This window comes from Brachyhypopomus gauderio, unplaced genomic scaffold (genome assembly GCF_052324685.1).
Source record: "Brachyhypopomus gauderio isolate BG-103 unplaced genomic scaffold, BGAUD_0.2 sc71, whole genome shotgun sequence".
Classification (NCBI taxonomy): domain Eukaryota; kingdom Metazoa; phylum Chordata; class Actinopteri; order Gymnotiformes; family Hypopomidae; genus Brachyhypopomus; species Brachyhypopomus gauderio.
The window spans coordinates 1,679,646-1,811,549 of record NW_027506892.1 but is presented as its reverse complement, the minus strand read 5'-3'; the positions used below and the strand labels follow the sequence as shown (position 1 = coordinate 1,811,549).

The 131,904-nt window shown below is 43.3% G+C and overlaps 5 protein-coding genes and 2 long non-coding RNA genes across 46 annotated transcripts; 5 read left to right on the top strand and 2 right to left on the bottom strand.

The window, feature by feature from the left end:
* Positions 1-62: 62 nt before the first annotated feature.
* On the top strand, positions 63-8,883 carry LOC143491145 (uncharacterized). 4 transcript variants are annotated; one of them, XM_076989922.1, is made up of 10 exons: positions 63-121; positions 448-557; positions 1,116-1,168; positions 1,613-1,735; positions 1,820-1,989; positions 2,265-2,385; positions 2,825-2,905; positions 3,551-3,596; positions 5,995-8,057; positions 8,749-8,883. In XM_076989922.1, the coding sequence occupies exons 2-9, from the start codon at positions 535-537 to the stop codon at positions 8,048-8,050; spliced, it is 2,673 nt and encodes an 890-aa protein (XP_076846037.1). In that variant the 5' UTR covers positions 63-121; positions 448-534; the 3' UTR covers positions 8,051-8,057; positions 8,749-8,883. The 4 variants fall into 4 exon arrangements, with proteins under 4 accessions (XP_076846037.1, XP_076846035.1, XP_076846038.1 ...); XM_076989920.1 differs by having other exon boundaries at positions 2,825-2,947; XM_076989921.1 differs by lacking the exon at positions 63-121 and adding an exon at positions 142-263 and having other exon boundaries at positions 2,825-2,947.
* Positions 8,884-25,473: 16,590 nt separating this feature from the next.
* LOC143491134 (uncharacterized) lies at positions 25,474-45,448 on the top strand. 11 transcript variants are annotated; one of them, XM_076989885.1, is made up of 16 exons: positions 25,475-26,043; positions 27,159-27,303; positions 27,846-27,903; positions 28,230-28,339; positions 28,898-28,950; positions 29,395-29,517; positions 29,602-29,771; positions 36,584-36,704; positions 37,144-37,266; positions 37,870-37,915; positions 40,322-41,438; positions 42,683-42,784; positions 42,953-43,135; positions 43,466-43,517; positions 43,693-43,717; positions 44,253-44,419. In XM_076989885.1, the coding sequence occupies exons 4-16, from the start codon at positions 28,317-28,319 to the stop codon at positions 44,278-44,280; spliced, it is 2,166 nt and encodes a 721-aa protein (XP_076846000.1). In that variant the 5' UTR covers positions 25,475-26,043; positions 27,159-27,303; positions 27,846-27,903; positions 28,230-28,316; the 3' UTR covers positions 44,281-44,419. The 11 variants fall into 11 exon arrangements, 10 of the variants coding, with proteins under 10 accessions (XP_076846000.1, XP_076846001.1, XP_076846002.1 ...); XM_076989879.1 differs by lacking the exon at positions 43,693-43,717 and adding an exon at positions 45,236-45,448 and having other exon boundaries at positions 25,534-25,948; positions 43,466-43,507; positions 44,253-44,485; XM_076989877.1 differs by lacking the exon at positions 43,693-43,717 and adding an exon at positions 45,236-45,448 and having other exon boundaries at positions 25,534-26,043; positions 43,466-43,507; positions 44,253-44,485.
* Positions 45,449-53,980: 8,532 nt separating this feature from the next.
* On the top strand, positions 53,981-77,949 carry LOC143491120 (uncharacterized). 15 transcript variants are annotated; one of them, XM_076989844.1, is made up of 24 exons: positions 53,981-54,306; positions 54,389-54,533; positions 55,088-55,145; positions 55,472-55,581; positions 62,735-62,795; positions 63,247-63,369; positions 63,454-63,623; positions 64,110-64,230; positions 64,670-64,792; positions 65,404-65,449; positions 68,198-68,576; positions 68,696-68,740; positions 69,205-69,317; positions 70,148-70,340; positions 70,775-70,900; positions 71,182-71,298; positions 71,525-71,695; positions 71,823-71,885; positions 71,978-72,073; positions 75,063-75,164; positions 75,333-75,515; positions 75,846-75,887; positions 76,669-76,901; positions 77,683-77,949. In XM_076989844.1, exons 2-24 carry the CDS (start codon positions 54,474-54,476, stop codon positions 77,729-77,731), a joined length of 2,784 nt encoding a protein of 927 aa, XP_076845959.1. In that variant the 5' UTR covers positions 53,981-54,306; positions 54,389-54,473; the 3' UTR covers positions 77,732-77,949. The 15 variants fall into 15 exon arrangements, 13 of the variants coding, with proteins under 13 accessions (XP_076845959.1, XP_076845965.1, XP_076845963.1 ...); XM_076989850.1 differs by lacking the exon at positions 63,247-63,369 and having other exon boundaries at positions 71,173-71,298; positions 77,683-77,941; XM_076989848.1 differs by lacking the exon at positions 71,978-72,073 and having other exon boundaries at positions 71,173-71,298; positions 77,683-77,941.
* Positions 77,950-79,918: 1,969 nt separating this feature from the next.
* Positions 79,919-82,229, bottom strand: LOC143491129 (uncharacterized). The gene is made up of 4 exons (XR_013125094.1): positions 81,209-82,229; positions 80,680-80,735; positions 80,281-80,407; positions 79,919-80,076 (listed from the first exon to the last, which is right to left on the bottom strand). It is a non-coding gene; the product is annotated as an uncharacterized LOC143491129 (long non-coding RNA).
* A 10,869-nt stretch (positions 82,230-93,098) lies between these two features.
* On the top strand, positions 93,099-111,277 carry LOC143491133 (uncharacterized). Of its 9 annotated transcripts, XM_076989871.1 has the most exons (24): positions 93,099-93,331; positions 94,421-94,565; positions 95,119-95,176; positions 95,503-95,612; positions 96,180-96,240; positions 96,685-96,807; positions 96,892-97,061; positions 97,336-97,456; positions 97,896-98,018; positions 98,628-98,673; positions 101,442-102,126; positions 102,254-102,298; positions 102,747-102,859; positions 103,662-103,854; positions 104,289-104,414; positions 104,649-104,774; positions 105,001-105,171; positions 105,299-105,361; positions 105,454-105,549; positions 108,571-108,672; positions 108,841-109,023; positions 109,354-109,395; positions 110,186-110,305; positions 111,065-111,277. In XM_076989871.1, the coding sequence occupies exons 2-24, from the start codon at positions 94,506-94,508 to the stop codon at positions 111,092-111,094; spliced, it is 2,967 nt and encodes a 988-aa protein (XP_076845986.1). In that variant the 5' UTR covers positions 93,099-93,331; positions 94,421-94,505; the 3' UTR covers positions 111,095-111,277. The 9 variants fall into 9 exon arrangements, 8 of the variants coding, with proteins under 8 accessions (XP_076845986.1, XP_076845987.1, XP_076845984.1 ...); XM_076989872.1 differs by lacking the exon at positions 94,421-94,565 and having other exon boundaries at positions 93,100-93,331; XR_013125095.1 differs by lacking the exons at positions 93,099-93,331; positions 110,186-110,305; positions 111,065-111,277 and adding exons at positions 94,851-94,939; positions 109,166-109,239 and having other exon boundaries at positions 94,163-94,565; positions 109,354-109,369.
* Positions 111,278-115,866: 4,589 nt separating this feature from the next.
* LOC143491140 (uncharacterized) lies at positions 115,867-127,185 on the top strand. 5 transcript variants are annotated; one of them, XM_076989903.1, is made up of 12 exons: positions 115,867-115,955; positions 117,278-117,422; positions 117,965-118,022; positions 118,349-118,458; positions 119,017-119,069; positions 119,514-119,636; positions 119,721-119,890; positions 120,163-120,283; positions 121,449-121,494; positions 123,911-125,289; positions 125,981-126,211; positions 126,973-127,185. In XM_076989903.1, exons 4-10 carry the CDS (start codon positions 118,436-118,438, stop codon positions 125,280-125,282), a joined length of 1,908 nt encoding a protein of 635 aa, XP_076846018.1. In that variant the 5' UTR covers positions 115,867-115,955; positions 117,278-117,422; positions 117,965-118,022; positions 118,349-118,435; the 3' UTR covers positions 125,283-125,289; positions 125,981-126,211; positions 126,973-127,185. The 5 variants fall into 5 exon arrangements, with proteins under 5 accessions (XP_076846018.1, XP_076846017.1, XP_076846015.1 ...); XM_076989902.1 differs by lacking the exon at positions 115,867-115,955 and adding an exon at positions 115,962-116,068; XM_076989900.1 differs by lacking the exon at positions 115,867-115,955 and adding an exon at positions 115,965-116,163.
* Positions 127,186-129,222: 2,037 nt separating this feature from the next.
* On the bottom strand, positions 129,223-131,537 carry LOC143491122 (uncharacterized). Its single transcript, XR_013125092.1, has 4 exons — positions 130,484-131,537; positions 129,955-130,010; positions 129,556-129,682; positions 129,223-129,338 (listed from the first exon to the last, which is right to left on the bottom strand). It is a non-coding gene; the product is annotated as an uncharacterized LOC143491122 (long non-coding RNA).
* Between the last annotated feature and the right edge of the window lie 367 nt (positions 131,538-131,904).

Genomic DNA, 131,904 nt, shown 5'->3' with positions numbered 1-131,904 from the left:
TACAGAGGCTGTAATGTTGGGAAGTGCAGTTTCATGTTGTGTTTTTTGACTTGCGTGTTGTAGGTGATGGACGTTGGAAGCCACGGAGAAGCTGATGACACAGATGATCGCCTCTGTGCTGGTCTGAATGCTTGTCTTAGACTTTTACTCTGATTCTGGATCAGTCTTGTCGGTGTGGGTGGAGGTGCATGCACTTTAACTGAGCTTTAACTGAGCTTTAAAGGAGCCTGTCTATATACAAAGAACTGACGCTGTTGTTTAAGGTGCAGCGACTTCTAAATATATTCACACATTATTTTGATCCCAGATACCTCTGTGTTAACGTTCCATATTAACACTGTGTACTGCAGTAGTTCATGGGTTATAATCTGACCAATCACAACAGCAATGGAGTGTCTTTTCAGTCTTTCATTTTGATGTTAGTTTCTGCCTGTTCTCTGTTCTCAGATGGTGTTGAAGAGGTGACCAGTGGTTTCTGTCTGGACCCAGCTGCTCTCTGCAGAGACCACTGCGATCTCCTGCTTGACGCCATCGATGATCAGCTCAGTAGGCTGCAGGTCAGATGGGAGGCCACTCACAATATTTCTTCCTTTCTGTTTCTTCATTGAAAAACTGCATTTCCAGCAATTAAATGAGTAAATGTTGATGTTGTGTAACACGTCACAAAGTCACTGGCTCAACACTACAGTGATAACGCAGCTGAAGTGTTGGGAACCAGCGTGCAGACATATTCACGTGTGTCTGGCTCACGCACACCTGGCACACCTGGTGAAGGCCTTGCTTGTCCAGTAAGGAAATAACACAATGTCTCTGGTTCCTAAAACTGGGACTAACCCCGTGACCTCCATAACAAAATGATAAAAGACATTTCTTTCAGGCAAAAGATCATTTGTTTGATCAGTTATATTAATACAAGGATGCTTTTGTGGGGTCTTATATCCCTGATTTGTGCCATATAGATACAAGCAGAGAATATGATCATTTAACCAGCAAATGTGTTAAAATTACCTTGTACACTTGCAAAAAAAGCATGAATGTGAAGTGGGTGAGAATGAGGATATTTACTGCAAAAGTTAAATTTCTAAATTTACGCTAAATTTCTGTTGTGTCCCTAGACTCCCCCGACCAAATGGAGGGAACGGCAAGACGGAGAACTTTCTCCACTCAGGTAGACTCAAGGCCTCTCAGGATCACGTTAGAAGATGGCGGTGGGCGTGGCCTGTGATCTGTGGGCGTGATCTGTGGGCGTGTCATTGGGACCAGTACCACGCTCATCATGTTTTCTCATGCTCTCACCTGTCTCACACCTGATTCAGCTCATTGAGCAGGTGTAGAACTCATCAACCTTTATGAGATGAGTGAGAATACAAAAATACACTGAGCTTGAGATCCAAGGACTCGGACTGGGAACCAGTGCCTTTCACTGGGTGTCAATTCTGCAGACTGTCCAGAATCTGGATACTTGAAAATTTTTTATTTTAATTGGATTTTTTTTCCTCTGATTTTTGAAAATAAATATAATCTAAATCATTTTAGGATTATGCCCAAATTCAATATTTGTTTTAGGATATAGCACATGTGGTCTTTTTTATATCTTTAAAATTATTTTCAGTGCACCTCAGAAGCAGTAAGTCTATGATTAAAGACTCTGTCCTGAGCACCACGCCCCCTCCCACTGGCAACACTACCTCCACGCCCAACGAGTCAAACTCTGACCTCCCGGACACTTCCACAGGTAAAACAGGCCGATAATGGTCCCGTCCCAGGGTGCAATGCCTCCTGTAACGCCGAACCGTTGCCTGTTTCCCTGCCGTTACAGAGGTCACTATAAACATAGTGGAGCGAGGTGGCCAGCAAGAACGGGGCAGTGATCGTGTTCGCCTCTTTACTGCCCCCTCCTGGCAGACACTGGGAGCTGCAGGACCCGGCGGCTCGAAGACTGAGCAGTGTCTTTGGAGACTGGAACGACTGCTGGGAACTACCATTGGGGTGTGTGTGTGTGTGTGTGTGTGTGTGTGTGTGTGTGTGATTTCATCATTACATTAAGACATTACAATATTTGTTATATTATTTATGTATGACACATTTCATAATTTTTTTTTCATTTTATATTATTATGTATTTTTAAAGTGAAAGGTGAGGCAGATTATATGCCCCGCCCCCCTGAGGGACGAACACAACACAACAACAGGACAACTGCCACTGTGGACAAACAGTACAAACAGTACAACAGTATAACAAAGCTAAAATAGCATCTTTAATAGGTAACAGGGGAAGAGGAGGAAGAGGACGAGGAAGAGGAGGAGAGCGTGTGCACTGAAGACTTCAGCTCAAGATTCAGAGATGTGATGCTGGACGTTCCAGTGCCACGTTCAACTGGAACAGGTATGCTGACCTCAGATCAGTTTCCAGTGACCATATAGATTAGGTCGATGGGGATGGGGGTGGGGTGGGAACTGGTCTCAGTTCAGCATAAGGAAACGAGCTTCTGCCCAGGATTCAATTGACCTACAGGCCTGTTGTGGGATGATACTCATTTGAGTGTCCACAGATGTAATGGAGAAGTCTTAAAAGACTGGAGAGATTTTAATTATAATGAGTTGAACTGACAGGAATCAACCAGTAGGAGGCAGCATAGCTTTATGTACGTACCTTCTGAACTGGACCTTTATGAAATCATGATTTTCATTTAAAAGGGTGCAACAATCTCTTTAAAAATGTTGGGTTTTTTGTCAGTGGGGGACCGTAGGGGCACAGTTAATGTATTTGAGTTAACTCAAAGTCAAGTTAATGTAGCTGTTATTCTTGATGGTTCTGTCCTAAGCCACAGACAGTCTGAGCAGTGATACTGTACGCGTTACTGAAGCCCAGATGGCAGGATATCTGAGCACAACACACAACCCCAGTAGGCATTCTTCACAAACGCCCAAACCCAGACCCCTAGCAGGTAGCTCCTGGCTTCATCTGTGAGCCAGACCTTCTCTGAGCTGTTTCTGTCGTTAAAATGAAGTAGATTTACTCATACTCACAGTGTCAGACAACAATAATATAGAGTAAAAATATACAGTGCATCAGAATAAACCATTTTCAGTGCTGTAGACGTAGGTACTGTGTTCATATAGATCTCTGAGCTTCTGTAGTTCCTCTGAGGAGGACAGACTTGTTCACCACAGACAGCGATCTGGACTCGCTGCACACAGAACCGGTACTATGGCATATTCAGCATACGCTGAACAGATGCTGTGTATAGTCTTGTGTTTGCTTCGGCATTAAAAGGCAGTGAACTTGTGAATTGCTTCAGAAAATGCAAAATGCATGAATATAATCACAATGCAACTGAAACTGTAGACAAGCAGCGTGTGTCTGGGTTTGAGGGACCAGTTGTGTGGTTCTGACTCACTGTAACGACCTCCATGGTAGGCAGTGTGACCTCTGACCTGAGTGAGTGCTACATTCTTGTGGAAGTTATATATGACATGTTTTATGAATCTGGATATGAGTTTACGAGCGTGAATGGCAGTGAAACCTCTCTGCTTGTGTGACGTTACAGCGTGGGAAGGTCAGAACGGATCCTGTGATGAAGGACAAACACTCAGGTAATAATAATAAATAATAATAATCTTTATTTGTATAGCACCTTTCATACATACATGCAACTCAATGTGCTTTACAGTATAAATAAAAGAAACATAAAAAGGAGAAGACAAAAAGGAAATGTTAGAAGAAATTAAAGTAAAATAACATAAAATGTAAAAAAGTAAAGTAAACAATATAATAAAAAAGTAAAGTAAATAAAACTAAAGTAAATATAAGAAGATAACAAAATATTAAAATTAAAGATAAAAAGAAATAATTAAATAAAGTGACAAATTATAAAATAATAGACTAGAGTTTCTTAACTAAAAGCAGATCTAAACAGAAATGTTTTGAGACTGTTCTTGAAACTATTCAGGGATTAAATGCCTCTGAGCTCTTCAGGAAGAGAATTCCAGAGCTTTGGGCCATAGTGTCTAAAAGCACCCTCGCCAATCTTTAATCGGCATCTAGGAATCACCAGTAGATTACTGTTTGAAGACCTCAGAGACCTGACTGGAACATATCTAACCATCATTTCACTGAGGTAAAGAGGGGCAAGACCATGAAGACATTTAAAAACCATGACTAGAACCTTAAAATCTATCCTAAAGCTGACAGGTAACCAGTGCAGTGAGTGGAGTGCAGGTGTAATATGATCTCTCTTTCACCTGTGGGTCAGAACCCTTGCAGCCGCATTCTGAACTCTCTGTAGGTGCGAAATAGAGCTCTTTGGAAGAGCAGACAGAACAGCGTTACAATAATCTAGCCTTGATGTGATAAATGCATGGACAAGTTTTTCACTGTCAGCAGGAGTGAGCATATCTCGGACCTTAGCAATGTTTCGAAGGTGAAAATAAGCTGTCTTGTATGTAGTCATGATGTGTGATTTGAAGCTGAGCTCATTATCAAAGGTGACGCCCAGGTTCTTAACACATTGTCTGGCATTCAGATTCATTTTATTTAAATATTTAAACATCATTTCTTTGTGAATCACTGCCAAGAACAAGAACTTCTGTCTTCTGTTTATTTAATTGCAGAAAATTGTCAGACATCCATGTCTGTATATCATCTATGCAGTCAAACAGTGAGCAAATTGATTTTAGGGCCTTAGGTTCTAGAGAAATGTAAAGTTGAGTGTCATCTGCATATTGATGATAACTAATACCATGTTTATTAATGATATGTGGTAACGGAAGCATATATAGGTTGAATAGTAACGGCCCAAGAATTGATCCTTGGGGGACGCCACAAGTTTTTTTTTGACGTGTGGAGGAAGAGGTACCTAATGCTACGTAGTAATCAAGCCCAGTTAGGTACGATCTAAACCAGTCTAAGACTAAGCCACTAAGGCCTACCCAGCTCTGTAGTCGATCAAGAAGAATTTCATGATCAACCGTGTCAAAAGCAGTGCTTAAATCCAGCAGAAAAAGGACTGAGAGTTTGCCTGCATCCGTATTCAATCTCAAGTCATTTACTACCTTAACTAGGGCTGTTTCAGTGCTGTGGAGAGCTCTGAAACCAGATTGAAAAGTGTCATTTATTTGATTTACTTTTACATAATCATTCAACTGGATTGACACAACTTTTTCAATGATTTTGCTAAGAAAGGAAAGGTTAGATATAGGTCGATAATTATTGAGAATTGTGGGATCAAGATTTCTGTTCTTTAATAGTGGTTTAACCGTTGCTGTTTTTAAAAAGTTAGGGAATTCACCCAATTGCAGAGACTGATTAACAATCGTTAGAACTTCATTTGCTAATGAGCTCAGAACCTGCTTGAAAAAGCATGTAGGTAAAGGGTCCAGTTCACAAGTAGAGGATTTTAGTGATGAGATCACATCAAGTAGTGTTGTCAACTTCTTGGAAATAAGACATATTAAAGTTAGGCTGAGTAACTGATATAAGGGTTGATAGTCTATTAGTGCTTGTTGCTATGTTCTGCCTTATACTAGTAATCTTGTCCCTAAAAAATATTGCAAACTCATCACATTTTTCAACTGAAACAGTCTCAGGGAAGAAACAGGAGGTGGGGTTTACTAGCTGATCTATACTTCTGAACAAGACAGCCGAGTTATTATTTGATGAATGAATTAAGGTAGAGAAATAGTTTTTCCTTGCTGATTTCACTTCACTGTTGTAATTGTGCAATGTTGTTTTATAAATATCAAAATGTACTTGCAATTCTGACCTTCGCCAACGTCTCTCAGCCTGCCTACAATCTTGCCTAAATTTTACAATAGAAGGAGTGTAGATTAAACAGCGTGAATCTAATGTTATCAGACAAACTTGGGATACAAACTAAATCAATGAAAGTAAATCCAAAATATTGATTCTCCCTGTTTCTCTCTTTCTTTGCTCTTTCGTTCTGTGTGTGTGTGTGTGTGTGTGTGTGTGTGTGTGTGTGTGTGTGTGTGTTAGCTCTGATGAAGGGCAGGTTATAAGACTCGGTAGAAAGCTGAAAACTCCAACCAGAATTCAGCGAAAGAAGAAAAGGATCCAAAGCGAGAGGAACAACTACAGCCCAACTCCACCCTCTACACCCACTCCACCCTCTACATCCCCTCCACCCTCTACATCCCCTCCACCCTCTACACCCATTCCACCCTCTACACCCACTCCACCCTCTACATCCCCTCCACCCTCTACATCCCCTCCACCCTCTACATCCCCTCCACCATCTACATCCCCTCCACCCTCTACACCCACTCCACCCTCTACATCCCCTCCACCCTCTACACCCACTCCACCCTCTACACCCACTCCACCCTCTACATCCCCTCCACCCTCTACACCCACTCCACCCTCTACACCCTCTACACCCCCTCCACCCTCTACACCCTCTACACCCTCTCCACCCTCTACACCCCCTCCACCCTCTACACCCCCTCCACCCTCTACACCCACTCCACCCTCTACATCCCCTCCACCCTCTACACCCACTCCACCCTCTACATCCCCTCCACCCTCTACTTCCCCTCCACCCTCTACATCCCCTCCACCCTCTACACCCACTCCACCCTCTACATCCCCTCCACCCTCTACACCCACTCCACCCTCTACATCCCCTCCACCCTCTACATCCCCATCCACCCTCTACACCCACTCCACCCTCTACATCCCCTCCACCCTCTACACCCACTCCACCCTCTACACCCCCTCCACCCTCTACACCCACTCCACCCTCTACACCCACTCCACCCTCTACACCCACTCCACCCTCTACACCCACTCCACCCTCTACATCCCCTCCACCCTCTACATCCCCTCCACCCTCTACTTCCCCTCCACCCTCTACATCCCCTCCACCCTCTACACCCTCTCCACCCTCTACACCCACTCCACCCTCTACACCCTCTCCACCCTCTACATCCCCTCCACCCTCTACACCCACTCCACCCTCTACACCCACTCCACCCTCTACACCCACTCCACCCTCTACATCCCCTCCACCCTCTACACCCACTCCACCCTCTACATCCCCTCCACCCTCTACACCCACTCCACCCTCTACACCCCCTCCACCCTCTACACCCACTCCACCCTCTACACCCACTCCACCCTCTACACCCCCTCCACCCTCTACACCCACTCCACCCTCTACATCCCCTCCACCCTCTACACCCCCTCCACCCTCTACACCCACTCCACCCTCTACATCCCCTCCACCCTCTACTTCCCCTCCACCCTCTACTTCCCCTCCACCCTCTACATCCCCTCCACCCTCTACACCCTCTCCACCCTCTACACCCACTCCACCCTCTACACCCTCTCCACCCTCTACATCCCCTCCACCCTCTACACCCACTCCACCCTCTACACCCACTCCACCCTCTACACCCACTCCACCCTCTACATCCCCTCCACCCTCTACACCTTCTCCACCCTCTACATCCCCTCCACCCTCTACACCTTCTCCACCCTCTACATCCCCTCCACCCTCTACACCCACTCCACCCTCTACACCCCCTCCACCCTCTACACCCACTCCACCCTCTACACCCACTCCACCCTCTACACCCCCTCCACCCTCTACACCCACTCCACCCTCTACATCCCCTCCACCCTCTACACCCCCTCCACCCTCTACACCCACTCCACCCTCTACATCCCCTCCACCCTCTACTTCCCCTCCACCCTCTACTTCCCCTCCACCCTCTACATCCCCTCCACCCTCTACACCCTCTCCACCCTCTACACCCACTCCACCCTCTACACCCTCTCCACCCTCTACATCCCCTCCACCCTCTACACCCACTCCACCCTCTACACCCACTCCACCCTCTACATCCCCTCCACCCTCTACACCTTCTCCACCCTCTACATCCCCTCCACCCTCTACACCTTCTCCACCCTCTACACCCACTCCACCCTCTACACCCACTCCACCCTCTACACCTTCTCCACCCTCTACACCCTCTCCACCCCCGTCACCCTCTGCAGCTGTGAGACATCGCCCGTCTTACACAGGCACTAGAGAACAGGTATCTAGTGACGTCTTTACTTTGGTCTCATTTTCCTGTTCATATTTAATAAATTTTAGTAATGTTGTGTGTGTGTGTGTGGTGGTTAGCCCGCACCCGCCTACAGCACGTAGTGTTAGGTAGACCCGCACCCGCCTTCAGCAGGTAGTGTTAGGTAGACCCGCACCCGCCTTCAGCAGGTAGTGTTAGATAGACCCGCACCTGCCTACAGCAGGTAGTGTTAGGTAGACCCGCACCCGCCTACAGCAGGTAGTGTTGGGTAGACCCGCACCCGCCTACAGCAGGTAGTGTTAGGTAGACACGCCTACAGCAGGTGGAGTTAGGGAGACCCACCTACAGTAGGAGGAGTTAGGGATCAGGTCACTCCCCCCAGCACACTGGCTTTCCTTTCTACGTGCCTTCTGAATAGCATGTGACGTGAATACAGAGCCCTGTTCCCTAATGTGGGACGGGTCAGGACTTAAACTGGTGCTACACCATTCAAACACTTCAATCAGCACCTGTGTGTCATAACCTGTGTATCATAAACAAGACATTACTCCCATATTCCTTGATAAACACAAGCTGAAACACTGAACCGTTTGCACTAAAACAATCTGCCACCAATTTAGCACCAGTATCTTCCCCAGCCACATCAACCCACCTGTCCTGACTCTGGTGTCTCCTGTGCTGGTGTGTATGACGTGAACAGAAGGCGGAGAGCACGACCATGCTCCTAAATCAGAGCTTGAAACAGTCAGAGTGGGAGATCCGAGACCTGAGAGCAGTGCTTGCAGAGTCTGAGCGGGTCCACAAGGGGGCAGCAGGGAGGCAGGAGCAACAGAGCAGGAGCTGGGCTCAGGATATTCTCATGGAATGTGTGTGGCTACAGGAGCTGCTGACAGCCAATGGCATGCCTGCACACACCAAGCCCCTCCCACCCAGGTAAATATATACCTGTGTATGTGTGTTAATGACCATCCTTGTCTTTAACGTTGTAGTGAGAGTGTGCTAACCCTAACCTTGGCACTACATTAGGTACACAAGCCATTATACCTACACTGAACACATTAGGCACGGCTCTTTTCTAAATGCCTTTCGTAAGTGTGTAAATACACAGTGCAGCTCATCATTTGGTTTGCACTATATCACTTCTACCCTGTTCAAATGCTAAATGTAAATGTGCCATATTTTGTCAATTTTGATTTTTTTCACCGCAATCGAAATTTGTCCTCCTCTTTTAACCCATTTGTGCAGTTAGAACACACACACACACACACACTAGTGATTACTAGGGGGCTGTGGATCACACGTGCCCAGAGCGGTGGGCAGCCCTAGCCCAGCGCCCGGGGAGCAGTTGGGGTTAGGTGCCTTGCTCAAGGGTACCTCAGTCATGGCCTCAGGTCTGGGAATCGAACCCATGACCCTCCTGTCACAAGACCAGTTCCCTATCACAGGACCATGACTGCCCCTTAACCGTACAAGTCTTGTTTCTCTGCTCTTGCCGTCACTTGCCGCCCTAGTAATCACTAGTGTGTGTGTGTGTTCTAACTGCACAGGTGGGTTAAAAGCGGAGGACAAATTTCGATTGCGGTGTAAAAAATCACAATTGACAAAATATGGCACATTTACATTTTATTTACAAATGTTTGCCAACTGTGATGAGCTAAAATTACTAGCACATCCTTCTGACTTTTGTTTTACAGGAAGCGTGCGGCTACAGGAGTCGATTTTGATGATGGAGATGATGCGTAATCTCTTCATGCTGATGAAATAACATGAAATGTTCCAGTTTTAATCCACCAACACTATCACTGTTACTAATCGGTATTTTTAAGTAGATAATATTAACAATACAAATGTTTTTTAAATCTCTATGGAACTATTGTAATGAATTATGAAGGTCGTATGATTTTAAGAATGGCATTTTTGAAATAAATATTCTATTTTAATTTCCTAAAAGAGTGATTTGTTTTGTTATGTATAAAATTTAAAACGAGTGCCTACATCAGTTCATCTCAAGAGTATGGAATAAACCATTAAAAGTGAAGTTTGGTACTGCATAAAGTTGAAACGGATAAAACAATTCCAAAGATAAATAACCATATGCACATTTATATCTTAGAAAATATGAAATTCTATCAAGGTACTAAAGGATACTGTACAAGAAAATATAATACACAAGTTTTTAGAAAGGTCATTTTCATGGTTTGTTTGAATGGGGAGTACAGAAACCAGCTTTTCTTTGCAAGCACATTCTTTAATCTGCTTTAATCTTAATCTGTTTTAACATAACTCCCTGACCTTATGTGTACCACTGCATACTACCTGCACGTGGCCAGGTCTACTAATGTAGACCTACCAATGTAGACCTACACAAAGCAACAAGAAAGTGCAAGAAAGTATTTACGTGTTGCTCGGTAACATAAGTTTGTGAAACTTTTTGTAATGACAAAGTTTAATAAACATATCACAGTCTTCTGGCATTTATTATGCTCCTGTTAACTAAGAAATGGCGCTTGTAGAACTGTTGAAATGAAGCGTGATTTCAACTGAAATTGCAGCCGTGCTGACAGGGGCGGACTGGGGAGAAAAAGTGGCCCGGGAGTTCCTGACAGACTGGCCCACTAAAATATATATATATATGTGTGTGTGTATATATACTGTATATGAATCTATACATGGTACGTAGTGTATATGTGTAACGCTGGGACAGAAGCAGCAGGAGACAGAGGCTGAGGGTGACCGGGTGTGCTCTGTGTGGTTGTGGGCGTGCGTGTGACCGAGGGAGTGTGTGTAGGCGCCCTCTGGCGGCCTCCAGGCCGACCTACCGTGACAATATGTCAGCTTTTATTGTCATATGGACAATATTACTTCCAGCAATAATATGATTACAAAGCCACATATTGGTATATCAAAATAACTAACAAACTTAACAACTTGACCCTGACAAAATACAGGGGAAAACAACTGGAAAGCTACTGAAACCTACATTGTTCACTCAGTGAGTAACCTCTGTAGCTTGTCTTTTCTCTCTCAGCTTTTCAGTGCCACCTTTACGTTTGGTAGTTTGTTTAGACCAGGGGTGCCCACACCTTTTCAGCTTGTGAGCTACTTATAAGATGACCTAGTCAAAATGATCTACCTACAATAAAAATGCAAAACAAATGTATTTCTTCTATATTATAATTATTATATTATTTCAGTTATTATTGTTACTATTTAATAGTATTACTATTAATAATAGTATTGCTATTTAATAGTGTATTAAACCAAGGACCCAATCAAGGTCCAGGACCCCTTATATTTTACACGACGTCTTCCTTTTTTGATAGAAACACCTTCTCTCTCGTTACATTCATCCATCTCTGATTAGTTTAGTCTGATCGGGTTTGTTGTTCCCGCTGTCAGCGCTAATCTCGCGAGAACTGACACTCAGGCTACTGCAGGTTGACTTTCTCGCGAGGCTAGCGACATAATTCAGTTTGGAGAGACACTTGAATGCTTAAAAACACATCACAAAACAGCTTTACAATTGTATGGGTCCAGATCCCTAATGAGCGACAGAGATGACAGTGGTGAGGAAAAACTCCCTATGATGGTGGGGATTAGGAAGAAACCTCAGGAGGACCAAGACTCAAAAGCGAACCCATCCTCCATTGGGCGACCCGTTAGCATAAGTCTGTATTTATAATCCAAATATAGTTCTATAGTTATAGTTCTAATTCCAGGCCAAGCAGTCACAGTCCCATCAGTGCAGGTGGTGAACCTCAGATAGGAGTTGGCATCAGTGCGTCCTCTGTGGCAATGGCACATCCAACCAAAATGAATAAGTTCATAAAATGTGTTTAGAAATAATATTATGGCATTTCATAATAATAATAATAATCTCTCTAGGGCACAGGTTCGTTTACTACCCTTTCTGTAACGTACTAATCAGGCAGACAAGGATCCAAGTGCGGATAATAGCTGTCTTTATTGAAACAATGATCACAGAGCTATCAAACAGGTGAGGGTGCCATCTAGTTGCAGCTCCATTGAATCCCCTGTGGTTCTTTGGCCTAAAGAGAGAGAGGAGAAAAAGACAGGAGAAAATGATTATTATGAGTATTGATGTGATATGAATTTGAATTTGTTGCACATCCTTGGTTGTTTTTTTATACGTGTAATGAGTGTATACGTATCCAGTAAGTGTTCTCTAATACTGTGTATTCACCCACTATGGGATATGTATATGGGTAGACAAAACTGAGTTGTCATGTGTGAGGAGTAAACTCACATCACTCTGCAGGCACATTTTGAGGCAGACCAGTTCATCAGAACCAAACAGGGCAAGACCAGGCTGAGAGCAGATGCTGTTTGCACCATTTTTGTGCATCGCCCCGTACTCAGAAAGAGGAAGCCCCCTGCACAATACGAAATGACAGAAAGAAGAAACGGTTAAAAGATGGTCAGCTTGGAAACAAGAGCCAATCCACAAAGGTGAAAAACAGCAGGCAACTAATGTACACTAACAAGATAAATTAAATACAACATAAATAATACAATAATAGAATACAAGTCTAGTATGGTTACATATGATTACATATATCATACTGTACTAGATTTTAGTATGTTGTATTCCTCTTTAGTCTTGTAAGATTCATTGATCAAAACTGCCACCCTAGTTTCAACTTACCTTGTGTTTTCAATCTCTCTTGATGATCTTCTCTCTCCCTTTGCCATCAATCCAAAGTCTGCTGAGCATAATACAGATAATAGTCAACAGATTAACAAAACCTACAAACACTTGATCTATAAATTACACTGTTGTGTACTAGTTAGAAGTCTAAAATATGCATTCTAGTCAATATCAGCAGTGATGTATCACAAGAATGGCTCTCCTCCTTATTGTGCGTTATCTTAACGTTAATGGATATCCTCATTTCACCTCCTCCACCCAACACACTCTACAATCACACTCAAATGTTTAACATCGCGTTTAGGTAAAATGGCATTAAGAGAGGAATTTACTATTAATAGGCTGTCAGTCGTTAATGTGAAAGCTCGCTAACCGTATTCGCGTTGTCTTAGCATAGAATTAGTTCCCTAAATCTGCTTATTAAGAGGTGGATAATTCACTAAAATGCTTTAATTCACATTTTAACGCACATGTTAATTTGATTCTGATGTCCTTATAATACACAATCAGATTTTTTAAGCGTACTAACCTGTAAAAGTGTATCACAGATGGTCCACTGGTCCAGCTTGACTGCGCTGCTCGTATTTGCTGTAATCAAACGGGTCCGTTGGAGTGAACGGAGATGGCGCGACTCTCTCTCTATATGGTTCTGGTTCAGAGGGACTAGGCAGGGGACGAGGTCTAGGAGGAGAGCCGAGGTCGGTACACAGGGAAGGCAGTAACACGGAGAGACCGCTCGGTACGTGGCATGCAGTGCCGTTTCAAGGTATTTGGGGGCCCCAAGCAAAGACACCAACCGCCCCCCCCCCCCCAACCTAAGTATGGGGTTACCCGGGACTAGGCGGGGGGTTGGCGAACGTAAGTTGTTGAGCGGGGGGGGGGGGGGGGGGGGTGCGAACGTAAAATGTTACCGGAGGGGTTTAAAATGGACACAGCGAGAAAAAAACAGATTTAAAGTGTGCAGAAACAGTCTGAATCGTGGTTTTAACTAACCTAATTTTTTCCGGGACTGAATATTAAAAAGAAGAAAAATCGGGACAAACCGGGACGGCCCGGGAAAACCGGGACAGGCACGTGAAAACCGGGACAGGTGGCAACACTAGCCGGGACGTATATATTGTTTTTAGCCTACCTGCTGCTAAATTACACCATTTGTACAGGTAGGCCTAATTTATCCAGTGTAAATCATCACTTACCACTGTCTTGTGTTTTTTTGTGTTCCTCTTTCTTCTTTTGTTTTCTCTTTTGGCTTCCTGATGTATAAATTCGCTTCATGGTTAAGTTTCATATTTGCCGGCGTCTAAAACTTGGCTGTCTGCCAGGACAGTGTCTGCCTGCCTTCAGCAGCTGGTGGGAGGGGCCCCTTGAGGGGGATTCTGAGAACAGTGTCATTGCTCATGACTTTGAGAATGTAAAGGGGGGCTCACACAGTTTGTCGCTGCATTTAATTCTTAACCTGTTGTTGTCTGGGGGCCCCAGGCCAGCTTGGGGCCCCAAGCAATTGCCTGGTTTGCCTGCCCCATCGCGACGGGCCTGGTGGCATGGCACCAATACTTCACAAGAAGAGTGAGGGGGAAGATTAAATAGTTGCGATGGGGAGGCGCGATGAGCGGCAGGTGAACCGCATCTACACGGAGATCATGTGCGGTTCCTCACACTTTCACTTCAGTGCTTGAACCATTTTCGCCATATGCTCCTCCACCATCGTCCCAGAGTTCTCTTCTCAGAGCCCTCAGCTCTCTTTATCTTTTCATTCTCCTTCATATTTTGTCTAAGTTCTTGTACTTCACTCAGTCGTGCCTTTTCATTTTCCTGGTAGAAGAAGATCTCGTGCCTAAGCTTGATCTTCTCCAGCTCCTCCCTCGCTGTGTACTCGGCCAACCTTCTCATCTCCTTTATACACGCCTCCTCCATTAGCTTCCTCTCCTCTTCGATGACCTTCTTTTCATCCTCCAGTTCCTTAAGTCTGTTCTTCATTTGTTCTCTCTCTCTTGCCCACTCCTTTTCCATCTTCTTGTACTCACTGACCATCTCTTTGTTTTGTATTTTCTCTGTGTCTACTCGATCTGTGGCTTTCTTAATCTTGGATATCATATTATCAATTCTCCTGTTGAACATCTCCTCCTGTTCACTCAGCGTCTGTGTGTAATCCTTTGTTTGTTCCTCACTTCTTTTCAGAATTTCACTTTCCATCTCAGTCTGTATACTGCAGTCCATCTTCTTTCTTATAACTCTCCACTGTCCACTACTGTGTTAATTAGTTGTATGTTCAGCTGTGATGCTGTACAGTCTTTCCTTTTTCTCTACAAATATCACACTGGTGTCGACTGCCTTGACGTGCGGCCTTATATACGTTCGGTTATGTTGTGTTATGTCGTTACTATAGAAACGAGAAGGGTAACGCTGCAGGCCGGAGCCCCGGTGGGCGTGGGTAAAGGGCGGAGCATGTGTCAATCATTTTCGACTGCAGCCAATCAGATACTAGACTTTTGTTGTCAATCAATTTTCATTAAGCCAATTATCAGCCAGAGTTAGCTGTCAATCATTTTTTACTGCAGCCAATCATCTTAACAGATCTGCCAAAAGAAGGCTGATACTGCACGGAGAATCTCTTTAAACAGAAGTATATGCCGCTCTTACACAAAAGTAGCTGAATAAAAACTAGTGGTGGGCCGTTAACGGCATTAACGGCGGTCGTTAATTTGATACTCTTATCGGGCGATATAAAAATTATCGCCGTTAATCTATTCTTAAAGTTGGGTTGGGAACTGGGTCAAAATGGGTAAGCAAACTACGATGACTTTCAACTTGATAGTTGAGCTCGGCTGTATTCCTAACCAAATTGCACAGTAGGGGCGAGAACGAGTTTTCAAACCTGTGAATTACAAATCGTACGTGTGTTTACATGGATGCGGCCACAAAGTCGCCAGGTTTGCTTCATGGAAAATTCATTTTTAGGAACGTAAAGTGTTACCGGAGCGGAGCTCGGAGCGGTCGTTTTCTGCATGGTCCTAGCGCTAGATTCGTCGCTATTTAAATATTTATTTTTAACCGTTTAAAACTGCAGAGGACCAAAACCGGCTTTTGAAAAAAATTACGTAATTACAAATTACGTCCGTGAGGTTAAATGTACTAAATGTTGGCTTACATTTCAAATATCATGTTTAGCTGAATAAACATGTTATCAACCCCTTTTAATGTACAGTATGTAGGCTTACAAATTCATGTTTAACTGAATAAACCGTTGAACACGAGTAGCCTACATTTTATTGAGCATGTTTTTTTTCTTCAAGTATCAAAGTAGAACAGCTTCCTCAAGCAGTCATTGATGCATTTTGGAAACAGGAGATGAGCCCCTGGTCTAACGCACCCCCTGTATTAAGAAATCCTATCTCAAAAACTGACTTTTAGTCATTACTTGGGTAGCACGCATATGAACCATTTTAATATAGATTAATTTCAAGAATTAAGTGAGATTAATCTAGATTTAAAAAAATTAATCTATGCCCACCCCTAATAAAACCATTAGAAGAGCCATAACTTTAGACATTTTTAAATCAAAGTTTAAAATACTTCTCACTTGTTATTCTGGAACGGCACTTTAATGTTTTTTTTTTCTTTTATTGCAAGTATTGCATCATTTGACAATAAATGACAAAATTAAACAACAAACAGTATTAATACATATTTGAGTTATTTTGACAACAGAAGTTGACTTAACTTTGAAGTTCAAATGAAAAAATGTAACTCTTTGTACTTGTGCTTCAATACTTTGTGAAGCATCCTTTAGCTTTTATAACTTCCAACAAACGTTTTTGGTAAGTACTACCAAGCTTCTTACACCTCTCAATTGGAATCTTGGCCCATTCTTCATGTGCAAAAGCCTCTAGTTCAGTGATGTTTGATGGCTTCCGTGCTGCAACTGCCTCTTTAAATCCCACCAAAGATTTTCAATCGGGTTTAGATCTGGGGACTGAGAAGGCCACTCCAGGACATTCCATGATCTTTTTCTCAACCAAGCTTTGGTTGACTTGGAGGTGTGCTTGGGATCATTGTCTTGCTGGAAGGTCCAATGATTGCCAAGGTTTAATTTGTCAACAGATGCCATCACGTTCCTCTTTAAAATGGCCTGGTATTTCTGAGAATCCATGATGCCAGTTACACAATCAAGATTACCAGTTCCTGCTGCAGAAAAACAGCCCCACATCATCAATGACCCACCTCCATGCTTGACTGTGGGGATGGTATTCTTCTGGTCGTAAGCCTGGCCTTTCGCACGCCAGACATACCGTTGGTCCATATGTCCATACAGTTCCAGTTTGGTTTCATCAGTCCATAGAACTGTCTCCCAAAATTCTGTAGCCTTATCCAAATTCCTCCTGGCAAATTCTAGTCGACTTTTGATGTTCCTTGTGGTTAAGAGTGGAGTGCGTCTTGGAGTCCGGCCATGAAGTCCTCTTTTATTCAGTGCACGTCTTATATTTTACATTTTTACATTTTACATTTTTACGCCCTTATCCAGAGCGACTTACATTTTTTAATCTCGTTTTTATACAAGTGAGCAATTGAGGGTTAAGGGCCTTGCTCAGGGGCACCTCAGTCATGGCCTCAGGTCTGGGAATCGAACCCACGACCCTCCGATCACAAGACCAGTTCCCTAACCACCAGGCCATGACTTATAGTTGCTACTGAAGCACTTGTTCCAGCCTTCATCAGGTCATTCTGTAGGTGTCTTGCACTCACACGGGGGTTTTTCTTAGTTGTCCTGACTAAGTTGCTAAGGGCTCTTGATGAAATTTTGGGCTTTCTTCCACGGCCAGGCAGGTTTGCAGCTGTTCCATAAGTTTTAAACTTCCTTATAATGCTCCCAATGGTGTCTCTTGGGATGTTATATTTTTTGGAAATCTTCTTATACCCAAGGCCCTTTAGGTGCGATGAAATAATCTCCTCTCTCAGCTTTTGTGGAAGCTCCTTTGTCTTTCCCATGATTGCAACTCACCTTGAATTCCTTCATGGGTGGGGTTTATATATGCATCACAGCTGAAGCAAATGAAGGATCATTATAGAGTTCTCAAAGGCTTAGTTATGTTTCAACTCCACTTTAGTCCATAAAAACTGTCAGAAAGCTTTAAAAACAACAATATTATATAGGGGTTGAATAATTGTGACATGGCTATCTTAACAAAATATACTGTTACACACAAATACTATATCATGCATTTTCTGTTCTGATTTTATGTATCACTCAACTCATGAAGTCATCCAAAGAAGAATCTTGCTATTTGAAAAAACATATATTGATAAATCTTTAAAATCTTTGGGGGGTTGAATATATATATATATATATATATATATATATATGTGGCGAGTGTAAATTGTTAGCGGGGGGGGGGGTGTAAATGGACACAAATTAAGTATTATATCGCGATCTATCGCCAAGTATAAACGCCTCCACCGAGCAGAGCGTTGAGGAGCGATTTCGATTGGAGGATCGTGCTCTCTGTCTGAGATTTTTTATTATTAATTTTTTGCTGATGCTGGTCCAGCGTGGCGCGTGCCAGTGATTATGCCTCGGCATGCCCACGTGCCATATGTTACCGAGCCCTGATGATGGAGAGGATGCGTAATCTCTTCATGCTGATGAAATAACATGAAATGTTCCAGTTTTAATCCACCAACACTATCACTGTTACAGGTGGGTTAAAAGCGGAGCACAAATTTCGATTGCGGTGTAAAAAATCACAATTGACAAAATATGGCACATTTACATTTTATTTACAAATGTTTGCCAACTGTGATGAGCTAAAATTACTAGCACATCCTTCTGACTTTTGTTTTACAGGAAGCGTGCGGCTACAGGAGTCGATTTTGATGATGGAGATGATGCGTAATCTCTTCATGCTGATGAAATAACATGAAATGTTCCAGTTTTAATCCACCAACACTATCACTGTTACTAATGGGTATTTTTAAATTCATAATATTAACAATACAAATGGTTTTTAAATCTCTATGGAACTATTGTAATGAATTATGAAGGTCGTATGATTTTAGGAATGGCATTTCTGAAATAAATATTCTATTTTAATTTCCTAAAAGAGTGATTTGTTTTGTTATGTATAAAATTTAAAACGAGTGTGTTGTGTTCTATAGAGTTCTAATTAGATCCTCCACTAGGAGGCACTGTGTACTGTGTAAGAGAGGAAGGCAGAGGAGAAGAAGGAGTGCCGTGTGCTCAGTAAAGTACGGCTGTGTTCGAAATAGCCTACTACATACTACTGGCGTACTGATCCAGCCCCAAATCAGTATGCAGTATGTGACCAAAATGAAAATTTTCAGTACGCGAAACATACCCGGATGACCTACTACTTCCGCAAAATATTCCAGTACGCGAACAGAGCTATCTTCGTGGTGTACTGCATCCCATCATGCAACGCTACGTTCACGTAACCCCGTAGTATGCTTTGCTTTTGTCGCATACTGGAAACTGTACTGCATACTACTACGAGGACCAGTATGCAGTATCCAGTATATACTGAGTCCAGTATGCAGTATCCAGTATGTAGTAGTCTATTTCGAACAAAGCCTACGTGTGTATTTAATCTGTACGGCTGTGTTGCTTCTTACTTTCATTTAACAACCTAACAAATTGGCAAAGAGGATGGCCGTTTCCCTACCGCCACCATTCCTCCAGTGTCCTGGTGAATCGACGCTTTCGTTCAGTACGTGGCTGCAAATGTTTGAGGGGAATGTTGAGAATGACTTGGAGTTATATTGAGTTATATTGTGTTGTTTAAGTGTTCCCTTTATTTTTTTGAGCAGTATATATATACACTACCGTTCAAAAGTTTGGGGTCACCTAGACAATTTTGTGTTTTGCCCTGAAATCTCATACTTTTATTTATCAAATGAGTTGCAAAATGAATAGAAATATAGTCCAGACATTGACAAGGTAGAAATAATGTTTTTTTTTTTATTTGAAATAATTTTCTACTTTAAACTTTGCTTTCGTCAAAGAATGCTCCCTTAGCAGCAATTACAGCATTGCAGACCTTTGGCATTCTAGCTGTTAATTTGCTGAGGTAATCTGGATAAATTTCACCCCATGCTTCCAGAAGCCGCTCCCACAAGTTTGATTGGGTTAATGGGCACTTTTTTTGTACCATACGGTCAAGATGCTCCCACAACAGCTCAATAGGGTTGAGATCTGGTGACTGCGCTGGCCACTCTATTACCGATAAAACACCAGCTGCCTGCTTCTTCTCTAAATAGTTTGTGCATAATTTGGAGGTGTGCTTTGGGTCATTGTCCTGTTGCAGGATGAAATTGGCTCCAATCAAGCGCTGTCCACAGGGTATGGCATGGTGTTGCAAAATGGAGTGATAGCCTTCCTTATTCAAAATCCCTTTTACCTTGTACAAATCTCCCACTTTACTAGCACCAAAGCAACCCCAGACCATCACATTACCTCCACCATGTTTGACAGATGGTGTCAGGCACTCATCCAGCATCTTTTCAGTTGTTCTGCGTCTCACAAATGTCCGTCTGTGTGATCCAAACACCTCAAACTTTGATTCGTCTGTCCATAACACTTTTTTCCAATCTTCCTCTGTCCAATGTCTGTGTTCTTTTGCCCATATTAATATTTTTCTTTTATTAGCCAGTCTCAGATATGGCTTTTTCTTTGCCACTCTGCCCTGAAGGCCAGCATCCCGGAGTCGCCTCTTCACTGTAGATGTTGACACTGGCATTTTGCGGGTACTATTTAATGAAGCTGCCAGATGAGGACCTGTGAGGCGTTGATTTCTCAAACCTGAGACTCTAATGTTGTCTTCTTGCTCAGTTGTGCAGCGGGGCCTTCCACTTCTCCTTCTACTCTGGTTAGAGCCTGTCTGTGCTCTCCTCTGAAGGGAGTAGTACACACCATTGTAGGAAATCTTCAGTTTCTTGGCAATGTCTCGCATGGAATAGCCTTCATTTCTCAGAACAAGAATAGACTGTCGAGTTTCAATTGAAAGTTGTCTTTTTCTGGCCATTTTGTGAGTTTAATCGAACCAACAATTGTAATGCTCCAGATTCTCAACTAGCTTAGGGCGTACTCACACTAGGCACGGTTTGCTGGTTCCGTGCTGGGGCCCGGTTATCCCCCCTCCCCACTCCCCCTCTGGCCTGCACTCACACTGGCTTCAGCAACCCGGCCCGAGCACGCTTACGTCATCACAACGCCGCTTTATTTGGAAAAAAAGCGCGCTCGCACAACACTATGGAGTTCACGATTCTCTTTTTATTGTATTTTTGGAGTCGTTTTGGGAGTGCAGAAACACGGTGCAAGCACAGATTTATCGATAATTTAACACAACGATTGTCTGCTAATCGCTTTGCCGCTATGACTGTTTAACGTGAGCATCGCATCACTGACGTCATGTTTGAGTTCCAGCGAAATGAACCAATCAGACGAGGCACCAAGCGGGCCCGGGCACGGATAGCGCTCACACTAGAAGCGAACCGTGCCCGAGTCCACATGAATCGTGCCCTGGCCCACCTCTTCAAGCGGGCCCGAGCACGGTTAACTGATCCGTGCCCGGGCCCGGATCACAGAGCCTAGTGTGAGTACGCCCTTAAAGGAAGGTCAGTTTTATAGCTTCTCTAATCAGCAAAACTGTTTTCAGCTGTGCTAACCTACTTGCACAAGGGTTTTCAAGGGTTTTCTAAATATCCAATAGCCTCCTTACAGAGTTAGCAAACACAATGTACCATTAGAACACTGGAGTGATGGTTATTGGAAATGGGTCTCCATACATCTATGTAGATATTGCATTAACAACCAGGGCCCGTATTTATCAAACTTCTTAGAGTGGAATTTTGGACTAAAGTGCTGAAAAATTCTTAGATTTGCTCCTACTCACAGAGTTAAGTGTAAGTGCCAGTTATCAAAACTCTCAAGTATAAGAATCACTCTTACTCTCCCGAAAAGTTAAGACTGCTCCAGAGGACTCATAAGTTGTTAAGAGTTGCCACTAGGGGGCTGAGATGGCACTGAGAAGACAGAGACGCGTGCGAACCTTCACACATTTCAATTTTATAGATATATAAATATGCACATAAATATGCACAATGCACAAATATGCACAATAATTAGGCATTAGGATAAGCATGGGATTAAATTTTTTTGTTCTTCCTTTCATTTTTTTTCGTGCAAGATTGTAATATTCATGCTGCGATTTTAATACTTTAATTTTAAGCTTTGACGTCTGCCTTGTCAGTTCTTGTATGTCATTTGGGAGTGAGTCCTCTGCCTTCAGACGCCCACTCTTCCTCCGGCCATGGAGGTGTTTGGAAGCGCTGTCAGAGAGGGAGGGGCAGATGGAGAATCTGCGCTCAAGCCAGCAGGGTCGGGAGCACCAGCAGCTTCTTTATTACTGACGGATGCAATAATTTTGAAGTGATTTTACACTTAACTCTGTGAGTAGGAGCAAATCTAAGAATTTTTCAGCACTTAAGTCCAAAATTCCACTCTAAGAAGTTTGAAAAATACAGGCCCAGCTTTGCGGCACAGCCAGGTGTCGTAAATCAGCTCTTAGACTGACACTTAAGAATTGCTCCTACACTTCGCTTAAAGTGAGACTGAGAGGCTTGATAACTAACCTTTAGTCTCAGCTTTTAACTAAGAATTATTTTAGACATAAGTCAATTCTTAGCAGCATTCTTAGGAGTAATTCTAAGAAGTTTGATAAATACGGGCCCAGACGTTTACAGCTAGAATAGTCATTTACCACATTAATAATGTATAGAGTGTATTTTTGATGCATTTAATGTTAGCAAAATAAAAAAAACTGCTTTTCTTTCAAAAATAACATTTCTAAGTGACCCCAAACTTTTGAACAGTAGTGTGTATATATATATATATATATATATATATATATATATATATATAAAATATCATAATGATTGTAACATGGTCAAGTCAAATTTATTTATATAGTGCTTTTTACAACACATCACAAAGCAGCTTTACAATTGTATGGGTCCAGATCCCTAATGAGCGACAGAGGCAACAGTGGTGAGGAAAAACTCCCTATGATGGTGGGGATTAGGAAGAAATCTCGGGAGGACCAAGACTCAAAAGGGAACCCATCCTCCATTGGGCGGCCCACTAGCATAGGTCTGTATTTATAATCCAAATATAGTTCTATAGTTGCAGATGGTGAACCTCAGAGAGGAGTTGGCATCAGCGTGCCCTCTGTGGCAATGGTACATCCAAACAAAATGAAGTTCATAGAATGCGTTTATCATTATTATTATTATTATGAAATGCCATATTATTTATAATCTCTCTAGGGCACAGGTTCGTTTACTACACTTTCTGTAACGTACTAATCAGGCAGACAAGGATCCAAGTGCGAATAATAGCTGTCTTTATTGAAACAATGATCACAGAGCTATCAAACAGGTGAGGGTGCCATCTAGTTGCAGCTCCATTGAATCCCCTGTGGTTCTTTGGCCTAAAGAGAGAGAGGAGAAAAAGACAGGAGAAAATGATTATTATGAGTATTGATGTGATATGAATTTGAATTTGTTGCACATCCTTGGTTGTTTTTTTATACGTGTAATGAGTGTATACGTATCCAGTAAGTGTTCTCTTATACTGTGTATTCACCCACTATGGGATATGTATATGGGTAGACAAAACTGAGTTGTCATGTGTGAGGAGTAAACTCACATCACTCTGCAGGCACATTTTGAGGCAGACCAGTTCATCAGAACCAAACAGGGCAAGACTAGGCTGAGAGCAGATGCTGTTTGCACCATTTTTGTGCATCGCCCCGCACTCAGAAAGAGGAAGCCCCCTGCACAATACGAAATGACAGAAAGAAGAAACGGTTAAAAGATGGTCAGCTTGGAAGCAAGAGCCAATCCACAAAGGTGAAAAACAACTCCAGTAGCCGAGCTTCAAAATCCAACAACCCCCAAACAGCTCAAAATGTGCCATCAAGCCCATTAGACAGAAACATTTGGACTAATCATTACTCCTACAAGTAAATCTGCTTATTAAGAGGTGGATAATTCACTAAAATGCTTTAATTCACATTTTAACGCACATGTTAATTTGATTCTGATGTCCTTATAATACACAATCAGATTTTTAAAGCGTACTAACCTGTAAAAGTGTATCACAGATGGTCCACTGGTCCAGCTTGACTGCGCTGCTCGTATTTGCTGTAATCAAACGGGTTCGTTGGAGTGAACGGAGATGGCGCGACTCTCTCGCTATATGGTTCTGGTTCAGAGGGACTAGGCAAGGGACGATGTCTAGGAGGAGATCAGAGGTCGGTACACGGGGAAAGCAGTAAGACGGAGAGACCGCTCGATACGTGGCATGGCACCAATACTTCACAAGAAGAGTGAGGGGGAAGATTAAATAGTTGCGATGGGGAGGCGCGATGAGCGGCAGGTGAACCGCATCTACACGGAGATCATGTGCGGTTCCTCACACTTTCACTTCAGTGCTTGAACCATTTTCGCCATATGCTCCTCCACCATCGTCCCAGAGTTCTCTTCTCAGAGCCCTCAGGTTTTCCGTCTTTCTTCACAAACGCTCTAGCCACCATTTGCTTCAGGCGGCATGAAGCCTTATTCCTTCTCAACTCTTCTTCTAGCTCCCCCTTTATCTTTTCATTCTCCTTCATCTTTTGTCTAAGTTCTTCTACTTCACTCAGTCGTGCCTTTTCGTTTTCCTGGTAGAAGAAGATCTCGTGCCTAAGCTTGATCTTCTCCAGCTCCTCCCTCGCTGTGTACTCGGCCAACCTTCTCGTCTCCTTTATACACTCCTCCTCCATTAGCTTCCTCTCCTCTTCAACCACCCTCTTTTCATCCTCCAGTTCCTTAAGTCTGTTCTTCATTTCTTCTCTCTCTCTTGCCCACTCCTTTTCCATCTTCTTGTACTCACTGACCATCTCTCTGTTTTTTATCATCTCTGTTTCTACTTGATCTGTGGCTTTATTAATCCTGGATATCATATTTTCAATTGTCATCTTGAACATCTCCTCCTGTTCACTCAGCGTCTGTGTGTAATCCTTTGTTTGTTCCTCACTTCTTTTCAGAATTTCACTTTCCATCTCAGTCTGTATACTGCAGTCCATCTTCTTTCTTATAACTCTCCACTGTCCACTACTGTATTAATTAGTTGTATGTTCAGCTGTGATGCTGTACAGTCTTTCCTTTTTCTCAACAAATATCACACTGGTGTCGACTGCCTTGACGTGCGGCCTTATATACGTTCGGTTATGTTGTGTTATGTCGTTACTATAGAAACGGAATTCTACTACTTACCAACGTCATGCTAAATTTCCTTCGGGATCAATAAAGTATGTATGTATGTATGTATGTATGTATGTATGTATGTATGTATGTATCTATCTATCTATCTATCTATCTATCTATCTATCTATCTATCTATCTATCGATGTATTGTGACGTCATTTCGATTAATCAATTCATAACATCTAAGTAAACAAAAAACATACTGTGGTTATACTAAATATATATATATATTACTTTATTCAGTAATAGTTATTCCTTTTTAATAATAAGTTCATTATTATACATTTATTTTTTTTAAGAAAAAAAATTATGCAGAAGTACCACAATAAACCGCAGCATGAATGAATTTACATTTGAGACTGTTCGTATCTACTGCCATTTTAATTTGGGCAAATTAATTCTACTTTAAATAATACATTTAAATAAAGGAGTAATGAGATGGAATTGAATGAATTACATTAGAAAAGGAGCACCCTGGCAGCAAAGTAGATACCTGTCACGTTTTTTATTTAAAAATAAGGAAAATTTTCCGCTGGTCGCTGCGATCATTCCCTCCAGCCCAATCAAGGTCCGGGACCCCTTATATTTTACACGACGTCTTCACTTTTTTGATAGAAACACCTTCTCTCTCGTTACATTCATCCATCTCTGATTAGTTTTTCGGGTTTGTTGTTCCTGCTGTCAGCGCTAATCTCGCGAGAACTGACACTCGGGCTACTGCAGGTTGCCATTCTCGCGAGACTAGCGACATAGTTCAGTTTGGAGAGGCGCTTGAATGCTTTTAAGATTTATACTAGGTATGCTGACGAACCAACGTTCGATGCGAAAAATTCTGGCTCAGTAATGTGTTCCAAACTACGTTGTACTTTTGTAAAGGTGTCATATAACATCACTCCTCACCGCCTAGCAGGTGTATGTTTTTTCCTGAATACTACAGTGACTTCGTCAAGCACAACCCAGCCAATCATCAGGCACTATTTATAGTCAACTCTGAGGCGATTTCAGGTCGGGAGACCAGCGAGAAGATACTTTGTTGTTTTCAAGCGGTCTGTTTTCTTCATCAACGCTCCGGACACCATCGAAATATATGTGGACCTAAAAATACAGCTTTTATCTCAATACTGACCAAATTTAATCGAAATCCGTGCAGGCGAAAGTATTTTACTAGACCGCGGAAAATAAGTAGTCATGATTGACATTGGTGTATCGAACGTCACGGTAGCTAGCAACTTTAGGCTAAAAGCGGCGTCTCGGTTTAACTCGTTCCCACAGTGTTTTCTTGAAATCGGTACTGATACCAGTGTTGTGTAGTTTAATCTCATTGTTTTCTGATATAACTTGTTGTTAAATGGTAATATAGTTAACATCACTTCGAATTAGATTATGATTATGATTAATTATTAATTATGATTAATTAGAATTAGATTATGTGAATTTCAGTCACACGACTTCTATTGTAATTAATGTATTATATTTTAATGTGATACATGATATTATAAATATCATAACTTTATCAATTCTCAACCAATTTTCAAAATCCAGGTATCATTTTAAAGGTATATTTCACCTCTGTCTAGATATGTGATTCTTTTAAAGCTTGAGGCTGTTTGAAAATTTTGTCATTATACCTATATATACTATATTACAATACGGGAATTTACGGGAAAATATTAATACGGGAGGACATCGGGAAAGAGGGGTAAAATATGGTAGTAGTTTCCCAGCCAAAACGGGAGAGTTGACGGGTATGCTCTATGCCAGGGGTGGGCAACCTTTGAGACATGGAGTGTAATGAGTGTGTGGCACTATCAGCAAATAAAATTGGAGCGGGGGGGGGGGGGGGGGGTAGCGAGTGTAAATTGTTAGGGGAGTGGAGGTGTAAATGGACACAAATTAAGTATTATATCACGATCGATCGCCAAGTATATGCACACAAAGACAGGACTGAAACGAGTCTTGATCACATGGGTGGACAAGTCAAGCCTCATCTGACAATGTGAAATATGGGAAATATGATCTATAATGTGTGTTGACAAATGTGAGAAATGTTTGATTATGCACCAGTGAACTGAAGCCATTTGAATGTCTAGCATTACCTGAACCGCTCCATGTGTCTTCAGTTCAAGTTCTTTTTAGGGTGTGTTGGGTCTGCAGGACTGACGGTTGCTAAGATCCTGCGGCGCGTGCGTCTGTGAATGTCAAGCGATGTGTGCAGCTCAGTCCATCAGTCCCGCAGCAGGGTTGAGATCCAGACCCAAACCAACTGTGAGTATACGTGCGTCTTGATTCGTTAGGTCAAACAAAACGAAAGATGATTTGATCATTGGTGTGTTTACACGATGCTCTAATGTGATAAAGGACGTTATAAACGACGCGCAAGCAGCTCTTAAACATGCACGTTCGCCTTTATTATATCCACTTTCATTTAGTTGGTAAACGTTTAGCTTCAAGAAGCAGCATAGTACTAACACGATACAGTGCGTAACTCTTAAGACATTTTGGTGGATACACATGTGGGACTGGAATGTGTGAGCCTTTATTTCCCACCAGACCGGACCGCGTTTACTGGCGGGTCCCAGTTTGTTCCCCGGGCAACAGGCCACCAACAGTCGCTCCAGCTCTCCAAACGTGTGTTTCAGCATAACAAACGAGCTAAAACCGAATAAAACATGAATGAACGACCCTTTAATTAGTTTGAAAATGATACATTCACTACACTACAGTTTGTTGGGTAAAAGTTATATTACAGAGGCTGTAATGTTGGGAAGTGCAGTTTCATGTTGTGTTTTTTGACTTGCGTGTTGTAGGTGATGGACGTTGGAAGCCACGGAGAAGCTGATGACACAGATGATCGCCTCTGTGCTGGTCTGAATGCTTGTCTTAGACTTTTACTCTGATTCTGGATCAGTCTTGTCGGTGTGGGTGGAGGTGCATGCACTTTAACTGAGCTTTAACTGAGCTTTAAAGGAGCCTGTCTATATACAAAGAACTGACGCTGTTGTTTAAGGTGCAGCGACTTCTAAATATATTCACACATTATTTTGATCCCAGATACCTCTGTGTTAACGTTCCATATTAACACTGTGTACTGCAGTAGTTCATGGGTTATAATCTGACCAATCACAACAGCAATGGAGTGTCTTTTCAGTCTTTCATTTTGATGTTAGTTTCTGCCTGTTCTCTGTTCTCAGATGGTGTTGAAGAGGTGACCAGTGGTTTCTGTCTGGACCCAGCTGCTCTCTGCAGAGACCACTGCGATCTCCTGCTTGACGCCATCGATGATCAGCTCAGTAGGCTGCAGGTCAGATGGGAGGCCACTCACAATATTTCTTCCTTTCTGTTTCTTCATTGAAAAACTGCATTTCCAGCAATTAAATGAGTAAATGTTGATGTTGTGTAACACGTCACAAAGTCACTGGCTCAACACTACAGTGATAACGCAGCTGAAGTGTTGGGAACCAGCGTGCAGACATATTCACGTGTGTCTGGCTCACGCACACCTGGCACACCTGGTGAAGGCCTTGCTTGTCCAGTAAGGAAATAACACAATGTCTCTGGTTCCTAAAACTGGGACTAACCCCGTGACCTCCATAACAAAATGATAAAAGACATTTCTTTCAGGCAAAAGATCATTTGTTTGATCAGTTATATTAATACAAGGATGCTTTTGTGGGGTCTTATATCCCTGATTTGTGCCATATAGATACAAGCAGAGAATATGATCATTTAACCAGCAAATGTGTTAAAATTACCTTGTACACTTGCAAAAAAAGCATGAATGTGAAGTGGGTGAGAATGAGGATATTTACTGCAAAAGTTAAATTTCTAAATTTACGCTAAATTTCTGTTGTGTCCCTAGACTCCCCCGACCAAATGGAGGGAACGGCAAGACGGAGAACTTTCTCCACTCAGGTAGACTCAAGGCCTCTCAGGATCACGTTAGAAGATGGCGGTGGGCGTGGCCTGTGATCTGTGGGCGTGATCTGTGGGCGTGTCATTGGGACCAGTACCACGCTCATCACGTTTTCTCATGCTCTCACCTGTCTCACACCTGATTCAGCTCATTGAGCAGGTGTAGAACTCATCAACCTTTATGAGATGAGTGAGAATACAAAAATACACTGAGCTTGAGATCCAAGGACTCGGACTGGGAACCAGTGCCTTTCACTGGGTGTCAATTCTGCAGACTGTCCAGAATCTGGATACTTGAAAAATTTTTATTTTAATTGGATTTTTTTTCCTCTGATTTTTGAAAATAAATATAATCTAAATCATTTTAGGATTATGCCCAAATTCAATATTTGTTTTAGGATATAGCACATGTGGTCTTTTTTATATCTTTAAAATTATTTTCAGTGCACCTCAGAAGCAGTAAGTCTATGATTAAAGACTCTGTCCTGAGCACCACGCCCCCTCCCACTGGCAACACTACCTCCACGCCCAACGAGTCAAACTCTGACCTCCCGGACACTTCCACAGGTAAAACAGGCCGATAATGGTCCCGTCCCAGGGTGCAATACCTCCTGTAACGCCGAACCGTTGCCTGTTTCCCTGCCGTTACAGAGGTCACTATAAACATAGTGGAGCGAGGTGGCCAGCAAGAACGGGGCAGTGATCGTGTTCGCCTCTTTACTGCCCCCTCCTGGCAGACACTGGGAGCTGCAGGACCCGGTGGCTCGAAGACTGAGCAGTGTCTTTGGAGACTGGAACGACTGCTGGGAACTACCATTGGGGTGTGTGTGTGTGTGTGTGTGTGTGTTGTGTTTACCCATTACTGTGTAACTGCGGGTCAGGGAGGTTACTCACCATTGGTGCACGTAGCCAGCTATCTTCTAAATATAGTCCAATGCGAGCTCATTGTGAGCAGTTGGTGTCCAATAAGAAGCCACAAACAATGTTTAAGTTGCGCTCGCGCGAGATTATGAACATGGCGTTTTATCATTGACGGCGGCGCATCACCAGTAAGTCACCTCTCTCTCTCGTTCAGCTGCGATTTCTAACGTTGTCTTTGGCTTAATTTAAATGCGTATACGTATAGCTTAGTCTGAGTTTAGCGCGTATACCGTTTCGCTGCTTTAACCGACGTTAGCACCGCTTAAGGACTGTTTTTGCTGTGTTTTCCAACTCAGTTGTGTTCTGCCATGCGTCTGCATGTTATCTGTTGCATGATGGGAGATGTAGTCCGCACACTTTGCAGTTTAGCGCTTGATTTCTATTGAGTAAACGCAACTGTTTGACTACAATTATATTTATGGCTTTGTGTCTTTGATAAAACGGTTAAGTGTTTATATTAATCATTATTATTATTAATCACTACGCATTTACGGTTAAATATTGAAATGGGTTTACCAGGTAAATGTTAGGTCAGCTAGTTATTGCACTGTGCTACCCCTGCCAAGTATTTTCACTGTTTATATGTTACATTTATTGCATTTGTGCATTGTTTATATATTATATTAACCCTGGGGTTAATTTAAATATCCTGCATTTTTATGAGCATGGCTGTATGGCCTTATTTATACCATGTTACTTATGTATACGGTTTTTTTTGTACTTTTAGGTTTATGACCTAAGAGCTACCTAAATGCTGACTAAGAGCCAACTAAAGGCTGCCTAAAAGCTGTGGGAATAACCTGAAAGAAAAAAATAAACAAATCCACAAAGAGTTATATCTGTCTGCCGTTTCGTCAATGCCCTTTCGGTGGGAAAACCGAACAGTCATAAACTGCGGTGCCTCAACGAAAGAAAAGAAGAAATCCTTCTAAAATAAATTTCGCCTCTAAACGTCAAAACAAAGGAAAATGGATTCTGCCGTAATGAAAGATCTGAAGGGAAAACGGTCCTCTGCACAAGCTACATTCACCAGGAGAGCAAATAAGCTGTCTCTCACTGCTGACGTCTTGGAAAAAGGAGCTCTTGCTGATGAAATGCGTGCACTCAGTGCTGACTTTAACAGGATGCATGACACTGCGCTAGCCCTCTTGGAGGCTCTGGATGATGTGGATGACAGTGAAGAAGAGGCAAGAACCACGAACGCAAAAATCGAGCAATGTCTTGTTGTTTACAGTGACACCGTCCAGCTCACCAGAGAAACACTGTACAAGAAGTTTGCAAGACCTGAGATTCTGCTCTACATTGAAGGAACAGAGGGAAAATGCAAGGAAGTGGAAAATGCAAACGTTGCAGATATGCCAGAACATGAATTTGAAGCCCTACGTGATGGCTTTTTGGAAGGGCTACATGAATTGGAGCAGAAGGTCTTAGCATGGGAACGTCTCGTGTCTGACAAGGTCACTCAGCATAAGCAGGAAATTTATAACCTTAAAAGCAGAGCACGGGCCTGGGAACTGAACAGGAGAAAACTGAGCCGGATGCCCAAACCAGAACCTGTTGCAGTTGATGCACTGCAAACAGTCAACCAGCTTAGTGTCTCAGAGGCTTCTCTACCACCTAAAACTCCTACCATCTCAAAGCCACAGATCAGTCTGGAAAGAACGCGTCTGCCTGTTTTTTCAGGAGACATGACAGACTACTATCGTTGGAAAGCAGAGTGGGCGGAGTTGGAACAGCTAGGGAACCCGATGAGAACTGCTGGAGTCACACGTTTCCATCTGCTGGCAAGCTTGAGTGAAAAGGTGAGAAGAGACTTAGTTCTTTCCAGCTGTTCGACCCCAGATGAGATATTCAAGCGCCTTAACAATCGTTTTGGAAATAAAGCAAGGATAGTTCTCAAGATTGCTGAGGATATTGAAAGCCTACCTCCCGTGAAGGGAAATAACCCTAGGAAGGCAATTGAGTTAATTCAGGCCGTGGAGAGGGCCCTGAGCAATCTAGTCATCCTGGGAGAGGAGGACGTCTTGAAGAACAGGCTGGTCGCCCAATCACTAGAACGAAAGCTGCCCAGCTCCCTTAAGGAGAAGTGGATTGAGTATAAAGCAGAACCTCTGCATGGATTTAGTCCACAAACCCACTTCGACTGCCTGCTGCATTACCTTCAGAAGCAGGAGGCTGTGCTGGAGGAACTAGACCAGCTGGATGAAGGTCTCAAAGAGGCAACTCCCTATGCAAAATTGCCTGTGGTCAAAGTAGCTAAGAAGGCATATTCCAAAGCTACCTCGGGCCAGAGGGGGTCTCAGCCAAAGCCACAGCCGAATGCTTGCACCGCCTGTACTGACACAGCCCACGCTGGTAGGCTTTTTGCATGCATCACATTCCGAGGAATGGATCTTCAGAGCAAGAAAAGCCATCTCAACGCAAACAGGCTGTGCTCACAGTGCCTTGGTTCTCACTCGCAGAATGTGTGCAGTAACAAAAAGTTTGTCTGCACTAAAGCGGACTGTCGAGTTGAAGAGCTCCATCACTACCTGCTGTGCCCCAAGTCCATGCCTCTGCAAAGTGTCAGGAGAAGAGCAAATGGCAAAGGTCTTGGCCTCACCAGCCAGCAGGAGAAGCTCCTGGATAAAGTTGCCCCTGAGCTTAGAGAAGAATTTAGAGAGGCCTTCTCAAATAAGACTTCTGCTACAACCTGCACTGCTGGAAAAACACCAGTAGAGTATCCAGTAGTTATGATGCTTCTAGAAGTGACGAGTAATTCTGGTCAGCTTATTGGAACATTAATAGACCTCGCCTCCGACACCAATTACATCACCCATTGCGCCGCCCAGCGACTCGGATTGAATGGTGAGAGCATTCAACTGATGGTGCATGGTGTCGGAGGAATGACCAAGACAGTCAGAACCAAGAGGTACTTCCTTCGCCTCAGAGTGAAGACCACCAAGGGAACGGTGGCAGAACACAAGGTGGTCTGCTATGGGTTGGAAAGCATTGCCGATGTCAGTCACCCTGTCACCCCACAGCAGCTCCTGAAAATATTCCCGGATGTCGCTGCAGCAGAGCTGACCCGGCCTGAGACCATCGACCTGTTGATTAGTCACAGAGAGGGTCGGCTTGTCCCACAACCATTGAAGATGGAGGGTGATCTTATCCTCTGGGATGGACCACTTGGCAAAACAATAGGTGGTACCCACCCCGACCTCTTCGAGTCTGTGGACTTGACCCTCCACCAGTCTGAAACCCACTTTGCTCGAACCATGAGGACCTCTTCGAAACTTTACAGAGAAGTTCTTGTGAGCTCAGGTGGGGACCTGCGACAGATGGTTCATAGCAACTCCACTGCCACAAACAAAGAAGTCCTTAAATGGTTTAAATGGGACAGTATCGGGGCAGCTTGCAACCCAAAATGTGGAAGCTGCAAGTGCGGAAAATGTTCCCCGGGTGGCCAAGAAATGACCCTAGGAGAAGAAAGGGACCTGGAAAAAATTAAGGACTGTCTCTCATATGTCCTGACAGACAAGCACAGTGATGCTCCTCATTGGGATACAGCTTACCCTTGGAAAGTCAACCCAGCCATTTTGCCAAATAACCGCCAAGCAGTGGAAGCAACCTTTCGAAACACTGAAGCTCGGCTGGCAAAAGAACCACTGTGGGAGGCAGCATATAGGGAACAGATTCATGATATGGTGGCAAGAGGAGCCGCTGTCAAGTTCACTAAAGAACAGCTTAAAGACTGGAATGGTCCGGTGTGGTATATTAGCCACCTGGTTGCTCCCAATCCTCACTCCAGCTCCACGCCAGTGAGAATCGTCTGGAATAGTAGCCAGGAGTTCAAAGGGTTGAGCTTAAACAATCTACTTCATAAAGGTCCTGACGTTCTTAACCCCATCCGAGGTGTCCTCCTTAGATTCAGAAGTGGATTATACGCAGCCCTTGGCGATGTCAGGAAAATGTATAATTCTGTGTGGCTTAAAGATGAAGAAGTACATCTCCACCGATTCCTTTGGAGGGATGACCCCAAAGAAGAAATTAGCGAGTTTGCTGTGGTCAGGGTCAACATTGGGGATAAACCTGCTGGTTGCATCGCCCAAGTAGCTATGAGGGAGACTGCTAACCTGCCCCAGTTTACATCTATGACTGCAGAGCGCCGCATCGTGACAGAGGACTGCTATGTCGATGATATATTGACCTCCCACAATGACGCTCAAGCTCTAACCCAGATGACTGAAGGAGTCGAAAAGATCCTAAAAGCAGGTGGCTTCTCACTTAAACCTTGGGTGCTAAATGGCCAAAGTGGGAGGAGTGAAGAACCTAACAGTCTCAGTACTGAAGCAACAGTGCCTAAGACTCTGATACTTCCAAATCAAATGCGAGACGAAGAAAACAAAGCACTTGGTCTAGGTTACGAGCTAGAAACTGACAAACTCCGCCTGTTGACATCAGTGAACTTCTCGAGGCGGCGAGGTAAGATGAGAATTGGGTTGAACCTACGAGAGGAAGAGGTCAGGGCAAACACTCCTGACCCTCTCACTCGCCGAATGCTACTAAGCCAAATTGCAGGGTTTTATGACCCTATTGGCCTAGCCTCACCCGTCAAGCAAAAGGGTGTGATACTAGTGAGGGAGTCCTTTCAGGAAGCAGGAAAGGATCGTCCTGTCAGAGATACCTGGGACGACCCCCTCTCACCGCATCTCCACGAGGCTGCAATAACGCTCTTCGAGCAGTACGTACGACTCGGCAAAGTAAGATTCTCCAGAAGTCTTACTCCCCCTGGAGCCACAGGCCACCCTATGGGTGTCACCTTCTCAGACGGTAGTGAAGCTTCATATGGAGCAGTGCTGTACCTCCGCTGGGAGACTGCAGGTGGAGTTATTGTCAGACTCGTCGAGTCTAAAGCTAAACTAACCCCACTAGATCAAAAGGGTGATGCCATCAAAGCAGAGCTGTGTGGAGCTGTCTTCGCAACGCGTCTGAGGTCCTTCTTCGAAAGCACTGTTACATTCAAGTCGACAAGTGGGTCCACATAGTTGATAGCCAGACCATTCTTGGAGCCATCCAGAAGGATAGCTATGGCTACCAGTCTTTCTTTGCCAATCGGGTAGGGGAAATCCAAATGGCCGGGCCCGTCGACAGTTGGAGATGGGTCGAAGGGAAAGTAAATATTGCTGACCTCATCACGAGGGGAGCACCCCCTGAAGATCTTGCTGAAGGATCAGCTTGGCAGGAAGGCCCTGCATTCCTCAAACTCCCTTTTGAAAATTGGCCCGTGAAAACGGCCGGAGAGGTTCTCCCCTCTGTCACCGGAGATGTTGCAGCACTTCAAAGGAAGGCGTTCTCTTCAACAGTCACGTCAGTTGCAGTTCAGTTCAGGAAATGGTCAGCCCAGAGCATCATTGCTCTTGTGGATCTGGTTGAGCCTAAGCGATTCAGCTTTCTGTCGCGCCTATGTGGGGCTGTCGGCTGGCTGAAGAGAGCAGTAAACACCTGGCTGAGCAGACGCGCCTTGACCCCTAAAGCCTTAAAGTGGGAGGGAAAAACTTACCTCTCAGCAGAAGAAAGGGCTGTTGCTTTTAACTTTTTGGCCCTTGAGGCCCAGCACGGCGTCACGTTCCGAGACTCGATGCTTGATCGCCTAGTCGTTCAAAGAGAGCCAACCATAGGCCTTCTTGTCTGTGGAGGGAGAGTCCAGTGTTTGGACGAAGATAAAGTCGTCGTTCCATTGATCCCATTCCGTTCAAGGCTTGCATCTCTATTAGTCAAAGAAGCCCATGAAGAAAATCATGAAGGTATCGCTCCAACTCTCCTTCGAACACGAAAAAAGGCCTGGATCACGCAGGGACGAAAACTCGTCAAAAAGATGCTAAATAATTGCATCACCTGTGCAAAGCAAAGAGCCAAACTATGCCAGCAGGTCATGAGCGACCTACCCCCTGAACGCACCCAGAGAGCTTGCCCCTTTGAGTTCACCACACTTGACCTCTTTGGTCCTTTTGAGGTTAAGGATAGTGTAAAAAGAAGGACGTCAAAGAAAGTGTGGGGAATCGTTTACTGCTGTATGGCCTCCAGGGCAGTCCATGCGGACCTTACCGATGACCAGTCAGCAGAGAGCTTCCTTTTGGCATACACTCGCTTTGTCGCCCTAAGGGGGCATCCAAGGAAACTGTGGTCCGATCGGGGGACGAACTTCGTCGGCGCCAAACCAGCCCTGCAGCAGTTCTACAAGCATCTGGATTGCCTGCAGACCTTATCCATGGAAAATGTGGCTGCAAAACATGGAACCGAGTGGAAGTGGGAGTTCCACCCGGCAGATGCACCACACAGGAATGGAGCTGCAGAGGCTGCTGTGAAGCTTCTTAAGAGGGCGCTCACAAACCTCGGTGGGATCACAGGTTCCCTCACATGGGGAGAACTACAGACACTCCTTTACCAGGCTGCCGACTGTGTGTGTGTGTGTGTGTGTGTGTGTGTGTGTGTGATTTCATCATTACATTAAGACATTACAATATTTGTTATATTATTTATGTATGACACATTTCATAATTTTTTTTTTCATTTTATATTATTATGTATTTTTAAAGTGAAAGGTGAGGCAGATTATATGCCCCGCCCCCCTGAGGGACGAACACAACACAACAACAGGACAACTGCCACTGTGGACAAACAGTACAAACAGTACAACAGTATAACAAAGCTAAAATAGCATCTTTAATAGGTAACAGGGGAAGAGGAGGAAGAGGACGAGGAAGAGGAGGAGAGCGTGTGCACTGAAGACTTCAGCTCAAGATTCAGAGATGTGATGCTGGACGTTCCAGTGCCACGTTCAACTGGAACAGGTATGCTGACCTCAGATCAGTTTCCAGTGACCATATAGATTAGGTCGATGGGGATGGGGGTGGGGTGGGAACTGGTCTCAGTTCAGCATAAGGAAACGAGCTTCTGCCCAGGATTCAAATGACCTACAGGCCTGTTGTGGGACGATACTCATTTGAGTGTCCACAGATGTAATGGAGAAGTCTTAAAAGACTGGAGAGATTTTAATTATAATGAGTTGAACTGACAGGAATCAACCAGTAGGAGGCAGCATAGCTTTATGTACGTACCTTCTGAACTGGACCTTTATGAAATCATGATTTTCATTTAAAAGGGTGCAACAATCTCTTTTAAAATGTTGGGTTTTTTGTCAGTGGGGGACCGTAGGGGCACAGTTAATGTATTTGAGTTAACTCAAAGTCAAGTTAATGTAGCTGTTATTCTTGATGGTTCTGTCCTAAGCCACAGACAGTCTGAGCAGTGATACTGTACGCGTTACTGAAGCCCAGATGGCAGGATATCTGAGCACAACACACAACCCCAGTAGGCATTCTTCACAAACGCCCAAACCCAGACCCCTAGCAGGTAGCTCCTGGCTTCATCTGTGAGCCAGACCTTCTCTGAGCTGTTTCTGTTGTTAAAATGAAGTAGATTTACTCATACTCACAGTGTCAGACAACAATAATATAGAGTAAAAATATACAGTGCATCAGAATAAACCATTTTCAGTGCTGTAGACGTAGGTACTGTGTTCATATAGATCTCTGAGCTTCTGTAGTTCCTCTGAGGAGGACAGACTTGTTCACCACAGACAGCGATCTGGACTCGCTGCACACAGAACCGGTACTATGGCATATTCAGCATACGCTGAACAGATGCTGTGTATAGTCTTGTGTTTGCTTCGGCATTAAAAGGCAGTGAACTTGTGAATTGCTTCAGAAAATGCAAAATGCATGAATATAATCACAATGCAACTGAAACTGTAGACAAGCAGCGTGTGTCTGGGTTTGAGGGACCAGTTGTGTGGTTCTGACTCACTGTAACGACCTCCATGGTAGGCAGTGTGACCTCTGACCTGAGTGAGTGCTACATTCTTGTGGAAGTTATATATGACATGTTTTATGAATCTGGATATGAGTTTACGAGCGTGAATGGCAGTGAAACCTCTCTGCTTGTGTGACGTTACAGCGTGGGAAGGTCAGAACGGATCCTGTGATGAAGGACAAACACTCAGGTAATAATAATAAATAATAATAATCTTTATTTGTATAGCACCTTTCATACATACATGCAACTCAATGTGCTTTACAGTATAAATAAAAGAAACATAAAAAGGAGAAGACAAAAAGGAAATGTTAGAAGAAATTAAAGTAAAATAACATAAAATGTAAAAAAGTAAAGTAAACAATATAATAAAAAAGTAAAGTAAATAAAACTAAAGTAAATATAAGAAGATAACAAAATATTAAAATTAAAGATAAAAAGAAATAATTAAATAAAGTGACAAATTATAAAATAATAGACTAGAGTTTCTTAACTAAAAGCAGATCTAAACAGAAATGTTTTGAGACTGTTCTTGAAACTATTCAGGGATTAAATGCCTCTGAGCTCTTCAGGAAGAGAATTCCAGAGCTTTGGGCCATAGTGTCTAAAAGCACCCTCGCCAATCTTTAATCGGCATCTAGGAATCACCAGTAGATTACTGTTTGAAGACCTCAGAGACCTGACTGGAACATATCTAACCATCATTTCACTGAGGTAAAGAGGGGCAAGACCATGAAGACATTTAAAAACCATGACTAGAACCTTAAAATCTATCCTAAAGCTGACAGGTAACCAGTGCAGTGAGTGGAGTGCAGGTGTAATATGATCTCTCTTTCACCTGTGGGTCAGAACCCTTGCAGCCGCATTCTGAACTCTCTGTAGGTGCGAAATAGAGCTCTTTGGAAGAGCAGACAGAACAGCGTTACAATAATCTAGCCTTGATGTGATAAATGCATGGACAAGTTTTTCACTGTCAGCAGGAGTGAGCATATCTCGGACCTTAGCAATGTTTCGAAGGTGAAAATAAGCTGTCTTGTATGTAGTCATGATGTGTGATTTGAAGCTGAGCTCATTATCAAAGGTGACGCCCAGGTTCTTAACACATTGTCTGGCATTCAGATTCATTTGATTTAAATATTTAAACATCATTTCTTTGTGAATCACTGCCAAGAACAAGAACTTCTGTCTTCTGTTTATTTAATTGCAGAAAATTGTCAGACATCCATGTCTGTATATCATCTATGCAGTCAAACAGTGAGCAAATTGATTTTAGGGCCTTAGGTTCTAGAGAAATGTAAAGTTGAGTGTCATCTGCATATTGATGATAACTAATACCATGTTTATTAATGATATGTGGTAACGGAAGCATATATAGGTTGAAAAGTAACGGCCCAAGAATTGATCCTTGGGGGACGCCACAAGTTATTTTTTGACGTGTGGAGGAAGAGGTACCTAATGCTACATAGTAATCACGCCCAGTTAGGTATGATCTAAACCAGTCTAAGACTAAGCCACTAAGGCCTACCCAGCTCTGTAGTCGATCAAGAAGAATTTCATGATCAACCGTGTCAAAAGCGGTGCTTAAATCCAGCAGAAAAAGGACTGAGAGTTTGCCTGCATCCGTATTCAATCTCAAGTCATTTACTACCTTAACTAGGGCTGTTTCAGTGATGTGGAGAGCTCTGAAACCAGATTGAAAAGTGTCATTTATTTGATTTACTTTTACATAATCATTCAACTGGATTGACACAACTTTTTTTAATGACTTTGCTAAGAAAGGAAAGGTTAGATATAGGTCGATAATTATTGAGAATTGTGGGATCAAGATTTCTGTTCTTTAATAGTGGTTTAACCATTGCTGTTTTTAAAAAGTTAGGGAATTCACCCAATTGCAGAGACTGATTAACAATCGTTAGAACTTCATTTGCTAATGAGCTCAGAACCTGCTTGAAAAAGCATGTAGGTAAAGGGTCCAGTTCACAAGTAGAGGATTTTAGTGATGAGATCACATCAAGTAGTGTTGTCAACTTCTTGGAAATAAGACATATTAAAGTTAGGCTGAGTAACTGATATAAGGGTTGATAGTCTATTAGTGCTTGTTGCTATGTTCTGCCTTATACTAGTAATCTTGTCCCTAAAAAATATTGCAAACTCATCACATTTTTCAACTGAAACAGTCTCAGGGAAGAAACAGGAGGTGGGGTTTACTAGCTGATCTATACTTCTGAACAAGACAGCCGAGTTATTATTTGATGAATTGATTAAGGTAGAGAAATAGTTTTTCCTTGCTGATTTCACTTCACTGTTGTAATTGTGCAATGTTTATATCAAATAAATATCAAAATGTACTTGCAATTCTGACCTTCGCCAACGTCTCTCAGCCTGCCTACAATCTTGCCTAAATTTTACAATAGAAGGAGTGTAGATTAAACAGCGTGAATCTAATGTTATCAGACAAACTTGGGATACAAACTAAATCAATGAAAGTAAATCCAAAATATTGATTCTCTCTGTTTCTCTCTTTCTTTGCTCTTTCGTTCTGTGTGTGTGTGTGTGTGTGTGTGTGTGTGTGTGTGTGTGTGTGTGTGTGTGTTAGCTCTGATGAAGGGCAGGTTATAAGACTCGGTAGAAAGCTGAAAACTCCAACCAGAATTCAGCGAAAGAAGAAAAGGATCCAAAGCGAGAGGAACAACTACAGCCCAACTCCACCCTCTACACCCACTCCACCCTCTACACCCACTCCACCCTCTACACCCACTCCACCCTCTACACCTTCTCCACCCTCTACACCCACTCCACCCTCTACATCCCCTCCACCCTCTACACCCACTCCACCCTCTACTTCCCCTCCACCCTCTACACCCACTCCACCCTCTACATCCCCTCCACCCTCTACACCCACTCCACCCTCTACACCCACTCCACCCTCTACATCCCCTCCACCCTCTACACCCACTCCACCCTCTACATCCCCTCCACCCTCTACATCCCCTCCACCCTCTACACCCACTCCACCCTCTACATCCCCTCCACCCTCTACATCCCCTCCACCCTCTACACCCACTCCACCCTCTACATCCCCTCCACCCTCTACATCCACTCCACCCTCTACACCCACTCCACCCTCTACATCCCCTCCACCCTCTACATCCCCTCCACCCTCTACACCCACTCCACCCTCTACACCCCCTCCACCCTCTACACCCACTCCACCCTCTACACCCTCTCCACCCTCTACACCCACTCCACCCTCTACACCCCCTCCACCCTCTACACCCCCTCCACCCTCTACACCCACTCCACCCTCTACATCCCCTCCACCCTCTACACCTTCTCCACCCTCTACACCCTCTCCACCCTCTACACCCTCTCCACCCTCTACACCCCCTCCACCCTCTACACCCACTCCACCCTCTACATCCCCTCCACCCTCTACACCTTCTCCACCCTCTACATCCCCTCCACCCTCTACTTCCCCTCCACCCTCTACATCCCCTCCACCCTCTACATCCCCTCCACCCTCTACACCTTCTCCACCCTCTACATCCCCTCCACCCTCTACATCCCCTCCACCCTCTACACCCACTCCACCCTCTACTCCCACTCCACCCTCTACACCCACTCCACCCTCTACACCTTCTCCACCCTCTCCACCCCCGTCACCCTCTGCAGCTGTGAGACACCGCCCGTCTTACACAGGCACTAGAGAACAGGTATCTAGTGACGTCTTTACTTTGGTCTCATTTTCCTGTTCATATTTAATAAATTTTAGTAATGTTGTGTGTGTGTGTGTGTGTGTGTGGTGGTTAGCCATGTTCGGTGAGGTGTGTGTGGTGGTTAGCCATGTTCGGTGAGGTGTGTGTGGTGGTTAGTCGTGTTCGGTGAGGTGTGTGTGGTGGTAAGCCGTGTTTGGTGAGGTGTGTGTGTGTTGTGGTGTTCGGTGAGGTGTGTGTGTGGTGATAAGCCGTGTTCGGTGAGGTGTGTGTGTGTGTGTGTGTGTGGTGGTAAGCCGTGTTCGGAGAGGTGTGTGTGGTAGTAAGCCATGTTCGGAGAGGTGTGTGTGGTCGTAAGCCGTGTTTGGTGAGGTGTGTGTGTGTGTGTGTGGTGGTACACTGAAAAAATGCTTATTTTCCACCATTATTTGCAAATAAATTCTTTAAGTCAGAAAAAATGATTTTCTCAATTTTTTTTTTCACATTTTGTCTCTCATAGTTGAGGTCTACCTATGATGTCAATTACCGGCCTCTCTCATCTTTTTAAGTGGGAGAACTTGCACAATTGGTGACTGACTAAATACTTATTTTCCGCACTGTATGTGCAGATATAACCTCCCCAAGTGGCAACATATATAAGGAAAACAGGAGGGGACCAAGGATAGAACCTTGAGGAACTCCACATGACAGAGGTGCACACGAAGAAGAGGCATTATTTATCATAACAGAGAACGTTCTATCGTTCAAATAGGACGTGAACCACTTCAAAGCGGTGCCACGAATACCGACGACGTGCTCCAAGCGAGATAGAAGAATAGAATGGTCCACCGTATCAAACACTGCTGTTAGGTCCAGCAAAACCAGGATCACAGGACATCTACTATCTACGGACATAGCGATAACATTGTGAATTTTCAGCAGAGCAGTCTCAGTGCTGTGCCTTGATTTAAAACCTGATTGGAATTTTTCAAAAATATCATTTGATTGTAAAAAGGCCTGCACTTGTATAAAAACTATTTTCTCTAAGAGTTTTGAAAGATAAGATAAATGAGAAATTGGTCTAAAATTGGATAAAACTGAGGGATCTAAGTGTGGCTTTTTAAGAGAAGGCTTGACAATAGCGGGAAAATGCTCTCTCTCCCTCTCTCTCTCTCTCTCTCTCTCTCTCTCTCTCTCTCTCTCTCTCTCTCTCTCCCTCCCTTTGTTTCTCTTCATGTCCCTCTTTTTTCTGTCTAATCTCCCAGATTAAGGAACAGGAGGTATCAAGACTACAAGAGTCTCTAGAGCAGCAGCAGGAGTTGCTCAGGAGGCAAGAGGAGGAACTGAAGCTAAAGACTGAGGAGCAGGTTACCACCATCCCATAATAATCTCCCCCCTCACCTCTCACACTAGTCAGCTCCGGCAGTAACTCCCCCTGGCTGATGCAGTCATGCTGCTGGGCTCAGATCAACATCACTCCATGATCAGTCATCAGTGGACACGGACTCACCTGCCTCTCTGATGTACCTGTGCAGGTTACCATGGCGGTGGAGCAGGAGCAGAGGAAGTGGGAGAGGCAGAGGGCGGAGTCTCTCAGAGAGCAGCGTGGGATACTGGAGGAGCGAGTGCAGGAGGTGGAGAGGAGGAGGAGAGCGGAGGTAGAGTGTGAGAGGAGGTGTGCTCTCTCTCTGCAGAATAAAGCCCTGGAGTTGCAGAAGGTAAGGAGAACCACACTTCCCTGCCCCTCTGAGCGTCCTGTACCCCCGTAAGCAGTTCTACTGTCCCGCTGTAATGCATGTAGTACATCACTGCAATAACTAACGCAATGATCTGATTCACTGAGCGCTCTTCCTTGAGCAGTGACAGAACTACCAACAGATCTGACATTAGAGGACGACACTACACATTAGAGGACAACTCTACACTCTTTATATGTCAGATTCTATTATGTCATTATGAATTTTAGTATTATTGGTTTTTCTGTTTATTGATTGATTTCTTTTTGCTTTCCCTCTTTCTCTCACTCTTTCTCTCCTTCTCTTTCTCAGCATGTAGACGAGTTGAAAAGGGCTCTGTGGGACGAGCAGCAGGTAGTGTTAGGTAGACCCGCACCCGCCTACAGCAGGTAGTGTTAGGTAGACCCGCACCCGCCTACAGCAGGTAGTGTTAGATAGACACGCACCCGCTTACAGCAGGTAGTGTTAGGTAGACCCGCACCCGCCTACAGCAGGTAGTGTTAGGTAGACCCGCACCCGCCTACAGCAGGTAGTGTTAGGTAGACCCGCATCTGCCTACAGCAGGTAGTGTTAGGTAGACACGCACCCGCCTACAGCAGGTAGTGTTAGGTAGACACGCCTACAGCAGGTAGTGTTCGGGAGATCCACCTACAGCAGGTAGTGTTAGATAGACCCGCACCCGCCTACAGCAGGTAGTGTTAGGTAGACACGCCTACAGTAGGAGGAGTTAGGGAGACCCACCTACAGTAGGAGGAGTTAGGGATCAGGTCACTCCCCCCAGCACACTGGCTTTACTTTCTACGTGCCTTCTGAATAGCATGTGGCGTGAATACAGAGCCCTGTTCCCTAATGTGGGACGGGTCAGGACTTAAACTGGTGCTACACCATTCAAACACTTCAATCAGCACCTGTGTGTCATAACCTGTGTATCATAAACAAGACAATACTCCCATATTCCTTGATAAACACAAGCTGAAACACTGAACCGTTTGCACTAAAACAATCTGCCACCAATTTAGCACCAGTATCTTCCCCAGCCACATCAACCCACCTGTCCTGACTCTGGTGTCTCCTGTGCTGGTGTGTATGACGTGAACAGAAGGCAGAGAGCACGACCGTGCTCCTAAATCAGAGCTTGAAGCAGTCAAAGTGGGAGATCCGAGACCTGAGAGCAGTGCTTGCAGAGTCTGAGCGGGTCCACAAGGGGGCAGCAGGGAGGCAGGAGCAACAGAGCAGGAGCTGGGCTCAGGATATTCTCATGGAATGTGTGTGGCTACAGGAGCTGCTGACAGCCAATGGCATGCCTGCACACACCAAGCCCCTCCCACCCAGGTAAATATATACCTGTGTATGTGTGTTAATGACCATCCTTGTCTTTAACGTTGTAGTGAGTGTGCTAACCCTGGCACTACATTAGGTACACAAGCCATTATACCTACACTGAACACATTAGGCACGGCTCTTTCGTAAGTGTGTAAATACACAGTGCAGCTCATCATTTGGTTTGCACTATATCACTTCTACCCTGTTCAAATGCTAAATGTAAATGTGCCATATTTTGTCAATTGTGATTTTTTTCACCGCAATCGAAATTTGTCCTCCTCTTTTAACCCATTTGTGCAGTTAGAACACACACACACACACACACACACACTAGTGATTACTAGGGGGCTGTGGATCACACGTGCGCAGAGAGGTGGGCAGCCCTAGCCCAGCACCCGGGGAGCAGTTGGGGTTAGGTGCCTTGCTCAAGGGCACCTCAGTCATGGCCTCAGGTCTTGGAATCGAACCCATGACCCTCCGGTCACAAGACCAGTTCCCTATCACAGGACCATGACTGCCCCTTAACCGTACAAGTCTTGTTTCTCTGCTCTTGCCGTCACTTGCCGCCCTAGTAATCACTAGTGTGTGTGTGTGTGTGTTCTAACTGCACAGGTGGGTTAAAAGCGGAGGACAAATTTCGATTGCGGTGTAAAAAATCACAATTGACAAAATATGGCACATTTACATTTTATTTACAAATGTTTGCCAACTGTGATGAGCTAAAATTACTAGCACATCCTTCTGACTTTTGTTTTACAGGAAGCGTGCGGCTACAGGAGTCGATTTTGATGATGGAGATGATGCGTAATCTCTTCATGCTGATGAAATAACATGAAATGTTCCAGTTTTAATCCACCAACACTATCACTGTTACTAATGGGTATTTTTAAGTGGATAATATTAACAATACAAATGTTTTTTAAATCTTTATGGAACTATTGTAATGAATTATGAAGGTCGTATGATTTTAAGAATGGCATTTCTGAAATAAATATTCTATTTTAATTTCCTAAAAGAGTGATTTGTTTTGTTATGTATAAAATTTAAAACGAGTGTGTTGTGTTCTATAGAGTTCTAATTAGATCCTCCACTAGGAGGCACTGTGTACTGTGTAAGAGAGGAAGACAGAGGAGAAGGAGTGCCATGTGCTCAGTAAAGTACGGCTGTGTTCGAAATAGCCTACTACATACTACTGGCGTACTGATCGAGCCCCAAATCAGTATGCAGTATGTGACCAAAATGAAAATTTTCAGTACGCGAAACATACCCGGATGACCTACTACTTCCGCAAAATATTCCAGTACGCGAACAGAGCTATCTTCGTGGTGTACTGCATCCCATCATGCAATGCTACGTTCACGTAACCCCGTAGTATGCTTTGCTTTTGTCGCATACTGGAAACTGTACTGCATACTACTACGAGGACCAGTATGCAGTATCCAGTATATACTGAGTCCAGTATGCAGTATCCAGTATGTAGTAGTCTATTTCGAACAAAGCCTACGTGTGTATTTAATCTGTACGGCTGTGTTGCTTCTTACTTTCATTTAACAACCTAACAAATTGGCAAAGAGGATGGCCGTTTCCCTACCGCCACCATTCCTCCAGTGTCCTGGCGAATCGACGCTTTCGTTCAGTACGTGGCTGCAAATGTTTGAGGGGAATGTTGAGAATGACTTGGAGTTATATTGAGTTATATTGTGTTGTTTAAGTGTTCCCTTTATTTTTTTGAGCAGTATATATATACACTACCGTTCAAAAGTTTGGGGTCACCTAGACAATTTTGTGTTTTGCCCTGAAATCTCATACTTTTATTTATCAAATGAGTTGCAAAATGAATAGAAATATAGTCCAGACATTGACAAGGTAGAAATAATGTTTTTTTTTTTATTTGAAATAATTTTCTACTTTAAACTTTGCTTTCGTCAAAGAATGCTCCCTTAGCAGCAATTACAGCATTGCAGACCTTTGGCATTCTAGCTGTTAATTTGCTGAGGTAATCTGGATAGATTTCACCCCATGCTTCCAGAAGCCGCTCCCACAAGTTTGATTGGGTTAATGGGCACTTTTTTTGTACCATACGGTCAAGATGCTCCCACAACAGCTCAATAGGGTTGAGATCTGGTGACTGCGCTGGCCACTCTATTACCGATAAAACACCAGCTGCCTGCTTCTTCTCTAAATAGTTTGTGCATAATTTGGAGGTGTGCTTTGGGTCATTGTCCTGTTGCAGGATGAAATTGGCTCCAATCAAGCGCTGTCCACAGGGTATGGCATGGTGTTGCAAAATGGAGTGATAGCCTTCCTTATTCAAAATCCCTTTTACCTTGTACAAATCTCCCACTTTACTAGCACCAAAGCAACCCCAGACCATCACATTACCTCCACCATGTTTGACAGATGGTGTCAGGCACTCATCCAGCATCTTTTCAGTTGTTCTGCGTCTCACAAATGTCCGTCTGTGTGATCCAAACACCTCAAACTTTGATTCGTCTGTCCATAACACTTTTTTCCAATCTTCCTCTGTCCAATGTCTGTGTTCTTTTGCCCATATTAATATTTTTCTTTTATTAGCCAGTCTCAGATATGGCTTTTTCTTTGCCACTCTGCCCTGAAGGCCAGCATCCCGGAGTCGCCTCTTCACTGTAGATGTTGACACTGGCATTTTGCGGGTACTATTTAATGAAGCTGCCAGATGAGGACCTGTGAGGCGTTGATTTCTCAAACCTGAGACTCTAATGTTGTCTTCTTGCTCAGTTGTGCAGCGGGGCCTTCCACTTCTCCTTCTACTCTGGTTAGAGCCTGTCTGTGCTCTCCTCTGAAGGGAGTAGTACACACCATTGTAGGAAATCTTCAGTTTCTTGGCAATGTCTCGCATGGAATAGCCTTCATTTCTCAGAACAAGAATAGACTGTCGAGTTTCAATTGAAAGTTGTCTTTTTCTGGCCATTTTGTGAGTTTAATCGAACCAACAATTGTAATGCTCCAGATTCTCAACTAGCTTAGGGCGTACTCACACTAGGCACGGTTTGCTGGTTCCGTGCTGGGGCCCGGTTATCCCCCCTCCCCACTCCCCCTCTGGCCTGCACTCACACTGGCTTCAGCAACCCGGCCCGAGCACGCTTACGTCATCACAACGCCGCTTTATTTGGAAAAAAAGCGCGCTCGCACAACACTATGGAGTTCACGATTCTCTTTTTATTGTATTTTTGGAGTCGTTTTGGGAGTGCAGAAACACGGTGCAAGCACAGATTTATCGATAATTTAACACGATTGTCTGCTAATCGCTTTGCCGCTATGACTGTTTAACGTGAGCATCGCATCACTGACGTCATGTTTGAGTTCCAGCGAAATGAACCAATCAGACGAGGCACCAAGCGGGCCCGGGCACGGATAGCGCTCACACTAGAAGCGAACCGTGCCCGAGTCCACATGAATCGTGCCCTGGCCCACCTCTTCAAGCGGGCCCGAGCACGGTTAACTGATCCGGGCCCGGGCACGGTTGGAGCGCTCACACTAGCCAAATGAACCGTGCTTCGGCAGGCAACCGTGCCCGGGCCCGGATCACAGAGCCTAGTGTGAGTACGCCCTTAAAGGAAGGTCAGTTTTATAGCTTCTTTAATCAGCAAAACTGTTTTCAGCTGTGCTAACCTACTTGCACAAGGGTTTTCAAGGGTTTTCTAAATATCCAATAGCCTCCTTACAGAGTTAGCAAACACAATGTACCATTAGAACACTGGAGTGATGGTTATTGGAAATGGGTCTCCATACATCTATGTAGATATTGCATTAACAACCAGGGCCCGTATTTATCAAACTTCTTAGAGTGGAATTTTGGACTAAAGTGCTGAAAAATTCTTAGATTTGCTCCTACTCACAGAGTTAAGTGTAAGTGCCAGTTATCAAAACTCTCAAGTATAAGAATCACTCTTACTCTCCCGAAAAGTTAAGACTGCTCCAGAGGACTCATAAGTTGTTAAGAGTTGCCACTAGGGGGCTGAGATGGCACTGAGAAGACAGAGACGCGTGCGAACCTTCACACATTTCAATTTTATAGATATATAAATATGCACATAAATATGCACAATGCACAAATATGCACAATAATTAGGCATTAGGATAAGCATGGGATTAAATTTTTTTGTTCTTCCTTTCATTTTTTTTCGTGCAAGATTGTAATATTCATGCTGCGATTTTAATACTTTAATTTTAAGCTTTGACGTCTGCCTTGTCAGTTCTTGTATGTCATTTGGGAGTGAGTCCTCTGCCTTCAGACGCCCACTCTTCCTCCGGCCATGGAGGTGTTTGGAAGCGCTGTCAGAGAGGGAGGGGCAGATGGAGAATCTGCGCTCAAGCCAGCAGGGTCGGGAGCACCAGCAGCTTCTTTATTACTGACGGATGCAATAATTTTGAAGTGATTTTACACTTAACTCTGTGAGTAGGAGCAAATCTAAGAATTTTTCAGCACTTAAGTCCAAAATTCCACTCTAAGAAGTTTGAAAAATACAGGTCCAGCTTTGCGGCACAGCCAGGTGTCGTAAATCAGCTCTTAGACTGACACTTAAGAATTGCTCCTACACTTCGCTTAAAGTGAGACTGAGAGGCTTGATAACTAACCTTTAGTCTCAGCTTTTAACTAAGAATTATTTTAGACATAAGTCAATTCTTAGCAGCATTCTTAGGAGTAATTCTAAGAAGTTTGATAAATACGGGCCCAGACGTTTACAGCTAGAATAGTCATTTACCACATTAATAATGTATAGAGTGTATTTTTGATGCATTTAATGTTAGCAAAATAAAAAAAACTGCTTTTCTTTCAAAAATAACATTTCTAAGTGACCCCAAACTTTTGAACAGTAGTGTGTATATATATATATATATATATAATATCATAATGATTGTAACATGGTCAAGTCAAATTTATTTATATAGTGCTTTTTACAACACATCACAAAGCAGCTTTACAATTGTATGGGTCCAGATCCCTAATGAGCGACAGAGGCAACAGTGGTGAGGAAAAACTCCCTATGATGGTGGGGATTAGGAAGAAATCTCGGGAGGACCAAGACTCAAAAGGGAACCCATCCTCCATTGGGCGGCCCACTAGCATAAGTCTGTATTTATAATCCAAATATAGTTCTATAGTTGCAGATGGTGAACCTCAGAGAGGAGTTGGCATCAGCGTGCCCTCTGTGGCAATGGTACATCCAAACAAAATGAAGTTCATAGAATGCGTTTATCATTATTATTATTATTATGAAATGCCATATTATTTATAATCTCTCTAGGGCACAGGTTCGTTTACTACACTTTCTGTAACGTACTAATCAGGCAGACAAGGATCCAAGTGCGGATAATAGCTGTCTTTATTGAAACAATGATCACAGAGCTATCAAACAGGTGAGGGTGCCATCTAGTTGCAGCTCCATTGAATCCCCTGTGGTTCTTTGGCCTAAAGAGAGAGAGGAGAAAAAGACAGGAGAAAATGATTATTATGAGTATTGATGTGATATAAATTTGAATTTGTTGCACATCCTTGGTTGTTTTTTTATACGTGTAATGAGTGTATACGTATCCAGTAAGTGTTCTCTTATACTGTGTATTCACCCACTATGGGATATGTATATGGGTAGACAAAACTGAGTTGTCATGTGTGAGGACTAAACTCACATCACTCTGCAGGCACATTTTGAGGCAGACCAGTTCATCAGAACCAAACAGGGCAAGACCAGGCTGAGAGCAGATGCTGTTTCCACCATTTTTGTGCATCGCCCCGCACTCAGAAAGAGGAAGCCCCCTGCACAATACGAAATGACAGAAAGAAGAAACGGTTAAAAGATGGTCAGCTTGGAAGCAAGAGCCAATCCACAAAGGTGAAAAACAACTCCAGTAGCCGAGCTTCAAAATCCAACAACCCCCAAACAGCTCAAAATGTGCCATCAAGCCCATTAGACAGAAACATTTGGACTAATCATTACTCCTACAAGTAAATCTGCTTATTAAGAGGTGGATAATTCACTAAAATGCTTTAATTCACATTTTAACGCACATGTTAATTTGATTCTGATGTCCTTATAATACACAATCAGATTTTTTAAGCGTACTAACCTGTAAAAGTGTATCACAGATGGTCCACTGGTCCAGCTTGACTGCGCTGCTCGTATTTGCTGTAATCAAACGGGTTCGTTGGAGTGAACGGAGATGGCGCGACTCTCTCGCTATATGGTTCTGGTTCAGAGGGACTAGGCAAGGGACGAGGTCTAGGAGGAGATCAGAGGTCGGTACACGGGGAAAGCAGTAAGACGGAGAGACCGCTCGATACGTGGCATGGCACCAATACTTCACAAGAAGAGTGAGGGGGAAGATTAAATAGTTGCGATGGGGAGGCGCGATGAGCGGCAGGTGAACCGCATCTACACGGAGATCATGTGCGGTTCCTCACACTTTCACTTCAGTGCTTGAACCATTTTCGCCATATGCTCCTCCACCATCGTCCCAGAGTTCTCTTCTCAGAGCCCTCAGGTTTTCCGTCTTTCTTCACAAACGCTCTAGCCACCATTTGCTTCAGGCGGCATGAAGCCTTATTCCTTCTCAACTCTTCTTCTAGCTCCCCCTTTATCTTTTCATTCTCCTTCATCTTTTGTCTAAGTTCTTCTACTTCACTCAGTCGTGCCTTTTCGTTTTCTTGGTAGAAGAAGATCTCGTGCCTAAGCTTGATCTTCTCCAGCTCCTCCCTCGCTGTGTACTCGGCCAACCTTCTCATCTCCTTTATACACTCCTCCTCCATTAGCTTCCTCTCCTCTTCAACCACCCTCTTTTCATCCTCCAGTTCCTTAAGTCTCTTCTTCATTTCTTCTCTCTCTCTTGCCCACTCCTTTTCCATCTTCTTGTACTCACTGACCATCTCTCTGTTTTTTATCATCTCTGTGTCTATTTGATCTGTGGCTTTATTAATCCTGGATATCATATTTTCAATTGTCATCTTGAACATCTCCTCCTGTTCACTCAGCGTCTGTGTGTAATCCTTTGATTGTTCCTCACTTCTTTTCAGAATTTCACTTTCCATCTCAGTCTGTATACTGCAGTCCATCTTCTTTCTTATAACTCTCCACTGTCCACTACTGTGTTAATTAGTTGTATGTTCAGCTGTGATGCTGTACAGTCTTTCCTTTTTCTCAACAAATATCACACTGGTGTCGACTGCCTTGACGTGCGGCCTTATATACGTTCGGTTATGTTGTGTTATGTCGTTACTATAGAAACGGAATTCTACGACTTACCAACGTCATGTATTGTGACGTCATTTCGATTAATCAATTCATAACATCTAAGTAAACAAAAAACATACTGTGGTTATAGAATTTTAGTACGCAACTTACTAAAAATATATGAATATATATATATATATATATATATATTACTTTATTCAGTAATAGTTGTTCCTTTTTAATAATAAGCTCATTATTATACATTTCTTTTTTTTAAGAAAAAAAAAAAATATATGCAAAAGTACCACAATAAACCGCAGCATGAATGAATTTACATTTGAGACTGTTCGTATCTACTGCCATTTTAATTTGGGCAAATTAATTCTACTTTAAATAATACATTTAAATAAAGGAGTAATGAGATGGAATTGAATGAATTACATTAGAAAAGGAGCACCCTGGCAGCAAAGTAGATACCTGTCACGTTTTTTATTTAAAAATAAGGAAAATTTTCCGCTGGTCGCTGCGATCATTCCCTCCAGCCCAATCAAGGTCCAGGACCCCTTATATTTTACACGACGTCTTCACTTTTTTGATAGAAACACCTTCTCTCTCGTTACATTCATCCATCTCTGATTAGTTTTTCGGGTTTGTTGTTCCCGCTGTCAGCGCTAATCTCGCGAGAACTGACACTCGGGCTACTGCAGGTTGCCATTCTCGCGAGACTAGCGACATAGTTCAGTTTGGAGAGGCGCTTGAATGCTTTTAAGATATATACTCAGGCCCGTCGCGATGGGGCAGGCAAACCAGGCAATTGCTTGGGGCCCCAAGCTGGCCTGGGGCCCCCAGACAACAACAGGTTAAGAATTAAATGCAGCGACAAACTGTGTGAGCCCCCCTTTACATTCTCAAAGTCATGAGCAATGACACTATTCTCAGAATCCCCCTCAAGGGGGCCCCTCCCACCAGCTGCTGAAGGCAGGCAGACACTGTCCTGGCAGACAGCCAAGTTTTAGACGCCGGCAAATATGAAACTTAACCATGAAGCGAATTTATCCATCAGGAAGCCAAAAGAGAAAACAAAAGAAGGAAGAGGAACACAAAAAAACTAGTGGTGGGCCGTTAACGGCGTTCGTTAATTTGATACTCTTATCGGGCGATATAAAAATTATCGCCGTTAATATATCTACTAAATGGGTAAGCAAACTATGATGACTTTCAACTTGATAGTTTAGCTCGGCTGTATTCCTAACCAAATTGCACAGTAGGGGCGAGAACGAGTTTTCAAACCTGTGAATTAAAAATCGTACGTGTGTTTACATGGATGCAGCCACGAAGTCGCCAGGTTTGCTTCATGGAAAATTCATTTTTAGGAACGTAAAATATTACCGGAGCGGTCGTTTTCTGCATGGTCCTAGCGCTAGATTCGTCGCTATTTAAATATTTATTTTTAACCGTTAAAACTTCAGAGGACCAAACCGGCTTTTGAAAAAGTCCCCCCCAAATTATGTCCGTGAGATTAAATGTACTAAATGTTGGCTTACATTTCAAATATCATGTTTAGCTGAATAAACATGTTATCAACCCCTTTTAATGTACAGTATGTAGGCTTACAAATTCATGTTTAACTGAATAAACCGTTGAACACGAGTAGCCTACATTTTATTGAGTATGTTTTTTTCTTCAAGTATCAAAGTAGAACAGCTTCCTCAAGCAGTCATTGATGCATTTTGGAAACAGGAGATGAGCCCCTGGTCTAATGCACCCTCTGTATTAAGAAACCCTATCTCAAAAGCTGACTTTTAGTTATTACTTGGGTAGCACACATATGAGCCATTTTAATATAGATTAATCTAGATTAATTTCAAGATTTCAGTGAGATTAATCTAGATTTAAAAAATTAATCTATGCCCACCCCTAAAAAAAACACAAGATGATGATTTACACTGGATAAATTAGGCCTACCTGTACAAATGGTGTAATTTAGCAGCAGGTAGGCTAAAAACAATATATACGTCCCGGGTAATCCCATACTTAAATCTGCTATGTTCAGCTACAAGTAGTAAATTTGTAGTTAGTTTGAGGTGTATATGCTGTGGTTCTTGAAGGTGGACTGCGGCCAGATATGTGTTTTTTTTTTGGCCGGAGGGGGGTTTGGGCATGAGATTTCTGGTGTGGAGGTTGGGGGGGCCCCGGTTGGTGTCTTTGCTTGGGGCCCCCAAATACCTTGAAACGGCACTGTATATACTATATTACAATACGGGAATTTACGGGGAAATATTAATACGGGAGGACATCGGGAAAGAGGGGTAAAATATGGTAGTAGTTTCCCAGCCAAAACGGGAGAGTTGACAGGTATGCTCTATGCCAGGGGTGGGCAACCTTTGAGACATGGAGTGTAATGAGTGTGTGGCACTATCAGCAAATAAAATTGGAGTGTAAATTGTTAGGGAAGTGGAGGTGTAAATGGACACAAATTAAGTATTATATCACGATCGATCGCCAAGTATATGCACACAAAGACAGGACTGAAACGAGTCTTGATCACATGGGTGGACAAGTCAAGCCTCATCTGACAATGTGAAATATGGGAAATCTGATCTATAATGTGTGTTCACAAATGTGAGAAATGTTTGATTATGCACCAGTGAACTGAAGCCATTTGAATGTCTAGCATTACCTGAACCACTCCATGTGTCTTCAGTTCAAGTTCTTTTTAGGGTGTGTTGGGTCTGCAGGACTGATGGTTGCTAAGATCCTGCGGCGCGTGCGTCTGTGAATGTCAAGCGATGTGTGCAGCTCAGTCCATCAGTCCCGCAGCAGGGTTGAGATCCAGACCCAAACCAACTGTGAGTATACGTGCGTCTTGATTCGTTAGGTCAAACAAAACGAAAGATGATTTGATCATTGGTGTGTTTACACGATGCTCTAATGTGATAAAGGACGTTATAAACGACGCGCAAGCAGCTCTTAAACATGCACGTTCGCCTTTATTATATCCACTTTCATTTAGTTGGTAAACGTTTGGCTTCAAGAAGCAACATAGTACTAACACGATACAGTGCGCAACTCTTAAGACATTTTGGTGGATACACATGTGGGACTGGAATGTGTGAGTCTTTTATTTCCCACCAGACCAGACCGCGTTTACTGGCGGGTCCCAGTTTGTTCCCCGTTTGTTCCCCGGGCAACAGGCCACCAACAGTCGCTCCAGCTCTCCAAACGTGTGTTTCAGCATAACAAACGAGCTAAAACCGAATAAAACATGAATGAACGACCCTTTAATTAGTTTTAAAATGATACATTCACTACACTACAGTTTGTTGGGTAAAAGTTATATTACAGAGGCTGTAATGTTGGGAAGTGCAGTTTCATGTTGTGTTTTTTGACTTGCGTGTTGTAGGTGATGGACGTTAGAAGCCACGGAGAAGCTGATGACACAGATGATCTCCTCTGTGCTGGTCTGAATGCTTGTCTTAGACTTTTACTCTGATTCTGGATCAGTCTTGTCGGTGTGGGTGGAGGTGCATGCGCTTTAACTGAGCTTTAACTGAGCTTTAAAGGAGCCTGTCTATATACAAAGAACTGACGCTGTTGTTTAAGGTGCAGCGACTTCTAAATATAATCACACATTATTTTGATCCCAGATACCTCTGTGTTAACGTTCCATATTAACACTGTGTACTGCAGTAGTTCATGGGTTATAATCTGACCAATCACAACAGCAATGGAGTGTCTTTTCAGTCTTTCATTTTGATGTTAGTTTCTGCCTGTTCTCTGTTCTCAGATGGTGTTGAAGAGGTGACCAGTGGTTTCTGTCTGGACCCAGCTGCTCTCTGCAGAGACCACTGCGATCTCCTGCTTGACGCCATCGATGATCAGCTCAGTAGGCTGCAGGTCAGATGGGAGGCCACTCACAATATTTCTTCCTTTCTGTTTCTTCATTGAAAAACTGCATTTCCAGCAGTTAAATGAGTAAATGTTGACGTTGTGTAACACTTCACAAAGTCACTGGCTCAACACTACAGTGATAACGCAGCTGAAGTGTTGGGAACCAGCGTGCAGACATATTCACGTGTGTCTGGCTCACGCACACCTGGCACACCTGGTGAAGGCCTTGCTTGTCCAGTAAGGAAATAACACGATGTCTCTGGTTCCTAAAACTGGGACTAACCCCGTGACCTCCATAACAAAATGATAAAAGACATTTCTTTCAGGCAAAAGATCATTTGTTTGATCAGTTATATTAATACAAGGATGCTTTTGTGGGGTCTTATATCCCTGATTTGTGCCATATAGATACAAGCAGAGAATATGATCATTTGTTACCGCCCGGTCTAGGTCAGACGGTAACAGAGTGTAATTAATGAAACGGCTCGTTGAACGACGTTAAAGGAGGAACGGACAACGACTTAACCAATTCAAAATGATGTGTATTTGACATGTAAAGACAAAAGATGAAACAAGCATGGGCTTAGCACCGCTGACTTCAGGTAGGCCACGCTGAAAAAGGGAAAACAAACGACAAAACGACAAAACAAGCAGCGGCCTACCCTACCTGGTGCTAAGCACTTTTTGAAATTATAACAACAACATACAAGGAAACACTACATAATTGACACACAGTTCGTCACACACACAAACAAGGGCAGTATGACCACTCTTAACATCCGTAGCTGATGTATAACAATCTCTAAACATCCGTAGCTGATGTATAACAATCTCTAAACATCCGTTAGCTGATGTATAACAATCTCTAAACATCCGTTAGCTGATGTATAACAATCTCTAAACATCCGTTAGCTGATGTATAACAATCTCTAAACATCCGTTAGCTGATGTATAACAATCTCTAAACATCCGTTAGCTGATGTATAACAAGGGAGAACAAGACGAGGAGAGGCTGCCACACTCTCCTCTCGTCTGCACTTCCAGGAAGCCTTTTGTAGCGGTTGTCAGGCACCGCCCAGAACCATGTGACTTCGTTATCCCGGGTGCACCTGAAAGAAATCACAACTCCACACATTCCACAACTCATCACGCTCCCGTAGACATTATATCAGGACCTAACACAGGACCTAACACCCCCTCCCATAAAATGTGGCTTCCAAAACAAAGGAACCACAAAACAAAACAGAAAAACCAACAAACACCTGCAGAATCAGCACCGGGACAGGGCATCCGCGACCACATTGTCTCTACCTTTCTTGTGCTTAATAACAAGATTAAAACCTTGTACTATCAGAGACCATCTCATCAAACGATGATTCTTATTCGCCATGGTGTTTAAAAATGTAAGGGGGTTATGGTCTGTAAAAACAATCACAGGTACTGAACTTCCACCTACATAGACCTCGAAGTGTTGTAAAGCGAGGAGCAACGCCAAAGCCTCCTTCTCCACAGTGCTGTAAGCTAGTTGGTGCTTTAAAAACTTTTTTGAATAATAACAAATCGGATGATCTAAGCCCTGTTCATCCTCTTGCATAAGGACAGCACCGGCGCCCGTATGGCTAGCATCCACCTCCAGCTTAAAAGGCCGTAAATGATTCGGAGTCACAAGAACAGGTGTGCTGCACAACAGGGTTTTAACTAAATCGAAAGCTCGCTGACACTCCAGTGACCACACAAAAACAGCAGTTTTACCAAGCATGTTGGTAAGAGGCACTACAATCGTGGAGAAGTTCCGACAAAAACAACGATAAAACCCCGCCATACCCAAAAATCGTCGTAGTTGCCGTTTATCCTGAGGAACAGGGAAATCGACAATAGCCTGAACCTTGGCATCCAGGGGACGGACTTTGCCATTTCCGACCAGTTTCCCCAGATAGATCACCTCACTGCGACCAAACTCACATTTCTCCAGATTTAAAACCAAAGAAGCGTCTCGTAGCTTCTTAAAAACAGTGTCTAACGCCGTCAAATGTTCCACCCAGGTGGATGAAAAGACCACCACATCATCGAGGTATACCTCACAATTTGGTACATCACCCAACACCATAAGCATAAGCCGCTGAAACGTAGCAGGAGCATTCCTCAAGCCGAAAGGCATCACCGTGTACTGCAAAAACTGATCTGGAGTAGCAAAAGCGGAGATGACCGACGCTCTTTTCGTTAACGGGACCTGCCAATATCCCTTTAGTAGGTCTAATTTACTAACGTATGTAGCTGTGCCGATTTTATCAATGCAGTCTTCCATACGAGGGATCGGAAACGAATCAGGTGTAGTGATGGCATTAATCTTCCGGTAGTCGGTACAAAATCTAAACGAACCGTCAGGTTTGGGTACCAGAATGCAAGGCGAACACCACGGACTAACGCTGGGAATGGCGAAATGGTTCTCCAACAAATACTTCGTTTCTTTTGCCATCTGCGACCGCTTTTGAGGGTTAACACGGTACGGATGTTGACAGACAGGTAAGTGCTCTCCCACGTCGATATCATGCTGTAACAATGTGGTGCGTAGAGGTACATCAACGAACAACGTAGGATAATTCCGAATTAACTCACTCAGGTCGTGCTGTGCTGTGCTGGGCAACTCTACCAACTTCTCAGAGAGATGAAGGAGAGCCTCGGAGTTCGGAAGCCTGGCACAAGGCAAACAGTTACGACCCAAATGCAAGTTATCCTGTTCGGGTGCATACTCCACGGACACAGTGAGAGAAACTGAAGACGGATCAGTGGATGAAACGGAGACTGATGGAACTGTCTGATCTGGACGCGTGTCCTCCGATCGGTCATAATACGCCTTCAGCATGTTGATATGACATAACCGAGTCTTCTTACCTCGGTCAGGAGTGGCAATGACATAATTGGTAGCTGACAGTTTGGACTGAATGACATATGGACCAGAAAACCGCGCTCGAAGAGAAGAACCACCCATAGGTAATAGTGCAAGCACTCGCTCGCCGACCTTAAATTCACGACTCACCGCCTTCTTGTCAAACCTGCGTTTCATCGCCACCTGCGACTCACACAAGTTGTTCTTTGCCACCTTACGAACAAGACACAGACGATCTCGAAGACGCTTAACGTAGTCACATACAGAAGTGGCCTGAGGTCGAGGAGTAGCCAACCACTGCTCATACAACACTAAAAGAGGCCCCCGTACACAACGACCAAAAAGCAGAGTGTTTGGACTAAAACCAAGAGACTCCTGCACTGAATCACGAACTGCAAACAAAAGTAAGGGTACGCCTTCGTCCCAATCCTTCTCAGATTCCAAGCAATAGGTCCGTAACATGTTTTTAAAAGTCTGATGGAACCGCTCTAATGCACCTTGTGACTCGGGATGGTACGCACTAGAAAACTGGTGAGTCACTCCTAATTCCTGGGTCACCTGAGAAAAGAGACGAGACGTGAAATTGGTACCCTGATCGGATTGTATACAAACCGGTAAACCAAAAGTGGAGAAGAACTTAATCAATGCTTTTACTATGGCCTTTGAGCGAAGTGAACGAAGGGGAATGGCTTCAGGATAGCGTGTGGCCGCGCACATGAGTGTAAAAAGATAGCGATGTCCAGCACGAGTTTTCGGTAAAGGACCGACACAGTCTATCAGGACCCTCTCAAATGGCTCACCCACTGCAGGAATGGGGCACAACGGAGCCGGGGAAATAACCTGGTTTGGTTTACCAACTATTTGGCACACTTTGCAAGTACGGCAATACTTCGCCACATCACCAGCAACTGACGGCCAGAAGAAATGCTGCAAAACACGCTGTGTGGTTTTTCGAATGCCTAAGTGGCCTGCCAAAGGATGATCATGGGCCAGAGATAAAATGTGTGAACGATACCTACGTGGAACCACTACCTGTGTTATCGACTCATGCCCTTCTCTAGGGGAAACCCAACTTCGTAATAAAACCCCATCCTGAAGGAAGTACGTGTTCTGATACCCCGACGACAAGCTCGAGTTGTTAACACGATCAAAACAAGCTGTTAACGTTTGGTCTGTGTTTTGTGCTTTAATCAAATCAGCCCGTGACAACAGGTCAGGAACCGAGGTCTCAGCATGAGAGTACGTAGGCTGGGCGTGTGATGACGTCACCCCAGCAGGTGTAATAACTGGGTGCTCCACAGGAGAGGCAGAATCAAGTGTGTCAACAGGTTTATCCAACTCAGACAACTTAGACATAAAAGTGTCCCGTAATGGAACCTCACCGAGTTTGGCAGCCTGTGCCCGAGTCAACACACAAGCGGGAAAATACTCAGGAGTGTCTAAAGCAACGTCAGTAATAGGCTGTTCGACAACCTCCGGAACCAACACAACACCACCCGCTATGTCGTTTCCTAATATAAACGAAACACCGCTTACCGGTAATTCCGAGCAAACCGCGACCTTGACTATTCCCGTGAATGTTGCTGCCTCTAAAAACATTGTATGGAGGGGGAACCGTAAAACTCCAAGCTCAACTCCCTTAATGAGTACATCCGTGCCACAGTACGACTCCTCAGAAAATGGCAGTACAGACTTTAAAATCAACGACACTGATGCACCCGTATCTCTCAACCCCTTTATAGGTCGTTTCTGCTCACTCATCTCCGACAAAGACACACATCCCTCAAAAATAAACGGTTGAAACGCGGGGTCCACGTCAGGAACAGAGGGAACAACCGAAGGTACTCTACTCACAGCGTTCACTTTCTTGATCGCGCCTGGATTTCGCAACGCCTTACGCTTCAACACTGGACAAGCGGCGATTACATGTCCTGGTGCATGACAGTAAAAACACTGCCTAGTGTCTCTAGCCGCTTCCGACGGTGATGAAGACGTAACTGTATCACTCTTAACACCTCGATTTGGAGGCGTGCACCTGTTGCGAGACGAAGGAGAAAACACGGTTTTATGTGTTAGGACAAACTCATCAGCGGAAGTGGCCGCCACCGCCACGCTACAGGCTTTCTGTTCGTTTAAATAAATCACCACATTCTCAGGAAGACAATTCTTGAACTCCTCGATCAGGATTAACTCCTTTAACTGCTCAAACGTTGTGACGTTACTGGCAGTACACCATTTCTCGAATAATAAAGTCTTCTCCCTTGCAAATTCAGTGTATGTCTGGTTGGGGTTCTTTACTAAGCCTCTAAAAGTTTGTCGGTACCAACTCATAGGCCCTCAGCACAGCTGCTTTTACCAGGTCATAATCCATGCTCTGTGTTAGTGTGAGAGAGGAACATGCCTCCTGAGCCTTCCCAGTTAGTTTGCACTGCAGCATAAGAGACCACAGGTCCTTGGGCCACAGAAGCGTTGTTGCAATCCGTTCAAAGATGGAAAAATATGCATCAACCTCCTGTTCCCTAAACGCAGGTACTAAACTGATCTGTCGACTAACATCAAAAGACGCAGGGGCGGCGGTAGAACGAGGCAAGTTTACCATTACATCTCGTGGCGCCCTTGGGGAGCACATATGAGGCTCTGGGGAACTTCCAGGAATAGGAATAGGAATAGGACTGCCTGCAGCTGACGGAGCGGTCTTACGTGGCAACGGAACAGGTCGCTCAGCTTCCATAGCCAGCCGCTTCAATGCAACTTCCTTATCCGCCTCGATCTGTAAAGCTCGAACCCGTAACAACTCAGCCTCACGCTCCTGTCGCTTTATCTCCAACTCCAGTTCCTTTAACTTGATCGCAAGTATGGGATCGGTTGCGGAGACACCCAACACAGAGTCCACCTGTGCACTACCTACCCGTTCACCGGCGTCATCCGCCTCGGACTCACCCGGTAGCGGAAGCAAACCAGCAGCTGGTACACTCGGACTGCCCCCACGATCAGGCAAAATGCCATCGCGCACAAGACCATGCTCCAAAGCCTGCTTAACGTCTCTCTTTGAGGCATCCCACGGAACGTCCACATGAAAAAACTCAGCAATGAGAAGGAGGTCCGCCTTCCGGCACCTGTCAAATTGCTCCAGGGTGGGAAACAACGAAAACTCCGTTAAGTCAAAATGCGCCATACCCAACACACTAACACACACCACCCCACCGCCACAAAAAAGAACACCAACCAGACGAACGAACCAAACACAAAAGAAAACCGGGGAAAAAGAAACCAAAGCCACGAAGAACAAAACGGAGGACGAGCCCCCAATTGTTACCGCCCGGTCTAGGTCAGACGGTAACAGAGTGTAATTAATGAAACGGCTCGTTGAACGACGTTAAAGGAGGAACGGACAACGACTTAACCAATTCAAAATGATGTGTATTTGACATGTAAAGACAAAAGATGAAACAAGCATGGGCTTAGCACCGCTGACTTCAGGTAGGCCACGCTGAAAAAGGGAAAACAAACGACAAAACGACAAAACAAGCAGCGGCCTACCCTACCTGGTGCTAAGCACTTTTTGAAATTATAACAACAACATACAAGGAAACACTACATAATTGACACACAGTTCGTCACACACACAAACAAGGGCAGTATGACCACTCTTAACATCCGTAGCTGATGTATAACAATCTCTAAACATCCGTAGCTGATGTATAACAATCTCTAAACATCCGTTAGCTGATGTATAACAATCTCTAAACATCCGTTAGCTGATGTATAACAATCTCTAAACATCCGTTAGCTGATGTATAACAATCTCTAAACATCCGTTAGCTGATGTATAACAATCTCTAAACATCCGTTAGCTGATGTATAACAATCTCTAAACATCCGTTAGCTGATGTATAACAATCTCTAAACATCCGTTAGCTGATGTATAACAAGGGAGAACAAGACGAGGAGAGGCTGCCACACTCTCCTCTCGTCTGCACTTCCAGGAAGCCTTTTGTAGCGGTTGTCAGGCACCGCCCAGAACCATGTGACTTCGTTATCCCGGGTGCACCTGAAAGAAATCACAACTCCACACATTCCACAACTCATCACGCTCCCGTAGACATTATATCAGGACCTAACACAGGACCTAACATCATTTAACCAGCAAATGTGTTAAAATTACCTTGTACACCTGCAAAAAAAGCATGAATGTGCAGTGGGTGAGAATGAGGATATTTACTGCAAAAGTTAAATTTCTAAATTTAGTCTAAATTTCTGTTGTGTCCCTAGACTCATAGTCATGGCCGACCAAATGGAGGGAACGGCAAGACGGAGAACGTTCTCCACTCAGGTAGACTCAAGGTCTCTCAGGATCACGTTAGCAGATGGCGGTGGGCGTGGCCTGTGATCTGTGGGCGTGGTCTGTGATCTGTGGGCATGTCATTGGGACCAGTACCACGCTCATCACGTTTTCTCATGCTCTCACCTGTCTCACACCTGATTCAGCTCATTGAGCAGGTATAGAACTCATCAACCTTCATGAGATGAGTGAGAATACAAAAATACACTGAGCTTGAGATCCAAGGACTCGGACTGGGAACCAGTGCCTTTCACTGGGTGTCAATTCTGCAGACTGTCCAGAATCTGGATACTTGAAAATTTTTAATTTTAATTGGATTTTTTTTCCTCTGATTTTTGAAAATAAATATAATCTAAATCATTTTAGGATGATGCCCAAATTCAATATTTGTTTTAGGATATAGCACATGTGGTCTTTTTTATATCTTTAAAATTATTTTCAGTGCACCTCAGAAGCAGTAAGTCTATGATTAAAGACTCTGTCCTGAGCACCACGCCCCCTCCCACTGGCAACACTACCTCCACGCCCAACGAGTCAAACTCTGACCTCCCGGACACTTCCACAGGTAAAACAGGCCGATAATGGTCCCGTCCCAGGGTGCAGTGCCTCCTGTAACGCCGAACCGTTGCCTGTTTCCCTGCCGTTACAGAGGTCACTATAAACATAGTGGAGCGAGGTGGCCAGCAAGAACGGGGCAGTGATCGTGTTCGCCTCTTTACTGCCCCCTCCTGGCAGACACTGGGAGCTGCAGGACCCGGCGGCTCGAAGACTGAGCAGTGTCTTTGGAGACTGGAACGACTGCTGGGAACTACCATTGGGGTGTGTGTGTGTGTGTGTGTGTGTGTGTGTGTGTGTGTGTGTGTGTGTGTGTGTGCGTGCGTGTGCGTGCGTGTGCGCGCACGTGTGTGTGTGTGTGTGTGTGTGTGTGTGTGTGTGTGTGTGTGTGTGTGTGTGTGCGCGCACGTGTGTGTGTGTGTGTGTGTGTGTGTGTGTGTGTGTGTGTGTGTGTGTGTGTGTGTGCGTGCATGCGTGTGTGATTTCATCATTACGTTAAGACATTACAATATTTGTTATATTATTTATGTATGACACATTTCATAATTTTTTTTTCATTTTATATTATTATGTATTTTAAAAGTGAAAGGTGAGGCAGATTATAGGCCCCGCCCCCCTGAGGGACGAACACAACACAACAACAGGACAACTGCCGCTGTGGACGGGGGCGACCGGCATGGGGGGCCGCCGTAATGTGACAATAACAAACAGTACAACAGTATAACAAAGCTAAAATAGCATCTTTAATAGGTAACAGGGGAAGAGGAGGAAGAGGACGAGGAAGAGGAGGAGAGCGTGTGCACTGAAGACTTCAGCTCAAGATTCAGAGATGTGATGCTGGACGTTCCAGTGCCACGTTCAACTGGAACAGGTATGCTGACCTCAGATCAGTTTCCAGTGACCATATAGATTAGGTCGATGGGGATGGGGGTGGGGTGGGAACTGGTCTCAGTTCAGCATAAGGAAACGAGCTTCTGCCCAGGATTCAAATGACCTACAGGCCTGTTGTGGGACGATACTCATTTGAGTGTCCACAGATGTAATGGAGAAGTCTTAAAAGACTGGAGAGATTTTAATTATAATGAGTTGAACTGACAGGAATCAACCAGTAGGAGGCAGCAGAGCTTTATGTACGTACCTTCTGAACTGGACCTTTATGAAATCATGATTTTCATTTAAAAGGGTGCAACAATCTCTTTAAAAATGTTGGGTTTTTTGTCAGTGGGGGACCGTAGGGGCACAGTTAATGTATTTGAGTTAACTCAAAGTCGAGTTAATGTAACTGTTATTCTTGATGGTTCTGTCCTAAGCCACGGACAGTCTGGGCAGTGATACTGTACGCGTTACTGAAGCCCAGATGGCAGGATATCTGAGCACAACACACAACCCCAGTAGGCATTCTTCACAAACGCCCAAACCCAGACCCCTAGCAGGTAGCTCCTGGCTTCATCTGTGAGCCAGACCTTCTCTGAGCTGTTTCTGTCATTAAAATGAAGTAGATTTACTCATATTCACAGTGTCAGACAACAATAATATAGAGTAAAAATATACAGTGCATCAGAATAAACCATTTTCAGTGCTGTAGACGTAGGTACTGTGTTCATATAGATCTCTGAGCTTCTGTAGTTCCTCTGAGGAGGACAGACTTGTTCACCACAGACAGCGATCTGGACTCGCTGCACACAGAACCGGTACTATGGCATATTCAGCATACGCTGAACAACAAGACAGATGCTGTGTATAGTCTTGTGTTTGCTTTGGCATTAAAAGGCAGTGAAATTGTGAATTGCTTCAGAAAATGCAAAATGCATGAATATAATCACAATGCAACTGAAACTGTAGACAAGCAGCGTGTGTCTGGGTTTGAGGGACCAGTTGTGTGGTTCTGACTCACTGTAACGACCTCCATGGTAGGCAGTGTGACCTCTGACCTGAGTGAGTGCTACATTCTTGTGGAAGTTATATATGACATGTTTTATGAATCTGGATATGAGTTTACGAGCGTGAATGGCAGTGAAACCTCTCTGCTTGTGTGACGTTACAGCGTGGGAAGGTCAGAACGGATCCTGTGATGAAGGACAAACACTCAGGTAATAATAATAAATAATAATAATCTTTATTTGTATAGCACCTTTCATACGTACATGCAACTCAATGTGCTTTACAGTATAAATAAAAGAAACATAAAAAGGAGAAGACAAAAAGGAAATGTTAGAAGAAATTAAAGTAAAATAACATAAAATGTAAAAAAGTAAAGTAAACAATTGTGACGCTGTGGTGCTGGAGGAAGCAGGAGGCACGACACGCGTCTTTCAGTGAACATTCAACGTTTAATCAACACACAAACACGCAAAGTCCAGCACGAGCGGAGCAAGCACGCTGACGCGATGCTTGCATGGGCATGAACTTTAGACAAAGACAAGCACTAGACACCGCGCTAACGCACATTAAATAGGTGAATTACACAGACCCACGTGACCTCGAGACAAGGCACAGGTGTAACCACGAACACGCTCACAAACAACCCACACCCACGGAAGTACAAACATGGACATAACGACACGCAGAAACATAGCGGCACGCCCACAGGGAAGGGTCCGGAGCTGTTCCGTAACAACAATATAATAAAAAAGTAAAGTAAATAAAACTAAAGTAAATATAAGAAGATAACAATAAAATATTAAAATTAAAGATAAAAAGAAATAATTAAATAAAGTGACAAATTATAAAATAATAGACTAGAGTTTCTTAACTAAAAGCAGATCTAAACAGAAATGTTTTGAGACTGTTCTTGAAACTATTCAGGGATGAAATGCCTCTGAGCTCTTCAGGAAGAGAATTCCAGAGCTTTGGGCCATAGTGGCTAAAAGCACCCTCGCCAATCTTTAATCGGCATCTAGGAATCACCAGTAGATTACTGTTTGAAGACCTCAGAGACCTGACTGGAACATATCTAACCATCATTTCACTGAGGTAAAGAGGGGCAAGACCATGAAGACATTTAAAAACCATGACTAGAACCTTAAAATCTATCCTAAAGCTGACAGGTAACCAGTGCAGTGAGTGGAGTGCAGGTGTAATATGATCTCTCTTTCTCCTGTGGGTCAGAACCCTTGAAGCCGCATTCTGAACTCTCTGTAGGTGCGAAATAGAGCTCTTTGGAAGAGCAGACAGAACAGCGTTACAATAATCTAGCCTTGATGTGATAAATGCATGGACAAGTTTTTCACTGTCAGCAGGAGAGAGCATATCTCGGACCTTAGCAATGTTTCGAAGGTGAAAATAAGCTGTCTTGTATGTAGTCATGATGTGTGATTTGAAGCTGAGCTCATTATCAAAGGTGACGCCCAGGTTCTTAACACATTTTCTGGCATTCAGATTCATTTGATTTAAATATTTAAACATCATTTCTTTGTGAATCACTGCCAAAAACAAGAACTTCTGTCTTCTGTTTATTTAATTGCAGAAAATTTTCAGACATCCATGTCTGTATATCATCTATGCAGTCAAACAGTGAGCAAATTGATTTTAGGGCCTTAGGTTCTAGAGAAATGTAAAGTTGAGTGTCATCTGCATATTGATGATAACTAATACCATGTTTATTAATGATATGTGGTAACGGAAGCATATATAGGTTGAATAGTAACGGCCCAAGAATTGATCCTTGGGGGACGCCACAAGTTATTTTTTGACGTGTGGAGGAAGAGGTACCTAATGCTACATAGTAATCACGCCCAGTTAGGTACGATCTAAACCAGTCTAAGACTAAGCCACTAAGGCCTACCCAGCTCTGTAGTCGATCAAGAAGAATTTCATGATGAACCGTGTCAAAAGCGGTGCTTAAATCCAGCAGAAAAAGGACTGAGAGTTTGCCTGCATCCGTATTCAATCTCAAGTCATTTACTACCTTAACTAGGGCTGTTTCAGTGCTGTGGAGAGCTCTGAAACCAGATTGAAAAGTGTCATTTATTTGATTTACTTTTACATAATCATTCAACTGGATTGACACAACTTTTTTTAATGACTTTGCTAAGAAAGGAAAGGTTAGATATAGGTCGATAATTATTGAGAATTGTGGGATCAAGATTTCTGTTCTTTAATAGTGGTTTAACCATTGCTGTTTTTAAAAAGTTAGGGAATTCACCCAATTGCAGAGACTGATTAACAATCGTTAGAACTTCATTTGCTAATGAGCTCAGAACCTGCTTGAAAAAGCATGTAGGTAAAGGGTCCAGTTCACAAGTAGAGGATTTTAGTGATGAGATCACATCAAGTAGTGTTGTCAACTTCTTGGAAATAAGACATATTAAAGTTAGGCTGAGTAACTGATATAAGGGTTGATAGTCTATTAGTGCTTGTTGCTATGTTCTGCCTTATACTAGTAATCTTGTCCCTAAAAAATATTGCAAACTCATCACATTTTTCAACTGAAACAGTCTCAGGGAAGAAACAGGAGGTGGGGTTTACTAGCTGATCTATACTTCTGAACAAGACAGCCGAGTTATTATTTGATGAATTAATTAAGGTAGAGAAATAGTTTTTCCTTGCTGATTTCACTTCACTGTTGTAATTGTGCAATGTTGTTTTATAAATATCAAAATGTACTTGCAATTCTGACCTTCACCAACGTCTCTCAGCCTGCCTACAATCTTGCCTAAATTTTACAATAGAAGGAGTGTAGATTAAACAGTGTGAATCTAATGTTATCAGACAAACTTGGGATACAAACTAAATCAATGAAAGTAAATCCAAAATATTGATTCTCTCTGTTTCTCTCTTTCTTTGCTCTTTCGTTCTGTGTGTGTGTGTGTGTGTGTGTGTGTGTGTGTGTGTGTTAGCTCTGATGAAGGGCAGGTTATAAGACTCGGTAGAAAGCTGAAAACTCCAACCAGAATTCAGCGAAAGAAGAAAAGGATCCAAAGCGAGAGGAACAACTACAGCCCAACTCCACCCTCTACATCCACTCCACCCTCTACATCCCCTCCACCCTCTACATCCCCTCCACCCTCTACACCTTCTCCACCCTCTACATCCCCTCCACCCTCTACACCCACTCCACCCTCTACACCCACTCCACCCTCTACACCTTCTCCACCCTCTACACCCACTCCACCCTCTACACCCACTCCACCCTCTACACCTTCTCCACCCTCTCCACCCCCGTCACCCTCTGCAGCTGTGAGACACCGCCCGTCTTACACAGGCACTAGAGAACAGGTATCTAGTGACGTCTTTACTTTGGTCTCATTTTCCTGTTCATATTTAATAAATTTTAGTAATGTTGTGTGTGTGTGTGTGTGTGTGTGTGTGTGTGTGTGTGTGTGTGTGGTGGTTAGCCATGTTCGGTGAGGTGTGTGTGGTGGTTAGCCATGTTCGGTGAGGTGTGTGTGGTGGTTAGTCGTGTTCGGTGAGGTGTGTGTGTGTTGTGGTGTTCGGTGAGGTGTGTGTGTGGTGATAAGCCGTGTTCGGTGAGGTGTGTGTGTGTGTGGTGGTAAGTCGTGTTCGGTGAGGTGTGTGTGGTAGTAAGCCGTGTTCGGAGAGGTGTGTGTGGTCGTAAGCCGTGTTTGGTGAGGTGTGTAGTGGTGTTCGGTGAGGTGTGTGTGGTAGTAAGCCATGTTCGGTGAGGTGTGTGTGTGTTGTGATAAGCTGTGTTCGGTGAGGTGTGTGTGTGTGGTGGTAAGCCGTGTTTGGTGAGGTGTGTAGTGGTGTTCGGTGAGGTGTGTGTGGTAGTAAGCCATGTTCGGTGAGGTGTGTGTGTGTGTGTGTGTGTGTGTGTGTGTGTGTGTGTGTGTGGTAGTAAGCCATGTTCGGTGAGGTGTGTGTGTGTTGTGATGTCTCTCCCCAGGCTGCTGGTCAGATGGTACAGACAATGAGCGCAGAGCTGGAGCAGACAGACAGAGAACGACACACTCTACACGTCTGCTTGTCTCACTGCAGCGCACACACTCACACACTCTGGTACACAATCACACACTCTGGTACACACACACACACTCTGGTACACACACTCACACATCACACACTCCGGTACACACTCACACACTCCGGTACACACTCACACACTCTGGTACACACACTCACACACTCTGGTACACACACACACACACATCACACACTCCGATACACACTCACACACTCTGGTACACACACTCACACATCACACACTCCGGTACACACTCACACACTCCGGTACACACTCACACACACACTGCAGTACACATTCACACACTCCGGTACACATTCACACACTCCAGTACAAACTCACACACTCTGGTACACAATCACACACTCCGGTACACACACACACACTGCAGTACACACTCACACATTCCAGTACACACTCCGGTACACACTCCGGTACACACTCCGGTACACACTCACACACTCTGGTACACACTCACACTCCAGTACACACTCCGGTACACACTCACACATTCCAGTACACACTCACACACTCCGGTACACACTCACACATTCCGGTACACACTCACACACTCCGGTACACACTCACACCTTCCAGTACACACTCACACCTTCCAGTACACACTCACACACTCCGGTATACACTCACACACTCTGGTACACTCTCACACACTCCGGTACACACTCCGGTACACACTCACATACTCCGGTACACACTCACACACTCCGGTACACACCAGTCCCTGTATGATTGCTCTCATCACACTTTAGAATATCATGCACAATGGAACAGAAGAGCTGACCATCTCGTGTGTGTGTGTGTGTGTGTGTGTGTGTGTGTGTGTGTGTGTGTGTGTGTGCTGTAGGAGTGATCAGCACACACTCCAGACTCAGAGGGACGTGTGTGTTACGGACACCAGAACTCTACGAGACAACCAGGCCGCCCTCCAGAAACACACAACCACTAGTTACCATGACGTCAGCCCTCACAGAACCACCCGTTACTATGACACCAGCCCTCCTTCAACTGGATGTTACCATAACGACAGCCATCACAGGGTAACACAATTCAGCTTCATTCACTTTGTACAGACACCAAGATATCCATGGCAACAGTCCCAGTGAGTCACACTGCCCCCTGGTGGCAGAAACATCCAGGTTCATCTACCTTGACGTGCATTCAGCTCCTCATGTAGAATTAGATACAACTGACTACTTGAAATCTCAGTAGGTCGTTTACATTTGAAAACTCCACTACAGGAGCAGATCTTACTATAGGGTTAGACTATAGACAGTACGGAAAAAATAAATAAAAACACAGTTCTTACATTTCTTTGATTTCTTTGATTTTAACTTTCACTTTTAAACAGGATTTATGTAAAGATAAGTGACTGGTGGCTAGTTGACAGTTCATAAAAACTCTAAAACTATTTTCACCATCTCTTCACCGTCTGGCCTTTCCTCTGTCCCTCTATCATATCCTCATGTCTCAGTGTGTAACGAGTAGATGTGTGTCAGAGCTGGAGAGGGAGGAGATGGATCGATTGGTAGACAGTGCCAAATCAGAGCTCTTCTCAGAACAACGGCGATTCAGACACACACTGGAATCCCTACAAGAGGTACCATCTGAGGCCAGTCTGAGATGATTTATGATCTTTTATTGAATGGTCGAATAAACAAGTTATTATTGTCTAAAAACTATAACTGACACTATAACTGACACTATAACATTCACATGTTCTCATACATCCTTCTCTCTCCTAGACAGTTGACATTTCTTTTACACATTACTGCATACCTTTTCTAGTCACACACATTCTTGATCTCTCTCTCTCTCTCTCTCTCTCTCTCTCTCTCTCTCTCTCTCTCTCTCTCTCTCTCTCTCTCTCAGAGGCTAGAGGAGGTGACCCAGGACTTGGAGCAGAAGGAGGAGGTCAACAGAAAGCTAAGAGAAAGATGTTCTCGTCTGGAGGAGGAGTTGTCAACAGCTAGCAAACACAGAGAAGAGCCACAGGAAGTTCGTTTTCTCTCTCTCTCTTTTATCTCATCTCTGTCTCTGTTTCTCTGTGGATGTCTTACTGTCTCCGGTTCTCTCTCCATCTTTACTGTTTTTGTCTGTCTGACTGTCTCCTTCTTTCTTATGTTTCTTTCATTTTTTTTGTTTGTCTCTGTTCTGTATCAATTCTTCGACCCGTTTGCTCATGTCCAGTCTGTGTTCGTGTTCCCTGGTGCGTGTTGAGCAGGTGGATCTAGACAGAAGGGTAAGGGCCCTGGAGACCACTGTAGCCCAGAAGGAGCTGCTTGTGTTGGTCATGCAGGAGGAGAAGAACTCCCTTGAGAAGAAGATCAGGGCCCTCCAGGAGGAGCACAGCGCTAAGCTGACGGAGGAGCTCACACACATGCAAAAAAAGCAGGTCATTAGATGTTCTGGAATTGTGTCACATGCTGTGTAAAAATCCAAATGGCTGAATTGTTTACCAGGGGACTGAAAGACAGATGTAATGAGTTAAGAGAGTCCTGTACATGTCCTGTGTGTCTCAGGAGCAGGACATTGAGCGGCTACAGGTCCAGTGGACACAGGCCCGTGAGCGTGACATGGAGCTGGTACTATACAGACAGATCACAGGCCATCACTCCACACTGCATGGTGGTGTGTGTGGTAATAGTTAAACGTGTGCTTGCGTGTGTGTGTCAAGGTCCATCGTCAGGCACACGAGGCGACAGCAGCGGCCCTCAGAGACCAGACTCTCACACACACACGCAACACTGACTCCTTGCACAACTGCATCCAGGTCAGAGGTCACACATATGACATAATTGATTGATTGATTGATTGATTGATTTATTTATTTATATAGTGCTTTACAACAACCAGCTAAGATGACCAAAGCACTTTACAATAAAATTACATTAAATATACAGTAAAATACATCAGAAAATGCATACATCAGAGAGTAATGTCAGAGAATTTCAGGTCAGAATTTAATGGAAGATCTAAGGGGAGGTTATTCCAAAGTCGGGGTGCAGCCACTGAAAAAGCCCGATCACCCCAACGCTTAGATCTAGTTCTCGGAACGTCTAATAAAAGACGACTCGATGACCTCAAAGATCTCTCGTGTACAGGAAAACTTAAGAGATCAGATAAGTACAGTGGGGCCAATCCGTTCAACGCTTTAAAGACAAACATCAATATTTTAAAATTAATTCTATATTGAACAGGAAGCCAATGCAAATTAAACAAAACAGGTGTAATATGTTCACGTCTGGCCGGGGTTGTTAGTTAAGAGACGCGCAGCTGCGTTCTGGACGAGCTGAAGTTGTCTCAGAGAAGATCGATGAACACCAATATAAAGGCCGTTGCAATAGTCAAGTCTGGAACTAATGAAAGCATGAATTACCTTCTCTAAATCAGTGTGATCTACGAAAGATTTGACTTTGGCCAGCAGGCGCAAATTATAAAAACTGGATTTAACTACAGAATTAATTTGTTTATCAAAGTTGAGTTCCTGATCAAATAATACCCCAAGATTTCTGACACTAGTATTTAACTTAAAAGGCAAACCACTGAAGTCTATGGCAGTAGCATCACCAAATAGAATACATTCAGTTTTTTGTTGATTCAGAAACAAAAAGTTATGACTTAGCCACTGTTTAACATCAGTTACACAATTGATAAATGATAGCATCGGATTTATCACATGTGGTTTTTGAGCCAGGTAGATCTGCAAGTCATCTGCATAACAATGAAAAGATACATTACAGTGGGGAAAATAAGTATTTAGTCAGTCACCAATTGTGCAAGTTCTCCCACTTAAAAAGATGAGAGAGGCCTGTAATTGACATCATAGGTAGACCTCAACTATGAGAGACAAAATGTGAAAAAAAAATTGAGAAAATCATTTTGTCTGACTTTTAAAGAATTTATTTGCAAATAATGGTGGAAAATAAGTATTTGGTCACCTACAAACAAGCAAGATTTCTGGCTGTAACTTCTTTTTTAAAAGGCTCCTCTTTCCCCCACTCATTACCTGTATTAATGGCACCTATTTGAAGTCGTTAACAGTATAAAAGACACCTGCCCACAACCTCAAACAGTCACACTCCAAACTCCACTATGGTGAAGACGAAAGAGCTGTCGGAGGACACCAGAAACCGAATTGTAGGCTGGGAAGACTGAATCTGCAATAGGCAAGCAGCTTGGTGTGAAGAAATCTACTGTGGGAGCAATAATCAGAAAATGGAAGACCTACAAGACCACTACTAATCTCCCTCGATCTGGGACTCCACGCAAGATCTCAGCCCGTGGGGTCAAAATGATCACAAGAACGGTGAGGAAAAATCCCAGAACCACAAGGGGGGATCTAGTGAATGACCTGCAGAAAGCTGGGACCAACGTTACAAAGGCTACCATCAGCAACACACTACGACACCAGGGACTCAGATCTTGCAGTGCCAGACGTGTCCCCCTGCTTAAGCCAGGCACGTCTGATGTTTGCTAGAGAGCATTTGGATGTTCCAGAAGAGTATTGGGAGAATGTCATATGGTCAGATGAAACCAAAGTAGAACTATTTGGTAAAAACACAACTCGTCGTGTTTGGAGGACAGTGAATGCTGAGTTGCATCCAAAGAACACCATACCAACTGTCAAGCATGGGGGTGGTAACATCATGCTTTGGGGCTGTTTCTCTGCAAAGGGACCAGGACGACTGGTCCATGTACATGAAAGAATGAATGGGGCCATGTATTGTGAGATTTTTGGTGCAAACCTCCTTCCATCAGCAAGGGCAATGAAGATGAAACGTGAGGAGATCTGCATGGAGGAATGGGCCAACATACCAGCAACAGTGTGTGCCAACCTTGTGAAGACTTACAGAAAACGTTTGACCTCTGTCATTGCCAACAGAGGATATACAACAAAGTATTGAGATGAACTTTTGTTATTGACCAAATACTTATTTTCCACCATTATTTGCAAATAAATTCTTTAAAAGTCAGAAAAAATGATTTTCTCAATTTTTTTTTCACATTTTGTCTCTCATAGTTGAGGTCTACCTATGATGTCAATTACAGGCCTCTCTCATCTTTTTAAGTGGGAGAACTTGCACAATTGGTGACTGACTAAATACTTATTTTCCGCACTGTATGTGCAGATATAACCTCCCCAAGTGGCAACATATATAAGGAAAACAGGAGGGGACCAAGGATAGAACCTTGAGGAACTCCACATGACAGAGGTGCACACAAAGAAGAGGCATTATTTATCATAACAGAGAACGTTCTATCGTTCAAATAGGACGTGAACCACTTCAAAGCGGTGCCACGAATACCGACGACGTGCTCCAAGCGAGATAGAAGAATAGAATGGTCCACCGTATCAAACGCTGCTGTTCGGTCCAGCAAAACCAGGATCACAGGATATCTACTATCTACGGACATAGCGATATCATTGTGAATTTTCAGCAGAGCAGTCTCAGTGCTGTGCCTTGATTTAAAACCTGATTGGAATTTTTCAAAAATATCATTTGATTGTAAAAAGGCCTGCACTTGTATAAAAACTATTTTCTCTAAGAGTTTTGAAAGATAAGATAAATGAGAAATTGGTCTAAAATTGGATAAAACTGAGGGATCTAAGTGTGGCTTTTTAAGAGAAGGCTTGACAATAGCGGGAAAATGCTCTCTCTCCCTCTCTCTCTCTCTCTCTCTCTCTCTCTCTCTCTCTCTCTCTCTCTCCCTCCCTTTGTTTCTCTTCATGTCCCTCTTTTTTCTGTCTAATCTCCCAGATTAAGGAACAGGAGGTATCAAGACTACAAGAGTCTCTAGAGCAGCAGCAGGAGTTGCTCAGGAGGCAAGAGGAGGAACTGAAGCTAAAGACTGAGGAGCAGGTTACCACCATCCCATAATAATCTCCCCCCTCACCTCTCACACTAGTCAGCTCCGGCAGTAACTCCCCCTGGCTGATGCAGTCATGCTGCTGGGCTCAGATCAACATCACTCCATGATCAGTCATCAGTGGACACGGACTCACCTGCCTCTCTGATGTACCTGTGCAGGTTACCATGGCGGTGGAGCAGGAGCAGAGGAAGTGGGAGAGGCAGAGGGCGGAGTCTCTCAGAGAGCAGCGTGGGATACTGGAGGAGCGAGTGCAGGAGGTGGAGAGGAGGAGGAGAGCGGAGGTAGAGTGTGAGAGGAGGTGTGCTCTCTCTCTGCAGAATAAAGCCCTGGAGTTGCAGAAGGTAAGGAGAACCACACTTCCCTGCCCCTCTGAGCGTCCTGTACCCCCGTAAGCAGTTCTACTGTCCCGCTGTAATGCATGTAGTACATCACTGCAATAACTAACGCAATGATCTGATTCACTGAGCGCTCTTCCTTGAGCAGTGACACAGCTACCAACAGATCTGACATTAGAGGACGACACTACACATTAGAGGACAACTCTACACTCTTTATATGTCAGATTCTATTATGTCATTATGAATTTTAGTATTATTGGTTTTTCTGTTTATTGATTGATTTCTTTTTGCTTTCCCTCTTTCTCTCACTCTTTCTCTCCTTCTCTTTCTCAGCATGTAGACGAGTTGAAAAGGGCTCTGTGGGACGAGCAGCAGGTAGTGTTAGGTAGACCCGCACCCGCCTACAGCAGGTAGTGTTAGGTAGACCCGCACCCGCCTACAGCAGGTAGTGTTAGATAGACACGCACCCGCTTACAGCAGGTAGTGTTAGGTAGACCCGCACCCGCCTACAGCAGGTAGTGTTAGGTAGACCCGCACCCGCCTACAGCAGGTAGTGTTAGGTAGACCCGCACCCGCCTACAGCAGGTAGTGTTAGGTAGACCCGCACCCGCCTACAGCAGGTAATGTTAGGTAGACACGCACCCGCCTACAGCAGGTAGTGTTAGGTAGACATGCCTACAGCAGGTAGTGTTCGGGAGATCCACCTACAGCAGGTAGTGTTAGATAGACCCGCACCCGCCTACAGCAGGTAGTGTTAGGTAGACACGCCTACAGTAGGAGGAGTTAGGGAGACCCACCTACAGTAGGAGGAGTTAGGGATCAGGTCACTCCCCCCAGCACACTGGCTTTACTTTCTACGTGCCTTCTGAATAGCATGTGGCGTGAATACAGAGCCCTGTTCCCTAAATGTGGGACGGGTCAGGACTTAAACTGGTGCTACACCATTCAAACACTTCAATCAGCACCTGTGTGTCATAACCTGTGTATCATAAACAAGACAATACTCCCATATTCCTTGATAAACACAAGCTGAAACACTGAACCGTTTGCACTAAAACAATCTGCCACCAATTTAGCACCAGTATCTTCCCCAGCCACATCAACCCACCTGTCCTGACTCTGGTGTCTCCTGTGCTGGTGTGTATGACGTGAACAGAAGGCGGAGAGCACGACCGTGCTCCTAAATCAGAGCTTGAAGCAGTCAGAGTGGGAGATCCGAGACCTGAGAGCAGTGCTTGCAGAGTCTGAGCGGGTCCACAAGGGGGCAGCAGGGAGGCAGGAGCAACAGAGCAGGAGCTGGGCTCAGGATATTCTCATGGAATGTGTGTGGCTACAGGAGCTGCTGACAGCCAATGGCATGCCTGCACACACCAAGCCCCTTCCACCCAGGTAAATATATACCTGTGTATGTGTGTTAATGACCGTCCTTGTCTTTAACGTTGTAGTGAGAGTGTGCTAACCCTAACCCTGGCACTACATTAGGTACACAAGTCATTATACCTACACTGAACACATTAGACACGGCTCTTTTCTAAATGCCTTTCGTAAGTGTGTAAATACACAGTGCAGCTCATCATTTGGTTTGCACTATATCACTTCTACCCTGTTCAAATGCTAAATGTAAATGTGCCATATTTTGTCAATTGTGATTTTTTTCACCGCAATCGAAATTTGTCCTCCTCTTTTAACCCATTTGTGCAGTTAGAACACACACACACACACACACACACACACACACACACACTAGTGATTACTAGGGGGCTGTGGATCACACGTGCCCAGAGAGGTGGGCAGCCCTAGCCCAGCACCCGGGGAGCAGTTGGGGTTAGGTGCCTTGCTCAAGGGCACCTCAGTCATGGCCTCAGGTCTTGGAATCGAACCCATGACCCTCCGGTCACAAGACCAGTTCCCTATCACAAGACCATGACTGCCCCTTAACCGTACAAGTCTTGTTTCTCTGCTCTTGCCGTCACTTGCCGCCCTAGTAATCACTAGTGTGTGTGTGTGTGTTCTAACTGCACAGGTGGGTTAAAAGCGGAGGACAAATTTCGATTGCGGTGTAAAAAATCACAATTGACAAAATATGGCACATTTACATTTTATTTACAAATGTTTGCCAACTGTGATGAGCTAAAATTACTAGCACATCCTTCTGACTTTTGTTTTACAGGAAGCGTGCGGCTACAGGAGTCGATTTTGATGATGAAGATGATGCGTAATCTCTTCATGCTGATGAAATAACATGAAATGTTCCAGTTTTAATCCACCAACACTATCACTGTTACTAATGGGTATTTTTAAGTGGATAATATTAACAATACAAATGTTTTTTAAATCTTTATGGAACTATTGTAATGAATTATGAAGGTCGTATGATTTTAAGAATGGCATTTCTGAAATAAATATTCTATTTTAATTTCCTAAAAGAGTGATTTGTTTTGTTATGTATAAAATTTAAAACGAGTGCCTACATCAGTTCATCACAAGAGTATGGAATAAACCATTAAAAGTGAAGTTTGGTACTGCATAAAGTTGAAACGGATAAAACAATTCCAAAGATAAATAACCATATGCACATTTATATCTTAGAAAATATGAAATTCTATCAAGGTACTAAAGGATACTGTACAAGAAAATATAATACACAAGTTTTTAGAAAGGTCATTTTCATTGTTTGAATGGGGAGTGCAGAAACCAGCTTTTCTTTGCAAGCACATTCTTTAATCTGCTTTAATCTTAATCTGTTTTAACATAACTCCCTGACCTTATGTGTACCACTGCATACTACCTGCACGTGGCCAGGTCTACTAATGTAGACCTACCAATGTAGACCTACACAAAGCAACAAGAAAGTGCAAGAAAGTATTTACGTGTTGCTCGGTAACATAAGTTTGTGAAACTTTTTGTAATGACAAAGTTTAATAAACATATCACAGTCTTCTGGCATTTATTATGCTCCTGTTAACTAAGAAATGGCGCTTGTAGAACTGTTGAAATGAAGCGTGATTTCAACTGAAATTGCAGCCGTGCTGACAGGGGCGGACTGGGGAGAAAAAGTGGCCCGGGAGTTCCTGACAGACTGGCCCACTAAAATATATATATATATATATATATATATATATATATATATATATATATATATATATGTGTGTATATATACTGTATATGAATCTATACATGGTACGTAGTGTATATGTGTAACGCTGGGACAGAAGCAGCAGGAGACAGAGGCTGAGGGTGACCGGGTGTGCTCTGTGTGGTTGTGGGCGTGCGTGTGACCGAGGGAGTGTGTGTAGGCGCCCTCTGGCGACCTCCAGGCCGACCTACCGTGACAATATGTCAGCTTTTATTGTCATAGGGACAATATTACTTCCAGCAATAATATGATTACAAAGCCACATATTGGTATATCAAAATAACTAACAAACTTAACAACTTGACCCTGACAAAATACAGGGGAAAACAACTGGAAAGCTACTGAAACCTACATTGTTCACTCAGTGAGTAACCTCTACAGCTTGTCTTTTCTCTCTCAGCTTTTCAGTGCCACCTTTACGTTTGGTAGTTTGTTTAGACCAGGGGTGCCCACACCTTTTCAGCTTGTGAGCTACTTATAAGATGACCTAGTCAAAATGATCTACCTACAATAAAAATGCAAAACAAATGTATTTCTTCTATATTATAATTATTATATTATTTCAGTTATTATTGTTACTATTTAATAGTATTACTATTAATAATAGTATTGCTATTTAATAGTGTATTAAACCAAGGACCCAATCAAGGTCCAGGACCCCTTATATTTTACACGACGTCTTCCTTTTTTGATAGAAACACCTTCTCTCTCGTTACATTCATCCATCTCTGATTAGTTTAGTCTGATCGGGTTTGTTGTTCCCGCTGTCAGCGCTAATCTCGCGAGAACTGACACTCAGGCTACTGCAGGTTGACTTTCTCGCGAGGCTAGCGACATAATTCAGTTTGGAGAGACACTTGAATGCTTAAAAACACATCACAAAACAGCTTTACAATTGTATGGGTCCAGATCCCTAATGAGCGACAGAGATGACAGTGGTGAGGAAAAACTCCCTATGATGGTGGGGATTAGGAAGAAACCTCAGGAGGACCAAGACTCAAAAGCGAACCCATCCTCCATTGGGCGACCCGTTAGCATAAGTCTGTATTTATAATCCAAATATAGTTCTATAGTTATAGTTCTAATTCCAGGCCAAGCAGTCACAGTCCCATCAGTGCAGGTGGTGAACCTCAGATAGGAGTTGGCATCAGTGCGTCCTCTGTGGCAATGGCACATCCAACCAAAATGAATAAGTTCATAAAATGTGTTTAGAAATAATTATGGCATTTCATAATAATAATAATAATAATAATAATGTCTCTAGGGCACAGGTTCGTTTACTACCCTTTCTGTAACGTACTAATCAGGCAGACAAGGATCCAAGTGCGGATAATAGCCGTCTTTATTGAAACAATGATCACAGAGCTATCAAACAGGTGAGGGTGCCATCTAGTTGCAGCTCCATTGAATCCCCTGTGGTTCTTTGGCCTAAAGAGAGAGAGGAGAAAAAGATTATTATGAGTATTGATGTGATATGAATTTGAATTTGTTGCACATCCTTGGTTGTTTTTTATACGTGTAATGAGTGTATACGTATCCAGTAAGTGTTCTCTAATACTGTGTATTCACCCACTATGGGATATGTATATGGGTAGACAAAACTGAGTTGTCATGTGTGAGGACTAAACTCACATCACTCTGCAGGCACATTTTGAGGCAGACCAGTTCATCAGAACCAAACAGGGCAAGACCAGGCTGAGAGCAGATGCTGTTTCCACCATTTTTGTGCATCGCCCCGCACTCAGAAAGAGGAAGCCCCCTGCACAATACGAAATGACAGAAAGAAGAAACGGTTAAAAGATGGTCAGCTTGGAAACAAGAGCCAATCCACAAAGGTGAAAAACAGCAGGCAACTAATATACACTAACAAGATAAATTAAATACAACATAAATAATACAATAATAGAATACAAGTCTAGTATGGTTACATATGATTACATATATCATACTATACTAGATTTTAGTATGTTGTATTCCTCTTTAGTCTTGTAAGATTCATTGATCAAAACTGCCACCCTAGTTTCAACTTGCCTTGTGTTTTCAATCTCTTGATGATCTTCTCTCTCCCTTTGCCATCAATCCAAAGTCTGCTGAGCATAATACAGATAATAGTCAACAGATTAACAAAACCTACAAACACTTGATCTATAAATTACACTGTTGTGTACTAGTTAGAAGTCTTAAATATGCATTCTAGTCAATATCAGCAGTGATGTATCACAAGAATGGCTCTCCTCCTTATTGTGCGTTATCTTAACGTTAATGGATATCCTCATTTCACCTCCTCCACCCAACACACTCTACAATCACACTCAAATGTTTAACATCGCGTTTAGGTGAAATGGCATTAAGAGAGGAATTTACTATTAATAGGCTGTAGGTCGTTAATGTGAAAGCTCGCTAACCGTATTCGCGTTGTCTTAGCATAGAATTAATTCCCTAAATCTGCTTATTAAGAGGTGGATAATTCACTAAAATGCTTTAATTCACATTTAACGCACATGTTAATTTGATTCTGATGTCCTTATAATACACAATCAGATTTTTTAAGCGTACTAACCTGTAAAAGTGTATCACAGATGGTCCACTGGTCCAGCTTGACTGCGCTGCTCGTATTTGCTGTAATCAAACGGGTCCGTTGGAGTGAACGGAGATGGCGCGACTCTCTCTCTATATGGTTCTGGTTCAGAGGGACTAGGCAGGGGACGAGGTCTAGGAGGAGATCAGAGGTCGGTACACGGGGAAGGCAGTAACACGGGGAGACCGCTCGGTACGTGGCATGGCACCAATACTTCACAAGAAGAGTGAGGGGGAAGATTAAATAGTTGCGATGGGGAGGCGCGATGAGCGGCAGGTGAACCGCATCTACACGGAGATCATGTGCGGTTCCTCACACTTTCACTTCAGTGCTTGAACCATTTTCGCCATATGCTCCTCCACCATCGTCCCAGAGTTCTCTTCTCAGAGCCCTCAGCTCTCTTTATCTTTTCATTCTCCTTCATCTTTTGCCTAAGTTCTTCTACTTCACTCAGTCGTGCCTTTTCATTTTCCTGGTAGAAGAAGATCTCGTGCCTAAGCTTGATCTTCTCCAGCTCCTCCCTCGCTGTGTACTCGGCCAACCTTCTCATCTCCTTTATACACGCCTCCTCCATTAGCTTCCTCTCCTCTTCGATGACCCTCTTTTCATCCTCCAGTTCCTTAAGTCTGTTCTTCATTTCTTCTCTCTCTCTTGCCCACTCCTTTTCCATCTTCTTGTACTCACTGACCATCTCTTTGTTTTGTATTTTCTCTGTGTCTACTCGATCTGTGGCTTTCTTAATCTTGGATATCATATTATCAATTCTCATGTTGAACATCTCCTCCTGTTCACTCAGCGTCTGTGTGTAATCCATTGTTTGTTCCTCACTTCTTTTCAGAATTTCACTTTCCATCTCAGTCTGTATACTGCAGTCCATCTTCTTTCTTATAACTCTCCACTGTCCACTACTGTGTTAATTAGTTGTATGTTCAGCTGTGATGCTGTACAGTCTTTCCTTTTTCTCTACAAATATCACACTGGTGTCGACTGCCTTGACGTGCGGCCTTATATACGTTCGGTTATGTTGTGTTATGTCGTTACTATAGAAACGAGAAGGGTAACGTTGCAGGCCGGAGCCCCGGTGGGCGTGGGTAAAGGGCGGAGCATGTGTCAATCATTTTCGACTGCAGCCAATCAGATACTAGACTTTTGTTGTCAATCAATTTTCATTAAGCCAATTATCAGCCAGAGTTAGCTGTCAATCATTTTTTACTGCAGCCAATCATCTTAACAGATCTGCCAAAAGAAGGCGGATACTGCACGGAGAATCTCTTTAAACAGAAGTATATGCCGCTCTTACACAAAAGTAGCTGAATAAAAACTAGTGGTGGGCCGTTAACGGCATTAACGGCGGTCGTTAATTTGATACTCTTATCGGGCGATATAAAAATTATCGCCGTTAATCTATTCTTAAAGTTGGGTTGGGAACTGGGTCAAAATGGGTAAGCAAACTACGATGACTTTCAACTTGATAGTTGAGCTCGGCTGTATTCCTAACCAAATTGCACAGTAGGGGCGAGAACGAGTTTTCAAACCTGTGAATTACAAATCGTACGTGTGTTTACATGGATGCGGCCACAAAGTCGCCAGGTTTGCTTCATGGAAAATTTATTTTTAGGAACGTAAAGTGTTACCGGAGCGGAGCTCGGAGCGGTCGTTTTCTGCATGGTCCTAGCGCTAGATTCGTCGCTATTTAAATATTTATTTTTAACCGTTTAAAACTGCAGAGGACCAAAACCGGCTTTTGAAAAAAATTACGTAATTACAAATTACGTCCGTGAGGTTAAATGTACTAAATATTGGCTTACATTTCAAATATCATGTTTAGCTGAATAAACATGTTATCAACCCCTTTTAATGTACAGTATGTACAGTATGTAGGCTTACAAATTCATGTTTAACTGAATAAACCGTTGAACACGAGTAGCCTACATTTTATTGAGCATGTTTTTTTTCTTCAAGTATCAAAGTAGAACAGCTTCCTCAAGCAGTCATTGATGCATTTTGGAAACAGGAGATGAGCCCCTGGTCTAACGCACCCCCTGTATTAAGAAACCCTATCTCAAAAACTGACTTTTAGTCATTACTTGGGTAGCACGCATATGAACCATTTTAATATAGATTAATCTAGATTAATTTCAAGAATTAAGTGAGATTAATCTAGATTAAAAAAATTAATCTATGCCCACCCCTAATAAAACCATTAGAAGAGCCATAACTTTAGACATTTTTAAATCAAAGTTTAAAATACTTCTCACTTGTTATTCTGGAACGGCACTTTAATGTTTTTTTTTTTCCTTTATTGCAAGTATTGCATCATTTGTACATCATTTGACAATAAATGACAAAATTAAACAACATTAAACAACAAACAGTATTAATACATATTTGAGTTATTTTGACAACAGAAGTTGACTTAACTTTGAAGTTCAAATGAAAAAATGTAACTCTTTGTACTTGTGCTTCAATACTTTGTGAAGCATCCTTTAGCTTTTATAACTTCCAACAAACGTTTTTGGTAAGTACTAACAAGCTTCTTACACCTCTCAATTGGAATCTTGGCCCATTCTTCATGTGCAAAAGCCTCTAGTTCAGTGATGTTTGATGGCTTCCGTGCTGCAACTGCCTCTTTAAATCCCACCAAAGATTTTCAATCGGGTTTAGATCTGGGGACTGAGAAGGCCACTCCAGGACATTCCATGATCTTTTTCTCAACCAAGCTTTGGTTGACTTGGAGGTGTGCTTGGGATCATTGTCTTGCTGGAAGGTCCAATGATTGCCAAGGTTTAATTTGTCAACAGATGCCATCACGTTCCTCTTTAAAATGGCCTGGTATTTCTGAGAATCCATGATGCCAGTTACACAATCAAGATTACCAGTTCCTGCTGCAGAAAAACAGCTCCACATCATCAATGACCCACCTCCATGCTTGACTGTGGGGATGGTATTCTTCTGGTCGTAAGCCTGGCCTTTCGCACGCCAGACATACCGTTGGTCCATATGTCCATACAGTTCCAGTTTGGTTTCATCAGTCCATAGAACTGTCTCCAAAAACTCTGTAGCCTTATCCAAATTCCTCCTGGCAAATTCTAGTCGACTTTTGATGTTCCTTGTGGTTAAGAGTGGAGTGCGTCTTGGAGTCCGGCCATGAAGTCCTCTTTTATTCAGTGCACGTCTTATATTTTACATTTTTACGCCCTTATCCAGAGCGACTTACATTTTTTTATCTCATTTTTATACAAGTGAGCAATTGAGGGTTAAGGGCCTTGCTCAGGGGCACCTCAGTCATGGCCTCAGGTCTGGGAATCGAACCCACGACCCTCCGATCACAAGACCAGTTCCCTAACCACCAGGCCATGACTTATAGTTGCTACTGAAGCACTTGTTCCAGCCTTCATCAGGTCATTCTGTAGGTGTCTTGCACTCACACGGGGGTTTTTCTTAGTTGTCCTGACTAAGTTGCTAAGGGCTCTTGATGAAATTTTGGGCTTTCTTCCACGGCCAGGCAGGTTTGCAGCTGTTCCATAAGTTTTAAACTTCCTTATAATGCTCCCAATGGTGTCTCTTGGGATGTTATATTTTTTGGAAATCTTCTTATACCCAAGGCCCTTTAGGTGCGATGAAATAATCTCCTCTCTCAGCTTTTGTGGAAGCTCCTTTGTCTTTTTGGGCAACACGGTGGCTTGGTGGTTAGCACGTTTGCCTCTCAGCACTGGGGTCTTGGGTTCAAGTCCCTATCTGAGTGGAGTTTCCATGTTCTCCCTGTGTTTGCGTGGGTTTCCTCCGGGATCTCCGGTTTCCTCCCACAGTCCAAAAACATGGAGGTTAGGTAAATTGGCAGTCAACAAAAAATTCTCCCTGAGTGTGTGTCTGTGTCTCTATGTTCAATAAAAAGTAGTGTCTGTGTCTGTGTATGTGCGTGTGTGTGCTTGTATGCCCAGTGGTGGATGGTGCTCTGCCACTAGGGTCTGTCCTCTCTCCCCTTCCTGCACCCCATTCAGTCCCCCAGGGGGCTGTGGCTTCCGGTAGAGAGTACGCTGTGCACAATTGGCTGCCGCTTCTCGCCGGTGTGTGTGTGATTGATTGTCTGTGACTTGTACCTGTGTTAAATTGTAAAGCGCCTTGGGAATCTGGAAAAGGCGCTATATAAATCGAACATTCATTCATTCATTCCCATGATTGCAACTCACCTTGAATTCCTTCATGGGTGGGGTTTATATATGCATCACAGCTGAAGCAAATGAAGGATCATTATAGAGTTCTCAAAGGCTTAGTTATGTTTCAACTCCACTTTAGTCCATAAAAACTGTCAGAAAGCTTTAAAAACAACAATATTATATAGGGGTTGAATAATTGTGACATGGCTATCTTAACAAAATATACTGTTACACACAAATACTATATCATGCATTTTCTGTTCTGATTTTATGTATCACTCAACTCATGAAGTCATCCAAAGAAGAATCTTGCTATTTGAAAAAACATATATTGATAAATCTTTAAAATCTTTGGGGGGTTGAATATTTATATATATATGTATATATAAATGGACACAAATTAAGTATTATATCGCGATCGATCGCCAAGTATAAACGCCTCCGCCGAGCAGAGCGTTGAGGAGCGATTTCGATTGGAGGATCGTGCTCTCTGTCTGAGATTTTTTATTATAAATTTTTTGCTGATGCTGGTCCAGCGTGGCGCGTGCCAGTGATTATGCCTCGGCATGCCCACGTGCCATATGTTACCGAGCCCTGATGATGGAGATGATGCGTAATCTCTTCATGCTGATGAAATAACATGAAATGTTCCAGTTTTAATCCACCAACACTATCACTGTTACTAATAGGTATTTTTAAATGCATAATATTACCAATACAAATGGTTTTTAAATCTCTATGGAACTATTGTAATGAATTATGAAGGTCGTATGATTTTAGGAATGGCATTTCTTAAATAAATATTCTATTTTAATTTCCTAAAAGAGTGATTTGTTTTGTTATGTATAAAATTTAAAACGAGTGTGTTGTGTTCTATAGAGTTCTAATTAGATCCTCCACTAGGAGGCACTGTGTACTGTGTAAGAGAGGAAGGCAGAGGAGAAGAAGGAGTGCCATGTGCTCAGTAAAGTACGGCTGTGTTCGAAATAGCCTACTACATACTACTGGCGTACTGATCGAGCCCCAAATCAGTATGCAGTATGTGACCAAAATGAAAATTTTCAGTACGCGAAACATACCCGGATGACCTACTACTTCCGCAAAATATTCCAGTACGCGAACAGAGCTATCTTCGTGGTGTACTGCATCCCATCATGCAATGCTACGTTCACGTAACCCCGTAGTATGCTTTGCTTTTGTCGCATACTGGAAACTGTACTGCATACTACTACGAGGACCAGTATGCAGTATCCAGTATATACTGAGTCCAGTATGCAGTATCCAGTATGTAGTAGTCTATTTCGAACAAAGCCTACGTGTGTATTTAATCTGTACGGCTGTGTTGCTTCTTACTTTCATTTAACAACCTAACAAATTGGCAAAGAGGATGGCCGTTTCCCTACCGCCACCATTCCTCCAGTGTCCTGGCGAATCGACGCTTTCGTTCAGTACGTGGCTGCAAATGTTTGAGGGGAATGTTGAGAATGACTTGGAGTTATATTGAGTTATATTGTGTTGTTTAAGTGTTCCCTTTATTTTTTTGAGCAGTATATATATACACTACCGTTCAAAAGTTTGGGGTCACCTAGACAATTTTGTGTTTTGCCCTGAAATCTCATACTTTTATTTATCAAATGAGTTGCAAAATGAATAGAAATATAGTCCAGACATTGACAAGGTAGAAATAATGTTTTTTTTTTTTATTTGAAATAATTTTCTACTTTAAACTTTGCTTTCGTCAAAGAATGCTCCCTTAGCAGCAATTACAGCATTGCAGACCTTTGGCATTCTAGCTGTTAATTTGCTGAGGTAATCTGGATAAATTTCACCCCATGCTTCCAGAAGCCGCTCCCACAAGTTTGATTGGGTTAATGGGCACTTTTTTTGTACCATACGGTCAAGATGCTCCCACAACAGCTCAATAGGGTTGAGATCTGGTGACTGCGCTGGCCACTCTATTACCGATAAAACACCAGCTGCCTGCTTCTTCTCTAAATAGTTTGTGCATAATTTGGAGGTGTGCTTTGGGTCATTGTCCTGTTGCAGGATGAAATTGGCTCCAATCAAGCGCTGTCCACAGGGTATGGCATGGTGTTGCAAAATGGAGTGATAGCCTTCCTTATTCAAAATCCCTTTTACCTTGTACAAATCTCCCACTTTACTAGCACCAAAGCAACCCCAGACCGTCACATTACCTCCACCATGTTTGACAGATGGTGTCAGGCACTCATCCAGCATCTTTTCAGTTGTTCTGCGTCTCACAAATGTCCGTCTGTGTGATCCAAACACCTCAAACTTTGATTCGTCTGTCCATAACACTTTTTTCCAATCTTCCTCTGTCCAATGTCTGTGTTCTTTTGCCCATATTAATATTTTTCTTTTATTAGCCAGTCTCAGATATGGCTTTTTCTTTGCCACTCTGCCCTGAAGGCCAGCATCCCGGAGTCGCCTCTTCACTGTAGATGTTGACACTGGCATTTTGCGGGTACTATTTAATGAAGCTGCCAGATGAGGACCTGTGAGGCGTTGATTTCTCAAACCTGAGACTCTAATGTTGTCTTCTTGCTCAGTTGTGCAGCGGGGCCTTCCACTTCTCCTTCTACTCTGGTTAGAGCCTGTCTGTGCTCTCCTCTGAAGGGAGTAGTACACACCATTGTAGGAAATCTTCAGTTTCTTGGCAATGTCTCGCATGGAATAGCCTTCATTTCTCAGAACAAGAATAGACTGTCGAGTTTCAATTGAAAGTTGTCTTTTTCTGGCCATTTTGTGAGTTTAATCGAACCAACAATTGTAATGCTCCAGATTCTCAACTAGCTTAGGGCGTACTCACACTAGGCACGGTTTGCTGGTTCCGTGCTGGGGCCCGGTTATCCCCCCTCCCCACTCCCCCTCTGGCCTGCACTCACACTGGCTTCAGCAACCCGGCCCGAGCACGCTTACGTCATCACAACGCCGCTTTATTTGGAAAAAAAGCGCGCTCGCACAACACTATGGAGTTCACGATTCTCTTTTTATTGTATTTTTGGAGTCGTTTTGGGAGTGCAGAAACACGGTGCAAGCACAGATTTATCGATAATTTAACACAACGATTGTCTGCTAATCGCTTTGCCGCTATGACTGTTTAACGTGAGCATCGCATCACTGACGTCATGTTTGAGTTCCAGCGAAATGAACCAATCAGACGAGGCACCAAGCGGGCCCGGGCACGGATAGCGCTCACACTAGAAGCGAACCGTGCCCGAGTCCACATGAATCGTGCCCTGGCCCACCTCTTCAAGCGGGCCCGAGCACGGTTAACTGATCCGTGCCCGGGCCCGGATCACAGAGCCTAGTGTGAGTACGCCCTTAAAGGAAGGTCAGTTTTATAGCTTCTCTAATCAGCAAAACTGTTTTCAGCTGTGCTAACCTACTTGCACAAGGGTTTTCAAGGGTTTTCTAAATATCCAATAGCCTCCTTACAGAGTTAGCAAACACAATGTACCATTAGAACACTGGAGTGATGGTTATTGGAAATGGGTCTCCATACATCTATGTAGATATTGCATTAACAACCAGGGCCCGTATTTATCAAACTTCTTAGAGTGGAATTTTGGACTAAAGTGCTGAAAAATTCTTAGATTTGCTCCTACTCACAGAGTTAAGTGTAAGTGCCAGTTATCAAAACTCTCAAGTATAAGAATCACTCTTACTCTCCCGAAAAGTTAAGACTGCTCCAGAGGACTCATAAGTTGTTAAGAGTTGCCACTAGGGGGCTGAGATGGCACTGAGAAGACAGAGACGCGTGCGAACCTTCACACATTTCAATTTTATAGATATATAAATATGCACATAAATATGCACAATGCACAAATATGCACAATAATTAGGCATTAGGATAAGCATGGGATTAATTTTTTTTGTTCTTCCTTTCATTTTTTTTCGTGCAAGATTGTAATATTCATGCTGCGATTTTAATACTTTAATTTTAAGCTTTGACGTCTGCCTTGTCAGTTCTTGTATGTCATTTGGGAGTGAGTCCTCTGCCTTCAGACGCCCACTCTTCCTCCGGCCATGGAGGTGTTTGGAAGCGCTGTCAGAGAGGGAGGGGCAGATGGAGAATCTGCGCTCAAGCCAGCAGGGTCGGGAGCACCAGCAGCTTCTTTATTACTGACGGATGCAATAATTTTGAAGTGATTTTACACTTAACTCTGTGAGTAGGAGCAAATCTAAGAATTTTTCAGCACTTAAGTCCAAAATTCCACTCTAAGAAGTTTGAAAAATACAGGCCCAGCTTTGCGGCACAGCCAGGTGTCGTAAATCAGCTCTTAGACTGACACTTAAGAATTGCTCCTACACTTCGCTTAAAGTGAGACTGAGAGGCTTGATAACTAACCTTTAGTCTCAGCTTTTAACTAAGAATTATTTTAGACATAAGTCAATTCTTAGCAGCATTCTTAGGAGTAATTCTAAGAAGTTTGATAAATACGGGCCCAGACGTTTACAGCTAGAATAGTCATTTACCACATTAATAATGTATAGAGTGTATTTTTGATGCATTTAATGTTAGCAAAATAAAAAAAACTGCTTTTCTTTCAAAAATAACATTTCTAAGTGACCCCAAACTTTTGAACAGTAGTGTGTATATATATATATATATAATATCATAATGATTGTAACATGGTCAAGTCAAATTTATTTATATAGTGCTTTTTACAACACATCACAAAGCAGCTTTACAATTGTATGGGTCCAGATCCCTAATGAGCGACAGAGGCAACAGTGGTGAGGAAAAACTCCCTATGATGGTGGGGATTAGGAAGAAATCTCGGGAGGACCAAGACTCAAAAGGGAACCCATCCTCCATTGGGCGGCCCACTAGCATAAGTCTGTATTTATAATCCAAATATAGTTCTATAGTTGCAGATGGTGAACCTCAGAGAGGAGTTGGCATCAGCGTGCCCTCTGTGGCAATGGTACATCCAAACAAAATGAAGTTCATAGAATGCGTTTATCATTATTATTATTATTATTATGAAATGCCATATTATTTATAATCTCTCTAGGGCACAGGTTCGTTTACTACACTTTCTGTAACGTACTAATCAGGCAGACAAGGATCCAAGTGCGGATAATAGCTGTCTTTATTGAAACAATGATCACAGAGCTATCAAACAGGTGAGGGTGCCATCTAGTTGCAGCTCCATTGAATCCCCTGTGGTTCTTTGGCCTAAAGAGAGAGAGGAGAAAAAGACAGGAGAAAATGATTATTATGAGTATTGATGTGATATGAATTTGAATTTGTTGCACATCCTTGGTTGTTTTTTTATACGTGTAATGAGTGTATACGTATCCAGTAAGTGTTCTCTTATACTGTGTATTCACCCACTATGGGATATGTATATGGGTAGACAAAACTGAGTTGTCATGTGTGAGGAGTAAACTCACATCACTCTGCAGGCACATTTTGAGGCAGACCAGTTCATCAGAACCAAACAGGGCAAGACTAGGCTGAGAGCAGATGCTGTTTGCACCATTTTTGTGCATCGCCCCGCACTCAGAAAGAGGAAGCCCCCTGCACAATACGAAATGACAGAAAGAAGAAACGGTTAAAAGATGGTCAGCTTGGAAGCAAGAGCCAATCCACAAAGGTGAAAAACAACTCCAGTAGCCGAGCTTCAAAATCCAACAACCCCCAAACAGCTCAAAATGTGCCATCAAGCCCATTAGACAGAAACATTTGGACTAATCATTACTCCTACAAGTAAATCTGCTTATTAAGAGGTGGATAATTCACTAAAATGCTTTAATTCACATTTTAACGCACATGTTAATTTGATTCTGATGTCCTTATAATACACAATCAGATTTTTTAAGCGTACTAACCTGTAAAAGTGTATCACAGATGGTCCACTGGTCCAGCTTGACTGCGCTGCTCGTATTTGCTGTAATCAAACGGGTTCGTTGGAGTGAACGGAGATGGCGCGACTCTCTCGCTATATGGTTCTGGTTCAGAGGGACTAGGCAAGGGACGAGGTCTAGGAGGAGATCAGAGGTCGGTACACGGGGAAAGCAGTAAGACGGAGAGACCGCTCGATACGTGGCATGGCACCAATACTTCACAAGAAGAGTGAGGGGGAAGATTAAATAGTTGCGATGGGGAGGCGCGATGAGCGGCAGGTGAACCGCATCTACACGGAGATCATGTGCGGTTCCTCACACTTTCACTTCAGTGCTTGAACCATTTTCGCCATATGCTCCTCCACCATCGTCCCAGAGTTCTCTTCTCAGAGCCCTCAGGTTTTCCGTCTTTCTTCACAAACGCTCTAGCCACCATTTGCTTCAGGCGGCATGAAGCCTTATTCCTTCTCAACTCTTCTTCTAGCTCCCCCTTTATCTTTTCATTCTCCTTCATCTTTTGTCTAAGTTCTTCTACTTCACTCAGTCGTGCCTTTTCGTTTTCCTGGTAGAAGAAGATCTCGTGCCTAAGCTTGATCTTCTCCAGCTCCTCCCTCGCTGTGTACTCGGCCAACCTTCTCGTCTCCTTTATACACTCCTCCTCCATTAGCTTCCTCTCCTCTTCAACCACCCTCTTTTCATCCTCCAGTTCCTTAAGTCTGTTCTTCATTTCTTCTCTCTCTCTTGCCCACTCCTTTTCCATCTTCTTGTACTCACTGACCATCTCTCTGTTTTTTATCATCTCTGTTTCTACTTGATCTGTGGCTTTATTAATCCTGGATATCATATTTTCAATTGTCATCTTGAACATCTCCTCCTGTTCACTCAGCGTCTGTGTGTAATCCTTTGTTTGTTCCTCACTTCTTTTCAGAATTTCACTTTCCATCTCAGTCTGTATACTGCAGTCCATCTTCTTTCTTATAACTCTCCACTGTCCACTACTGTATTAATTAGTTGTATGTTCAGCTGTGATGCTGTACAGTCTTTCCTTTTTCTCAACAAATATCACACTGGTGTCGACTGCCTTGACGTGCGGCCTTATATACGTTCGGTTATGTTGTGTTATGTCGTTACTATAGAAACGGAATTCTACTACTTACCAACGTCATGCTAAATTTCCTTCGGGATCAATAAAGTATGTATCTATCTATCTATCTATCTATCGATGTATTGTGACGTCATTTCGATTAATCAATTCATAACATCTAAGTAAACAAAAACATACTGTGGTTATACAAAAAATATATATATATTACTTTATTCAGTAATAGTTATTCCTTTTTAATAATAAGTTCATTATTATACATTTATTTTTTTTAAGAAAAAAATTTAAAAATATGCAGAAGTACCACAATAAACCGCAGCATGAATGAATTTACATTTGAGACTGTTCGTATCTACTGCCATTTTAATTTGGGCAAATTAATTCTACTTTAAATAATACATTGAAATAAAGGAGTAATGAGATGGAATTGAATGAATTACATTAGAAAAGGAGCACCCTGGCAGCAAAGTAGATACCTGTCACGTTTTTTATTTAAAAATAAGGAAAATTTTCCGCTGGTCGCTGCGATCATTCCCTCCAGCCCAATCAAGGTCCAGGACCCCTTATATTTTACACGACGTCTTCACTTTTTTGATAGAAACACCTTCTCTCTCGTTACATTCATCCATCTCTGATTAGTTTTTCGGGTTTGTTGTTCCCGCTGTCAGCGCTAATCTCGCGAGAACTGACACTCGGGCTACTGCAGGTTGCCATTCTCTCAGTTTGGAGAGGCGCTTGAATGCTTTTAAGATTTATACTAGGTATGCTGACGAACCAACGTTCGATGCGAAAAATTCTGGCTCAGTAATGTGTTCCAAACTACGTTGTACTTTTGTAAAGGTGTCATATAACATCACTCCTCACCGCCTAGCAGGTGTATGTTTTTTCCTGAATACTACAGTGACTTCGTCAAGCACAACCCAGCCAATCATCAGGCACTATTTATAGTCAACTCTGAGGCGATTTCAGGTCGGGAGACCAGCGAGAAGATACTTTGTTGTTTTCAAGCGGTCTGTTTTCTTCATCAACGCTCCGGACACCATCGAAATATATGTGGACCTAAAAATACAGCTTTTATCTCAATACTGACCAAATTTAATCGAAATCCGTGCAGGCGAAAGTATTTTACTAGACCGCGGAAAATAAGTAGTCATGATTGACATTGGCGTATCGAACGTCACGGTAGCTAGCAACTTTAGGCTAAAAGCGGCGTCTCGGTTTAACTCGTTCCCACAGTGTTTTCTTGAAATCGGTACTGATACCAGTGTTGTGTAGTTTAATCTCATTGTTTTCTGATATAACTTGTTGTTAAATGTTAATATAGTTAACATCACTTCGAATTAGATTATGATTATGATTAATTATTAATTATGATTAATTAGAATTAGATTATGTGAATTTCAGTCACACGACTTCTATTGTAATTAATGTATTATATTTTAATGTGGTACATGATATTATAAATATCATAACTTTATCAATTCTCAACCAATTTTCAAAATCCAGGTATCATTTTAAAGGTATATTTCAGCTCTGTCTAGATATGTGATTCTTTTAAAGCTTGAGGCTGTTTGAAAATTTTGTCATCATACCTATATATACTATATTACAATACGGGAATTTACGGGAAAATATTAATACGGGAGGACATCGGGAAAGAGGGGTAAAATATGGTAGTAGTTTCCCAGCCAAAACGGGAGAGTTGACAGGTATGCTCTATGCCAGGGGTGGGCAACCTTTGAGACATGGAGTGTAATGAGTGTGTGGCACTATCAGCAAATAAAATTGGAGTGTAAATTGTTAGGGGAGTGGAGGTGTAAATGGACACAAATTAAGTATTATATCACGATCGATCGCCAAGTATATGCACACAAAGACAGGACTGAAACGAGTCTTGATCACATGGGTGGACAAGTCAAGCCTCATCTGACAATGTGAAATATGGGAAATCTGATCTATAATGTGTGTTCACAAATGTGAGAAATGTTTGATTATGCACCAGTGAACTGAAGCCATTTGAATGTCTAGCATTACCTGAACCGCTCCATGTGTCTTCAGTTCAAGTTCTTTTTAGGGTGTGTTGGGTCTGCAGGACTGATGGTTGCTAAGATCCTGCGGCGCGTGCGTCTGTGAATGTCAAGCGATGTGTGCAGCTCAGTCCATCAGTCCCGCAGCAGGGTTGAGATCCAGACCCAAACCAACTGTGAGTATACGTGCGTCTTGATTCGTTAGGTCAAACAAAACGAAAGATGATTTGATCATTGGTGTGTTTACACGATGCTCTAATGTGATAAAGGACGTTATAAACGACGCGCAAGCAGCTCTTAAACATGCACGTTCGCCTTTATTATATCCACTTTCATTTAGTTGGTAAACGTTTAGCTTCAAGAAGCAACATAGTACTAACACGATACAGTGCGCAACTCTTAAGACATTTTGGTGGATACACATGTGGGACTGGAATGTGTGAGCCTTTATTTCCCACCAGACCGGACCGCGTTTACTGGCGGGTCCCAGTTTGTTCCCCGTTTGTTCCCCGGGCAACAGGCCACCAACAGTCGCTCCAGCTCTCCAAACGTGTGTTTCAGCATAACAAACGAGCTAAAACCGAATAAAACATGAATGAACGACCCTTTAATTAGTTTGAAAATGATACATTCACTACACTACAGTTTGTTGGGTAAAAGTTATATTACAGAGGCTGTAATGTTGGGAAGTGCAGTTTCATGTTGTGTTTTTTGACTTGCGTGTTGTAGGTGATGGACGTTGGAAGCCACGGAGAAGCTGATGACACAGATGATCGCCTCTGTGCTGGTCTGAATGCTTGTCTTAGACTTTTACTCTGATTCTGGATCAGTCTTGTAGGTGTGGGTGGAGGTGCATGCGCTTTAACTGAGCTTTAACTGAGCTTTAAAGGAGCCTGTCTATATACAAAGAACTGACGCTGTTGTTTAAGGTGCAGCGACTTCTAAATATAATCACACATTATTTTGATCCCAGATACCTCTGTGTTAACGTTCCATATTAACACTGTGTACTGCAGTAGTTCATGGGTTATAATCTGACCAATCACAACAGCAATGGAGTGTCTTTTCAGTCTTTCATTTTAATGTTAGTTTCTGCCTGTTCTCTGTTCTCAGATGGTGTTGAAGAGGTGACCAGTGGTTTCTGTCTGGACCCAGCTGCTCTCTGCAGAGACCACTGCGATCTCCTGCTTGACGCCATCGATGATCAGCTCAGTAGGCTGCAGGTCAGATGGGAGGCCACTCACAATATTTCTTCCTTTCTGTTTCTTCATTGAAAAACTGCATTTCCAGCAGTTAAATGAGTAAATGTTGACGTTGTGTAACACGTCACAAAGTCACTGGCTCAACACTACAGTGATAACGCAGCTGAAGTGTTGGGAACCAGCGTGCAGACATATTCACGTGTGTCTGGCTCACGCACATCTGGCACACCTGGCACACCTGGTGAAGGCCTTGCTTGTCCAGTAAGGAAATAACACGATGTCTCTGGTTCCTAAAACTGGGACTAACCCCGTGACCTCCATAACAAAATGATAAAAGACATTTCTTTCAGGCAAAAGATCATTTGTTTGATCAGTTATATTAATACAAGGATGCTTTTGTGGGGTCTTATATCCCTGATTTGTGCCATATAGATACAAGCAGAGAATATGATCATTTAACCAGCAAATGTGTTAAAATTACCTTGTACACCTGCAAAAAAAGCATGAATGTGTAGTGGGTGAGAATGAGGATATTTACTACAAAAGTTAAATTTCTAAATTTACGCTAAATTTCTGTTGTGTCCCTAGACTCATAGTCATGGCCGACCAAATGGAGGGAACGGCAAGACGGAGAACGTTCTCCACTCAGGTAGACTCAAGGTCTCTGAGGATCACGTTAGCAGATGGCGGTGGGCGTGGCCTGTGATCTGTGGGCGTGATCTGTGGGTGTGTCATTGGGACCAGTACCACACTCATCACGTTTTCTCATGCTCTCACCTGTCTCACACCTGATTCAGCTCATTGAGCAGGTATAGAACTCATCAACCTTCATGAGATGAGTGAGAATACAAAAATACACTGAGCTTGAGATCCAAGGACTCGGACTGGGAACCAGTGCCTTTAACTGGGTGTCAATTCTGCAGACTGTCCAGAATCTGGATACTTGAAAATTTTTTATTTTAATTGGATTTTTTTTCCTCTGATTTTTGAAAATAAATATAATCTAAATCATTTTAGGATGATGCCCAAATTCAATATTTGTTTTAGGATATAGCACATGTGGTCTTTTTTATATCTTTAAAATTATTTTCAGTGCACCTCAGAAGCAGTAAGTCTATGATTAAAGACTCTGTCCTGAGCACCACGCCCCCTCCCACTGGCAACACTACCTCCACGCCCAACGAGTCAAACTCTGACCTCCCGGACACTTCCACAGGTAAAACAGGCCAATAATGGTCCCGTCCCAGGGTGCAGTGCCTCCTGTAACGCCGAACCGTTGCCTGTTTCCCTGCCGTTACAGAGGTCACTATAAACATAGTGGAGCGAGGTGGCCAGCAAGAACGGGGCAGTGATCGTGTTCGCCTCTTTACTGCCCCCTCCTGGCAGACACTGGGAGCTGCAGGACCCGGCGGCTCGAAGACTGAGCAGTGTCTTTGGAGACTGGAACGACTGCTGGGAACTACCATTGGGGTGTGTGTGTGTGTGTGTGTGTGTGTGTGTGTGTGTGATTTCATCATTACATTAAGACATTACAATATTTGTTATATTATTTATGTATGACACATTTCATAATTTTTTTTTTCATTTTATATTATTATGTATTTTTAAAGTGAAAGGTGAGGCAGATTATATGCCCCGCCCCCCTGAGGGACGAACACAACACAACAACAGGACAACTGCCACTGTGGACAAACAGTACAAACAGTACAACAGTATAACAAAGCTAAAATAGCATCTTTAATAGGTAACAGGGGAAGAGGAGGAAGAGGACGAGGAAGAGGAGGAGAGCGTGTGCACTGAAGACTTCAGCTCAAGATTCAGAGATGTGATGCTGGACGTTCCAGTGCCACGTTCAACTGGAACAGGTATGCTGACCTCAGATCAGTTTCCAGTGACCATATAGATTAGGTCGATGGGGATGGGGGTGGGGTGGGAACTGGTCTCAGTTCAGCATAAGGAAACGAGCTTCTGCCCAGGATTCAAATGACCTACAGGCCTGTTGTGGGACGATACTCATTTGAGTGTCCACAGATGTAATGGAGAAGTCTTAAAAGACTGGAGAGATTTTAATTATAATGAGTTGAACTGACAGGAATCAACCAGTAGGAGGCAGCATAGCTTTATGTACATACCTTCTGAACTGGACCTTTATGAAATCATGATTTTCATTTAAAAGGGTGCAACAATCTCTTTAAAAATGTTGGGTTTTTTGTCAGTGGGGGACCGTAGGGGCACAGTTAATGTATTTGAGTTAACTCAAAGTCGAGTTAATGTAACTGTTATTCTTGATGGTTCTGTCCTAAGCCACGGACAGTCTGGGCAGTGATACTGTACGCGTTACTGAAGCCCAGATGGCAGGATATCTGAGCACAACACACAACCCCAGTAGGCATTCTTCACAAACGCCCAAACCCAGACCCCTAGCAGGTAGCTCCTGGCTTCATCTGTGAGCCAGACCTTCTCTGAGCTGTTTCTGTCATTAAAATGAAGTAGATTTACTCATATTCACAGTGTCAGACAACAATAATATAGAGTAAAAATATACAGTGCATCAGAATAAACCATTTTCAGTGCTGTAGACGTAGGTACTGTGTTCATATAGATCTCTGAGCTTCTGTAGTTCCTCTGAGGAGGACAGACTTGTTCACCACAGACAGCGATCTGGACTCGCTGCACACAGAACCGGTACTATGGCATATTCAGCATACGCTGAACAACAAGACAGATGCTGTGTATAGTCTTGTTTGCTTTGGCATTAAAAGGCAGTGAAATTGTGAATTGCTTCAGAAAATGCAAAATGCATGAATATAATCACAATGCAACTGAAACTGTAGACAAGCAGCGTGTGTCTGGGTTTGAGGGACCAGTTGTGTGGTTCTGACTCACTGTAACGACCTCCATGGTAGGCAGTGTGACCTCTGACCTGAGTGAGTGCTACATTCTTGTGGAAGTTATATATGACATGTTTTATGAATCTGGATATGAGTTTACGAGCGTGAATGGCAGTGAAACCTCTCTGCTTGTGTGACGTTACAGCGTGGGAAGGTCAGAACGGATCCTGTGATGAAGGACAAACACTCAGGTAATAATAATAAATAATAATAATCTTTATTTGTATAGCACCTTTCATACGTACATGCAACTCAATGTGCTTTACAGTATAAATAAAAGAAACATAAAAAGGAGAAGACAAAAAGGAAATGTTAGAAGAAATTAAAGTAAAATAACATAAAATGTAAAAAAGTAAAGTAAACAATTGTGACGCTGTGGTGCTGGAGGAAGCAGGAGGCACGACACGCGTCTTTCAGTGAACATTCAACGTTTAATCAACACACAAACACGCAAAGTCCAGCACGAGCGGAGCTAGGGTTAGGGTTAGACGCGATGTTTGCATGGGCATGAACTTTAGACAAAGACGAGCACACGACACTGCGCTAACGCACATTAAATAGGTGAATTACACAGACCCACGTGACCTCGAGACAAGGCACAGGTGTAACCACGAACATGCTCACAAACAACCCACACCCACGGAAGTACAAACATGGACATAACGACACGCAGACAACATAGCAGCACGCCCACAGGGAAGGGTCCGGAGCTGTTCCGTAACAACAATATAATAAAAAAGTAAAGTAAATAAAACTAAAGTAAATATAAGAAGATAACAATAAAATATTAAAATTAAAGATAAAAAGAAATAATTAAATAAAGTGACAAATTATAAAATAATAGACTAGAGTTTCTTAACTAAAAGCAGATCTAAACAGAAATGTTTTGAGACTGTTCTTGAAACTATTCAGGGATGAAATGCCTCTGAGCTCTTCAGGAAGAGAATTCCAGAGCTTTGGGCCATAGTGGCTAAAAGCACCCTCGCCAATCTTTAATCGGCATCTAGGAATCACCAGTAGATTACTGTTTGAAGACCTCAGAGACCTGACTGGAACATATCTAACCATCATTTCACTGAGGTAAAGAGGGGCAAGACCATGAAGACATTTAAAAACCATGACTAGAACCTTAAAATCTATCTTAAAGCTGACAGGTAACCAGTGCAGTGAGTGGAGTGCAGGTGTAATATGATGTCTCTTTCTCCTGTGGGTCAGAACCCTTGAAGCCGCATTCTGAACTCTCTGTAGGTGCGAAATAGAGCTCTTTGGAAGAGCAGACAGAACAGCGTTACAATAATCTAGCCTTGATGTGATAAATGCATGGACAAGTTTTTCACTGTCAGCAGGAGAGAGCATATCTCGGACCTTAGCAATGTTTCGAAGGTGAAAATAAGCTGTCTTGTATGTAGTCATGATGTGTGATTTGAAGCTGAGCTCATTATCAAAGGTGACGCCCAGGTTCTTAACACATTGTCTGGCATTCAGATTCATTTTATTTAAATATTTAAACATCATTTCTTTGTGAATCACTGCCAAAAACAAGAACTTCTGTCTTCTGTTTATTTAATTGCAGAAAATTGTCAGACATCCATGTCTGTATATCATCTATGCAGTCAAACAGTGAGCAAATTGATTTTAGGGCCTTAGGTTCTAGAGAAATGTAAAGTTGAGTGTCATCTGCATATTGATGATAACTAATACCATGTTTATTAATGATATGTGGTAACGGAAGCATATATAGGTTGAATAGTAACGGCCCAAGAATTGATCCTTGGGGGACGCCACAAGTTATTTTTTGACGTGTGGAGGAAGAGGTACCTAATGCTACATAGTAATCACGCCCAGTTAGGTACGATCTAAACCAGTCTAAGACTAAGCCACTAAGGCCTACCCAGCTCTGTAGTCGATCAAGAAGAATTTCATGATGAACCGTGTCAAAAGCGGTGCTTAAATCCAGCAGAAAAAGGACTGAGAGTTTGCCTGCATCCGTATTCAATCTCAAGTCATTTACTACCTTAACTAGGGCTGTTTCAGTGCTGTGGAGAGCTCTGAAACCAGATTGAAAAGTGTCATTTATTTGATTTACTTTTACATAATCATTCAACTGGATTGACACAACTTTTTTTAATGACTTTGCTAAGAAAGGAAAGGTTAGATATAGGTCGATAATTATTGAGAATTGTGGGATCAAGATTTCTGTTCTTTAATAGTGGTTTAACCATTGCTGTTTTTAAAAAGTTAGGGAATTCACCCAATTGCAGAGACTGATTAACAATCGTTAGAACTTCATTTGCTAATGAGCTCAGAACCTGCTTGAAAAAGCATGTAGGTAAAGGGTCCAGTTCACAAGTAGAGGATTTTAGTGATGAGATCACATCAAGTAGTGTTGTCAACTTCTTGGAAATAAGACATATTAAAGTTAGGCTGAGTAACTGATATAAGGGTTGATAGTCTATTAGTGCTTGTTGCTATGTTCTGCCTTATACTAGTAATCTTGTCCCTAAAAAATATTGCAAACTCATCACATTTTTCAACTGAAACAGTCTCAGGGAAGAAACAGGAGGTGGGGTTTACTAGCTGATCTATACTTCTGAACAAGACAGCCGAGTTATTATTTGATGAATGAATTAAGGTAGAGAAATAGTTTTTCCTTGCTGATTTCACTTCACTGTTGTAATTGTGCAATGTTGTTTTATAAATATCAAAATGTACTTGCAATTCTGACCTTCACCAACGTCTCTCAGCCTGCCTACAATCTTGCCTAAATTTTACAATAGAAGGAGTGTAGATTAAACAGCGTGAATCTAATGTTATCAGACAAACTTGGGATACAAACTAAATCAATGAAAGTAAATCCAAAATATTGATTCTCTCTGTTTCTCTCTTTCTTTGCTCTTTCGTTCTGTGTGTGTGTGTGTGTGTGTGTGTGTGTGTGTGTGTGTGTGTGTGTGTGTGTTAGCTCTGATGAAGGGCAGGTTATAAGACTCGGTAGAAAGCTGAAAACTCCAACCAGAATTCAGCGAAAGAAGAAAAGGATCCAAAGCGAGAGGAACAACTACAGCCCAACTCCACCCTCTACACCCACTCCACCCTCTACACCCACTCCACCCTCTACACCCACTCCACCCTCTACACCCACTCCACCCTCTACATCCCCTCCACCCTCTACACCCACTCCACCCTCTACACCCACTCCACCCTCTACACCCACTCCACCCTCTACATCCACTCCACCCTCTACACCCACTCCACCCTCTACATCCCCTCCACCCTCTACATCCCCTCCACCCTCTACACCCACTCCACCCTCTACACCCACTCCACCCTCTACATCCCCTCCACCCTCTACATCCCCTCCACCCTCTACACCCACTCCACCCTCTACACCTTCTCCACCCTCTACACCTTCTCCACCCTCTACACCCACTCCACCCTCTACACCCACTCCACCCTCTACACCCACTCCACCCTCTACATCCCCTCCACCCTCTACACCTTCTCCACCCTCTACATCCCCTCCACCCTCTACACCCACTCCACCCTCTACACCCACTCCACCCTCTACACCTTCTCCACCCTCTCCACCCCCGTCACCCTCTGCAGCTGTGAGACACCGCCCGTCTTACACAGGCACTAGAGAACAGGTATCTAGTGACGTCTTTACTTTGGTCTCATTTTCCTGTTCATATTTAATAAATTTTAGTAATGTTGTGTGTGTGTGTGTGTGTGTGTGTGTGTGTGTGTGTGTGTGTGTGTGTGTGTGGTGGTTAGCCATGTTCGGTGAGGTGTGTGTGGTGGTTAGCCATGTTCGGTGAGGTGTGTGTGGTGGTTAGTCGTGTTCGGTGAGGTGTGTGTGTGTTGTGGTGTTCGGTGAGGTGTGTGTGTGGTGATAAGCCGTGTTCGGTGAGGTGTGTGTGTGTGTGGTGGTAAGTCGTGTTCGGTGAGGTGTGTGTGGTAGTAAGCCGTGTTCGGAGAGGTGTGTGTGGTCGTAAGCCGTGTTTGGTGAGGTGTGTAGTGGTGTTCGGTGAGGTGTGTGTGGTAGTAAGCCATGTTCGGTGAGGTGTGTGTGTGTTGTGATAAGCTGTGTTCGGTGAGGTGTGTGTGTGTGGTGGTAAGCCGTGTTTGGTGAGGTGTGTAGTGGTGTTCGGTGAGGTGTGTGTGGTAGTAAGCCATGTTCGGTGAGGTGTGTGTGTGTGTGTGTGTGTGTGTGTGGTAGTAAGCCATGTTCGGTGAGGTGTGTGTGTGTTGTGATGTCTCTCCCCAGGCTGCTGGTCAGATGGTACAGACAATGAGCGCAGAGCTGGAGCAGACAGACAGAGAACGACACACTCTACACGTCTGCTTGTCTCACTGCAGCGCACACACTCACACACTCTGGTACACAATCACACACTCTGGTACACAATCACACACTCTGGTACACAATCACACACTCTGGTACACACACACACACTCTGGTACACACACACACACTCTGGTACACACACACACACTCTGGTACACACACTCACACATCACACACTCCGGTACACACTCACACACTCTGGTACACACACTCACACACTCTGGTACACACACTCACACACTCTGGTACACACACTCACACATCACACACTCCGATACACACTCACACACTCTGTTACACACACTCACACATCACACACTCCGATACACACTCACACACTCCGGTACACACTCACACACACACTGCAGTACACATTCACACACTCCGGTACACATTCACACACTCCAGTACAAACTCACACACTCTGGTACACACACACTGCAGTACACACTCACACATTCCAGTACACACTCCGGTACACACTCACACACTCCGGTACACACTCACACACTCTGGTACACACTCACACTCCAGTACACACTCCGGTACACACTCACACACTCCAGTACACACTCACACACTCCGGTACACACTCACACCTTCCAGTACACACTCACACACTCCGGTATACACTCACACACTCTGGTACACTCTCACACACTCCGGTACACACTCCGGTACACACTCACATACTCCGGTACACACTCACACACTCCGGTACACACCAGTCCCTGTATGATTGCTCTCATCACACTTTAGAATATCATGCACAATGGAACAGAAGAGCTGACCATCTCGTGTGTGTGTGTGTGTGTGTGTGTGTGTGCGCTGTAGGAGTGATCAGCACACACTCCAGACTCAGAGGGACGTGTGTGTTACGGACACCAGAACTCTACGAGACAACCAGGCCGCCCTCCAGAAACACACAACCACTAGTTACCATGACGTCAGCCCTCACAGAACCACCCGTTACTATGACACCAGCCCTCCTTCAACTGGATGTTACCATAACGACAGCCATCACAGGGTAACACAATTCAGCTTCATTCACTTTGTACAGACACCAAGATATCCATGGCAACAGTCCCAGTGAGTCACACTGCCCCCTGGTGGCAGAAACATCCAGGTTCATCTACCTTGACGTGCATTCAGCTCCTCATGTAGAATTAGATACAACTGACTACTTGAAATCTCAGTAGGTCGTTTACATTTGAAAACTCCACTACAGGAGCAGATCTTACTATAGGGTTAGACTATAGACAGTACGGAAAAAATAAATAAAAACACAGTTCTTACATTTCTTTGATTTCTTTGATTTTAACTTTCACTTTTAAACAGGATTTATGTAAAGATAAGTGACTGGTGGCTAGTTGACAGTTCATAAAAACTCTAAAACTATTTTCACCATCTCTTCACCGTCTGGCCTTTCCTCTGTCCCTCTATCATATCCTCATGTCTCAGTGTGTAACGAGTAGATGTGTGTCAGAGCTGGAGAGGGAGGAGATGGATCGATTGGTAGACAGTGCCAAATCAGAGCTCTTCTCAGAACAACGGCGATTCAGACACACACTGGAATCCCTACAAGAGGTACCATCTGAGGCCAGTCTGAGATGATTTATGATCTTTTATTGAATGGTCGAATAAACAAGTTATTATTGTCTAAAAACTATAACTGACACTATAACTGACACTATAACATTCACATGTTCTCATACATCCTTCTCTCTCCTAGACAGTTGACATTTCTTTTACACATTACTGCATACCTTTTCTAGTCACACACATTCTTGATCTCTCTCTCTCTCTCTCTCTCTCTCTCAGAGGCTAGAGGAGGTGACCCAGGACTTGGAGCAGAAGGAGGAGGTCAACAGGAAGCTAAGAGAAAGATGTTCTCGTCTGGAGGAGGAGTTGTCAACAGCTAGCAAACACAGAGAAGAGCCTCAGGAAGTTCGTTTTCTCTCTCTCTCTTTTATCTCATCTCTGTCTCTGTTTCTCTGTGGATGTCTTACTGTCTCCGGTTCTCTCTCCATCTTTACTGTTTTTGTCTGTCTGACTGTCTCCTTCTTTCTTATGTTTCTTTCATTTTTTTTGTTTGTCTCTGTTCTGTATCAATTCTTCGACCCGTTTGCTCATGTCCAGTCTGTGTCCGTGTTCCCTGGTGCGTGTTGAGCAGGTGGATCTAGACAGAAGGGTAAGGGCCCTGGAGACCACTGTAGCCCAGAAGGAGCTGCTTGTGTTGGTCATGCAGGAGGAGAAGAACTCCCTTGAGAAGAAGATCAGGGCCCTCCAGGAGGAGCACAGCGCTAAGCTGACGGAGGAGCTCACACACATGCAAAAAAAGCAGGTCATTAGATGTTCTGGAATTGTGTCACATGCTGTGTAAAAATCCAAATGGCTGAATTGTTAACCAGGGGACTGAAAGACAGATGTAATGAGTTAAGAGAGTCCTGTACATGTCCTGTGTGTCTCAGGAGCAGGACATTGAGCGGCTACAGGTCCAGTGGACACAGGCCCGTGAGCGTGACATGGAGCTGGTACTATACAGACAGATCACAGGCCATCACTCCACACTGCATGGTGGTGTGTGTGGTAATAGTTAAACGTGTGCTTGCGTGTGTGTGTCAAGGTCCATCGTCAGGCACACGAGGCGACAGCAGCGGCCCTCAGAGACCAGACTCTCACACACACACGCAACACTGACGACTCGCACAACTGCATCCAGGTCAGAGGTCACACATATGACATAATTGATTGATTGATTGATTGATTGATTGATTGATTGATTTATTTATTTATTTATTTATATAGTGCTTTACAACAACCAGCTAAGATGACCAAAGCACTTTACAATAAAATTACATTAAATATACAGTAAAATACATCAGAAAATGCATACATCAGAGAGTAATGTCAGAGAATTTCAGGTCAGAATTTAATGGAAGATCTAAGGGGAGGTTATTCCAAAGTCGGGGTGCAGCCACTGAAAAAGCCCGATCACCCCAACGCTTAGATCTAGTTCTCGGAACGTCTAATAAAAGACGACTCGATGACCTCAAAGATCTCTCGTGTACAGGAAAACTTAAGAGATCAGATAAGTACAGTGGGGCCAATCCGTTCAACGCTTTAAAGACAAACATCAATATTTTAAAATTAATTCTATATTGAACAGGAAGCCAATGCAAATTAAACAAAACAGGTGTAATATGTTCACGTCTGGCCGGGGTTGTTAGTTAAGAGACGCGCAGCTGCGTTCTGGACGAGCTGAAGTTGTCTCAGAGAAGATCGATGAACACCAATATAAAGGCCGTTGCAATAGTCAAGTCTGGAACTAATGAAAGCATGAATTACCTTCTCTAAATCAGTGTGATCTACGAAAGATTTGACTTTGGCCAGCAGGCGCAAATTATAAAAACTGGATTTAACTACAGAATTAATTTGTTTATCAAAGTTGAGTTCCTGATCAAATAATACCCCAAGATTTCTGACACTAGTATTTAACTTAAAAGGCAAACCACTGAAGTCTATGGCAGTAGCATCACCAAATAGAATACATTCAGTTTTTTGTTGATTCAGAAACAAAAAGTTATGACTTAGCCACTGTTTAACATCAGTTACACAATTGATAAATGATAGCATCGGATTTATCACATGTGGTTTTTGAGCCAGGTAGATCTGCAAGTCATCTGCATAACAATGAAAAGATACATTACAGTGGGGAAAATAAGTATTTAGTCAGTCACCAATTGTGCAAGTTCTCCCACTTAAAAAGATGAGAGAGGCCTGTAATTGACATCATAGGTAGACCTCAACTATGAGAGACAAAATGTGAAAAAAAAATTGAGAAAATCATTTTGTCTGACTTTTAAAGAATTTATTTGCAAATAATGGTGGAAAATAAGTATTTGGTCACCTACAAACAAGCAAGATTTCTGGCTGTAACTTCTTTTTTAAAAGGCTCCTCTTTCCCCCACTCATTACCTGTATTAATGGCACCTATTTGAAGTCGTTAACAGTATAAAAGACACCTGCCCACAACCTCAGTCACACTCCAAACTCCACTATGGTGAAGACGAAAGAGCTGTCGGAGGACACCAGAAACCGAATTGTAGGCTGGGAAGACTGAATCTGCAATAGGCAAGCAGCTTGGTGTGAAGAAATCTACTGTGGGAGCAATAATCAGAAAATGGAAGACCTACAAGACCACTACTAATCTCCCTCGATCTGGGACTCCACGCAAGATCTCAGCCCGTGGGGTCAAAATGATCACAAGAACGGTGAGGAAAAATCCCAGAACCACAAGGGGGGATCTAGTGAATGACCTGCAGAAAGCTGGGACCAACGTTACAAAGGCTACCATCAGCAACACACTACGACACCAGGGACTCAGATCTTGCAGTGCCAGACGTGTCCCCCTGCTTAAGCCAGGCACGTCTGAAGTTTGCTAGAGAGCATTTGGATGTTCCAGAAGAGTATTGGGAGAATGTCATATGGTCAGATGAAACCAAAGTAGAACTATTTGGTAAAAACACAACTCGTCGTGTTTGGAGGACAGTGAATGCTGAGTTGCATCCAAAGAACACCATACCAACTGTCAAGCATGGGGGTGGTAACATCATGCTTTGGGGCTGTTTCTCTGCAAAGGGACCAGGACGACTGGTCCATGTACATGAAAGAATGAATGGGGCCATGTATTGTGAGATTTTTGGTGCAAACCTCCTTCCATCAGCAAGGGCAATGAAGATGAAACGTGAGGAGATCTGCATGGAGGAATGGGCCAACATACCAGCAACAGTGTGTGCCAACCTTGTGAAGACTTACAGAAAACGTTTGACCTCTGTCATTGCCAACAGAGGATATACAACAAAGTATTGAGATGAACTTTTGTTATTGACCAAATACTTATTTTCCACCATTATTTGCAAATAAATTCTTTAAAAGTCAGAAAAAATGATTTTCTCAATTTTTTTTTCACATTTTGTCTCTCATAGTTGAGGTCTACCTATGATGTCAATTACAGGCCTCTCTCATCTTTTTAAGTGGGAGAACTTGCACAATTGGTGACTGACTAAATACTTATTTTCCGCACTGTATGTGCAGATATAACCTCCCCAAGTGGCAACATATATAAGGAAAACAGGAGGGGACCAAGGATAGAACCTTGAGGAACTCCACATGACAGAGGTGCACACAAAGAAGAGGCATTATTTATCATAACAGAGAACGTTCTATCGTTCAAATAGGACGTGAACCACTTCAAAGCGGTGCCACGAATACCGACGACGTGCTCCAAGCGAGATAGAAGAATAGAATGGTCCACCGTATCAAACGCTGCTGTTCGGTCCAGCAAAACCAGGATCACAGGATATCTACTATCTACGGACATAGCGATATCATTGTGAATTTTCAGCAGAGCAGTCTCAGGGCTGTGCCTTGATTTAAAACCTGATTGGAATTTTTCAAAAATATCATTTGATTGTAAAAAGGCCTGCACTTGTATAAAAACTATTTTCTCTAAGAGTTTTGAAAGATAAGATAAATGAGAAATTGGTCTAAAATTGGATAAAACTGAGGGATCTAAGTGTGGCTTTTTAAGAGAAGGCTTGACAATAGCGGGAAAATGCTCTCTCTCCCTCTCTCTCTCTCTCTCTCTCTCTCTCTCTCTCTCTCTCTCTCTCTCTCTCTCTCTCTCTCTCCCTCCCTTTGTTTCTCTTCATGTCCCTCTTTTTTCTGTCTAATCTCCCAGATTAAGGAACAGGAGGTATCAAGACTACAAGAGTCTCTAGAGCAGCAGCAGGAGTTGCTCAGGAGGCAAGAGGAGGAACTGAAGCTAAAGACTGAGGAGCAGGTTACCACCATCCCATAATAATCTCCCCCCTCACCTCTCACACTAGTCAGCTCCGGCAGTAACTCCCCCTGGCTGATGCAGTCATGCTGCTGGGCTCAGATCAACATCACTCCATGATCAGTCATCAGTGGACACGGACTCACCTGCCTCTCTGATGTACCTGTGCAGGTTACCATGGTGGTGGAGCAGGAGCAGAGGAAGTGGGAGAGGCAGAGGGCGGAGTCTCTCAGAGAGCAGCGTGGGATACTGGAGGAGCGAGTGCAGGAGGTGGAGAGGAGGAGGAGAGCGGAGGTAGAGTGTGAGAGGAGGTGTGCTCTCTCTCTGCAGAATAAAGCCCTGGAGTTGCAGAAGGTAAGGAGAACCACACTTCCCTGCCCCTCTGAGCGTCCTGTACCCCCGTAAGCAGTTCTACTGTCCCGCTGTAATGCATGTAGTACATCACTGCAATAACTAACGCAATGATCTGATTCACTGAGCGCTCTTCCTTGAGCAGTGACAGAACTACCAACAGATCTGACATTAGAGGACGACACTACACATTAGAGGACAACTCTACACTCTTTATATGTCAGATTCTATTATGTCATTATGAATTTTAGTATTATTGGTTTTTCTGTTTATTGATTGATTTCTTTTTGCTTTCCCTCTTTCTCTCACTCTTTCTCTCTTTCTCTTTCTCAGCATGTAGACGAGTTGAAAAGGGCTCTGTGGGACGAGCAGCAGGTAGTGTTAGGTAGACCCGCACCCGCCTACAGCAGGTAGTGTTAGGTAGACCCGCACCCGCCTACAGCAGGTAGTGTTAGGTAGACCCGCACCCGCCTACAGCAGGTAGTGTTAGGTAGACCCGCACCCGCCTACAGCAGGTAGTGTTAGATAGACCCGCACCCGCCTACAGCAGGTAGTGTTAGATAGACCCGCACCCGCCTACAGCAGGTAGTGTTAGGTAGACCCGCACCCGCCTACAGCAGGTAGTGTTAGATAGACCCGCACCCGCCTACAGCAGGTAGTGTTAGGTAGACTCGCACCCGCCTACAGCAGGTAGTGTTAGATAGACCCGCACCCGCCTACAGCAGGTAGTGTTAGGTAGACCCGCACCCGCCTACAGCAGGTAGTGTTAGATAGACCCGCACCCGCCTACAGCAGGTAGTGTTAGGTAGACCCGCACCCGCCTACAGCAGGTACAGTTAGATAGACACGCACCCGCCTATAGCAGGTAGTGTTGGGTAGACCCGCACCCGCCTATAGCAGGTAATGTTAGGTAGAACCGCACCCGCCTACAGCAGGTAGTGTTAGGTAGACCCGCACCCGCCTACAGCAGGTAGTGTTAGGTAGACCCGCACCCGCCTACAGCAGGTAGTGTTAGGTAGACCCGCACCCGCCTACAGCAGGTAGTGTTAGGTAGACACGCCTACAGCAGGTGGAGTTAGGGAGACCCACCTACAGTAGGAGGAGTTAGGGATCAGGTCACTCCCCCCAGCACACTGGCTTTCCTTTCTACGTGCCTTCTGAATAGCATGTGGCGTGTCTACCTAACACTGAGCTGGGCTCAGGATATTCTCATGGAATGTGTGTGGCTACAGGAGCTGCTGACAACCAATGGCATGCCTGCACACACCAAACCCCTCCCACCCAGGTAAATATATACCTGTGTATGTGTGTTAATGACCATCCTTGTCTTTAACGTTGTAGTGAGAGTGTGCTAACCCTAACCCTGGCACTACATTAGGTACACAAGCCATTATACCTACACTGAACACATTAGGCACGGCTCTTTTCTAAATGCCTTTCGTAAGTGTGTAAATACACAGTGCAGCTCATCATTTGGTTTGCACTATATCACTTCTACCCTGTTCAAATGCTAAATGTAAATGTGCCATATTTTGTCAATTGTGATTTTTTTCACCGCAATCGAAATTTGTCCTCCTCTTTTAACCCATTTGTGCAGTTAGAACACACACACACACACACACACACTAGTGATTACTAGGGGGCTGTGGATCACACGTGCCCAGAGCGGTGGGCAGCCCTAGCCCAGCGCCCCGGGAGCAGTTGGGGTTAGGTGCCTTGCTCAAGGGCACCTCAGTCATGGCCTCAGGAATCGAACCCATGACCCTCCGGTCACAAAACCAGTTCCCTACCACAAGACCATGACTGCCCCTTAACCGTACAAGTCTTGTTTCTCTGCTCTTGCCGTCACTTGCCGCCCTAGTAATCACTAGTGTGTGTGTGTGTTCTAACTGCACAGGTGGGTTAAAAGCGGAGGACAAATTTCGATTGTGGTGTAAAAAATCACAATTGACAAAATATGGCACATTTACATTTTATTTACAAATGTTTGCCAACTGTGATGAGCTAAAATTACTAGCACATCCTTCTGACTTTTGTTTTACAGGAAGCGTGCGGCTACAGGAGTCGATTTTGATGATGGAGATGATGCGTAATCTCTTCATGCTGATGAAATAACATGAAATGTTCCAGTTTTAATCCACCAACACTATCACTGTTACTAATGGGTATTTTTAAGTGGATAATATTAACAATACAAATGTTTTTTAAATCTCTATGGAACTATTGTAATGAATTATGAAGGTCGTATGATTTTAAGAATGGCATTTCTGAAATAAATATTCTATTTTAATTTCCTAAAAGAGTGATTTGTTTTGTTATGTATAAAATTTAAAACGAGTGCCTACATCAGTTCATCACAAGAGTATGGAATAAACCATTAAAAGTGAAGTGTGGTACTGCATAAAGTTGAAACGGATAAAACAATTCCAAAGATAAATAACCATATGCACATTTATATCTTAGAAAATATTAAATTCTATCAAGGTACTAAAGGATACTGTACAAGAAAATATAATACACAAGTTTTTAGAAAGGTCATTTTCAGTTAGTTTGAATGGGGAGTGCAGAAACCAGCTTTTCTTTGCAAACACATTCTTTAATCTGCTTTAATCTTAATCTGTTTTAACATAACTCCCTGACCTTATGTGTACCACTGCATACTACCTGCACGTGGCCAGGTCTACTAATGTAGACCTACCAATGTAGACCTACACAAAGCAACAAGAAAGTGCAAGAAAGTATTTACGTGTTGCTCGGTAACATAAGTTTGTGAAAATTTTTGTAATGACAAAGTTTAATAAACCATTAGATAAACATATCACAGTCTTCTGGCATTTATTATGCTCCTGTTAACTAAGAAATGGCGCTTGTAGAACTGTTGAAATGAAGCGTGATTTCAACTGAAATTGCAGCCGTGCTGACAGGGGCGGACTGGGGAGAAAAAGTGGCCCGGGAGTTCCTGACAGACTGGCCCACTAAAATATATATATATATATGTGTGTGTGTGTGTGTGTATATATACTGTATATGAATCTATACATGGTACGTAGTGTATATGTGTAACGCTGGGACAGAAGCAGCAGGAGACAGAGGCTGAGGGTGACCGGGTGTGCTCTGTGTGGTTGTGGGCGTGCGTGTGACCGAGGGAGTGTGTGTAGGCGCCCTCTGGTGGCCTCCAGGCCGACCTACTGTGACAATATGTCAGCTTTTATTGTCATATGGACAATATTACTTCCAGCAATAATATGATTACAAAGCCACATATTGGTATATCAAAATAACTAATAAACTTAACTTGACCCTGACAAAATACAGGGGAAAACAACTGGAAAGCTACTGAAACCTACATTGTTCACTCAGTGAGTAACCTCTGTAGCTTGTCTTTTCTCTCTCAGCTTTTCAGTGCCACCTTTACGTTTGGTAGTTTGTTTAGACCAGGGGTGCCCACACCTTTTCAGCTTGTGAGCTACTTAGAAGATGACCTAGTCAAAATGATCTACCTACAATAAAAATGCAAAACAAATGTATTTCTTCTATATTATAATTATTATATTATTTCAGTTATTATTGTTACTATTTAATAGTATTGCTATTAATAATAGTATTGCTATTTAATAGTGTATTAAACCAAGGACCCAATCAAGGTCCAGGACCCCTTATATTTTACACAACGTCGTCACTTTTTTGGTAGAAACACCTTCTCTCTCGTTACATTCATCCATCTCTGATTAGTTTAGTCTGATCGGGTTTGTTGTTCCCGCTGTCAGCGCTAATCTCGCGAGAACTGACACTCAGGCTACTGCAGGTTGACTTTCTCGTGAGGCTAGCGACATAATTCAGTTTGGAGAGACACTTGAATGCTTAAAAACACATCACAAAACAGCTTTACAATTGTATGGGTCCAGATCCCTAATGAGCGACAGAGATGACAGTGGTGAGGAAAAACTCCCTATGATGGTGGGGATTAGGAAGAAACCTCAGGAGGACCAAGACTCAAAAGCGAACCCATCCTCCATTGGGCGACCCGTTAGCATAAGTCTGTATTTATAATCCAAATATAGTTCTATAGTTATAGTTCTAATTCCAGGCCAAGCAGTCACAGTCCCATCAGTGCAGGTGGTGAACCTCAGAAAGGAGTTGGCATCAGTGCGTCCTCTGTGGCAATGGCACATCCAACCAAAATGAATAAGTTCATAAAATGTGTTTAGAAATAATATTAAGGCATTTCATAATAATAATAATAGTCTCTAGGGCACAGGTTCGTTTACTACCCTTTCTGTAACGTACTAATCAGGCAGACAAGGATCCAAGTGCGGATAATAGCTGTCTTTATTGAAACAATGATCACAGAGCTATCAAACAGGTGAGGGTGCCATCTAGTTGCAGCTCCATTGAATCCCCTGTGGCTCTTTGGCCTAAAGAGAGAGAGGAGAAAAAGACAGGAGAAAATGATTATTATGAGTATTGATGTGATATGAATTTGAATTTGTTGCACATCCTTGGTTGTTTTTTATACGTGTAATGAGTGTATACGTATCCAGTAAGTGTTCTCTAATACTGTGTATTCACCCACTATGGGATATGTATATGGGTAGACAAAACTGAGTTGTCATGTGTGAGGAGTAAACTCACATCACTCTGCAGGCACATTTTGAGGCAGACCAGTTCATCAGAACCAAACAGGGCAAGACCAGGCTGAGAGCAGATGCTGTTTGCACCATTTTTGTGCATCGCCCCGCACTCAGAAAGAGGAAGCCCCCTGCACAATACGAAATGACAGAAAGAAGAAACGGTTAAAAGATGGTCAGCTTGGAAGCAAGAGCCAATCCACAAAGGTGAAAAACAACTCCAGTAGCCGAGCTTCAAAATCCAACAACCCCCAAACAGCTCCAAATGTGCCATCAAGCCCATTAGACAGAAACATTTGGACTAATCATTACTCCTACAAGTAAATCTGCTTATTAAGAGGTGGATAATTCACTAAAATGCTTTAATTCACATTTTAACGCACATGTTAATTTGATTCTGATGTCCTTATAATACACAATCAGATTTTTTAAGCGTACTAACCTGTAAAAGTGTATCACAGATGGTCCACTGGTCCAGCTTGACTGCGCTGCTCGTATTTGCTGTAATCAAACGGGTCCGTTGGAGTGAACGGAGATGGCGCGACTCTCTCTCTATATGGTTCTGGTTCAGAGGGACTAGGCAGGGGACGAGGTCTAGGAGGAGAGCAGAGGTCGGTACACGGGGAAGGCAGTAACACGGAGAGACCGCTCGGTACGTGGCATGGCACCAATACTTCACAAGAAGAGTGAGGGGGAAGATTAAATAGTTGCGATGGGGAGGCGCGATGAGCGGCAGGTGAACCGCATCTACACGGAGATCATGTGCGGTTCCTCACACTTTCACTTCAGTGCTTGAACCATTTTCGCCATATGCTCCTCCACCATCGTCCCAGAGTTCTCTTCTCAGAGCCCTCAGGTTTTCCGTCTTTCTTCACAAACGCTCTAGCCACCATTTGCTTCAGGCGGCATGAAGCCTTATTCCTTCTCAACTCTTCTTCTAGCTCCCCCTTTATCTTTTCATTCTCCTTCATCTTTTGTCTAAGTTCTTCTACTTCACTCAGTCGTGCCTTTTCATTTTCCTGGTAGAAGAAGATCTCGTGCCTAAGCTTGATCTTCTCCAGCTCCTCCCTCGCTGTGTACTCGGCCAACCTTCTCGTCTCCTTTATACACTCCTCCTCCATTAGCTTCCTCTCCTCTTCAACCACCCTCTTTTCATCCTCCAGTTCCTTAAGTCTGTTCTTCATTTCTTCTCTCTCTCTTGCCCACTCCTTTTCCATCTTCTTGTACTCACTGACCATCTCTCTGTTTTTTATCATCTCTGTTTCTACTTGATCTGTGGCTTTATTAATCCTGGATATCATATTTTCAATTGTCATCTTGAACATCTCCTCCTGTTCACTCAGCGTCTGTGTGTAATCCTTTGATTGTTCCTCACTTCTTTTCAGAATTTCACTTTCCATCTCAGTCTGTATACTGCAGTCCATCTTCTTTCTTATAACTCTCCACTGTCCACTACTGTGTTAATTAGTTGTATGTTCAGCTGTGATGCTGTACAGTCTTTCCTTTTTCTCAACAAATATCACACTGGTGTCGACTGCCTTGACGTGCGGCCTTATATACGTTCGGTTATGTTGTGTTATGTCGTTACTATAGAAACGGAATTCTACTACTTACCAACGTCATGTATTGTGACGTCATTTCGATTAATCAATTCATAACATCTAAGTAAACAAAAAACATACTGTGGTTATAGAATTTTAGTACGCAACTTACTAAAAATATATGAATATATTACTTTATTCAGTAATAGTTATTCCTTTTTAATAATAAGTTCATTATTATACATTTATTTTTATTAAGAAAAAAAATAAAAAATATGCAGAAGTACCACAATAAACCGCAGCATGAATGAATTTACATATGAGACTGTTCGTATCTACTGCCATTTTAATTTGGGCAAATTAATTCTTTAAATTTAAATAATACATTTAAATAAAGGAGTAATGAGATGGAATTGAATGAATTACATTAGAAAAGGAGCACCCTGGCAGCAAAGTAGATACCTGTCACGTTTTTTATTTAAAAATAAGGAAAATTTTCCGCTGGTCGCTGCGATCATTCCCTCCAGCCCAATCAAGGTCCGGGACCCCTTATATTTTACACGACGTCTTCACTTTTTTGATAGAAACACCTTCTCTCTCGTTACATTCATCCATCTCTGATTAGTTTTTCGGGTTTGTTGTTCCCGCTGTCAGCGCTAATCTCGCGAGAACTGACACTCGGGCTACTGCAGGTTGCCATTCTCGCGAGACTAGCGACATAGTTCAGTTTGGAGAGGCGCTTGAATGCTTTTAAGATTTATACTAGGTATGCTGACGAACCAACGTTCGATGCGAAAAATTCTGGCTCAGTAATGTGTTCCAAACTACGTTGTACTTTTGTAAAGGTGTCATATAACATCACTCCTCACCGCCTAGCAGGTGTATGTTTTTTCCTGAATACTACTGTGACTTCGTCAAGCACAACCCAGCCAATCATCAGGCACTATTTATAGTCAACTCTGAGGCGATTTCAGGTCGGGAGACCAGCGAGAAGATACTTTGTTGTTTTCAAGCGGTCTGTTTTCTTCATCAACGCTCCGGACACCATCGAAATATATGTGGACCTAAAAATACAGCTTTTATCTCAATACTGACCAAATTTAATCGAAATCCGTGCAGGCGAAAGTATTTTACTAGACCGCGGAAAATAAGTAGTCATGATTGACATTGGCGTATCGAACGTCACGGTAGCGCAACTTTAGGCTAAAAGCGGCGTCTCGGTTTAACTCGTTCCCACAGTGTTTTCTTGAAATCGGTACTGATACCAGTGTTGTGTAGTTTAATCTCATTGTTTTCTGATATAACTTGTTGTTAAATGGTAATATAGTTAACATCACTTCGAATTAGATTATGATTATGATTAATTATTAATTATGATTAATTAGAATTAGATTATGTGAATTTCAGTCACACGACTTCTATTGTAATTAATGTATTATATTTTAATGTGATACATGATATTATAAATATCATAACTTTATCAATTCTCAACCAATTTTCAAAATCCAGGTATCATTTTAAAGGTATATTTCAGCTCTGTCTAGATATGTGATTCTTTTAAAGCTTGAGGCTGTTTGAAAATTTTGTCATCATACCTATATATACTATATTACAATACGGGAATTTACGGGAAAATATTAATACGGGAGGACATCGGGAAAGAGGGGTAAAATATGGTAGTAGTTTCCCAGCCAAAACGGGAGAGTTGACAGGTATGCTCTATGCCAGGGGTGGGCAACCTTTGAGACATGGAGTGTAATGAGTGTGTGGCACTATCAGCAAATAAAATTGGAGCGGGGGGGGGGGGGGGGGGGTAGCGAGTGTAAATTGTTAGGGGAGTGGAGGTGTAAATGGACACAAATTAAGTATTATATCACGATCGATCGCCAAGTATATGCACACAAAGACAGGACTGAAACGAGTCTTGATCACATGGGTGGACAAGTCAAGCCTCATCTGACAATGTGAAATATGGGAAATATGATCTATAATGTGTGTTGACAAATGTGAGAAATGTTTGATTATGCACCAGTGAACTGAAGCCATTTGAATGTCTAGCATTACCTGAACCGCTCCATGTGTCTTCAGTTCAACTTCTTTTCAGGGTGTGTTGGGTCTGCAGGACTGACGGTTGCTAAGATCCTGCGGCGCGTGCGTCTGTGAATGTCAAGCGATGTGTGCAGCTCAGTCCATCAGTCCCGCAGCAGGGTTGAGATCCAGACCCAAACCAACTGTGAGTATACGTGCGTCTTGATTCGTTAGGTCAAACAAAACGAAAGATGATTTGATCATTGGTGTGTTTACACGATGCTCTAATGTGATAAAGGACGTTATAAACGACGCGCAAGCAGCTCTTAAACATGCACGTTCGCCTTTATTATATCCACTTTCATTTAGTTGGTAAACGTTTAGCTTCAAGAAGCAGCATAGTACTAACACGATACAGTGCGTAACTCTTAAGACATTTTGGTGGATACACATGTGGGACTGGAATGTGTGAGCCTTTATTTCCCACCAGACCGGACCGCGTTTACTGGCGGGTCCCAGTTTGTTCCCCGGGCAACAGGCCACCAACAGTCGCTCCAGCTCTCCAAACGTGTGTTTCAGCATAACAAACGAGCTAAAACCGAATAAAACATGAATGAACGACCCTTTAATTAGTTTGAAAATGATACATTCACTACACTACAGTTTGTTGGGTAAAAGTTATATTACAGAGGCTGTAATGTTGGGAAGTGCAGTTTCATGTTGTGTTTTTTGACTTGCGTGTTGTAGGTGATGGACGTTGGAAGCCACGGAGAAGCTGATGACACAGATGATCTCCTCTGTGCTGGTCTGAATGCTTGTCTTAGACTTTTACTCTGATTCTGGATCAGTCTTGTCGGTGTGGGTGGAGGTGCATGCACTTTAACTGAGCTTTAACTGAGCTTTAAAGGAGCCTGTCTATATACAAAGAACTGACGCTGTTGTTTAAGGTGCAGCGACTTCTAAATATATTCACACATTATTTTGATCCCAGATACCTCTGTGTTAACGTTCCATATTAACACTGTGTACTGCAGTAGTTCATGGGTTATAATCTGACCAATCACAACAGCAATGGAGTGTCTTTTCAGTCTTTCATTTTGATGTTAGTTTCTGCCTGTTCTCTGTTCTCAGATGGTGTTGAAGAGGTGACCAGTGGTTTCTGTCTGGACCCAGCTGCTCTCTGCAGAGACCACTGCGATCTCCTGCTTGACGCCATCGATGATCAGCTCAGTAGGCTGCAGGTCAGATGGGAGGCCACTCACAATATTTCTTCCTTTCTGTTTCTTCATTGAAAAACTGCATTTCCAGCAATTAAATGAGTAAATGTTGATGTTGTGTAACACGTCACAAAGTCACTGGCTCAACACTACAGTGATAACGCAGCTGAAGTGTTGGGAACCAGCGTGCAGACATATTCACGTGTGTCTGGCTCACGCACACCTGGCACACCTGGTGAAGGCCTTGCTTGTCCAGTAAGGAAATAACACAATGTCTCTGGTTCCTAAAACTGGGACTAACCCCGTGACCTCCATAACAAAATGATAAAAGACATTTCTTTCAGGCAAAAGATCATTTGTTTGATCAGTTATATTAATACAAGGATGCTTTTGTGGGGTCTTATATCCCTGATTTGTGCCATATAGATACAAGCAGAGAATATGATCATTTAACCAGCAAATGTGTTAAAATTACCTTGTACACTTGCAAAAAAAGCATGAATGTGAAGTGGGTGAGAATGAGGATATTTACTGCAAAAGTTAAATTTCTAAATTTACGCTAAATTTCTGTTGTGTCCCTAGACTCCCCCGACCAAATGGAGGGAACGGCAAGACGGAGAACTTTCTCCACTCAGGTAGACTCAAGGCCTCTCAGGATCACGTTAGAAGATGGCGGTGGGCGTGGCCTGTGATCTGTGGGCGTGATCTGTGGGCGTGTCATTGGGACCAGTACCACGCTCATCACGTTTTCTCATGCTCTCACCTGTCTCACACCTGATTCAGCTCATTGAGCAGGTGTAGAACTCATCAACCTTTATGAGATGAGTGAGAATACAAAAATACACTGAGCTTGAGATCCAAGGACTCGGACTGGGAACCAGTGCCTTTCACTGGGTGTCAATTCTGCAGACTGTCCAGAATCTGGATACTTGAAAATTTTTTATTTTAATTGGATTTTTTTTCCTCTGATTTTTGAAAATAAATATAATCTAAATCATTTTAGGATTATGCCCAAATTCAATATTTGTTTTAGGATATAGCACATGTGGTCTTTTTTATATCTTTAAAATTATTTTCAGTGCACCTCAGAAGCAGTAAGTCTATGATTAAAGACTCTGTCCTGAGCACCACGCCCCCTCCCACTGGCAACACTACCTCCACGCCCAACGAGTCAAACTCTGACCTCCCGGACACTTCCACAGGTAAAACAGGCCGATAATGGTCCCGTCCCAGGGTGCAATGCCTCCTGTAACGCCGAACCGTTGCCTGTTTCCCTGCCGTTACAGAGGTCACTATAAACATAGTGGAGCGAGGTGGCCAGCAAGAACGGGGCAGTGATCGTGTTCGCCTCTTTACTGCCCCCTCCTGGCAGACACTGGGAGCTGCAGGACCCGGTGGCTCGAAGACTGAGCAGTGTCTTTGGAGACTGGAACGACTGCTGGGAACTACCATTGGGGTGTGTGTGTGTGTGTGTGTGTGTGTGTGTGTGTGATTTCATCATTACATTAAGACATTACAATATTTGTTATATTATTTATGTATGACACATTTCATAATTTTTTTTTTCATTTTATATTATTATGTATTTTTAAAGTGAAAGGTGAGGCAGATTATATGCCCCGCCCCCCTGAGGGACGAACACAACACAACAACAGGACAACTGCCACTGTGGACAAACAGTACAAACAGTACAACAGTATAACAAAGCTAAAATAGCATCTTTAATAGGTAACAGGGGAAGAGGAGGAAGAGGACGAGGAAGAGGAGGAGAGCGTGTGCACTGAAGACTTCAGCTCAAGATTCAGAGATGTGATGCTGGACGTTCCAGTGCCACGTTCAACTGGAACAGGTATGCTGACCTCAGATCAGTTTCCAGTGACCATATAGATTAGGTCGATGGGGATGGGGGTGGGGTGGGAACTGGTCTCAGTTCAGCATAAGGAAACGAGCTTCTGCCCAGGATTCAAATGACCTACAGGCCTGTTGTGGGACGATACTCATTTGAGTGTCCACAGATGTAATGGAGAAGTCTTAAAAGACTGGAGAGATTTTAATTATAATGAGTTGAACTGACAGGAATCAACCAGTAGGAGGCAGCATAGCTTTATGTACGTACCTTCTGAACTGGACCTTTATGAAATCATGATTTTCATTTAAAAGGGTGCAACAATCTCTTTAAAAATGTTGGGTTTTTTGTCAGTGGGGGACCGTAGGGGCACAGTTAATGTATTTGAGTTAACTCAAAGTCAAGTTAATGTAGCTGTTATTCTTGATGGTTCTGTCCTAAGCCACAGACAGTCTGAGCAGTGATACTGTACGCGTTACTGAAGCCCAGATGGCAGGATATCTGAGCACAACACACAACCCCAGTAGGCATTCTTCACAAACGCCCAAACCCAGACCCCTAGCAGGTAGCTCCTGGCTTCATCTGTGAGCCAGACCTTCTCTGAGCTGTTTCTGTCGTTAAAATGAAGTAGATTTACTCATACTCACAGTGTCAGACAACAATAATATAGAGTAAAAATATACAGTGCATCAGAATAAACCATTTTCAGTGCTGTAGACGTAGGTACTGTGTTCATATAGATCTCTGAGCTTCTGTAGTTCCTCTGAGGAGGACAGACTTGTTCACCACAGACAGCGATCTGGACTCGCTGCACACAGAACCGGTACTATGGCATATTCAGCATACGCTGAACAGATGCTGTGTATAGTCTTGTGTTTGCTTCGGCATTAAAAGGCAGTGAACTTGTGAATTGCTTCAGAAAATGCAAAATGCATGAATATAATCACAATGCAACTGAAACTGTAGACAAGCAGCGTGTGTCTGGGTTTGAGGAACCAGTTGTGTGGTTCTGACTCACTGTAACGACCTCCATGGTAGGCAGTGTGACCTCTGACCTGAGTGAGTGCTACATTCTTGTGGAAGTTATATATGACATGTTTTATGAATCTGGATATGAGTTTACGAGCGTGAATGGCAGTGAAACCTCTCTGCTTGTGTGACGTTACAGCGTGGGAAGGTCAGAACGGATCCTGTGATGAAGGACAAACACTCAGGTAATAATAATAAATAATAATAATCTTTATTTGTATAGCACCTTTCATACATACATGCAACTCAATGTGCTTTACAGTATAAATAAAAGAAACATAAAAAGGAGAAGACAAAAAGGAAATGTTAGAAGAAATTAAAGTAAAATAACATAAAATGTAAAAAAGTAAAGTAAACAATATAATAAAAAAGTAAAGTAAATAAAACTAAAGTAAATATAAGAAGATAACAAAATATTAAAATTAAAGATAAAAAGAAATAATTAAATAAAGTGACAAATTATAAAATAATAGACTAGAGTTTCTTAACTAAAAGCAGATCTAAACAGAAATGTTTTGAGACTGTTCTTGAAACTATTCAGGGATTAAATGCCTCTGAGCTCTTCAGGAAGAGAATTCCAGAGCTTTGGGCCATAGTGTCTAAAAGCACCCTCGCCAATCTTTAATCGGCATCTAGGAATCACCAGTAGATTACTGTTTGAAGACCTCAGAGACCTGACTGGAACATATCTAACCATCATTTCACTGAGGTAAAGAGGGGCAAGACCATGAAGACATTTAAAAACCATGACTAGAACCTTAAAATCTATCCTAAAGCTGACAGGTAACCAGTGCAGTGAGTGGAGTGCAGGTGTAATATGATCTCTCTTTCACCTGTGGGTCAGAACCCTTGCAGCCGCATTCTGAACTCTCTGTAGGTGCGAAATAGAGCTCTTTGGAAGAGCAGACAGAACAGCGTTACAATAATCTAGCCTTGATGTGATAAATGCATGGACAAGTTTTTCACTGTCAGCAGGAGTGAGCATATCTCGGACCTTAGCAATGTTTCGAAGGTGAAAATAAGCTGTCTTGTATGTAGTCATGATGTGTGATTTGAAGCTGAGCTCATTATCAAAGGTGACGCCCAGGTTCTTAACACATTGTCTGGCATTCAGATTCATTTGATTTAAATATTTAAACATCATTTCTTTGTGAATCACTGCCAAGAACAAGAACTTCTGTCTTCTGTTTATTTAATTGCAGAAAATTGTCAGACATCCATGTCTGTATATCATCTATGCAGTCAAACAGTGAGCAAATTGATTTTAGGGCCTTAGGTTCTAGAGAAATGTAAAGTTGAGTGTCATCTGCATATTGATGATAACTAATACCATGTTTATTAATGATATGTGGTAACGGAAGCATATATAGGTTGAATAGTAACGGCCCAAGAATTGATCCTTGGGGGACGCCACAAGTTATTTTTTGACGTGTGGAGGAAGAGGTACCTAATGCTACGTAGTAATCAAGCCCAGTTAGGTACGATCTAAACCAGTCTAAGACTAAGCCACTAAGGCCTACCCAGCTCTGTAGTCGATCAAGAAGAATTTCATGATCAACCGTGTCAAAAGCAGTGCTTAAATCCAGCAGAAAAAGGACTGAGAGTTTGCCTGCATCCGTATTCAATCTCAAGTCATTTACTACCTTAACTAGGGCTGTTTCAGTGCTGTGGAGAGCTCTGAAACCAGATTGAAAAGTGTCATTTATTTGATTTACTTTTACATAATCATTCAACTGGATTGACACAACTTTTTCAATGATTTTGCTAAGAAAGGAAAGGTTAGATATAGGTCGATAATTATTGAGAATTGTGGGATCAAGATTTCTGTTCTTTAATAGTGGTTTAACCGTTGCTGTTTTTAAAAAGTTAGGGAATTCACCCAATTGCAGAGACTGATTAACAATCGTTAGAACTTCATTTGCTAATGAGCTCAGAACCTGCTTGAAAAAGCATGTAGGTAAAGGGTCCAGTTCACAAGTAGAGGATTTTAGTGATGAGATCACATCAAGTAGTGTTGTCAACTTCTTGGAAATAAGACATATTAAAGTTAGGCTGAGTAACTGATATAAGGGTTGATAGTCTATTAGTGCTTGTTGCTATGTTCTGCCTTATACTAGTAATCTTGTCCCTAAAAAATATTGCAAACTCATCACATTTTTCAACTGAAACAGTCTCAGGGAAGAAACAGGAGGTGGGGTTTACTAGCTGATCTATACTTCTGAACAAGACAGCCGAGTTATTATTTGATGAATTGATTAAGGTAGAGAAATAGTTTTTCCTTGCTGATTTCACTTCACTGTTGTAATTGTGCAATGTTGTTTTATAAATATCAAAATGTACTTGCAATTCTGACCTTCGCCAACGTCTCTCAGCCTGCCTACAATCTTGCCTAAATTTTACAATAGAAGGAGTGTAGATTAAACAGCGTGAATCTAATGTTATCAGACAAACTTGGGATACAAACTAAATCAATGAAAGTAAATCCAAAATATTGATTCTCTCTGTTTCTCTCTTTCTTTGCTCTTTCGTTCTGTGTGTGTGTGTGTGTGTGTGTGTGTGTGTGTGTGTGTGTGTGTGTGTGTGTGTGTGTGTGTGTGTTAGCTCTGATGAAGGGCAGGTTATAAGACTCTGTAGAAAGCTGAAAACTCCAACCAGAATTCAGCGAAAGAAGAAAAGGATCCAAAGCGAGAGGAACAACTACAGCCCAACTCCACCCTCTACATCCACTCCACCCTCTACATCCACTCCACCCTCTACACCCACTCCACCCTCTACACCCACTCCACCCTCTACATCCACTCCACCCTCTACATCCCCTCCACCCTCTACATCCACTCCACCCTCTACACCCACTCCACCCTCTACACCCACTCCACCCTCTACACCCACTCCACCCTCTACATCCCCTCCACCTTCTACATCCCCTCCACCATCTACATCCCCTCCACCCTCTACATCCCCTCCACCATCTACATCCCCTCCACCCTCTACACCCACTCCACCCTCTACATCCCCTCCACCCTCTACACCCACTCCACCCTCTACACCCACTCCACCCTCTACATCCCCTCCACCCTCTACACCCACTCCACCCTCTACACCCACTCCACCCTCTACACCCTCTACACCCCCTCCACCCTCTACACCCTCTACACCCTCTCCACCCTCTACACCCCCTCCACCCTCTACACCCCCTCCACCCTCTACACCCACTCCACCCTCTACATCCCCTCCACCCTCTACACCCACTCCACCCTCTACTTCCCCTCCACCCTCTACTTCCCCTCCACCCTCTACTTCCCCTCCACCCTCTACATCCCCTCCACCCTCTACACCCACTCCACCCTCTACATCCCCTCCACCCTCTACATCCCCATCCACCCTCTACACCCACTCCACCCTCTACATCCCCTCCACCCTCTACATCCCCTCCACCCTCTACACCCACTCCACCCTCTACACCCCCTCCACCCTCTACACCCCCTCCACCCTCTACATCCCCTCCACCCTCTACACCCACTCCACCCTCTACACCCCCTCCACCATCTACACCCCCTCCACCCTCTACACCCACTCCACCCTCTACATCCCCTCCACCCTCTACATCCCCTCCACCCTCTACACCCTCTCCACCCTCTACACCCACTCCACCCTCTACACCCACTCCACCCTCTACACCCTCTCCACCCTCTACATCCCCTCCACCCTCTACATCCCCTCCACCCTCTACACCCACTCCACCCTCTACACCCACTCCACCCTCTACACCTTCTCCACCCTCTACATCCCCTCCACCCTCTACACCTTCTCCACCCTCTACACCTTCTCCACCCTCTACACCTTCTCCACCCTCTACACCCACTCCACCCTCTACACCCACTCCACCCTCTACACCTTCTCCACCCTCTACACCCTCTCCACCCCCGTCACCCTCTGCAGCTGTGAGACATCGCCCGTCTTACACAGGCACTAGAGAACAGGTATCTAGTGACGTCTTTACTTTGGTCTCATTTTCCTGTTCATATTTAATAAATTTTAGTAATGTTGTGTGTGTGTGTGTGGTGGTTAGCCCGCACCCGCCTACAGCACGTAGTGTTAGGTAGACCCGCACCCGCCTTCAGCAGGTAGTGTTAGGTAGACCCGCACCCGCCTTCAGCAGGTAGTGTTAGATAGACCCGCACCTGCCTACAGCAGGTAGTGTTAGGTAGACCCGCACCCGCCTACAGCAGGTAGTGTTGGGTAGACCCGCACCCGCCTACAGCAGGTAGTGTTAGGTAGACACGCCTACAGCAGGTGGAGTTAGGGAGACCCACCTACAGTAGGAGGAGTTAGGGATCAGGTCACTCCCCCCAGCACACTGGCTTTCCTTTCTACGTGCCTTCTGAATAGCATGTGACGTGAATACAGAGCCCTGTTCCCTAATGTGGGACGGGTCAGGACTTAAACTGGTGCTACACCATTCAAACACTTCAATCAGCACCTGTGTGTCATAACCTGTGTATCATAAACAAGACATTACTCCCATATTCCTTGATAAACACAAGCTGAAACACTGAACCGTTTGCACTAAAACAATCTGCCACCAATTTAGCACCAGTATCTTCCCCAGCCACATCAACCCACCTGTCCTGACTCTGGTGTCTCCTGTGCTGGTGTGTATGACGTGAACAGAAGGCGGAGAGCACGACCATGCTCCTAAATCAGAGCTTGAAACAGTCAGAGTGGGAGATCCGAGACCTGAGAGCAGTGCTTGCAGAGTCTGAGCGGGTCCACAAGGGGGCAGCAGGGAGGCAGGAGCAACAGAGCAGGAGCTGGGCTCAGGATATTCTCATGGAATGTGTGGCTACAGGAGCTGCTGACAGCCAATGGCATGCCTGCACACACCAAGCCCCTCCCACCCAGGTAAATATATACCTGTGTATGTGTGTTAATGACCATCCTTGTCTTTAACGTTGTAGTGAGAGTGTGCTAACCCTAACCTTGGCACTACATTAGGTACACAAGCCATTATACCTACACTGAACACATTAGGCACGGCTCTTTTCTAAATGCCTTTCGTAAGTGTGTAAATACACAGTGCAGCTCATCATTTGGTTTGCACTATATCACTTCTACCCTGTTCAAATGCTAAATGTAAATGTGCCATATTTTGTCAATTTTGATTTTTTTCACCGCAATCGAAATTTGTCCTCCTCTTTTAACCCATTTGTGCAGTTAGAACACACACACACACACACACTAGTGATTACTAGGGGGCTGTGGATCACACGTGCCCAGAGCGGTGGGCAGCCCTAGCCCAGCGCCCGGGGAGCAGTTGGGGTTAGGTGCCTTGCTCAAGGGTACCTCAGTCATGGCCTCAGGTCTGGGAATCGAACCCATGACCCTCCGGTCACAAGACCAGTTCCCTATCACAGGACCATGACTGCCCCTTAACCGTACAAGTCTTGTTTCTCTGCTCTTGCCGTCACTTGCCGCCCTAGTAATCACTAGTGTGTGTGTGTGTTCTAACTGCACAGGTGGGTTAAAAGCGGAGGACAAATTTCGATTGCGGTGTAAAAAATCACAATTGACAAAATATGGCACATTTACATTTTATTTACAAATGTTTGCCAACTGTGATGAGCTAAAATTACTAGCACATCCTTCTGACTTTTGTTTTACAGGAAGCGTGCGGCTACAGGAGTCGATTTTGATGATGGAGATGATGCGTAATCTCTTCATGCTGATGAAATAACATGAAATGTTCCAGTTTTAATCCACCAACACTATCACTGTTACTAATCGGTATTTTTAAGTAGATAATATTAACAATACAAATGTTTTTTAAATCTCTATGGAACTATTGTAATGAATTATGAAGGTCGTATGATTTTAAGAATGGCATTTTTGAAATAAATATTCTATTTTAATTTCCTAAAAGAGTGATTTGTTTTGTTATGTATAAAATTTAAAACGAGTGCCTACATCAGTTCATCTCAAGAGTATGGAATAAACCATTAAAAGTGAAGTTTGGTACTGCATAAAGTTGAAACGGATAAAACAATTCCAAAGATAAATAACCATATGCACATTTATATCTTAGAAAATATGAAATTCTATCAAGGTACTAAAGGATACTGTACAAGAAAATATAATACACAAGTTTTTAGAAAGGTCATTTTCATGGTTTGTTTGAATGGGGAGTACAGAAACCAGCTTTTCTTTGCAAGCACATTCTTTAATCTGCTTTAATCTTAATCTGTTTTAACATAACTCCCTGACCTTATGTGTACCACTGCATACTACCTGCACGTGGCCAGGTCTACTAATGTAGACCTACCAATGTAGACCTACACAAAGCAACAAGAAAGTGCAAGAAAGTATTTACGTGTTGCTCGGTAACATAAGTTTGTGAAACTTTTTGTAATGACAAAGTTTAATAAACATATCACAGTCTTCTGGCATTTATTATGCTCCTGTTAACTAAGAAATGGCGCTTGTAGAACTGTTGAAATGAAGCGTGATTTCAACTGAAATTGCAGCCGTGCTGACAGGGGCGGACTGGGGAGAAAATGTGGCCCGGGAGTTCCTGACAGACTGGCCCACTAAAATATATATATATATGTGTGTGTATATATACTGTATATGAATCTATACATGGTACGTAGTGTATATGTGTAACGCTGGGACAGAAGCAGCAGGAGACAGAGGCTGAGGGTGACCGGGTGTGCTCTGTGTGGTTGTGGGCGTGCGTGTGACCGAGGGAGTGTGTGTAGGCGCCCTCTGGCGGCCTCCAGGCCGACCTACCGTGACAATATGTCAGCTTTTATTGTCATAGGGACAATATTACTTCCAGCAATAATATGATTACAAAGCCACATATTGGTATATCAAAATAACTAACAAACTTAACAACTTGACCCTGACAAAATACAGGGGAAAACAACTGGAAAGCTACTGAAACCTACATTGTTCACTCAGTGAGTAACCTCTACAGCTTGTCTTTTCTCTCTCAGCTTTTCAGTGCCACCTTTACGTTTGGTAGTTTGTTTAGACCAGGGGTGCCCACACCTTTTCAGCTTGTGAGCTACTTATAAGATGACCTAGTCAAAATGATCTACCTACAATAAAAATGCAAAACAAATGTATTTCTTCTATATTATAATTATTATATTATTTCAGTTATTATTGTTACTATTTAATAGTATTACTATTAATAATAGTATTGCTATTTAATAGTGTATTAAACCAAGGACCCAATCAAGGTCCAGGACCCCTTATATTTTACACGACGTCTTCCTTTTTTGATAGAAACACCTTCTCTCTCGTTACATTCATCCATCTCTGATTAGTTTAGTCTGATCAGGTTTGTTGTTCCCGCTGTCAGCGCTAATCTCGCGAGAACTGACACTCAGGCTACTGCAGGTTGACTTTCTCGCGAGGCTAGCGACATAATTCAGTTTGGAGAGACACTTGAATGCTTAAAAACACATCACAAAACAGCTTTACAATTGTATGGGTCCAGATCCCTAATGAGCGACAGAGATGACAGTGGTGAGGAAAAACTCCCTATGATGGTGGGGATTAGGAAGAAACCTCAGGAGGACCAAGACTCAAAAGCGAACCCATCCTCCATTGGGCGACCCGTTAGCATAAGTCTGTATTTATAATCCAAATATAGTTCTATAGTTATAGTTCTAATTCCAGGCCAAGCAGTCACAGTCCCATCAGTGCAGGTGGTGAACCTCAGATAGGAGTTGGCATCAGTGCGTCCTCTGTGGCAATGGCACATCCAACCAAAATGAATAAGTTCATAAAATGTGTTTAGAAATAATTATGGCATTTCATAATAATAATAATAATAATAATAATAATAATGTCTCTAGGGCACAGGTTCGTTTACTACACTTTCTGTAACGTACTAATCAGGCAGACAAGGATCCAAGTGCGGATAATAGCCGTCTTTATTGAAACAATGATCACAGAGCTATCAAACAGGTGAGGGTGCCATCTAGTTGCAGCTCCATTGAATCCCCTGTGGTTCTTTGGCCTAAAGAGAGAGAGGAGAAAAAGACAGGAGAAAAAGATTATTATGAGTATTGATGTGATATGAATTTGAATTTGTTGCACATCCTTGGTTGTTTTTTATACGTGTAATGAGTGTATACGTATCCAGTAAGTGTTCTCTAATACTGTGTATTCACCCACTATGGGATATGTATATGGGTAGACAAAACTGAGTTGTCATGTGTGAGGAGTAAACTCACATCACTCTGCAGGCACATTTTGAGGCAGACCAGTTCATCAGAACCAAACAGGGCAAGACCAGGCTGAGAGCAGATGCTGTTTCCACCATTTTTGTGCATCGCCCCGCACTCAGAAAGAGGAAGCCCCCTGCACAATACGAAATGACAGAAAGAAGAAACGGTTAAAAGATGGTCAGCTTGGAAACAAGAGCCAATCCACAAAGGTGAAAAACAGCAGGCAACTAATATACACTAACAAGATAAATTAAATACAACATAAATAATACAATAATAGAATACAAGTCTAGTATGGTTACATATGATTACATATATCATACTATACTAGATTTTAGTATGTTGTATTCCTCTTTAGTCTTGTAAGATTCATTGATCAAAACTGCCACCCTAGTTTCAACTTGCCTTGTGTTTTCAATCTCTTGATGATCTTCTCTCTCCCTTTGCCATCAATCCAAAGTCTGCTGAGCATAATACAGATAATAGTCAACAGATTAACAAAACCTACAAACACTTGATCTATAAATTACACTGTTGTGTACTAGTTAGAAGTCTTAAATATGCATTCTAGTCAATATCAGCAGTGATGTATCACAAGAATGGCTCTCCTCCTTATTGTGCGTTATCTTAACGTTAATGGATATCCTCATTTCACCTCCTCCACCCAACACACTCTACAATCACACTCAAATGTTTAACATCGCGTTTAGGTGAAATGGCATTAAGAGAGGAATTTACTATTAATAGGCTGTAGGTCGTTAATGTGAAAGCTCGCTAACCGTATTCGCGTTGTCTTAGCATAGAATTAGTTCCCTAAATCTGCTTATTAAGAGGTGGATAATTCACTAAAATGCTTTAATTCACATTTAACGCACATGTTAATTTGATTCTGATGTCCTTATAATACACAATCAGATTTTTTAAGCGTACTAACCTGTAAAAGTGTATCACAGATGGTCCACTGGTCCAGCTTGACTGCGCTGCTCGTATTTGCTGTAATCAAACGGGTCCGTTGGAGTGAACGGAGATGGCGCGACTCTCTCTCTATATGGTTCTGGTTCAGAGGGACTAGGCAGGGGACGAGGTCTAGGAGGAGATCAGAGGTCGGTACACGGGGAAGGCAGTAACACGGGGAGACCGCTCGGTACGTGGCATGGCACCAATACTTCACAAGAAGAGTGAGGGGGAAGATTAAATAGTTGCGATGGGGAGGCGCGATGAGCGGCAGGTGAACCGCATCTACACGGAGATCATGTGCGGTTCCTCACACTTTCACTTCAGTGCTTGAACCATTTTCGCCATATGCTCCTCCACCATCGTCCCAGAGTTCTCTTCTCAGAGCCCTCAGCTCTCTTTATCTTTTCATTCTCCTTCATCTTTTGCCTAAGTTCTTCTACTTCACTCAGTCGTGCCTTTTCATTTTCCTGGTAGAAGAAGATCTCGTGCCTAAGCTTGATCTTCTCCAGCTCCTCCCTCGCTGTGTACTCGGCCAACCTTCTCATCTCCTTTATACACGCCTCCTCCATTAGCTTCCTCTCCTCTTCGATGACCCTCTTTTCATCCTCCAGTTCCTTAAGTCTGTTCTTCATTTCTTCTCTCTCTCTTGCCCACTCCTTTTCCATCTTCTTGTACTCACTGACCATCTCTTTGTTTTGTATTTTCTCTGTGTCTACTCGATCTGTGGCTTTCTTAATCTTGGATATCATATTATCAATTCTCATGTTGAACATCTCCTCCTGTTCACTCAGCGTCTGTGTGTAATCCATTGTTTGTTCCTCACTTCTTTTCAGAATTTCACTTTCCATCTCAGTCTGTATACTGCAGTCCATCTTCTTTCTTATAACTCTCCACTGTCCACTACTGTGTTAATTAGTTGTATGTTCAGCTGTGATGCTGTACAGTCTTTCCTTTTTCTCTACAAATATCACACTGGTGTCGACTGCCTTGACGTGCGGCCTTATATACGTTCGGTTATGTTGTGTTATGTCGTTACTATAGAAACGAGAAGGGTAACGCTGCAGGCCGGAGCCCCGGTGGGCGTGGGTAAAGGGCGGAGCATGTGTCAATCATTTTCGACTGCAGCCAATCAGATACTAGACTTTTGTTGTCAATCAATTTTCATTAAGCCAATTATCAGCCAGAGTTAGCTGTCAATCATTTTTTACTGCAGCCAATCATCTTAACAGATCTGCCAAAAGAAGGCGGATACTGCACGGAGAATCTCTTTAAACAGAAGTATATGCCGCTCTTACACAAAAGTAGCTGAATAAAAACTAGTGGTGGGCCGTTAACGGCATTAACGGCGGTCGTTAATTTGATACTCTTATCGGGCGATATAAAAATTATCGCCGTTAA

What these genes read in the sequence shown, in the direction of transcription:
- LOC143491145 (XM_076989920.1), top strand. Translation starts at nt 535, where the DNA reads ATGATCAGCTCAGTAGGCTGCAG. An exon ending in GGAGAACTTTCTCCACTCAG is followed by an intron (nt 1,169 to 1,612) that starts GTAGACTCAAGG and finishes AATTATTTTCAG; the next exon opens with TGCACCTCAGAAGCAGTAAG. An exon ending in GATGAAGGACAAACACTCAG is followed by an intron (nt 3,597 to 5,994) that starts GTAATAATAATA and finishes TGTGTGTGTTAG; the next exon opens with CTCTGATGAAGGGCAGGTTA.
- LOC143491134 (XM_076989879.1), top strand. Translation starts at nt 28,317, where the DNA reads ATGATCAGCTCAGTAGGCTGCAG. An exon ending in ATCAGCTCAGTAGGCTGCAG is followed by an intron (nt 28,340 to 28,897) that starts GTCAGATGGGAG and finishes TTGTGTCCCTAG; the next exon opens with ACTCCCCCGACCAAATGGAG. An exon ending in ACACAGGCACTAGAGAACAG is followed by an intron (nt 41,439 to 42,682) that starts GTATCTAGTGAC and finishes CTAATCTCCCAG; the next exon opens with ATTAAGGAACAGGAGGTATC.
- LOC143491120 (XM_076989843.1), top strand. Translation starts at nt 54,474, where the DNA reads ATGTGTGCAGCTCAGTCCATCAGTCCCGCAGCAGGGTTGAGATCCAGA. An exon ending in GATCCAGACCCAAACCAACT is followed by an intron (nt 54,534 to 55,087) that starts GTGAGTATACGT and finishes TGCGTGTTGTAG; the next exon opens with GTGATGGACGTTAGAAGCCA. An exon ending in GGAGAACGTTCTCCACTCAG is followed by an intron (nt 62,796 to 63,246) that starts GTAGACTCAAGG and finishes AATTATTTTCAG; the next exon opens with TGCACCTCAGAAGCAGTAAG.
- LOC143491133 (XM_076989868.1), top strand. Translation starts at nt 94,496, where the DNA reads ATGTCAAGCGATGTGTGCAGCTCAGTCCATCAGTCCCGCAGCAGGGTT. An exon ending in GATCCAGACCCAAACCAACT is followed by an intron (nt 94,566 to 94,850) that starts GTGAGTATACGT and finishes ATTTCCCACCAG; the next exon opens with ACCGGACCGCGTTTACTGGC. An exon ending in CCTCCCGGACACTTCCACAG is followed by an intron (nt 96,808 to 96,891) that starts GTAAAACAGGCC and finishes CTGCCGTTACAG; the next exon opens with AGGTCACTATAAACATAGTG.
- LOC143491140 (XM_076989903.1), top strand. Translation starts at nt 118,436, where the DNA reads ATGATCAGCTCAGTAGGCTGCAG. An exon ending in ATCAGCTCAGTAGGCTGCAG is followed by an intron (nt 118,459 to 119,016) that starts GTCAGATGGGAG and finishes TTGTGTCCCTAG; the next exon opens with ACTCCCCCGACCAAATGGAG. An exon ending in CCTCCCGGACACTTCCACAG is followed by an intron (nt 119,637 to 119,720) that starts GTAAAACAGGCC and finishes CTGCCGTTACAG; the next exon opens with AGGTCACTATAAACATAGTG.